The sequence below is a fragment of the Scomber japonicus genome, chromosome 4 (genome assembly GCF_027409825.1).
Source record: "Scomber japonicus isolate fScoJap1 chromosome 4, fScoJap1.pri, whole genome shotgun sequence".
In the NCBI taxonomy this organism is placed as follows: domain Eukaryota; kingdom Metazoa; phylum Chordata; class Actinopteri; order Scombriformes; family Scombridae; genus Scomber; species Scomber japonicus.
The window spans coordinates 6,028,747-6,172,925 of record NC_070581.1 but is presented as its reverse complement, the minus strand read 5'-3'; the positions used below and the strand labels follow the sequence as shown (position 1 = coordinate 6,172,925).

The 144,179-nt window shown below is 39.9% G+C and overlaps 5 protein-coding genes and 1 non-coding gene across 6 annotated transcripts; 4 read left to right on the top strand and 2 right to left on the bottom strand.

Annotated features, from left to right (window-relative positions):
• Positions 1-7,848: 7,848 nt before the first annotated feature.
• wu:fa11c10 (protein FAM110B) lies at positions 7,849-11,958 on the top strand. Its single transcript, XM_053317609.1, has 2 exons — positions 7,849-8,294; positions 8,713-11,958. Exon 2 carries the CDS (start codon positions 8,723-8,725, stop codon positions 10,142-10,144), a length of 1,422 nt encoding a protein of 473 aa, XP_053173584.1. The 5' UTR covers positions 7,849-8,294; positions 8,713-8,722; the 3' UTR covers positions 10,145-11,958.
• Positions 11,959-34,808: 22,850 nt separating this feature from the next.
• On the bottom strand, positions 34,809-34,879 carry trnag-ccc (transfer RNA glycine (anticodon CCC)). Its single transcript has one exon. It is a non-coding gene; the product is annotated as a tRNA-Gly (tRNA).
• A 24,107-nt stretch (positions 34,880-58,986) lies between these two features.
• Positions 58,987-69,196, top strand: nsfl1c (NSFL1 (p97) cofactor (p47)). Its single transcript, XM_053317614.1, has 9 exons — positions 58,987-59,121; positions 60,698-60,798; positions 60,942-61,019; positions 64,497-64,662; positions 64,764-64,859; positions 65,428-65,537; positions 65,652-65,789; positions 66,571-66,741; positions 67,934-69,196. The coding sequence occupies exons 1-9, from the start codon at positions 59,020-59,022 to the stop codon at positions 68,094-68,096; spliced, it is 1,125 nt and encodes a 374-aa protein (XP_053173589.1). The 5' UTR covers positions 58,987-59,019; the 3' UTR covers positions 68,097-69,196.
• Positions 69,197-73,443: 4,247 nt separating this feature from the next.
• On the top strand, positions 73,444-82,778 carry fkbp1ab (FKBP prolyl isomerase 1Ab). The gene is made up of 5 exons (XM_053317452.1): positions 73,444-73,543; positions 73,747-73,794; positions 76,401-76,513; positions 78,183-78,341; positions 81,588-82,778. The coding sequence occupies exons 1-4, from the start codon at positions 73,507-73,509 to the stop codon at positions 78,309-78,311; spliced, it is 327 nt and encodes a 108-aa protein (XP_053173427.1). The 5' UTR covers positions 73,444-73,506; the 3' UTR covers positions 78,312-78,341; positions 81,588-82,778.
• Positions 82,779-87,105: 4,327 nt separating this feature from the next.
• Positions 87,106-104,205, top strand: sdcbp2 (syndecan binding protein (syntenin) 2). The gene is made up of 9 exons (XM_053317571.1): positions 87,106-87,242; positions 91,757-91,808; positions 92,092-92,188; positions 97,124-97,224; positions 97,777-97,941; positions 99,978-100,153; positions 100,614-100,785; positions 101,552-101,643; positions 102,244-104,205. Exons 2-9 carry the CDS (start codon positions 91,758-91,760, stop codon positions 102,296-102,298), a joined length of 909 nt encoding a protein of 302 aa, XP_053173546.1. The 5' UTR covers positions 87,106-87,242; position 91,757; the 3' UTR covers positions 102,299-104,205.
• Positions 104,206-108,974: 4,769 nt separating this feature from the next.
• Positions 108,975-119,081, bottom strand: snphb (syntaphilin b). The gene is made up of 8 exons (XM_053317313.1): positions 118,657-119,081; positions 117,057-117,209; positions 112,988-113,113; positions 112,196-112,303; positions 111,211-111,360; positions 110,391-111,036; positions 109,820-110,243; positions 108,975-109,561 (listed from the first exon to the last, which is right to left on the bottom strand). The coding sequence occupies exons 1-8, from the start codon at positions 119,079-119,081 to the stop codon at positions 108,975-108,977; spliced, it is 2,619 nt and encodes an 872-aa protein (XP_053173288.1).
• Between the last annotated feature and the right edge of the window lie 25,098 nt (positions 119,082-144,179).

The following is a 144,179-nucleotide window of genomic DNA, read 5'->3' as shown; positions in this document are numbered from 1 at the left end:
GGTTCTAAACCCAGCCTGTTCCATTGGCGGTCCTCGGGGCATTCAGCCCAAAAGAAACCTCTGATTGGCCCAGCAAGCTTGAATTAAATAGGCTGTTTTAATAGCTGGCAACATTATGGAAAGAACCATACAGAGAAATAAAACATTTTATTTCTTAAGTTTCGCTTGATCTGGTTTGTTTGTTATTGTGTCTAATCGAGTCTCACTCTGAAATCTCACGGGAGTTGAGTTATTGCAGGAGAACAATGGTGGATATTGTGTTAGTGTTATGTAAAAGATTTTTATTATGTAATTCCAGAGTCTCAGCTGAATATTTACCTGATTATTTTGCCGTCTTCCTGCAACAACTCAACTCTCGCGAGATTTCGGAGCGAAACTTGGTCAGACACAAATAACAAACAAGCCGAATGTCTTCCAGGAGAGCGTCTCAAAGTGTGCATCGTTACCCTAAGGATTTTTTTCTTTTCCCACTCAATGAGGCCAATTTTTCACTTAACCTTCAAGTGCGGTCGCTCAGAAAAGCTTGAAACACTGAGTCATCCAACCACATTGTTAGATGACTCAGCTCCTATCTGTAAAATCAGGGGAGCACCTGTCGAGCTAACTACTTATCAAGTAACCACCAGCAATGATCAAGCTACTCATTTACAATTTAAAAAATGTGCCACTTTTTTTCCGTACTTTGTCATTCTTCTTTATATTGTGACACAAATTATTAAATTGCTTTCTTCTTCTTCTTCTTCTTCTTCTTCTTCTTAGCTAATGTGAACACACGGCAGATGTTATAATATGTTTGTCTTCGCTGCCAGGTTCAGTTTTCCTGAGGGAAGAATCAGCCACCTGCTCTCCACTGATTACCTACTCAGTTGGAACTCTCTCTCCCTAACACACACACACACACACACACACACACACAGAAAATACTGATGCTTACATCCATGCATGCACATATAACCCCTCATATACCCCTCCCCCTCCCCATCCTTCCCTTGGGTGTAATTGTGCATGGATGTGTGTGTGTGTGTGTGTGTGTGTTTGTTTCCCGAGGCCGCAGACACAGACAGCGACAGACAGAGGTGGAGGAATGGAGGAGTGGGGGAGCGATGGATGGATAGATGGATAGATGGATGGATGGATGGAGAGGCATACAAAGATGGGGGCTAGATGCTATAATAACTGTCTGCTTATGGTTCAGTGGTTGTTTTTGCAGTCGACTAGACCCCAGTGCATATAACAGTTGCATAACTCTGCAGTCCAGACACTTCAGTCATGCATGCCAGTCCAGTCCTCCACCCAGCCAAGAGCCAAGAACCCCGTTTTTTTCTACAGGAAGTGAACACTGTGGCAGGAGCTGATATCTACAGAGGCCTGTGTGATGAAGTCAGGGCACTGTGAGTGCTCTCCTCTCCGTCTTCATTATCTGTCTTAAGAGCTCCCTAAATCAGCCTTCAGGGAGGGAGTGGCTGATAACCTTTTGAACTCTTCCTTTAAGCTTTTTATTGACTTAAAAACTGAAGCTGGGGTGTTCTTCGGGGGTTAATGGGACGAGGCTTGAGGTGCACTCACTCTCCCAAACCCGATCAGTTTATACCCAGGTTGTGTCCTATTTCTCTTGCGGGTTACACTATCAATCAACCAGAAGACGATAGCAGGACGCTTAACTCTGAGTTCATTAAGTCGGAAGCGTGTAAATGGGAGTCTTGATAAGAGTCGGTCACGTTTTTTTTGGAGATGTGAAGGAAAAGTCTATCAGTGCTTCCTCTCTTGAGTTACTTCCTATCTGACATCCTGCTCATTCTAGCAGCATCGTAAAAACACATTTCTGTTCAGTCTCTGCTGTTGATTTGGCATTTTTTACATATTTTCTTGACTTAATGATGTTTTCTGCTAGGGCCAAGCAGTCATGAACGGTAACGCTACATTAGTGTTGGTCTGCTGGTCGAGTAGAGGTCAGTTTGAGTGAAATGTCTCAACAGTTTGGTTCAGACCTTTATGTCCCAAGGGTTATTTCTAACTTCGGTGATCCCCAACTTTTCATCATCAGATTAGACTTTTAATATGTCAAACTGTGATGTAGGTGAATTTTGATGCATGTTTCTTATCTAAAAAAAGATGCAACTGATAATAATTTGTATTAACTCTAAAATATCTCCACCTTTTTTTTAAAAAGACGTGAGTACTGCAAATAATTAGTGTGGATAGTCAGAGCTACAGCTTTACCTCTCTGTGTGATTCTTCTGCAGTGGTTGCCAGTTCATTGGCAAACAGTCCCGTCTAAGTGTCCAGAAACAGACGGGGCTAAGGGCGCCGTATGACAGGGTGAACCTGCCGGACACACACACACACACACTGACTCACACACACACAGTCAGAAGCTTGCATTCGGTTTTTTTACTCTTTCTCACACATTTCCTGTTGTGAAATGCGTCATCGCTTCCTGCCGGTCTCTCCAGCAGGCCACAAACCTGAAAAATCACTGCTAAACCAGCTGACCCACCACCAACCACCACCTCTACCTCTCTCTACCTCTCTCTCTCTCTCTGTCTCTCTCTGCTTGGGGTGAAGGTGCCTTTTCCAAATTTAGGATGCTGAACAACTGAAGGTTTTTCAATATTATTCGCTTGTATCTACCTGCACATCGCTGCCTCCGAGTAAGATATTGAACCTCCTCCAGCACCAGGAAGGTTGTTTAACATCACCGGCTGCAACTGCAATGATTAATCAAATGCTTTCACTTAAACTGACACTTGAGCTCCTGCTGAACACTGATTTTGTTTACAAGAGTTTCACATTGGACGAAAAAAGGCGATTTTCTCTTTAGAGGTGGGGTCCCTGTTGTTTTTTTTACACAATCCGGGGTCAATGTCCGCTGGGACCAAGGCCACTGCCACATGACGAGCCAGCTGGCGTCACAGAATACACACACAACACACCTTGTTCCTGTCCCAGCAGTGTTTGGAGCGTCGGAGCGAAGCATCTTCCTGTGTTTTTTCTGGTGTTTCGGGAGGTTCTCTAGGAAGAAAAGGTATAAAAACTCACAAATGCTTTTTTCCTTTTTCCTCCCTTCCTAAAAACCCATTTCCTCACGTGTCGCCGTTCGCTGTTTATTCAGTCACTCTGTTACTAAGTGTTTGAAAATACATCGGTGAGGCAAATTGTTCCCAGTCATAGGCTTTCCCTATAATTAGTCTTATGCTGGCTGGTTGGTAGTTGACCATAGTCAGCTGTGGTGAAGTGCTACTCATCTCTTCCTTTCAGCTGGAGCAAACCCCCCCCCCCCCCCCCCTTCCTTTATTCACTCCTTTGCAACATTTCTGCTCATAGACATTAAAAGCCAAACCATAACCTGCCAGTAGCGGTCAGAAAGATGAATGTAAAAGCAGTCAGATTCATAACAGCACAGCACTTACAGCATAGTTTTATGATAACAGAACAGTGTGCTTGTTTCCATCATGAAACAGGAATCTCGTTCTTCGGTCTGTCACTGCGGTCGGTCGCCCGCGGTGAGCTCGGCTCTTTTTGGAGACATCAGCTGCTCGTGTAACTGCAGGACAGAACATGAATGGAAAGCAACATACAGACATGGCTGAGGGACGTTTTTGTTTCCTTTTAGGAAGTTATTCCGAACTCACACTCTCCGTCGCTCCCTTTCACTCTGTCAGCAGACTCATGGTGACGCTTGATTCATTCACACCTCGGTTGGTGGAAGAGAGAAGTAAAAATTGGAGATTCAGGCCAAAATCAGACCTGGGTGCAGCAGGCTGTGTTGGTGGGGGAGCATGTTGTTGTTTATAAAGTACAGCTGAGACAATGAAGTATGATCTTGAAAATCAAGTAATAGATTTGAGGTTACAACTAACTAGGCTTGTACCTCACTCAGTCAAATCAGATTTGGCTGTACAATATGAAGATTTGACTATACGTTTTTTCTTATCTTGGAGCCTGACAATCACACAAGGCCTCTTGTCCTACGGGAAGCTCTTCTCCTCCTCCTTTTCCCTACCTCTCAGACTTACCCTGGTTGATGTGATGTTCCTGGAAAGCAGCTGTCTCCTTGGCCCACCGCTGGAGGTTCAGCGCTATCTTCTTGCTAAAACTTCTCGCGGCTACCGTGGTGGATCCAGATCCACATCCACCTGTATCTGTCACAGATATCTTCAGCCAATGGACGGGACGACTTGATGTAGTAGAATAATAATCCTCCGGAGAGCAGGGGGCACTCACTCTGTACTTCTGGGGACTGAAACATCTCCAGAAGTAGCCACACACTGACGAAAAACCAAGAATGACTGCTCGACTGTTAAGGAACAGCCCACATCCCAAAGTTATTCAGTTTGCTGTTCATAAATGACCAAAGAAACCAGAAAATATTCACATTTAAGAAGCTAGAGCTCAAAATGATTAGTCCATGATGAAAATCATTGGAGGGTAATTTAAAAGCTAGCAACGTATCAATAAAATGGACGAATCATTGCAGCTCTAACAGATTTATGTGTTTAATGGCTCATCAGAGGCAGCAGGATGTTTGTTGATAATATTCACAGACAGACATTTTTCAACTGCTAATTTGGGAAGTTATCAGAGCGACTAATACTCGATTCTTTATGATGATGATCGTGAGGTAAACAGCAGAAACACACGTTGGTATTATAGAAACAGTAAATGTTTAGCCTGGTTCTTTTTGTTAGACGACCTGGCGTTGAGATCTGCTGTGTCATCGACCTGCATCTATTCAAATGAAACATTTCCACAAACATTTGTCCCACAGCTATATGACTGACTGACACAGTGAGGAAATAAATGACAATAGCTTTTGTATGTATGGTGACAGTATTTGCATGTAGATCTCTATTCTCAGTACGGAGCTTTAAATAAGGAAGCTAACTGAGTTTATATTTACATACTTCCAAATCTGAATCTGCGGCATGAATAACATTAACCGTCTTTATTTGACCTCTTTTCAGTCCACATTTTTTGGACGCCTGCATTGACAATAATCATTGTTAGTAATCCAAACCCTTTCTTTATTTCTCTATCTGCAGCTGTATCCATGCCGAAACTTTTGGGTCCAGAAAGGTAACAAAGGGAGCGGATGATGACTGGGATCATGGGATTATCAGCTGAAATGAGTTTACGTGGGTATGAGAGGGATCTTTTTGTGTGTGTGTGTGTGTTTGCAGGCACGCAGCTAGTGCGTAGCTGTTAAAACCTTGTGTTTTGTGCTGTTGAAGTGAGGAGATATCCCATGATTCCCCCCGAAACAATCGCTTCCCTTTGTTGTCGGTTTGATTCGTCCACAATAGCGCTGGTTTTTAAAGTGTGGCAGAGGGCCTGTTGTTACACCAGCAGGGCCGAAGCCTTTAAATGACACGATGGTTTATTAGTAAAAAAAAGGCACAAATTAGGCTGGTATATGTTCACCTTTTAGACCTCTTAGTGACAAATTCCAGTCAGAGGTTGGTCGTTCCTAAAGAGTGGACATGAAAAGGCCTGACTGAAAGAATGTCGAGGTATTTTTAATCAATCAATCAGACTTTATTTGTATAGCACTTTTCACTCATTACACGCTTTACATAGAGAAAAACAAACCAAACAAAATAGATCATGACTCCATTCAAACTAGGAAGTGAGGAAGCTTTATCATAACTCATAAATCTCTAATGAGGAAACACCAGAGGTAGGGTAAAAGAATTCAGAGTAGCCAAATAAAATGGAAGATAATGAAAGATTAATAAAATATAATGAATGAATCTTAAAATAAAGTCATTATAAAATAAAGTGGGTAAAAGCAGAAATGTGAGGTGGGGTATTAAAAGGAAAACAAGGTAAAGAAAAGGTGAAAGTCTCCTTTTATTTTGGAGGTATTCAGGAAAGCATCTAAGTATTTTAGAACACTAAATATGACTTAAACACACTTGTAACTGACAGATTGGTAACGTTTAGAAGCAGAACAGGCTTTACTGTCATATTTAGTGTTTTCTCTTCTATTCAGAAACTCTCTGTTGACTCAACTGTGACTCACCAGGCTACGTACTGTGTGTGTGTGTGTGTGTGTGTGTGTGTGTGTGTGTGTGTGTGTGTGTAGAGTCAAAGTGTTCAGCTCCAGTTCTTACTGTGGTCTTTTGTGTTTACTGCGCTGTGGTGCAAACCTTTTCTCTAGCAGGTGGAGACCGGCTGACACATATTCATTTGTGTGTTAAACTAGGCTAAATATTTAAAGTTGAAGAATTTGGAGACAGGTGTGTGTTTGTGTGTGTGTGTGAGGTTTCTGTCTTCCTCTAAGTGAAACTAGCTGAACAATCCCTTCTTTATTTTTTCCCAATAAGATCATCATTCACTGTGATGTAAACCTGTTTAATTTAAGCTGGATTATTTTGTTTTTTTGGTCACATGATCACGATGAAAGCAAAGCATGTGACACGTGTGTGTGTTTAAGTATTTGCACCTGAAAGCAACTGTGTGTGTGTCCAAGTATAAGCTGTCACAGTTGCTTTCGCTGCCTCTCTGAGTGCTGCTGTTCAGAGATGACAGATGAAAAGAGAGAGAGAGAGAGAAAGAGTGGGGGGAAAAACAGGGTCACATGTTGAGAGAGAGAGAGAGAGAGAGAGAGAGAGAAGAAGAAGAAGAAGGAAGCCGGCTATAAAAAGACTAATTAAAAATGTGCGGATAGATATGTCGGAGGTAGAGGTGAGGAAGAGGAGGGGGAGGGCGGGAAGAAGAGGGGAGAAACGGGTGTGATGTAACCCTGGAGTGTAGTGTTGTAAACGATAAGAAGGAGGGGGGAGGGATGAGCTGAGGGGGGGGTGGAGTGGATGTTGGGGGATGGAGAGAATTGTTTTTCTGGAGAATTGAAGCTTGTAGAGAAAAAGAGCAAAAAGAAAAAAACAGGAACATTGTACTTTAAAGTCTTAAAACAAAGAGATGAAACAGAAGTAAATGTGTAGAAGTTGTAGAAAAAAAAGGGACAAACTTACTCAGATTTCTTTGTCTCTGAACTAGTGTTACATTAATGAGCTCAGATCTAGTTTCTAATCACTTTAAACATCTAATGTGCTACAAGCGTCATCTAAATGGTTAAATGGTTAAAACACAAATTAAAGCATCATTCCATTTGAAACCTGTTCATCTATTGTTTAGCTGTGTTGTTCTCTCTCTCTCTCTCTCTCTCACACACACACACACACACACACACACACACACACACACACACACACACACACACACACGCACGCGCACACAGCCTCCACGCTCTGTCTCTACTTCAGTGGCGATGAAGACAAAGAGCAAAGAAAGAGGAACAGTTGTGCGGCCTTTCACTGTTTTTATCACAATGTTTTCATAGCACCCCGCTGAGCTTGATGCAAGTCAATGTAAAAAATTGCAGCTGTTTTGCCCGTTTACCCTCCTCTCTTTCTCCACCGCCCCCCTCCCTCCTTCCTCCTCCTCTTCACTTTCTCCCTTTCAAAGAATTTTCATTTGAATGAAAACCCTGCCTCAGTGTTTTGTTGTGCTCCGAGCACAAGGAGGGGGGGAGGGGTCCTATTGGTCAGAATCCCTTTCGAGGCGGGCCAATCGTAGCCCGGCTCCCGCCTCTCGCCACGCCCCCCTCCACCCCCGTGCCCCCACTGAGACTCCCGGCCCCCGACGCGCGATTGGTCGGGCTGGGAGGAGCCAGACGCTTGTATTAAAGCCTGTCCCGTCTGCTCCACTTCAGTATTGAAGAGAAACCCGTATGTCTGCCGGAGTGTGTGTGTGAGAGTGTGTGTGTGTGTGTAGAACAGAGTGTGGATGCCTTTTTTTTTATTTTTTTTAATTAATGATAAACGGACTGAAGAAGAGAAAGCTTACTGTTATCTGAATCGGACTTTGTCTCCGTTTGTTTTAACCCTCTGTAGGATTACGGGACTCTGCAGCTGAGTTTTTGGAAGGATCACAGCTGGACCGAGCAGTCGGGCAGAGACGGATCGTGACTGCTGAGGTGCAGCCGGTATTGTTGCCGGCAGATCTACCAGAGCTGCGTTTGGGTTAAAGAGCTCCCATCAGCTGCACAGTGGCTGGCCAGTGACCCCGATCCCCAGCCTAACCCCATCCCGGGTCACCGCCGAGCTAATAGAGGTGGTCTGGCCTGGGCCCGATGTGGAATTTGACCCCGACTGACCCCGTCCCAAGAGAAGCCTTTCACTGAGCCCCGACTGGGGGAAAAAAGGAAGGATAAAGGAGCAAAGGGGGTAACGGAGAAGAAAGGAGGAAGAAAAGGGAGAGAAGCAAGAGGAGCAGCAGCAGCACAGCGACCGGTAAGGAAGTTAAAGGGGCTCCGGGAGTGAGGGAGGGGGGTGGGGGGTAGAAGAGGAGGAGGAGGAGGAGAGTGGGAAGAAAAGAGAGAATACAAAAGAGCTTTTTTGTCCAGCTTAGAAAGGACATGAGAGAGTTGCAACAGGATGTTCACTAACCAGTAAAACCACTCAAAGTCTCATCCATCTCTCCATCTGTCAGGGTTTCTGTCTGTTTGTCTGTTAATCTGCTTCATATCCACAACATTCTGATTCTTCATTTAAAACTATAAATCTTTTTATTTTATTTAACATAATGAAAACAGAGAACTGAGTCTCTTCTCTTGTTCCTTATGTCAGCTCTTGCTTGTTCCCTTTGTTGTTCATTTCTACATTCAAAAAGAAAAGAGACTGACTGAAAGTGTTTCTCTCTCTCTGTCAGCTCCTGCAGTATGCCGGTGGAGACCCTGCGGCCCTCAGACGGCCGTCTGGCCGGGGTCCCCTTCACCTCTGCCATGCCCTTCAGGATACTTAACAAGGGTCCAGACTACTTCCGTCGCCAGGCTGAGCCTGGAGCCCGTAAACTGAGTGCTGTAGAACGTCTGGAGGCTGACAAGGCCAAGTATGTAAAGAGCCAGCAGGTGGCTCTCACTCGCCAGGCGCCTGTCAAACCGCCAATCATCCGGAAGCCTCTTGTCACACCAGGGATGATGCTCCAGTGCCAGATGAGCACTCCTCCTGCCCGAAAAGTTCCCCGCTGCCCAGCTGATGTGGAGAACAGCGGAGGGAGAGACGGGCAAGGAGGGAGACGAGGACCCGCTCTTAACTTGGATATATTGAATAACCTAATCAACGATGTATGTGATGGACCAATGCCCTGTTCCCAGTCCTCTTCCTCCACCTCCCCCTCATCCTCGTCTCCTTCGTCGGGAGCTAAGAGCATCGGCAGCAGCCTGTCAGCAGAACAGGAGAGGAGCAACCGACTCCTCAACAACCTCAAACCATTAAACCACACCACCAATAACTCATCCACTTCCTCTTGCACTTCCTCTCCGCTCAACAACAACCTCGCCTCCCCCGCGGTCGAGCCGGCCCGTCGTCCGCCCCCTGTCCCCGCTCGAGCGCCCCGCATCGTGGTCCCGGCGCCCTACAGCTCCCCAAACTCAGTGACAGTTCGAAGGGTGGACGTTCGGCCTCACGCTGACATAAGGAAACCCCAGAGGCCTCAGCTGCAGCCTCAGCTCAGGCCCAGACAGACTGCGCAGGGCCAGGTAGCGCACCCCCAGGTCCCACCACCGCCACCTCCTTCAGCCCCTCAAAACCAACCCCAACTTCACCCTCAGATCAACATCCCTACACAAACCCTCCCCCCCCCTCCAGCTTACCTACCGCCCAGCCCCATGCTGATCCGGGCGGGTATGATCCCCCCCGCCTCCCCCGCTTTCACCCGCCTATCCAACGCCAGCTCCAAGGGTTCGGCCCGCAAGCACCCGTCCTTACACCGCTCCAAGTCGGACCTGAGCGACCGCTACTCGCGAGCCACGGCCGACCTGGAGCGCTTCTTCAACTACTGCGGGCTGGACCCGGACGAGGTGGACGGGATGGGAGGGGTGGAGCGCTTCACCAGAGCCAACTCGGACATAGTCTCCATCTCCAAGCTCCGCAGCGTCAGCACGCCCAGCTCGGAGTGCGGGGAGGACGCGGAGCGGGCCAGGGAGGAGGCGGGAGACGAGGACGACGAGGACGGTCCCGCCAGGGGGAACGAGCGAGTCCCCTACGGCATCTCGGTCATAGAGAGGAACGCTCGAGTCATCAAGTGGCTGTACGGCATCCGTCAGGCACGAGACTCCAACAGCGCCGTCTCTAACGTGTAGACTGACAAGAGCTCAAAAGGACTCAAAGGACACAAACAGGGAAGCAGTACTTTTTTTTTGTATGTGTGAAGAGGGGAAGCCCAGCTGTTCATCTTCTGCTGCCTTACATCACCTTTACGGATAATCCTCTAGTTGTTTTTTTCTGTTTCCTGTGAAAAGACTCACTTGTTTGGAAATTACACATCCGTGATTTTTTTTTAAAAATTAAATCTGGGCTGCAACTCAGAACTGCTTCCCTGGAGACTAAACGGATGATACGTTACCCTTTTACTTCACTTGATCTTGTATAACAATATCGGTATACGAAAGCAATAATAGATTGGTGTAAATGATGATGGTGAGGATGAAGGCAGATGATAGAAGTTTCTCATGCTAAGGTACTCAATGTGTGTGTGTGTGTGTGTGTGTGTATGTGTGTGTTTGTGTGTGAGTGTGTACATATATATATATATATGTGTGTGTGTGTGTGTGTACCAGAAAGCTACGCAGCACAAAGCCAGACTGGAACTCGGCTAGAGACTCTTAAGCTACACGGTGCAGCGACTGTTGAGCGAGCCAGGAAGAGAACCATATTGATACTGTGAAACCTCTCACACACACACACACACACACACACACACACACACACACACACACACACACACATAGAAAGAGAAAAGAAAAAAAGCTACCATAAACACATTTTTTGTATTTTCAAAAACTTTTTTTTTTGGCTGCAAGACTGTTATGATACAAATTTTCTGTCTGCATGCGAGTGAAACAAGTGTACACATAAATTTTTACGGTATGTCATCTCAACAAAGCACATGCATCACTCTCACAGATAATCACTTCACTGCACAGACATACATTCAGGTCAGTTCCATTGAACACGGCAGCAGCTGCAGTCAGTGTTCTCTGTATATCCGACTCTAACATTGTTTAGCTCATTCGCATCAGAAACACAGTCTCATGTCTCGGATTACGCTGCACTGGTGCGGCTGGAGAAATCTGTTTACTACGTATGTCTCGGCACAGATGAGAGAGCAGGTCATATGATGAGGGATGATCTCATAAGTGGATGGTTTGAAAAGTAAGTGTAGCATGACGAAAGTTAATTTGGTTCTCTGGAGTCATGGAGAGGAAAATGAAAGGATGCGTAAAAGGAAGGCGAGAGAGTATACTCATAGATAATAGAGGATCTATGATGTATAAATATGTCTGTGGATCTGAAAGTGTCTCAGGAAGATGGCATACTAATAAAAAAAAAATGGACCAATATTTATTTGGAAAATGTAATTTATGTATTTTTTAATATCAGACAACTTTGTGTACAGAATTCAGTCTTTTTTTTGCTCTGAAGTGCAATCTGATCATATCTACTTAAAAAAAAAGACAGTATATGTAGGAGGTCACATTTAAATTCATACACACATGTACCAATAAATACAAGCACCAGTCACATGATCAGTGTGAACGTTACAAACAGGAGGGGGGGGGGGGCGCTACAGAAAAGAAAGCGATACAGTTGTGTATTTATTGGAGAGGAGGTGTGTGTGTCTCCTCTGTACAGGTTCTCCACACTCTGCATCTGCTTCCTCAGGATATTCAGTGTGAGCACCAGTCAGGTTTTTCTCTCTTCCTATACCTGTTCCTGTCAGGTAGATGAAGAGAGAGCGTACAGTGGCGGTCAGATCAGAAGTCTGGAGAACATGACAGAACAAAAAAAAGTGTGCTGTTGTATCCGGCACCTGGATGCCCAAAGAGTCTTCAAGTGAGAAATCCAAAATGCTTTACTATGGTGTATTCTGAACAAGTAATAAAAGAAAAATCTTAAAGTACATTCCTGTTTACTGTTCTTTCTTATTTCTTGAGGACAATCTGACATTGGAGTTGACTTTACACACCTGCTACTAGCATATGGCTGCAAACAAGCACTCCTACTGATTTCTTTTAGTGTTTTGGAAGTTTATGAAGCCTTGCTGCTGCCAAGTCCTTGCTTTCTAATCTGAAATCTGGTGTGGGTCCAGTTCAGCAGAGACAGGTGTTTGGCCCATCACATTTCATTTCAGCATCAATAACTGACACACAAGCACTTTGACTCAGCTCTCCCCGGATGATTTTTCTTCTCTTTTGATGGCTGTTCTTACGAGAATCCGACTGCCGCAGGGATTCAGACGCTCTATCTCACACTGTCATTTACTCGCTTGTACAACACTGCGTGAGTTGTTTTATGAACGTGTGCCCACTGGCTGCCGTCTGGAAGGCCTGTTGTCATGACCCCTCCTTCCTCCTTCTGTCCAGTACCACACCCAGAGATCTGGACCCTCTTAAGACGGCAACTGCTCAATAAAACACACTGTTGGAGGGCAGAGTGTAAAATGACGGGGTATGAAAGTGGTACTTTGGCCGGCTGGTCTACTGAAACTGTCCACACTAAAAGTTGATTCATTGTGCTGTAAGTTTAGGGTAAAAACAAAAATAATAAGACGGACTGAAACAATAAAGGGATACTCCACTGAAAATCTATGTTTTGTGTCCTGAACATACAACTGTAGTTTTGACAGGCAACTGAAAAGTTTGTACATTACAAATAGAGATTAAAGGATACAAGTAGAATAGGTTTGATGATGGAAACATCTAGATTATGCTGCAGGAATGGTTTTATACATTTAATAGATGTTCTGACACATTTTTTAATTGACTGGATAAGAAAGGCTCAAGCTACAAACCTTTCAATGCCACTTGTTTTCAGTGGAATACTCCTTTAAAAGAGCTACTCCAGCAATTTTGGAGTGAGTACTTATGAAAGAAAGCTAAAAACTAACTTTTAGTCTATATTATTGGCCAATCAACAAAAAAAAAACCCTCGATCCTACATTTCCCATAATGCAACTGTGTGTTTACTTACTTTACATTTTGCTGTCTAAACCCAAGCAAAGATGACGTCATCAGGGTGACTTTTTCAGACTTTTTAGGAAGCAGACATTTACGTAACGTCCTCCTAATGACGTCGAAGCTGACTTTGATGTGTAAAAATTGTTGGAGTGCCTCTTTAAGTTGAGTTTAAACGGAACAGTACTAAACCACCGCAGGTCTCTGAAACGGTCTGGGATCACAGTGATAAGGTTCACAGTAAAAACCTTTCATCTTGTGCTTGAGTTCCCTGCACTAGACTAGCTTCCAGGATCAAACGCCACTCCTAATGAGCGCTTCTCATATTTGACGTTTTCCATCCGCGTGTGTGAAATCACAGCGTTTTCCAGACCATCCAGCTTGTCAGAAATCACTGTCCCCTCATGTCATGACATCATCGCGTGCTCCATCCCCTCCAGAACGTTGCCTCGATTTACTGCCCTTATAATTTACTGGTTTTGAGGATTGGTGGGTGGCTACAGGATTGGAGAAGTGCGGTGGAGTGGAGTGTGCTGTTGAAAATGATAAATATTGCTGCCTGGAGCCTGGGGCTGGGCATCATGACAGCAGACGCCTGATGTCCCAGGCAGCTCTGATTAACAGCCAGCAACACTGAGGGGAGAGGGAGAAGTAGAGATTTAAAAGCTGACAGATCACACCGGTTTAAAACGCTCGTACGAGAGAAGAAGACGAGAGGAGAAGTCGGCGGAGGGAGGTAGAGAGGGATGCTGGGGGATTGAAAGTGCATTTTTGTGCATATCAATAAGTAAGGTGTGTTTAAACCGAGGAGCAAATGACCTCAGTCTTGGAGCAGCTGTGTATCTCTGTTGCTTTCATATCTAGTGAGTGAGATCAGCAGCTCAGTGCATATGCAAGAGGAAACCCATTCATTTCATTTGCATTAAAATTCAATCAGGTTTTTTTCCCCCTTAAAGCAGAATCAGAAAATGCAATCCAAAGTGATGCAGAGCTCATTCTAGTGCTTCGTCTTCATTCATTCAAGCAGCTAAAACATCACGTAACACTTATTATGAAAAACATCTAGAATTAGACAGATGACAGCCTTCATTTAACCTGCGCTCATTCCTGTAAACAACAAAAATAGCAGAACGTTAACAATTACCACCACACACACACACACACACACACACACACACACACAGCCCATAATAACTGGCAGTGACATTTGTGCAACCAGACAAGCAGCTAAATCAACTCAGTGCAGGAACCTGTTTTAACTTAACACCATCACAATCATTTTTTCTGCTCTTAATCGCTGATGAGAACTATAAAAATAGTTTGGGGTGGGTCGTTTTTCAAAGGTTACAGTTTCTTTTGTAAGTTTTAGTCTCTTTTTTTTGGTGAGAAAACATCTACAAATAATTTTCATCATAGTTTAAAAAAATAAATAAATGTATGCAGTGGTGAGCTCATATTTCTAGTTATGTATAGCGTTCCAAACAGAGGTTGTCACAAATCAATGCCATTGGAGGGTCCTGATGGTCGAGGAGTTAGAGCGCAAGCCATGTAATCACAGCGGCCCTGGTTCAAATCCAGCCAGGGACGAATGCTGCAGGTCATTCCCCTCTCTCTCTCTTTCTCCCTGTTTACTGTCAGCTTCTTTTCCAGTTACCATCTGAATAAAGGCATAAAAAGCCCCAAAATAAATCTTCTTCTATGTATATATTCATATATATAACTTACCTATAATAAACCATCTATTTACAATCTATCTATTTACAAAACAGCCTTATATCTTACGAAAAATGAGATGCAGTTTCAACATTAGCTATGAATGTTTTAAATATGACCACAATATGTTTTCATTGATTTTTCAGAGAATTGTGAAAAAAATGGCATCATACTTTATAAAGTTATCCTTATGATTGACAACTCTGTCCTTGATGGAGAAAATGCTACCTTTTTGTTAGCTTTTTTTTTTTGCATTTATTGGATAGTTGACAGTGTAGTTATAGACAGGAAACAGAGAGAGAGACAGAGAGAGAGAGAGAGAGCGAGAGAGAGAGAGAGAGAGAGAGAGAGAGAGAGAAGAATGACATGCAACAAGGACAGAGTTGAACCTGGTATGTTGAGTCTAAACCACCAGAGAAACATTTGACTTCATAGTGCTGAAATATGGAAAAGAAAAATGTGGGTTTTGCAGATATAAAAACAAAAACAGAGATCACAGATTGTCAGTAGCTACCATCTTTTACTCCAAGCTGTCTCAATTTTTGGATTTTCTCACCACATGACATCCACATCTTCAAACCCCCGCTCTCTTAAACTTACATAACTATCAAGTCTGTCTGGCACAACAATGTACTCTGTATACTGTTTTCATCCCATAACAGTCTGATCGTTACATAACCAAGAGACCAAGAGTGGACAGTGCTGACCCTGCTCCCCCCGGGGGTGATGAGAAGAGTCAAAAAGACTAAACGCCACAGCTTTTGGGAAAGGAACACATGTCCCGGGAGGATAAGATGTCTCCGCCTGCTGCGGTCTCCCTGTGGACAGATGAGCAAAACATGCCAAGAAGCATCTCTGTATCATCTCTCTCTCTCTCTGTCTCTCTCTGTCTCTCCCCACAGAGGCTGACCATATGTCCATATTTACTGAGAGATCAGCTGGGCTTTGGCTTCCTGTCAGAATCCACACACACACTCCCAGTTTCTGTTTGCCTGTGCGTGTTCTGCTCTGTGTATCTGTCTTGTTGTCTTGCTTGTGTTTTAGTTTCTAAGCAGTGATTCTTCTCTGAGCGTGTGTGTGTGTGTGAGAGTGTTGATTTTTACACTGCTTACACGCAGAGGATGCTCCCAATTTTTTTGGGATGAATGTGTGTATGTGTGTGTTTTCATTGCATACATGCATACTTAAGTGCATTTTTGCATTTAGGAGTGTAATGTCAGCTCCAGCGTGTTGGACATGTGAGTGTGTGTATGTGTGTGTGTGTGTGGGGGGGTGCTCAGTTAGGAAATATATATTCCTTGATCCCAGTAGTACCACTAATGTATGTCAAAGCTTGATACAGTCTTTCTGAACAGCCTCAGTGCAGGCGGTGATAAGCTGATTAAGGCGCTGGGGCAGATGGGATCTCTGTTTTTGACTATATTTGTGTGTATGTGTGTGTGTGTGTGCATGGGTACGTGTGTGTGTGTGTGTGTGTGTGTGTGTGTGTGTGTGTGTGTGTGTCACTGGGATCCACTGTATATCCCGTGGGAAAACAAAACTGGGTTGTCTGTGTTAGCTTAACATGTTGTTGCAGAGCTCTGCGTTGCTTCCCTTATCTCTCCACTTCCATCTTTTCTATCATCCTCTCTCCTCTATCTATTCATCAAATTCATATCAGCTTGTGGACGCTGACTGCTGCCTAAACACACACAGCTAAAAACTCCGCTTTGTTCACTCTCTTCTATACATTTGGACCCGGTGCAGCTTTAATCTTTCATCCAGCCGGCCTCAGACAGGATCAAACGGCAAATACCCTCAATCTTATTCCAAGCTTTTACATTTGGCTGGTGACAGTGAACATAGCTGCAGAGTCTCATGTGTAAAAAAAACCCAGCAGTAGCCATTTAAACGCCAAATCAGCTCATTGCAGCAATTAAAACTGACATAATGATAGGTTTGTTTTCCTGTTAAGATTTTCCTCTTTGGTGTTGTGAGACTTTTCGGGCTTCAGTGTGTGGCGCAGTGAAATGAAGAGCTTGTTGTCTTTGTCTTCAGTCCTCTGCCCCCGACTCTGCAGCCTGCAGCCAGACAGTATTTTGTCCTTTTCAAAGCAAACCAGTGTATTTCTGTTGGAGTGAAAATGATCCTCAAATACTCCAATTTTTCCATCTTCTCTCTAAAGCATGCTTATGCTTTATACTAACACAGACCATCCAGCGTGTTAAACAGACAGCAGTGTGTTGGAAAAGAAGCAAACTGCCAAAACTGTGGTGTTTGAATGTAATTTAGCCTGTTTTTCTTGAACGAATTGACTGTTTGTTTTGTAGTTTCTGAATCAAACAGCGACGTGTGAATCCAATTCCAACCTTTACTCATTAAAATGAAGTGCTAGTTGTATTCCTGCAGGGGATTGATTAGTTTAATTCATACTTCACAGTTGCTGACTCATTCACCAGTTGTGTGGCTATCAGCTGACATGTAACGTCCAATCATATTCATACAATTGTCCTTCTTACTATTTGGTAAGCAGCAGACCAACCAAATCCAGCAACAATGCATTTGGATGCACTAGACCATTGCGTGCTCCAGCTGGTGGTGATGTACTGCCAGTTGAGCAGTGCTTAGTTTTCAACATGGTGTAGTACACTAAAGTATGTTTCTGAAACTATTTGAGTCAAATATTCAATGCGTAAACAGAGTCTTCATTCGTATCGTATGTGACCTCATTTGCCGAATGTTGAGGTTGAGTTGTGATTGTACAAATTGAGATACAGTTTTTGGTCTGTCAAGTTGCCGTGTCGTATCCATCATGCAGCATGCAGTCAGATCTCCTGCTGTCTTTAGAAAATGAATGAGATCCATCAACATGACATCCATCCAGTGTTTACGCACCATTACTCTGCTACCAACACAGTTTGCCCAACCTCCTCCCCATATGCTACATTTTTGGTATTTTATCTTGTAAAACCAAAAAAGCACTAATCTCACCTTTATGTAATTTATCCCAAGCTTGTATTTAGGTGTTGAATGGACTCATTGTTGCCCCTTGTGATAATTGAGGGGAAACAACTGCTACAATTGCAACGCTCACCAACCATCAAGTACCAATGGGCATTTTCTACCCTCAGGCAGCTGTAGTCAGTCCATTATGACTTGGTGCAATCAATCAATCAATCCTGCAAGAGACATCGCTCCATTAAAGCAAAGACAGCAAGAATTTGCAAGTTTCTTCCCACAGGCCATATGAATTATAAATATGAATTAATCACTGCTGCTTTTAGGATTTGTTTAAATTAAGTGTGTATGTGTCATTTTTGATTTTATTGAACTTTGGCACAAGGATCCCAAGTAATGCAATTTTGTTCCTCTCTATGTATTGTCTATGGGTGGAATGACAATAAACAAAGTTGAACATGATATAGTGCCTTAAACTTGATATAGTGCCAAATCCCAACAAAAGTCAACATAGAGCAGGTCTAGATCGTACTCTTTAATTTAATTTACAGAGACCCAACATTCCCACATGAGCAAGTACTTGGCAACAGCGCCAAGGAAAACTCCCCTTTAATGGGAAGAAACCTCAAGCAGAACTGGGCTCTAGGTGGGCGATCATCTGCACTGACCGGTTGGGGCGCACCAGAATAAGACAAAGAAGACACATTAAAAATCTACTTGGACAAGTGACATAAGATGCTTGATCAGAAGTGTTTTCAAACTTGATGAACTGGTTAATTTGGCAAATGTTCCTCTTAGTTAAATTGCCCACCTTCAGTAAAGAGCGGCATAGAGCTGCTTCCCTAAGCTTTTCTATGGGAACCATTCAGCAGTAGTGTTTATGACACAACTTATAGCAAGAAACCTTTTGGAGATGAAGCACTGAATTGTTTCTTTGCTTTGTAACTGTGGTAAGACAGGATTCTGCAATTTTCCTGGAAAACTACATTGTATTTCACTTTTTCACCACTAGGGCTCAGCCGTCTTTGACCAAGTTAGATGGTTACGTCACGAGAATGGTTCGTCATTTGTCTCTTTGGTTGTCGGTTTGTTTGCCAGTAGTTGTCGGTAAAATCAATAATGACAAGGATAAACAATGATAAAGATGAGAGCAAAGGTTAACATTATAGCATCAGCATGTTAACATTGTCAGCATGTCAGCATGTTATGTAAGCATTTAGGTCACCTTTAAAATAGAGAACATTAGTGTTTATCATATAACCAGAAACTGTGAAAACTGTCATGGGAACAAAAAAACAAAAAAAAACAAAAAAACATTATTAGCTTCGGTCTGAAAAATGATACTCATACAAGAGCAGATGACAGAAATAACTGCATTGTACAAGGTGGCATTCCTGATGTTTGGTACATTGTCTACCCTCTGACAGATGAAAAGTCCTGTGTTTCCCCAGATGAGGAGATGTGGGATGATGAACAGGAAAGCATGAGAGTGCATTGTGATTAAGAGTGTTACACTGGGATATGTGTGTGTGTGTGTGTGTGTGTGTGTGTGTGTGTGTGTGTGTGTGTGTGTGTGTGTGTGTGTGTGTGTGTGTGTAGGTTGAGTTTTCATGCGAGAGGCTGTGGCTGTTTCGCAACACTAATGTACTCATCAGACCAAAGCGAAGAGTAACATTTTTGAACACACACACATGAAACACACAGGAAAGCACAGAGTTGCACACAGGAGCACATTAAGACTCTTTAAGAAGAATGAGCACAAAGAGACTTTGTTAATAATTTATCTTGCTTATAAAGTGGTGTGTGAAAGCCTAAGAGATACTTAGCATCACAGAAATTGTGTGTAACCACAATAATGTTCTGTTATAATGGCCCTCTTGCTGTTTTTCAGTATCTGCCTTCATTCTTCATCTTTCTTCTTTCATTAGCTCCTTGATGGCGTACTTAAGCTTGAATAATTCCAAAGTGGAATGACTACTAGGTCTCTAGCACATGCTAAATCAACGTGTAAACTGTCTCAAATCACATACTTCTGTGTAGTACACTATGTACATTATGTACTTATTTGTGTAGTCAGCAAATTTTGACAGGTTAGTGTTGTCTCAAACATTGCTGTTGCGCACTTACTGGACATGACAATTAGCGCATTAGCAAGCTAGCATTAGTAAGCTAGCGTTACTAAACTTGTGTTACTAAGCTATTGTTAGCAAGATAGCAATAGCATTCACGTTATAGTTCACAGTACCAAATCATTGCAGACTGCTAAATTAACCCAAGAAACCTACTAATGGCTTATATCTAACAATAGTATATTGGTGATAAGTGCAAAAAACACATGTATAACTTAAAATATAAATATACACCAATACAGCTATTTTCAGTTGGACTCAGAGACAAGTTTGAAATCATTTCTGTGTGTATTTGTAAAGGTTGAGGAAGATTGTGTTACTGTCCTTAGTGTGTTGTTTAGCAGGTGTCTGTGTTTTTTAAATCTTTACAACAAAGGTGATGAGTATCAAAATTAGCATTAGCGAATGGACTTGTTATGAGAGTAAGATTGGAAAAATATCAAGTTTCTCCTCTTAGTCCGTCAATTCATCAAAATGGAGGACTGTTGGTCATGTCACTTAATTTGAGTTCTGTGACCAAATTACTATTATTTCCGATAATTACATCAAAGTGTTCATGTAAATGGACTGTGTTTGTATCTTATTTTAAAAATGATTACATGTAGTATTTTCCTGTCTGTTTTATGTGGCTTTCTCTGTAAATCAAATTTTTCCAGACATTTTATGACTCGGTAATGACTCCTGGACTTGTCGTGAGGATTTTCCGACTGGAGGTGGACTGACCTGTAAGCTTTAAGACCTCAGAATAAGCCAAGTAATCTGGGAACAGATCTGCTGGACTTCAACACATCAACAATCCCACATGCAAACACCACTCTAACATGCCCTGGAGACCATGTTTTGGCTACTTCACAATCCTGTGCTCTCATGTAAATTAATTCAGTAGCCGGTGCCTGTGAGAGTGCAGCGGAGGTGGGATAATGAGCCATAATAACTGAGCTCCTTTGACAGGACAGGGCAGTCAACAAGGGGAAAAACACAGAACAGAAGCAAGGACATTTTTTTATTCCAACAGACGTCATCTCAAAGCTTATAAGCAGCGTGAAGGATTTTTGTTTTCAGTGTTTGGAAGGGAATTCACACCGTCCATCTGCAGCCAAAACAAAATCTCTAGCCAGCAGCTCCACAGCAGCAATCAGCGGAAACATGGAGTTTACCCGCTATCAAGGCTGCCAAAAACAAATAAAATGTGACTGGCAAACGTGTGCAGAGAAAAGAGAGTTGCGTTCCAGAGCTTAGTGTTTACCTAACCTCTGACTGAATGAAAAATCCCCTTTTCTGACCAGCATCGTAACCACCACATAGGAAGTTTCCCCACCCTCCTGTTATTTCCAACTTCCAGGTGACCAGCCACCTCATAACAGATCTGGACTCTGAACAGAACTCAGATTCAAATGTTTCTTGGGGTTATGTTTGATGTTAAAGTTGATAATATACTGATAGATACTAATTATTAAGGCAGTATGTGAAAAAGTGATGGAATGACAGTAAATGTGTGAATCGAATTTATAACTTCTGATTTGTTAACATAAAAAGATTCAAATTGAACTTCTGAGGTTTTAGCGTGGAAGGTTGAGTACACACATATCCTTGATGCCACATCTAATGAACTTCTAGCTATCAGAAACATCCCACTCATGAAAATGTGAATTTCACATCAGTGGTTCTTTCAGATTGAGTCCTCTCTTGAACATTATGTTGTCATTTGTCACAGGTCATCATCATTTTTCCTATTTAATGTTTGCTGTCAAGATCTAATATGAGCCTCAATAATTCTCAATAATTCTGGTTTTGTTTCTGTCTGTGTTAATATGTTAACCCAGATGAAGTGAAACCAGCACTGGGCTGAGTTCACAGTTTTTGTGGTTTCTACCATGAAGTCAAGAGAGGCAGCATTGTGGGAAGCATACTAAAGTTCATGTAGGGTTGTACCCTTTCTTGTTTGTTGGTAGGCAAACAGTTCAGTATACATTGTGGCCTGTTTGTAACTGATACAGCTGCAAAGCTTAGTGTTAATGAATTCCTCTAGATGAAACAACAAATCATTTTGCTGTACTACCTGTGCTGTGACAGTTGCTGTATCTCAAATCGTGTAATTCTGTACTTACACTTAATATTTTCAGTATTTTCAGAGATGTATGGAAAAAATGCAGTGAACTGTACCTGGATAGTGCACTCATGACGGTCAAGAAGTCAAAAAACTATTGATGCTTCTTGGCCTCAATGGCTACCATTTTGGCTATATGTAGCAGAAGGGGAAGGGCCATTTTTCAAACTGGAAATGGCAGCCAAGGATTTTGTTACTAGAGTGCCACATTATACAAATGCATTATACATGCGTTTTTTGCGCCACCATACTGTTGTCACATATAGGCTATCAGTTGGTTTATTGGGTCAGTTTAGTAGTCTGTAATGATTTGGTCCTGCAAAAGATAACGCAAATGCAAACACTAGCTTGCTAATTAGCTAATTGTCATTTCCGATAAGTGCGCAACAGCCATGTTTGATTTGAGACAACACTAACCTGTCAAAATTTGCGCACTGCACAAGTCAGTACATAGTGTACACAGTATACTACACAGAAGTGTACTAACAGAAGTAAGTCGTGATTTGAGACACAGTAAGTGTGTTCAGCCTGAACTCAGATTGAATTTTGGAGGCAACACAATATATATACGACATATCCAAAAATGAACCTTGGAGTGATACAAAATGAGCCAAAGAACCTTCAAGTGAAAAAAAGGCATACTTTTTAACTAAGGAGTAAGCCAGGCTAGCCCAACTTCTAGTCTTTAAACTAAGCTAAGCTAATTGCCTCCTCGATGTAGTATTAGTGTATGGACGAGAGTGGTATCAATCATCTCATCTCACTGTAGGCAAGAAAAGGAATACATGTATTTCCTAAAACTACTCCTATTCCTATTCAAACTATTCTTTTAATATTTATTGTGAATCATTTATATGTACAGGCTATACAGTTTTATTTTCCTTCAGGTCTACATGGCCATTAGTTTACAATAATTCCCTACTACCTCAAAGTGAAGTAAAGTAATACATTTTTGTCAAAGTTACATTGTTGTGGAGTAAGTGAGCATGTTCAAATCCGGCCAGGGACCTATGCTGCAGGTCACTCCCTCTCTTTCTCCCTGTTTCCCATTGCCTCTCTGCCTGATACTATCTAAATAAAGGCAAAAAAGCCCCAAATAAATCTTTTTTTTTAAAGTTACGTTGTTGTGAAGTAAGTTGAATTGTGAGTTGAACACACAGCTCAAGCAAGTTTGAGGACAGATGGTCAGTTGTGGTGTAAATTGATTAGTAGTTAAAAGGTGAAAACATGTAGACCCACAGTTGCCATGTTTACATCCTGTGTCCCTCTGTGTCCTGTGGCCTCCAGCCGTCTGCCTCGTTACAGTCGTGACACATCGATGGAGCTGATGCCACTGACAGTGGGGTCATTACAGCAGAACATATGACCTGTAAACCTATGACCCACTAACCAGCCTTCTAGTTCTCCCGCGTAAAAGCACCACAACACTGGCTCAGTGCTGACTAAAAGCTCTTATTTGGCATTGTCTTTTGGCAGGTTTTCACATTGGACTTGGCTTAATCAGAACTAAAATATCTCTTCATTTTCTCCCAGTCACAATGTCCAAAACAAACACAAAACAAATCAATACTCACAAACTGAATGCATTGTTGATTTGCACGTTTCCATACTCTGTTGTTAGGAGAATATTTGGAGTTGGGTTGTCAGGATGGAGCACATTTTCCAGTTGTTGGCCACTGAAAGCAGAAAAAGGCACAATAAGATGAGGCAAGTCAAACCTAAAATGTTGAAGGCAATGTGAACCTTGATGGAAATGTTTTGCATTTATGTTTGTTTCAAGTATTCATTTAAGGAGTACTACAGTGTCATCATCACTACACTCAGATCTGATGTTTTATCTGATGCTGTCTTTTCAATGGATGTTTATGAAGAACATTCATATAATTCACATTTATGTATATGTATTTGTGTATGTATGTGTGTGTTTGTGTGTGTGTCTATCAGTATGTACATGTATATATTTTCTTTTTTCAACTTTCTGTATTATGTTGTAATATTATGTATTGTTATGTAGCATCATTTTATGCATATAGCCAGACCCAAGGAAGAATAGCTACAGCATCACTGCAGCTAATGAGGATTCTAATAAACTAAACTAATTAAACTCAACTAAACAGTATAAAAACCCTTTTCAATGTTTCGAATTATCTGCATTTTCACTCAGTTTTTTAATGTGAAAATTGAAAATTGAAACAAAAACAGGTGCATGGTTCATATCAACAGGGCCAACCTTTTCCTCTCTCTACCTGTCCTCTCCTGTCACATCAACCTCATTCAGAATTATCTTCCTCCTCTCATCTCCTGAATTCACCTCCAGCTTTTGCAGTTTGTTTTAGATTTTCTCCTGTGTGTGTATCTGATCACCTCCAACCTATTTCTGCATGAGCACCTTGCGAGCACAAGCTTTTTTTCCATAGATTAGTGAGTGTGTGTCTGATTAGATAGCAGGAGTCCTTGCACTCTGTCACACAGTTACAGCATTGAAACAGACGTGCATCACAGCACTGTGAGAGATTTCTGAGTGCATGGTGGGTTCAAAGAGCAAAAAAAGTCACTGCAGCTGCAGATATGTTTGATGAGATCTCTTTCTAAAATGGGATTATCAGCCTCAAAAATGTGACATCAAACTGTCTCCTGAAGTGAAAGAGAAACTCAATTTTTGGAGGCTCGTAGTTCTAAAACCTCCTCATACAAAATACTATCTTTTCAAGGGATGTGGAGATTACTTGCATATTGTGGTATGTACAGGATTAGTTCTGAATGCTTGTCTAGTTGATCAGCAGAAGCAGCGTAAAAGTCCATTTAAATATTTGGGGAAGGTCAGTTAGTGCGAGGCCCTTAACAAATCTGAATGATCTTTCCAAGTACAGATTTGTGAAGTTGGATAAGCTATTTCAGGCATGTAAATGTACCATCCTTCATTTGATTTTTCCCACATGAAATGTTACGTGACTCACATATTTTCAATGATCAGATGAGCATGAAATCCTCCTAGTTACATAAAAAGTCAAGGTACATTTTAGCAATAAATAGCCAATTTTCTTCTTCTTCTTCTATTCTGAAGAAAATTCTGTTATCTGCACTGCTATTGGCAGGTGGAAGCTATAGATGACACTGTTGTGAAAAGTAATAAAACAATCTGCTGCTTAAAGGACCAGTCTTCAGACAATTGATTGGTCAAATCCTGTTCTCTTGATTGGTTGAAACAAAATACTGCAGCCACACGGCCCTTAATGGAATAGTTTGGACATGCCTGATGTAGAAGAACCTACAGTGGCAGCGAAACTCACGAAAAACTGTGAAAGGCACTCTACCTGTGTTTGGTTTGTCCCTTTTGGGCTCCTGTAGAAAGATGGCGGTGCAAAGTGGCACCCACCATGAAAGACGACCCACTTATATAGGACTCATTTTTAGGTTACAAAAACACAGCAATTCTTATTTTCAGGTGATTAAACACTAATAAAAACATACTAATGAGTATTATATTCAATTTTTACCACAAAATTCTACACCCTGCTCCTTTAAATAATTTCTATTTCAGATTCTGGGTTCATTTTTGAGTAATTCAGTAACTATTGTGCCATGTTTTGTTCTTAAAATCTGCTTGGCTTCTTCTCCACAGTAATGGTGGCCAAGGCTCATGGGTATTGTAGTATTTAGAACCATTGCTGTGCCAAACCAACGATTAAAGGAATTAAAAAACAATTAAAATTGATGGTGAGAACATAAACGCATAGGACTGTTACATCATCCCAGTGTCACTGAGGACAATGTGAACAGAAACTTGTGTGTGGAGAAATCTGTAATGAGATGTTTTCAACACGTGTCTCAATGGTGTCCTCATGTGCCAATAGGGTCATTATGCCAATTGGTCATGGGGCCTCATGTGCATAGAGAATGTGAATGTGTGTGCGTGTATGTGTGTGTGCGCGCCAGTTGTCGCTCAGAATGGACCGTTGGACCACAGCTGGTACTCAGCGATACAGTAAATCCGACAGGAGCAGCTGTCATTTGAACTGAACTGTGGGAAAGTATCTAATAGACCAGCAACCAGCCAACTACAATGTGTTTATGCCAGTTATGATGGAGCTGACAAGAAAACCCACACTGTAAAAACATACATAACACAGTATACAGCATCTGGGTGTGTTTTCATCTGCTTTAAAATATGACAGCTTGATTTAAACATGTGCTTCCAATTTAAACCTTTAAAGCCTTTTAGGGAACAACACAGCAGCTCACTTGACAGCTTCATCTGTATTTTTTTAAGTGTGGTCTTGTTTCCCTGAGGAGAGATAGAGAGAGAGAGGCCTGATGCTTTCACAATTCAGGATGAATTCAACTTGATTCAGGCGCCGCTTCCCTGCTGAGACAGTAAAGTGAATGAAAAGCTCCCAGGGAGAGAACCTCGATTTCACAAATTGACCAGAATTTGTAATGAATTAAGCCCTAAAATCTCTCCAAAAGCTCCATGTTAAAACCGCTTCTCAGTCCGCAACAAAGACAAAGACACAAACAGATATCCGCAGAGACAAAAACACACTCATGGTGTTCAAACCATGTAAATAATACACACACACAACCGCAACAAAAAACATTTTTCACAATGACAGCCCTTTATTTTTTTTCCCTTTCTCTTTCAGCTCTTCTTTCATCCTCTGAGCTGGAGAGCTTTTAGAGTAAAAAATCCTGCTCTAATTACAAATGCACGATGTAGCCCACTTTTGACTGCAGCTAAAACTGCCTCCATAAGGCTGTGAAGCTTATACTCGGCTGCACAATGAGGCTGCACGTTACTCTTTTGTTTTAGTCTAATGTGCAAGATGTCACACAGAATGTTCTTTTCTCTTGTATGCTGATGTCATCTTGAATGCACGTACATGCAGGCCTTATACCAAACCATATACCCTATATGCCATAGTATAGTGAATAAAACTGATGATGAACTGATGATTACTGAGCTTCTGAAGGCGTAAAAGCAATGTCCAACACAGAGAATGAAAGACACCCTCATGAATTTAATACCGCTTGAGCCACATCCACATACACACTGTGCAAACGTGTCACATTCAATCTGTGCGCGGAGAGATAGTGCCGCTGTGGCACAGACTGGTGCGCTTCCAGTTTCCTTCAGGAATCTGCTTTGTCAAATGATGATTTTTCAGGATCCTTAAACGGATTCAGAGGGCTGTCGTGGCAGTTTGTCACACAGATTTTTATTCTATTTTAACACACAGCCTCCTTTTCATCTTCCAAGCCAGGCTGCACGGCATAAACACAGCCAGAAGCTTGTTACAGAATTATAATTGTGCACTGCAAGACTGTTAAATAACTGAGCGATTTTTTATGTGAAATAACCCGTCGATCCAGCGTGAAACCTCCTGAAATGTAGGTTACCGTCGGGTGTTGTGCCCGATCTCGTCAGCCCATCTCAACACTCCTCCAGCTGAAGACGAGTCCAGTTGTGAGCCTGGATTAATATTTCACTATTGTTGTACAAGGGATTTTTGTGTTTATGTGTGTGTATGTGTGTGTGTGTTTGGAGATTCATCAGTGCAGCATGGTTGCATCCACTGTACTGCATGTCTGCCTGATTGCTTCTACGAATGCGTTGGCACACTCATGCGGATGTGTGTGCTCAAGTGTGTTTGCATGCACACTTATGCTTTTTTTTAACAAAGCCATCATCAGTTTATCAGGTCAAAGGTTGATGTCTTGTTCTTGATGTTTGATAATGGACCCTGCAGGCCCGTCTCTGCAACAGGACATAAACTGTACAAAACCATACAACAAACCACAGAGACATTTATCCTCACATCCTGTATTGTACTCTGAATTCCAGTAAAAGCATTTAGAGTCCTTAACTTTTTGCACATTTGTCCTTAAATGGACTGGAATTTACTTTTTTGGGAATGAATTCCCAGGAGCACAGTAAAATGGAAGACATTTAAAACCAAAGGACTCTTCTTAGAGAAAGCTCTGTAACCAAGTTAGACTGGTCTTAGTCAGAAAGGTGTCCAATAGGGCTGGGTATATTTGAAAGAATTACAATACCAGTACCAATCCAAGTAGCTTCAAAGTGATACTGATACCAATTGAGTACTTCATTCAATACTCATTACACATTTCGTGCTTTTGCTTTTACACTTTAGAGCGTTTAGGTGGCATCTTGGCTGCTGAACTGCTAAGCGCGCTAACTCAAATTCACTGTGACTTCACCACCACAGGTGGCTTGTAGCTGCTCTGGCAGTGGGCCAATCACATGTCGCATTAAATCGCTTTGCTTGTGTTGATTGGCTGTGAACAACTCCATACAAATAGTCATATTTTCTAGCTCTGGGTGAAAAAAGTGTCGATTGCAGGTACTGTTTGAAGGGAGATGTTGTGTTACTACTTAGTATCAATTTATTTCGGTTGATACCTGTTGTCTCTCAGTCTACCAACTTTTGTCCTCCTGGGTCAAAATTGACCCAGTTTTGTTTGACATAAGGTATAAATAACAATTCTGTGTTAGACCTTTTCAGCTAACATTATTCCAACATATTACCACATATGTTTATGGAAAATATGGCCAATAAGCCTCAAATTAAATGAAATTATACCTAATTTTTTAGGACCCAGCCCTAGAGACCAAGAACCGAATGTCTACTGTGAGTCTCTCTCTGTGACAGACCTTCAGTCAGTTCCCTGGCGAAAATGGAAAAATCTGCCAGAAGTACAACCATCTGAGAGGCACTCTGTCAGTCAGACCTTTACAGTAGAGGAAGCTACCACTGAGTAAAAGCCATATGACAGCATGCCTGGAGTTTGTCAAAAGGCACTAAAAAGACTCAGAGAGCATGACAAATAGGACCCTCCAGTCTAACAAGATAAATATTTTACTGTTTGACCTGTACTCCAAGAGCTAATACCTGGTGAAAACCAGGTACAGCTCATCACCAGGCTAATACCATCCCTACAGTGGAGCATGGTGGTGGGAAGGGTGAATGTGCTGAAATACTGAAAGGTTGTAAAAGAAAACCTGCTTTAGAGTGCACACAAGCTCAAACTGGGGTGCTGGTACACCTTTGAGCACTACAACAATCAGAAACAGCAGCCAAGACAGCACTCAAAATGATTTGGGGGTAAATGTCTGAATGTCCTTGAATGGCCTGGTCAAAGCCTGGACTTGAATACTAGAGAACAGGTCTGTGGAGAGACCTAAAGATGTTTCACAGATGCTCATCATCCAGTTGGACTGGGCTTGAGAGGATGTGCCAGGAAGAATAGGATTGGTTGCCAAACCTGCTTGCCCAGTGTTTGTGATGGTGAAAACCACAAATAAAATCAAGTCTTTCTGATGAATTTGCCGCATTGGCACTGACTCCCGTGTGGGGGCAAAATAAATCTATTTAAATTGGTGGTATTGATGGAAAGGAAATACAGGCATTACAAAATGGGGAATGGTATTGGATCTTACTAGCTGTGTTCCACCTGAATATAAAAAGTATAAACCATTGCTTTTGACCAGGAGTCAATGCTACAAGTACATCTTTTAAATAAACTGTATGGAGTTATTTTAACAATTAGCTTAAAGTAATATTCATGGGCAGAATGCAGAGAAAACAGAAAGCTACTGTGATTGACTAGCACTAGCAAGTTCCTGGCTGGCTCGTATGTTAGCGGTTAGCTCTCCGGCTACATTAGCATACCTTCTAGCTACTGGGAGTCTTATTTCACAAAGGCGTGTGGATAAATGTTGCTGCGGTCTTTCTCGTGTGTCCAGACCTTAACTCAAGAAGACTTGAAGCTGTATTTACTGTCAACAGTTCCTCTACAAAGTACTGAATCAAGCCTCTGAATAATGAGAATCATTTTGTGTACGCGTTGACACGGACACGTCACCATTACTTAATGCGCGGTAGTCTCTGGGTTTTCTCTGTGGCTCAGCTATTCATTATCTCATCTTTATACCTCTAATTCCAACTTGTGCTACTAGGAAACATTGTGGTGTAGGCAGCAACTTATGATACACAAATGTGAATTCAATTGTGAACTCACAATTACGATAGCTAGCTGTAGCAGAAGAAGAGCTAGACTACTCATTAAAAGTCTTACTCATACATCGTGGTGTACTATGTAACAGTTGAGTGTATTTATTATTGAGTCATATAAAAAGAACTGATATTGTTAAGTGAATAGTGCACATTGCTTTTCCCTCAAGAATTGCCAGTTGGTAATTTAGCGATTTCTCCTCCTCCGGCTCTATAATGGGCTTGTCATGCTGTGCTGCTCAATGCATCTTCAAAAGGAACCAACTCTCTGTGGCTCAGAGGCGAGGGCTGTAAACTAGGTCGCCAGAATGAGCCAAGGAATTTTTGCAAGACAGGAAAGAAAGTTTGTGTGTGTGTGAGAGTGAGTGTGTGTACAGGAGGGGGGTTAAAATAGTGCATTATTAAGGTGTAATCGCCCAGGCCTGAGTGAATGCTTCTGGTTGGATTTATTTGGGTATAGGAAGGAGGGGAGGGAGGACACTGGTAAATATCGCTTTTGTGCTTTTTGCCATTCATTTATTCAAGAGGCACGTTTGTATCGTTTGTTTCTGGAGTTGTGTAAAACTGAGGCAGAGTTGAAGGTAAGATGAGGGTGAAATCACGAGTCATACGGCAAGAAAAGAGGACAGAGTGTTCCTCTGCCCTCATCAACAAAATTCAGACAACCCCTATCTATTTCAGATAACGGCTTGTTTTAACCTCTGTGGCCTTGTGCATGACCATTTAAATGCACCACTACCTTCTGTGTGGAAGATAATGATGATAGTGGCACCCGCCCCCTCCCCCAATCTCCATCCATTTCTATCTGATTGATATTGTCCCGTCTGTAAGAGGTGTCACACCATTAAAGTTCCCCTCTGTCTTTCTCTTTTTGTCCTAATGCTGGTGGTTATAGGAGAGAGAGTGGAGTGGAGTGGAGTGGGGGGGTGGGGGTATGAGTGTATGTGTGTGTGGTTAATGGTGTGAGACTTGCATGTGAGGATAATAGCCTAGTTGAGTGCCAGACCCAGGAAGCTTTTACATTTGACGAGGTGAGATCCCACGGGCCTTTTCAACATCTTACTGTCAAACAGAGAACACAGACTGCAGCTCTGTGTATGTGTGTGTGTGAAAGAGAGAGAGAGGGAGAGAGATAAAGATTTTTTTTAAAAGAAAGAGGGTAAGTATTGGTGTTAGTGTGAATGTGTGCCACAGTAGCATCGTTGTAAGCTCATGTAGGCCCTATGCATGTGACTGGTAAAACATGGCACCCTTGGGCCCATAATTCAACTGCATTTCTCCATTAAAACTCTGACCTGCATGTCTAAGTCATGAAATATGTAAACAGAAACTCTGTAAGCAGTTTTGTCGTTAGCCTGGCCCTTTGTGTGTAAGCGTGTGTGTGTTTTGTGTGAGCTGACAGTTGTGGATGTGTGCCTGCAACCCATGCATGGGTGTGTATACGTGTGTGTGTGTGTGTGTGTGTGTGTGTGTGTGTGTGTGTGTGTGCTGCATGTGTGTGTAGAAAGAGTGTAGATGAATTATAGAGAGGCACTGGCTTTTCTGAGGCTATCAGAGAAGAGGAGCAGCTGTGGGTGCAGCTGATGAACATGGTTCTGGTCCAACATGCATATAATGTTTGCATTCTTTGACCTGCCTTTACACGCAGCCTGACTGACACTGTGACACACTGATATAGTTATTAATACACTTACTAACTTGCTCGTGGTACAGCAGCTGGCTGTCATAACTCTTCGCTTTAAGTTAGCAGGTTTGCCACTTTAAAATCTAACCTTGCCTAGAAAAAAAAGTCAAATTCAAGACATCGCTCATGACTGTAAAAACAAAAAGTAGCTGTTCAGATTTGGCTCATCGGCGATGTAAATGCATGTGGTTTTTATGCGTAATTTAGTGGTGGAGGGACAAGTATGTACCCCATTAGGGTGGTTTTTCCCACATACCCCTGCCTGTGGTTGCGGGATCAAAAAGCAGCAGAAAAAGATGAATTCTGGTGGTTGTTCATGCAAGAATCCTCATGTGAGAAGTAAAGACTGCTTAATAAAAATGGCCTGGCTGGAAGAGAGCAGACATTACAGTCGGCATGAAAGCGGTGGAAAAATGAAAGGCGCTGCATCTAGAAGAAGGAGTGGAGTGAGGATAAGTTAGACACATTTTCTCTGCTTTTCACATTGGGTTGATGCTTTTATTCTGGAGAGACTTTACTCTAAATACATGCAGCAGAAGAATAAGCTTCCTAGATGATTAATTTAACAACACTAAGAGTCTACAACCTGCTGGTGGCTCTGAGAGGCTGTACTTAAGCTGCCAGTATACTCCATAATAATTGCATGTCAGATGGTCGAATGGCTTCAGAACCTTCTCCTCCCACAACTCTCCCATGTTAAAATTGGGTGGGCTGCGTCTGACTATTTCTGTTATGTTCCAAAACTCAGCAATCCATCATTCACACCTGTTTTCTGAAGCATCTGTCCATCTGTGCAGAGGTCAGAAAGGTGCATAGTTTGAGCTTTTTTTCCCATGATTCTTTACACAACATTTGTATTGTGTTTACAACCAAGTGAAATGAATGCCTTCCAGATAAGTGCGTCTGAAAATGTATCCCCATATTTAAATCATTATCACGTCTCTCTCTGCTTTATAATGGCTGGCTTTTCACCCCGCCTTTGAGTGTGGCCCTTTTAGAAGCTATAAACAAACATTTTCCTTCTGTACAACATCTTGTACAAACTAGTCCTTTTCTAGCCTAACCCAGCTCTTAAGGGGCCGGTATACACATTGAGATGTACATGTTGGTTGGTCAAATAGCTTGGGAAACCTCCACCCTTCACACCTTTCTGATGACGGATTAAGGGTGGGGGGGTTGTGCAGGGCCATTTCTGTAACTTTCCAACACAGATGAACTGACATTCACACCTTCTTCACACAGCGATTGGCCTGCTGTGCATAATTGACAAAGGAGCCAGGGTTTTAACTTCTCTCTCTGGTCTTTTCAATGAGAACAACGAGCCTCTTATGCTGTGTAAGGTGTGAATGTTGCGCCGTTATTCCACCGCACCGTTCTGTATCAAACAGAGGTACATACATGTAATGGTGGCGGGGGGGGGGGGGGGGGGGGGGGGGGGGGGCGGTATTGTTGATCCGACATTAAGCCACATTGCCGGATTGATGCCTGTGTAAAAGCCGGCAAGAGGGCACTATACGAACACTAGGCGCCAACTCTGTTGCGTTACACGTCACGCCTCTGATTATGGAATGCTAGCATGCTATTTAAAATCACACACAGTGGTTTGTTTGGTTCAGTTTAAAAAAGAAAAGAATAATGATGGGGCTTCATTACAGCAATATTGCAAGATCGCTGTATTTTGGTGTCTTGCAAAAAGTCGGGCTCACATTTCAGATGTCTATGAGTTGTTAAAAGCTCCACCAAATAGTGATTTTTCCCTTTTCCCAAAAATCGAATGTTGGAGAAAAAGTCCAAAAACTGAGAACACATTTGTGTATCAGAACTTTGTTTTTTCTTCTTTCCTCTCCAAATAATCATCTCACCAGCCCTCACATTTATCTGCTGACCCTTTGGAGGGGCCCCACCCCTAGGTTGGGAACCACTGGACTAAACTAGCTAACTGTATATAAAGTAGTGTAAACTAGCTAACTGTATATAAAGTAGTATAAACTAGCTAACTGTATATAAAGTAGTGTAAACTAGCTAACTGTATATAAAGTAGTATAAACTAGCTAACTGTATATAAAGTAGTGTAAACTAGCTAACTGTATATAAAGTAGTATAAACTAGCTAACTGTATATAAAGTAGTGTAAACTAGCTAACTGTATATAAAGTAGTATAAACTAGCTAACTGTATATAAAGTAGTGTAAACTAGCTAACTGTATATAAAGTAGTATAAACTAGCTAACTGTATATAAAGCAGTGTAAACTAGCTAACTGTATATAAAGTAGTATAAACTAGCTAACTGTATATAAAGTAGTGTAAATTAGCTAACTGTATATAAAGTAGTGTAAAGTAGCTCCACCTCCAGCAGCTACAACAGTAACATGCTGCTCTAACACTGATGCTTCACTATTAATAATCTAATGATGTCATATATAATAATATATCACTACTTGTACTGTAATACTGCATATTACATCACTCATTATACTGCAGTACTTTTACTGTAATACTGTATACTACATCACTCATTATACTGCAGTACTTGTACTGTAATACTGTATGCACTTGTACTGTAATACTTTAACTACATCAAGCTCATGATATTTATGTATTATGTTCAAATGATCCAATATTTCACCAAAAATCTAAGATTCTAGAAAAATTCCAAACACTGAAAACAGATAATGCATTAGAACTTCATTTATTTTTGTTAGAAACGGTTTTGATCTACCAGAATTGAACCTTTAGGCACAGTGATGCTTTGCACTGAATGCTAAAATCAGCCTGCCAACATAGTCCCAAAGACAATAATGTTTACCATTTTCACCAACTAAGCACAGCTGAGGCTGGTGGAAATGTCAGTTGCTGATAATTTGAAATTTTGACATAATTCAGTTCATCTTGTGTGGAAAATAAATGTTTGGACCAAATTCCACAGCAGTCCATCCAAGAGATTTTGCTCAAAACCACTAAAATCATCTCATTGTGGCGCTGGCAACAAATGTAGGATACACTGTGTGGTCACCATGAATGTTAAAAATTCAAGTTCACATCTAACACTTGTTGATGTATTTCTGGATTTCACTAGCAACTTTTGTAAAATGATGGTGGACACACGTATAGAAAACACAACAAACATAGAAAACACATTTTTAAATCTAAGGCCAAAGACCAACAGAGAATTCAACAATAAGATGTGTGCACTGCCCGGGAATCGAACCCGGGTCACAAGAATGGGAATCTTGTATGATACCACTACACCAGCAGTGCTTGAAATAGGCAAGGCAATGATGGAGATTAAGCTGAGAGGTGAGAAGCTGGCAGTGGAGACAAAGACAAGCGAGAAAAGGAGGACATTAACATGGAAAAGGAATTGAGGGGGCGGGGGGCGGGGGGGTTGGGGGAGGCAAATAGGGTCAGGAAGAGAGGATTAGAGAGAAAAATAAAGAACAGGAAAAAGACACGGATCCCATGTGGAAAGATTTTATAAGAATTCCAATTCGACTTGTCTTTGGAAATGGAAAGTCAAACCTTTGGTGAATTGCGGAGTGGTCATATCCAAAGGATTTAGCCAAAAGACTTTTCCATAAAGCCATGGTTGTGAAAATGAAAAGAGAAGCAGAAGAAATCTGTGTGCTCATGCAGAACATGTGAGGAAAAGGGGGGGGGGGGGGGTTGTGATGTTGTGTGTACAGTATGTCTCACGTGTGTGTGTGTGTAGTGCATGTGAGTAGTGAAAGAAAGAGGCCAGGTAAATATATAGTAGAAATCCTGAGTGTGAGGCAGGATGCAGGAAAAAGCTGATTCAAAAGATCTGCAGCTTTTAATGTCGACACGTGCACGCACGTACGCACGTACGCACACACACACACACACACACACACACACACGCATGCACACACACACACAGCTCTGGTCTGTAGGGAGAGCAGCCATGGTTGTAACTGAAACATAACAATCTACATATCTGCTTTGAACTGGAACTATTTTTCTCAGAGTGACTTGTAGACGAGTGCTTTGCTTTGTTGAAGAGACTTGCTCTGATCTAATGGCTGTCACCTCAAATGTTTCTGAAAATTATAATATAATGTTTTGAAATTACTGAATTGGAACAATATTTTCTGTTAAAGTAAATACATTTAGGGAAATCTTCTTTTTTTCTTGCTGAGAGATACATGATAAGATATACCACTCTCATATCTGTGTGGTAAATATGAAGCTAAAACCTTGACGCAATTAGCCTACCTTAACATAAAGACTGGAAGCAGGGGGGACCAGGTAGTTTGGCTCTCCTGAAAGTTAAAAAATATGACTACCAGCCCCTCTACAGCTTCTTTAATATGTTATATATTTATTTAATCTGAACATAAACAGATATGTACAGGCTGTTTTAAATGGTAAATTACAGTCTGTAACTTTTCCTGGGCTAGGAAGTCACTTGCTCTACATTTAGTCTGTGAACAGATGAAGTAAAACAACATACAATATGTTAATTCATGTGCTTCAGAGGTGCTGATAGGTGTTTTGGTTTTTTTAAACTAGGCTAGCTGTTTTCCCCTACTGCCAGTCTTTATGCTAAGCTAAGCTAAGCTAAGCTAAGCTAATTGACTCCCAGCTTGCACTCCATGTTAAATGCACACACTCGCAGTAAAAAGAGAGTGAGCACAAGTGTCAAACTGCTCCTTTAAGTCTACAGTTTAAAATAAATAATGTCACAGAGTTTGCCTGAGAAAATATTCATGAATCACAATCAAAAGCCCATTAACTATTAAGTGTTTTGAGATAAAGTCCCCAGGGACAGTGCTGGGTTGTGAAGCTAATTCGACATAGTGGCCAAACCGTGTAATTACAACTTCTGAATCCGTCACGTGATGCACACTGGCCAAAAAATCGAGCAGCTGTAGAATGGTGAATACATTTTTTATTAGGGTCACAACCCCAATAAAATGATTTGTTTTATTATCAGAATTTGATTCATTCGCTCCAATATCAGTCGGATGATTAAATTATTTTATCCCCATTCAAGTGAGCAAAGAGCCAACCACTGATTCAGCCAGCCGAAGTCTTGGATGAGCTTGAGAAGGACTCTATTGAGCATCTTCTATGGGCTCAAAAATGCTGGAATATTATTATTACATTTATTTACAGCCAAAAGCTGATTATTTCTTTTGGCTTAGTGCACCACTGGTCAACTCCCATAGAAATAAACGGGGTGCCATCTTTGAACATGTTATTCAGTTCTCTTTAGTACATACATGGTTAAAATACAGTTAAGTGCTTCTCTATTATAATTAGCTATGAATAAAAAAACAAATAAAACATGCATATATTAAACTTGAAAATGATACATAAAATTAAGCTTATATAACTTTAAAAAAAATAGGCATATATTGGACAACGTATATACAGATATAGGTCACTGTGATAGCTCAGTATGGGCCGATAATATTGGTTAACCTATATATATCGCTCAGGCTCTACCTTATCATTGGCAAGAATATTAAAATCATTATTCCTGTAAAAAAAAAGTGTATTTCCCTTTTAAATTCCTCTTGGCATCAGGATGAAAATGATTAAATAAACACAACAGATAGATATTATGATTGTTACATTTCGACTAGTCAAATGATGTAATATCTTCATTCTGAAACATCAGCAGTGTAATCTCTGTTATGGCTTTAACTGGGGTGCTCCTTTATGTGAACAGTGTGTTTTGATTGGTTCAGCTCACAAGGGGCCCTCTGCCTGATGACCTACAATTTCCCTCATTATGTGGAGGAAAAACGGGGGTAGTCAGAGGAGAAAGGGTGATTAGAGCAATGATTATAGTAAACCTCTTTCATATTGTCTGCTGGGTAGATACTCTAAGTCAAAAGGGGGTAAAAAGAGGATGAGAAGAGGGGTTGCAAAGAGAGAGCTGGGGGTGCTAATAGAGGCAGGAGATGAAAAAAGACTGCAAGAGGTTAGAGAGCTAATAAAAATGGAACATACAGTGAATACATGGGGAGTGATACCTGTGAATGAATGTATAAGATTCATAAGAAGGAGCTTTTGGAATTGAAGGAGAAGGTATCATAGTAAAAAAAAAGAGAGATAGCTGGGACCAGAAAGGAGATGTAGGCAGATTATAGTAAACTGTTGTTGACTCCAGGCTTACAGCTGGTTGATTGTTCATCTGTCTGTTTTCCCCACAGACTATTGGACACATGACCAATCCTCTTACATGTACCCCGACCTGCAGCCGTCTAATCCATGGCCTCTTATTCCCAGTCAGCTCCACACAGCCACAGAGCACTGCAGAGTCTTACCAACCTGTGTCAGTCACTGGTCGGAAATCCTTTCATCGGAAGCATTTGCTGTCGCTTACAGTGATACCCAGAGAGTATTAAAAAAACATGCTGAAGTCTACAATCAATGCTAGAGCAGAAACAATCTTTTCTAACAGTTACGTCTTGGCCTCAATCTACTGTAATCTATAATCTTTACCCACAGACACACGTCAATGGTTTGATTTGCTAATTGGATCTGGAGACAGCAACATTAAGTCAAACTGCAGTATGTAGGGGTATGAATGGTACTACTTTTACTACTATTTTGTTAATCTAATGACAATTGAACATTTACTATGTACAAAGAAAACTAAATTGTTAAACTGTAAAATGTTGCTTTTATGTTCTTCTAATATCATATCAATCTATAAAGATTATTTGCAGAAGAATTCCTGCAAAAAACCAAAAAATATTCATCTTAACGTCTTGTCATTCTATGCATGGGCATGTTGGACTTCATAAAACAGGCAAAATTTGATGTGAAAATGATAAAAGTGATGTGAAAATGTATCAGTGAATTCCCTGTGAGATGTGGGGGTGAGCGTCACAGTAAAATATGTTTTATAATCCATCATAGAGCCTGTGAGAGTCTTCTTCCATTATATACTCTTCACTGCTCTCCCTCCATAAATGTACTTCTGAACCAGGCTGTGAGGTGCATTAATGTAAAAGATGCTTCTGTCTGAATGACAAAAAGCACCATATTATCAGTTGGATGAAGCAATTTTATGTGTTCTATGCCTAAAAATGTGCAGTTTTTCACCTTTAACTAGTTACATTTCAAAGCTACCCAGGTTTAGAGAACATTTTGTTATCATCTGTGTTTGAGACGCAAGTGTCTTAGGTTTGCAAAGTGTAAACAAAGTATAAATGTTCTAGGGGGCAGCCGTCATGGAAGGACTGAGGCCCGGAAAACAACATTAATCATGTCTGTTATTCACACATTGACTCCTTAACGTTCTGGCTTTATAATGCAACACTGTCCATTGACTCATGGAAGCATTTCCTCACAGCTGTATTCTGGCGAACTGTGAATCATCATCTTTTCCAACCTTTTTCTCTCTGAGAGTCCTTTTTAACATATCCAAGGTCACAGAAACCACAGTGAAGATCAATAACCAAGGTGTGAGTTGTGTGACGTGTCAGTTTCTGTACGCATGATTTACCACCAGTGCCTTCATGAATAGTCTGCATTCATATCCAACTGACCTCACCTGGCAACACACACTAAAACATTTGTAGATTTAGTAGACAATACTGCAGCTTTGGCTCTAATGGTGTGTTGGAAAGTAGAGCTGGTACTGTAAGCTTGTAGAAGGTCTGATTAAGATAAAAACATAGTATTATGTTGTATTTTCTGGTGTAAACAAAATTTGAAGAATTTAGGAGAATCTGAGAGGGGGCATTGGGCATAAGGTAAGTGTAGGCTGAGAGGGGAACAACTGGCATGTGTGGGTGTGTTGAAATTAAATAGTTGAAATTGTGAGCGAATTTATAAATTGAAGTGCTGAAAGAAAGTTGAACTGAACGACGTTGAAGTGTTCATTTAAGTGAAGCTAAAAGTATCAGTTGAGCTGAAAGTGCTGAAATGAGTAGAAACATAGGTGATAAATGGAGCTAGCGGTGTCAGTTGAAGTCCTGAAAGGTGCAAGTACCAGTTGAAGAGTATCAAGTGAAAGACAATGTCAGCTAAAGTGTCAGCTGATAGTGAAAGAAGAGTAGAAGTGGGCTTTTTTTCCCAGGTGAGGACCAGAGACTTGGAAAGGTTTCAGTTGAAGTGTAAGCTGTGAGAGGAGTTGATGTGAATTTAGGGCAAAATAATAAGATGAAATCAGTGGAAGTAAGTTCTGAAAGCAGCTGAATTGTCATTTAAAGAGCAAGAAATGAAAGCAGGTGAAATGTCGAGTAGATGTGTTCTGTTGTCTGAAAGTCTGACTATAAATATGGATCTGTTTTTTGCATGTTAGTTCTTCTTTGTAAATAAAAGCTAATCAATTCCATAACTCAAATGACCCAGCCTCATTTCTGGCAGACAAAGAGATCCACAACATGAACAAGCAGGAATTCAGACCAAAAAACGACCCTGTGTCAAAAACAACACACGATGCAGTGTTGTTGGGGCATGTTTAAAGATAAGGCTTTGTTTTTTCATGTAGGAGTAAAATCAGTCAATGCCACTAAGAGATTAGACAGTTCCTGTCAGATGACATGTCAGTGATAAAAGTATTAAAAATGTCAACGCAAGTAATTGCAAAATTAGAATAAAAGCACAGATGTTCTAAATGAGCCAAACATTTTGAATGAAGGCAGATTATAGGAAGAAATATGAAGAAGTTGAAGAGTGCCAAAAATGTGTCCAGAAAAAAAAGCAAAGAATTTGACTATAAAAGCATATTCAGACAGAAAGTGACGCATATTTTCATCTCACATTATTCACATCAATTTGACTACTGGCCTGTTAATTCACCCCAAACAACCAATTTCCATTTGTAAAGATGTTAGCTGATATTAGCTGCTGTGATGTTAGCTACTTTTACGTTAGCTAGACACGGATATGTGTGTGAGAGTTTGTCTGTGAATAAAAGCACAGATATCCTAAATGAGTTCAACATTTTGAATTAATGCAGTTTTCTAGGAAGAAATATGAGGAAGTTGGAGAGTACCAAAAAGTATCCAGAAAAAATAAAAGCTATGAGTTTTCGTTTAATGGTGTGCTCAGACAGAAAGTGAAACAAATTTTAACCTCACATGATTTGCATAAATTTGATGACTGTTTAGTTTATTTTTGCACAAATGAAAATGACACACACAAAAATAGACAGGTGATATACAGTGCAGGGAGAGGCAGAAAACCCAAATAGGCTTATTTAAAGCCTCCACCTAAAAATGTTACAATTACACATTATTACAAAAGATAATATGACTACATAGAACAAACCAAATACACAATAACATAATAAAACATAAAAACAGGGAAAAAAGACTGGACTGTTCATTCATCCCGAACAATCAATTTACTGTGTGCAGACTTTAGCTTTACGTTAGCTAGAAACAAATACGTGTCAAAGTTTGTCGGTGTGTGACAGTTTGTGTGTGAATAAAAGCACAGATATCCTAAATGAGCTGAACATTTTGAATAAAGGCAATTTCTAGGAAGAAATATAAGGAAGCTGAAGAGTGCCAAAAAAGTGTTCAGAATTTTTTTAAAAAGCTATGAATTTCAGTTTAAAGGTGTGTTTATTCAGAAAGCAAAGTACATTTTCAGGTCACATTCTACACATAAATGTGATGACTGGACTGTTTATTTGCCTGCCCAAAAATGTACCTGACCTGACAATTTACCATTAGTACAGATGTTAGCTGACGTTAGCTGCTGTTATGTTAGCTGCTGTCACATTAGCAAGAAACAGATACTTGTCTGAGAGTTTGTCTGTGTGTCGACACTGAACTCAGTACTTAGTATACACTTGCACCACCTCTAAACTTACCTTGTGTTTTGCCTCAACACAGTATGTTTGTGAATAGAGCACACAAACAGACTTCCTATTATTATATATTCATAGTAAGGCGTTTCTCTCGTCTCGGCTTGTCAAGAATTTCCTTAGAACGTTCACTTTTTTTTCTAATTCCACTCTATCACTGGAGCTGCTGCTCATACACCAACATGTAACCTGAGGCAGAACAGAGGGATGGTGTGGAATTTCACTGGAAGAGTGTGCATGTCTGTATGTGCACGTGTGTGGGAGTGTGTGACTGACCGACTGACGGTGTGTGTGCTGTACTTTTCTATCTGTGTGTTGGTGTGTGTGTGATGTATGTGTGTCTGTATTTGGAGACATGGTTGCACTTCTTTCATGGTCACCTCGAGGCGAAGGAGAGCTAATATCACACTGTGTTGGTTTCTTTTCCCAGTCTGGGCTTAATGCATGTTATTATTAACTGCTATGTTGTCATTGTCTCCACACTGCAGGGCCTTGTTCTCTCTGCTCCCTCTGTCATATTCTCATGTCACCAAAACCAGGTGAGAGACCTGATCCACTCTGAGACACACACACACAACCTATTTTACGCTGTTTTTTTCTAATTCCCTCTCAAGAATGATTCAATGTTGTCGACCACTAAATGTTCTTCTCATAGGAAAAAAATGTTTGATCGTTTCCTTCTGCACATGGAGGTTAAAGGTCAGGTTCAATCTCATAAGAGCAGTCCTGGAGCTAGGAGGGATTTTTGCTCAATGATACATCAGCATTGCAGCAACAATGGGAGTCAAACTCTTATGACACAATCTACAGTCTGTGTTCAGACAAAGCAAATTATAGAGGCAAGCGCGATTGTATACAAAGTGAAAGAGAAGATGTAATTGACACAAATTTACACGCAACAATGCATACATTTTCATGTATTTTGGGTCTTTCTGAATCTATTTTAGACTAGAGTAGACACAAACTGTCCACTGCTCAAATTCATACAAATACAAAACACATTTTCACTTCATTTTCTATCTGAACACACCCTCATAAACCTACAGAGACAAGAGAACAAAGGAGAAAAACTGGAGGGAAATAACAGAAACTAAAGTTTGTGGTGATTTATGAGATAAGCCCGCGGCCGAGCTAAAGACAAACACACTGACAAACTACTGCACATATGGTCTGTGTGTACATTACAAACGTCTGTACAGTTCATTGGCAGTTTGGGGCGACTTTTTCTCTCCTAATGCAAATAGGAAATATTTTTAACCTATTACTTCTTTGAAAAAAATGGGATCTTGTCAACAATAGAATCACATGTCTTATTCTGTCTGTTCTCAATGCAAAGCTAATGATTTAACTGCCACATACTGTTCATATTCTGACTCATAATTAGTCTCTGCAGCAATTTATATTCATAAAACTCTCCATCAGTCATTAATAAACAGTTGATTAGTCCTTGGTCTTTACAAAAAAGTGTATCACCTGCACTGAAATAAAAATATAATGCAGTTTATTTCAATTTCTGTATATTTAGGGTTGCATTAGACAAAGGTATTAAAAATAAGTGAGGTGGCAAAAAAAAAGAAGAAAGTTTGATACAGAATATTTGGCTAAATAGGTTCTTGAGGTGGATGTTTTTGCAGTAGGTGTCTCCTTCATCTTTCACTTTGTATCCTGTCATCCTAACTGAGCTGTCAACTACTTTACATCCTCTCCACTTCCACCTCTCCCCACTTTTAAATCTAAGACGTCATGCTCCAACACACGCACATGCACAGTACACTCCTTCATATGACTTGCAGGAGCTGAATCACCTGTGACCGTCACCGTGACGTCAGTCTGGTTGGAGGGAAGTAACTTTGAACTAGACACACGCACACGAACATGCTCTTACATGCACACCACAGCAACACCAGAGCACTCTTACATGCACCTGCAACCAAGCAGCCCCCCCCCCACACACACACACACACCCCCAAGGTAAGAGGGAGTGTTCCTGAGGCTGTGCAGTGTCTTATCAGCTGTCTCTACTCACTGAGAAGGAAAACACACACCAAACGCAATACTTGTGCAACTTCTGAAAACATAATAAACTTCCTTTTTTTCCCATTTCAGTTTTTTAGTTCTTCCTTTTTCATTTCTCTGTGCTTGCTCTTTTACTTCTTATTTTTCAAATGTCATCCTGTCTGATTAACCTGTGCAGACGTCAGCCTGTCTGGTTGACGGCTCCTTCATCTTCCTCTATATGTTAGCGCTCATGTTGAATAGGCTTGTAAAGTTTGTGGTGCAATCACTGGGAACTGTGGACTGCATAACTCACATAGCTGTGATGTTTCAGTGTTTGAGTTTGGCAGCGCAGTAGTGTACAGACAGAAGAGAGCAGGTCTACATCTGTTCTTACATGAGCTGAGTGAGAGAGGTGAGAGTAATGAGCAAGATGTGAGTGTCTTGTTGATTGATCTGGATTGGATTCCACTAGCTTTTGATAAATCCATCATCAAGTTAGTGTTTAAAGTACTTGTAGTGGGGCGAAAAATTATATATATTGAACTTAAATAGTTGCCAAATCTTTGTAAATGTAGGTATGACTTTGTTCTGTTAATGCAGTATGTGTGTTTCAAAGTAAGTAGTATTGAGCAGGAGTGGATCTATGAGTTGACTAGGTCCGGGGCTAATCCCAGATCACCCAGAGCCAGGGCCATATTATTTGTATGGCTCACATGCGCATAATTTAATTTTACTGCACTGTATGACTACTGCAAACATAGCATTTTGGTCCCAGTAGAATGCACATAAAAATAAATAAATAACAATAAGGGATTTGATCAAAAGGAAAAAAAACTATAACATTTATTTTTATTTACATTTTACATAGTAATACACTTCAGTCAGCAAAAAAAAAAGCCAGATTTTTTTTATTTCTACTGCTTAATCGAGGGCTTTTTAGCCACCCGGTCCTGGTATTGCATGGGAAATAACTGCCAACTGCTAACCTCTTTGACACTCATTTCTTTAGTATTTGTCATTTAGTTAGTGTGGTATTATTAGCACAATGTTTTGTAAGTTGAGGTACATTTTTTCTATTATAATAACGTAACTTACCAGCATACATTGTTATTGAATAGCATTAGGGCTGGGTATTGTTACTCGATACCTTCAAGATATCGACTGAAATAAATCGATACCAAATAGTATCCAAACATCTCCTGTCAAACGATACCAGTAATCCATCCTTCTTGCACCCAGAGCTAAACCCATAGGCTGTATGAAAGAAATGGACGTTACGTCCGTGACGTCACCCATCAGTTAGTGGACTGCTGCTCGGAAGCCAATAGTTTCGAATCTAGGCACCGCCATCTTGAAAATTTCAGGTGCATGCTGGGAAAAATAAAAACACAGATTCTACTTATATGGGCAGGGGCGAGGCCATGGGCGGAGCGGGAAGGTAGGTTGCGAGGGCTGGATCTCGAGGACATTGGGCAATCAACCTGTCAATCACGACGTAGCCACGCCCTAATGCATACCCTGCTTTATCGTCAAATATAAAGTCAGGGAGGCCAAAGTTTCACAAATGAACATCATACTGCATTGAAGAAGGCTTTAAACTAGCGATTGAGACCATAAACACGTTTTGAAAACGTTTACTGAGGTTAGAAATCAAGTGAGAAGTTGGTGTCCTTTTGACACCAAAACGGTTGCCCCCTATTGGCCTTTTGCTAGAATGCAGTTCTAAATTACTTCCGCGTTGGTCTCATTTCAGAGGACCGGAACTCCCCGCCTGGCTAAACTAGACATAGCAACGTTAGCTTTGTTAGTCGTCTCATTTAGCAAAGTATCATTGAGCACCTTACACCATTTATTGTGTGTAGATATTTAGTATCAACTTATCTCTATATAACTAGTTTATGGGATGCAAGCTGTTTTAATTCAGCCATGCCTAAACCTCCTCTTAGTAAGCACTTATGTTAAGACTATGCTAAGTCTGAACTGCATCTGCACTCCTGCATGTTTTATGCAATAATATTCTACACCATCATTAAAATGATGCTACTAGCTGATGTGGAGCTGAATGCATTATACCAAAAAAGATCTAATTTTGCATCCCACAAGCTACACTATGCAGCTGAATGCATGATGTAATTATAACTGTTAATAAATGCACACGTAAAGCCATACACGCTCAAATCAGATGCATTGGAAAAACGGTAAGGGCCGCCTCTTGAGGCCCTCAATTAAAAATTAATGTTATGCATCTAGTGAGCTCTTGGCTGTATCCGCTGAATATTTGATAAACAGTATGACTTTTCTTTTGGCGCTGGCACCATTATGTTGCTTTGGGTATATGGGACAGGAAGACGCTCTCCACTATTTCCTGTCTGATAACGCCGATCTCTGGGAGGAAACCCCACCAGAAGAAACAGAGAGGAAAAGGCGGAGGGGGGCTGGGGCATCAAGTTGACTGCCAGGTGATAAAACACAAACAGGAGAAAAGTGGAGAAAAGAAGCTGTAACTGTGGACACGTTTACAAGAGAATATAGTGTCATTGTTCAGTTATTCTGGAAGATGCAGAGACAAAATGGGACCTGCCATGCAATTGTCTTATCAAATAAAAAAGATAAAAGACTGGGAAAGAGTTTATGTAGGCTACGTATGAGACAAGATAGCAGAGAGAGAGAGAGAGAGAGAGCGATTGAGAGAGCAGTAAAAAGACCCAGACAGCAAGAAAAACATACAAAGATAGCACGGCAGCAACGGTGTCACAAGATCCAAGGACTTGTTTTGTCTTTGTGAGAATCAGCGAGAGGAGGAGGAGGAGGAGGAGGTGGAAGAAGAAGGAGCCAGGAGCTACATGTGTATGTGCGAAAAAGAGAGGGAGAGTGAGTGAGTGAAAGACAAGGATGATGTGTATGATGCTGTGTATGTATGTGTGTGTGTGTGTGTGATGGAGGGTGGAGGGACTCCAGGGAAAAAGAACCTCGACTCAGCCTTCAAAAATCCCTTTCATGTGTGATTGGGGTTGTGCCTCTGTCTCCTCGTTATCTCCACTCGCAGGCCGGGTCGCTTTCTCCGCGCTGGCTCGCTCTGTAACCGATACCGAGTTGTCTGCAACACAAACTTTGGCCTGCTTTCCTCAGCCCAAACTCATTTGAATAAGGGTGAGAAGTCAATGGCTCAAATAATAACACTCCTGTTTCTGACCTGGCACACGTGTAAGCATTTGCATATCCATATATGAAGGCCTTAACTTAGCTGAATGAAAAGGAGGATTAGATGATAATGACTCTTTAGAGCTGCACAAGTGATATTACCTGTTATTTATCATTATTAGCTGAAATGATGTAGTAAAGGAATGTAGGGCTGAGAATATTCATTTTCTTAAATCATATTTACCATTAAGAGTGATCCATCCTGGGATTCTAAAAATTTAAATTATTTAAAGGAAAAATCTACCTAATTTTTGTGGTAATAACAGGGTTTCACTGCACCATTGTCAACTTTAGTTTAGTTTATTTCGGTCATCAAACTCAAATAGACATTTATATGTAAAATAAATAATCAGATGTCTATGTTTTCTTCATCTCCCTTAGAAATAGTGACAAACCAAAAGGGAAAAATAATAAGAATAACAATAAATAAATAAATAAATAAAGCCGTTTCTGACCCAAAAGTTGTAAGTTGAAGCATTTGCTTTTAACACCGACCCTTTTCACGTTAGTCATTCAATAGATCCCGATGTACGTAACACAAAACAATTGTAATGTATATCTATGTATATATGATGCACATATAATAATACAGTGAAAATATACACATATTTCCTAATGTATGTATGGTTATATATCCCCAAAATTACCAAGGTTCTGATACATAAAATGATCCATTACAAAGTTTGTCGATAGTTTTATATGTATTAATCTTATTTTGACATTTTTTTTAAATCTATGTAGTATATTACACATTTTCAATCTTTTTCAAGTATAATCCACAAATTGACAAATTGACTCCTTTAACTGATCTTTCACATCTTTGCTTTGAATTCTTTCTACTTTTTGTCTTTTTAAACATGCAGATTCCTCTTCAGTCATGCTGGCTCATAAAAACATAAACATCTGATTATCTAAGCTTAAATCTGAACATAAATACATGAAGTGATGATGTCATGAGGTGACGTAAACTGGTCATCTGACAGGGAACTAGTGACACGTCTGTGAGTTAGTATGATCACCTGACAAAGCCCTGTGATATTTCATTGATAATATTTGAACACAAGGCTTTCAGCTGAGATTGAAATAACCAATACTATTGTAAAATCACCACTAGGAAAAATGAAGTACATTTATAGATTTTAGATGAACCGAAAACCATGTAATAACAAGTCTTTTGAAACATCATAGCTCATGTAAAAAGTAATAAGTTTTGACAAGTCTTATTACAGATCTATAACTGTAACCAAAATAATAATTTGACCAGCAAAAATGTCTTGTAATGACCTTAAATGACACGCCTTTGTGTTTGTGCCAGTCATCATAAGTCGCTGCGTATTAATGAGCCTATTAAATTCAGCACTGTGTCATTCTCTACTTAAAGTCGCCCTCCACTCAAACATATGTTTTTCTTCTTGTTCCTTCAGTTGAATATTTGACTTTCACTGTGCAGAATGACGTATGTGCAGAGTTTGATGCTAGGAGGCTGATTTCACATTCATCTTCTGAAAGTGGAACAGTTACAGAAAAACATTTATTTTTAAGGGGGCGGGGCCTACAAGCATTATTTGTTACATCACAACTGGACCAGGAAGTCAGTGCTGGTCCAATATTCAACTTATACAGGTGTGATGTGGAAATTGAAGCCTCCAGTGCACAAACACTGAAAATGGACTTTTATAATGAAGGAGTCCAACTTCTGAAATGAAAAATATTTGCATCTTCATATAATCTGGAATTTTTAATGATGCTAGATGCCATTTTAAGAATTTTAATGTGGTAATTATACTGTTTTTTGGGGGAAGTCCATATCAGACACTCATTGTTCTAAGCAGAGTATTTTGTATATGCCATAATACATGTCTGGGGACATGTATTATGGCATATTATCTTTAATAATTGGATCATAAGACTTGACTGTAGCTTTTTGTCAAGGAAAGCCCCTCAAATGATCACAAGCCCCCCTTAAACTATGTATACACACCCAGTTTTGCCAATTTACACATGAAGGTTCACCAAAGCTGAAGTGGACATGAAAGATTTTGCATGGATTGTTGTTTTATGTGCTGTGGTGACCAGACTTTGAGATATTTCTAGGGATTTTGCATGTGACCGTATAGTGTGACTCAGTGATTTAAGAGGATCATTTTTGCATTGTGTTACTCAAATGTTTGACACCCACAACTTCTTATCATGTCGGTGGATTTTCAGGAGTTTTTAAAGTGTCGATAAGCTGTCATAAAAAAAATGACAAAAGCCCTAAGATAGTTTCTGATCTGCTGCAGACGATCATCCCGCGGCTGCGAAGGTATTACTTGATTTAGTTAATAGGCTGACTTATTCATCAGTGAGGACAGTGATTTTTACGGCTTTCGTATAGCGGTCATGCTTCTGTATAATCCTGTTAATCGCTCTCAGTCTTTCCAACTCGCCGCTTTGTCTCAGTCCCTCGCTCTCTCTGTCTTCTCCCTTTCTGCAACAATGCGATGTCAGTGGCTTACATAAGCACAGGCGTAGAAAAAGAGAAACTAAGCCTTTTTAAAGTGTGATGACTGAACCAGAAATTCAAAGACCCCCGAAAAAAGATGAAAAGACAGAAAAAGGAAAAAGAGAATATTTAATTTTGATGAAAAGAGGACACTTGAGAGCGTCTGTGTCGTGTGTTTAAAATGTCTAATTTGGAGGATGGGAATCAATATTTCACTCAAACCTTTCAACCCAGCTATAAGTCAACATATAGAGCTGAAGATTTAGTGAAAAGCTAACAAAATCAAAGCCAAAAACTGACTGGAAATGGTGTCAGAACATGAAAGGCAATTCCCATGAGCGAGATATGATGCATCCAAATGCTCTCATTGGACTCAAGTCATAAAGAAAAGAGAATATATTCATATTCACAGACTGGAATCATCAGCCCCTCCCCCCACCACAAACGCATCTACTGTACGCTAACACAGACACTAAAGGCTGCCAAATGTCAACTGAGATCTGGGGCAATTTCCTCGCAGGCATGGCACAGACGCCTATATGCAGCCAGATGAGGTCCTGCATCCAGCCGAGCATGTGGTTACCACGGTGACCCCCGGTCTCTCTCCATCACCACCAATAAAAAATGCTGAAAAGCCGCAGAAGGGGGGATTGTCTGGGAGGCATTTAGTGGAATGTCATGTGGTATTACCCCAAACAGAGAGTGGACTGGTTAGTGTGTGTGGATGTGTGTGTGTGTGTGCGAGCATGTGTGTGTGTAGGTCTGTTATAGGCTACTTTCGGGGACGAATTTCAGATTTTAACCCTCCTATTGTCCTTGGGTCAATTTTGACATGGGAGGACAACAATTGACCATCATTTCCGAAAAAATATGTGTAAAACTTGTTGTAATGTGTTGGAATGAAGTCAAACTAAACCGGGTCAAAAGTTCCATGGTCGATGGGAAGACAACAGGAGGGTTAAGACCAGGTAATTGGGGACCAATTGGGGTCCAGTTGGGGACAAATGCCCAAAGCCCAAATGGTAGAATGCTTATACTTGGGTCAGTGGTTAGGCTAGGGTTAAGTTAAGGTTTAAGCAAGTAGTAGTAATGGTTAAGGTAATGAATATAAGGAAATTCAGGAAATGAATATAAGTCTATGTAATGTCCCCAAAAGTGACCATGGTCTGACATGTTTGTGTGTGTGTGTGTGTGTAAGTCTGTCATAGGCTACTTTTGGGGACAAATCTCAGAATCAAGAACAGGTAATTGGGCATCAATTGGGATCCAATTGGGGACAAATGGCCAAACCCCAATTGGTGAAATGCTGATATTTGGGTCAGTTGTTTGGTTAGGGTTAAGGTTAGGGTTAGGTTTAGGTTAAAGCAAGGAGAGGTGATGGTTAAGGTTAGAGTAAGTCTTCAGGAAATGAAGTAAATCTAAGTAATGTCCCCAAAAGTGACCACAGTGTGTTTTGTGTGTTGTGTGTGTGTGTGTGTGTGTGTGTGTGTGTGTGTGTGTGTGTGTGTGTGTGTGTGTGTGTGTGCAGTGTCACTGTAGGACATTTAAAGGGTTTGAAAAGGCCTTGGAGGTTGTCTGGATGCTCTGGCGTGGTAATAAAACGCACACAAAGAGACAGGGTTGTTTAATGTCTGTTTATAGGCTGTTTTTATCTGCCTTTGATTTAGGTTTAGTGGCCATTAACATCAGCGCACAGTGCCTCGGGGGCCTTATTGCACTGATGATTACATGGGCTCATTGACTCTCCTTTAAGTTCCAGTGTGAATCCATTGACTGTTGTTAGGTGCTATTTAAATGCACACATGTGGCCCTTACTACATTGACTGTATTTCTCTCCTGATGGTTATCACTCGTAATCACCTGCATCAGAATACTAATATAAACATTAAAACATAATGTATTCAAACATCCCTTTCAAAAACACCATTACCAATAAATGTTACATTTCACCAGTGGGGAAAGATGGTAGTTATGGAGATGGAAGCTCATTAGTAATACAACATGTCTCATGCACTGCATTAGTATTAAAACCAATGCCCGCAATCTTTTCCTAACCTCACATCCAATACAAACATAACTATAAAAGCTTCATAATGCTTTAGTTGCTAAGTGCATATTGGATTGCGAGATCAGAGATTTTGGCAGGAAACAAATGAAAAATGTTATTGTGAGAGTGAACATTTTACTGATAGATTCAGCATCAACATTCTGCAACTTGCCAAATGCATTCATTAAAAACATTTCCTCTTAATGTTAATAGAAAAAACATACTCCAGGCAGCATTATGGTGTCTTAAAACATATTTGCTCCTTCAAATTAGTTGCATAGAAATATCATTTCATGAGACAGAGCTCCAAATGTAACAAAGTCTGCCTACCAGCACCTCTAAAGTTCAGTAATTAACACTTAATATATAGTAGTGTATGATATATGAATGAACTCATCTGCTCTCTTTACATAAGCCAATTATACACATATTGCACCGCCTGACCTTTAATCCACATTATCTGCATTTAGAAGGCAAATTCAATGCTTTTTCTCTTTAATAAACTACATTGATTTTTGACTCTACATCGCTCCCTGCCTTCATTTGCAGCCGCTCTGTCAGTTATAAATCATTGTTGGTTTAATTAAAACTTGTTCGCTGCTGCGTCAGTGCGTGTGTGTGTGTCCCTCAGTTACAATGAGGGAGTGTTTGGCGTTTGACCCTCGGTGACACCGAGCAAATGTAGGATGGAAAACAAAAAAGGGGGACAGGAAAGGAAGAAGGAGAAAGGAAAGAGACAAAGGTGTGAAAATAGAAGGAAGAGGATAGAAGTGAAGAGAGGGGGGGGGGCAGCATGCTGGTTGTAGTAAATCTCTGTGTCTGGCAGTGGAGAGAGGAGAGAGCCATGTCCAGATTTATGGCTGCCTGCTGGGGTAATAAGAGAATGGATTGGATCCTTTTCAATCGCCCTCTTCACAGTGTTGTAGTGCCTGCAGCTCATATCAGGGCAACCTTGCCGCCGCTGCTGCTATATGATGATCTATACACTCTATGATCTGCTACAATATGCAGAGAATTTAATCCATCATGATGTACAGTGTGTACTCTTGTCATATGTAGGTCAGTGGCTCCTGTCTAGTCCCTGCAGACCTGGTTCTGCCAACTGCATCAGGTGATTGTCTGCTGCCATGTAGATAAAAATGGAGCTGGCTCCGGTTTTTGCAGCGAGGGACGGACAGTTTTCATGTATGTGCACGTGCAGAGGAGTACCTATTTCAGATGCAGGCAAAACTAATGGCCTGGCTAAACACTATAATGGCCACAGAGATAATAATCCCCTTCCTCTCTTCCTTCATCCTGTTGATACCAGATTGTTTGTCTTCCTCATGCTGTTGTATAGCTTTGTGCATGAAAGCAAAACAAACCTAGAAAACTAGAAATGATATTTGTGTGGATATCCGCCCTGCCCTGCTTTACTCAAGGGAAAACTCATCAGCATATCAAGATATCATCTGCCTACAGCAGTGTTGTGTTATTTCTTTGTCTGATTTTGATAGGTGGAAAACCACTAAGTACCAAACGCTGTTTTATACAATTTTGATCCAATAAAGTCTAATCTTACTTCTTTTTTTGTTGCTTTTTTTACATCATAGAGAAATATTGTACTTTTTTTAAAAAGAAGATCCTCTTTACACACATTTAAGACATTTTAAATAGTCTTTTTTTTAAATACTACTGTGTCTGATATGTTTTTCCACAAAAAAGTTAAATTATGTAGTTAACAATCCTTAAAATGACATATCCTCCTTCTCCCTAACTGAAAAATCCAGACTATGAATATGTAAATATGATGACTTCAAAAGCTGGACTACGATGGGCTCGTGATGTCACAAATCCTGCTCTTAGTTAAACTCAGATTTAAGGTGAGTGCAGGGAAACGTTCCACTTCAGCAGATGAATGTGAAAACTGCACATCAGAAGAGAACAACATCCAACTGAAGGAACAAGAAGAAAAATGCATTTCTGAGTAAAGTAGGACTTTAAAGAATGTTTTTTTATTATAGGTGTAGAGCAGTGCAGCCTGTGGGCCCTCCAGCAAATACATCTATAAACATATACACTTTCATTTTACATCATTTCATGTAAAAGGCTACTGCAAATAACAAACCTTATGTAAATCCCAATGAAGACAAACTTGTTCCATCTAATACAGATCCTGCATGAGGAAAAGCATTGAATCTTTGCTGCACTGTGCTGTTTAAACAATGCATGGTGCTGAATAAACCTAATAAACATACTACAGTAGAAATTACATTTTAATGTAGGAATTCTAACAACGTCTTAGTTTCACAACTTTAGCCTGTTGGACATTGACAGTTCTGCTCTTCATAAATAGGTCTGACAGTACTATCAGTCACTTACTGATGAGAAAAATAACATCAGATGCAATCCTAGTGTGTAAACTATTTTAAATAAATAAATAAACTGGCCTGTGGTTGAGAAAACAGGGGTTGATAGAGAGATATGACAACAAAGTTCTATGTTTGGAATCAAACCATGGATGCTCCAGTTATGTGGTATACATCTTTATTTACTTTTTCTGATTAAGATTTTACATACTAAATATGATTTGCTTATAAAATTAACATACAATGTAATGTAGTAGATTAAACTACCTTTATTGGTTTGTCCATTCTAAAAATCAAACTAAAAGGTGACTAATGCAACATAGAAATGAATTATACACAAACAAAAAAGTTCATTGAAGTTCTCTCATGGTTTATTTATCGAGCAAAAAAACAGGCAGGCTGGTCCTATACCTGCTTATCAGTGTAGTCTGTCGTCTCACCCAATTCTTTCAAAACCAAAAAGAAGTAGAAAAAAATGATATCTACATAATGAAAATGTCAAGACTAAATTAAACCCGACAATACCCAACGTATTCATGCATCAGTAATAATAATAGCAATAATGGCACTGCTACATAGAGGATCTGATCTTCCACCACTGGATGTTGTCGTCCTACTTTGCAATAAATGCAAAAATCTTGTGTTTCTGTTTATGCATCAAGAATTAATCTCACTCATTAAACAATCATGACATGCTGAAGCTCTTCTTCTTTCCATTCGGTTTCTAATGTATTTTCACCTCTTTGCATCTTCATTCATTATTGCACATATTATTACTCACGAATGCTGACGATCAACCACCATGATCACTTGATCTCGGGGCCCCACGGTCACCAATACTCAATTACTTTTCACATGTTTAACACATTAAAGAATGATGTAAGGTTCATCCCAATGGTATTATGTCAGCCCAGGCTCAAGAAATAGGTCTGACAGTTTGTAATTATAGTTAGTCTGTTGATGGGTGGGAACAAAGCCCCATGTTGACAGAGACCCTCAGGGCAGCCATTGTTGGAGCTTACTTCACCTGGACTTCTATGATGTTGTCTGTCTGGTGGTTTAAAAAGTTCTCCCAAAGGGAAATACCGATGTTACATTGTGAATACACTGGTGGTTTCAATAGACTAAACCACCATTGGTGATGACATCAATACAGGCAGAATAAGTATCATAGCATGAGGTTCAAAAATCCTCCTCTTGATGGCCCTTTGGCTACAAGCTTTGTGGTATACTGAAAGAATGAATAGCACTATATACTTAATTCACATAGCTGTTGCAAACTGAACACACCAAGTGATGATAAATATTTATAAGACTGCAAAGATGACCAATGATACCAGAAGTTACATTGTATCCCACCATTAGCCATGTCCCCTGCCCATAAATCATGTGCAGTCTTGTTTTTAGGATTCTTCACTGAAGCACCAATTGTTTGTAACTGTGTTGACCTTTAGCCAGGCTGTTAACTTAACACAAGGCCTTGACCCCTCAGCCAGCACTGCTACTATTAGCTGCTTGACTGGAGGCATGGGACATATACGTATTGTGCTGTTGGACACTCCTGCAGCAAGAGGAGTAGCAGGATGATGGCAAGTTATAGTAAAATACACATTTAACAGCAAAGTCTGAATGAAAAGTAAGTATACATGAGCCAGATTGTGTGGAAAGAATGCTTTTTCTCCATGCATATTTATTTTGATCAATCAACACTTCCTTTTGCTTTGCATTAAATATCGTCACAAAGACCCCTGCGGTTAAAAGGTTAGGTGCTTTCCCGACAACTGACAAGCTGTGATTGGGGGTGGGGTGGGGTGAGAGACCCACCCTTCGCTAACTAAGTGTCAGGAGTCATAAACGATGCAGTATAGATTCTCTTTATGACAAGGCGCCATTGCCTGAGGAAGGAAAAGAAGAGCAAGATAAGAGCACAAATTGTATTTATGTGATTTAGAGGGGTTGGGAGGGACGTTCAGGGTTTTACGGCGCCCGTCCAAATCAACCTCCTTTGACAGCTTCACTTTAACAAGCTGTCATTTCACCTGACTTTCACGATGCTCTGCTGGTTATTGACCTCCTTGCAGGTCGCTCAAGGTTAAAGTACTAGACTACAGGAGTGTGTTTTTCTTCTTCTGTCATTTAATGTGCAAGCTGGCTTTTTAAAATAATCTTTAGCCATAATTGTGAGGTACCTATGCTGCAATAGAGATTTTAAACAAACCTACCAGAACTGAATACAACTTAAAAAAAGACTAACTGAATATGAACACAATGGTTTCCATATGATTACAGTAATTACGCCAACTTTTACTGCTTGTATATACAGCCATATATTTTTAAAGGGAACAGTTTGACATTTTGGCAAAACACTTTATTGTCAAGAATTAATTTAAAGGACCAATACCACTCTTATACTTGTGTGGATTTCCATGAATGTAAGAGTGGGTGTGGGGGGTGGGATTGGGTGGTGGTTCACACTCTGGCTCTCTCCAATTCAAATATACATCCACCAATACCTATAAAGCTCACTAAATAACACGTTGTTCGATCTAGTTTGTTTATTCAACACGCAAACCTAAAATTAAAGTCCCCTCCACCCATACATTTTTTTCTTCTTGTTCCTACTTTTTTTAATGTTGGAACTTTACTGTGTAGAATGATGTATGTGCAAAGTGGTTCTCATCTGCTCAAGGGGTAAAATTTCTCATCAAAAGTCAGAGTTTAAGGGGGCGTTCTCATGAGCATGATTTGTGACATCACAACTAGCCAACTATGTTCCAGTATTCAACTTCCAGAACTGTGATGTTGAAACTTGAAACCTCCAGTGCACAAATAGTACAGAGAATACATTCCATGGATGTATTATAAGAGCTGGATAGGGCCCTGCTGCTCAGCCTTGCAGCCAATTTTTCCTTGTCACTCATGGCACTGCAGTGACGGAACTTTGTTTTTTTTAGCTTTGTTAGCCAAGTAGTTCTTATTGGACTGAATGGGTGCCATTTTTAGTCCAGTATCCAGCTCTTATTATACATCCATGATGCATTCAGTGAAGCAGGAGACATCCACTAGTTCAACTTTTGAAATTAGCAATATTTACATACTCATACACTAGATTTGTAAGGAGGGAGAAGGAGGAGACACCATTAAAATATTTTAATGAGATAATTGAATTCTCTTTTTGTAGAACCAACATAGACACAAATATTGAAAGCAGAGTGTTTTTATACATCTTATAACATGTCTGGAGGGGATCTAGCTGTCTATTCAGTTTTTGTGCAAATATTTAGTTTTGGTTGCTGTGAGCTTTAAAGGTGCTGGTAGGCATATATTTTACTTTAATATGAGTTAGGCTAGCTGTTTTCAGTCTTTATGCTAAGCTAGTCAACTCCATCCTCAACGCACACTTGTATGGTATTGATCTTCTCATCTAACACTTGGCAAGAATGCAGATAAGCAAACAATTCCTTTACAGTATAGTAGCTTTAAACAAAAGACCTGCACTTATCAGTCTTAATCAACAAACCAACCTGAATGTTTCTTTCCAATAGCATTTCCCTTTAATTCAACCAGTAGGTATACTTGATAACATTCATACTCTTTCTCTTTCAGCCCATCAGGATGTCAGAATCAGTTCCCAGCACTGTCTTTTCTGCCCGCGTGATGCTTTTTGACGTGTTTAGACACTTCAGACACTTGTGAGGTTGGGATTAACCTCTACTGACACTGTCTTCTTCAAACCTTTTGTAGTCTTACACCGGTGATAACATTACCCTACGAAAACATCAGCCTCAAATTTCATGGGAAGGTAACATATGTACACATACATCAATACACACACACGCCCTGAGGGTTTCCTGAGGCGACATTCACGGACAACTCATCACCTGGGATATGACTGACTATTACTGTGACTCTTATGTTTGTCCTTTCTCCTTACTTACTGTAATAGCGTGTGTCAGGCTTAAGGTAGAGTATGATACCTTTTTCTGGTTTGCCTTGACTGCTCTATTTGCCATGTTTCCTTCTAGTTTTCCTCAGTACACACTTTGTCTCACTCTTAATGCACCAATCTGTAGGTTTAAACATCTTTCCCTTCTTCTGCTATTTGCTTCAACCCCTAATTCCACTATCTCTTGTGTCTCTTTCTCAATCTTGCCCTGTATCTGGGTGCTGTTGCCTCATCAAACGGACTCTGAATCTAAAACATCCAAGAGGGGAAACAATATATGATCACTGCCGCTTAAATCTCCTCAGTGTAACGCACTGTGTGTGTTTTTGTGTCTGTTTTCATGCTTGTTCTTTGTGTGCATCAGAGAAAAGATGGGGGTGGTGCTTCACGTGGTGAGGTGACAACATGGTTTTCTCACTTTGCTACAGATTAATTAGCCTTGAAGATCAAACAACCAACAGTGAATGCATGAAAAAACCCCATCAGCCCTTCTCCCCCAGAAACAATTAAGATGCTCCCAATCTGTCTGGTACTTATTGCTTGGTGCCATCTGACCACCATGCCATCAGGCACCTTATCAGGGGCACAAAGGTACCTCCCATGTGAATATTCTCTCCATCTGCTTATCATACTGAAATCAGAGTTACATGTTTACTGGAACAGTGCTGTCAGAGGTGGGGCCCCTCACTTCAATCAGCATCTGTTTCACAGTGGACTTGCACGAGGAGTCAAACCAGAGATGGAAGCTGACAAGTGTGGTAAAATGCAGATTAGGATCAGTCTTCTGTGTTAGAAGCTCTGCAGTCTCACACAGAGGTGTCACATCCTGATGAAATGAGATAGGATTAGATTAATAAAATGAGATGAGATGAAAACCAAAACAATGTCCACGAGCAGCATAACCTAGAAATCAAGAGTCATCAGAGAAAATAGACTAGACAGTGAAGAGGTAAATAATAGACCTACAAATATGAATAAAATTAAAAGGACACATTGCATAACTTTCTATCCAGATTTTGAACCATTATCAAATATAAACAACTGAAGCAAAGGTGCTTAACACTCTAGTTGATTATTACAATAATTTGGTTGTGATAAAAGCTAAAAAATGATTGGCACTTTATCATCTCTTGTGTAAAACATATGTAGAGAATGAAAAGTACCAAAAAGAAAAAAAGGAATCCACATCAAGCAACCAAGCACTTACAGTAATGCTCTATTACTGCTGGGTCACAACCTAAACCTTTGTTTAACAGAGACAAAGCTTGTGAGCGATTATAGTCTTTGTAACATGTGGATACACTGCCATCTAGCGGTTAAAATAATGTTTTCAACGCGGTAAATACTGATTAACAACAATAAACTGTCGACTATAAAAACGAAACACAGTGCCAAATAATGTTTATAAAAAATTAATAGCGTTTTTAAACCACACTCATGTCGTTTTAAGAAGTTTATTTCCGTCTCTCTCTTTGTGTCCCTTCGTTTGTTCGGGACCAGATAGGAACCAACATCTGTTGCTGTTGTTTCCTCAGGTGGAGGCGGACGAGTCGTCGAAGGAGCAAAAAATCAAAATGGCGAGCCAAGAGGAGTCTGTGAGGGAGTTTGTCGCTGTTACTGATGTGGACGAGGAGAGGGCCCGCTTCTTCTTGGAGTCAGCCGGCTGGAACCTGCAGGTACGTCTCTTGTGGACCGAGCCGTACAGCTGCGGCGGGAAGCGGGAAAGAAAACGGCGTTGATGTGACAGTGTGTCAGAGGAGTAGCTTCCCGGGCTAACGTTAGCCTGTGTTGCCGGTAATTTGTGCAAGTCACCCTTTGACAATGGCGTAGCCGCTTTCTGCTACCGGCAACACGGCCGGCGTGTGATTATTTAGCCGGTACAGAGCCAGTAACATGAAGGTCAACTCCTGTAGTGTTATTGTTATAAAGCAGGTCTGCCGTTGAGTTCATTGAGCGGTGCTAGTTAGTGTTAGCATGTAACGCTACCTGGTAAAGACAGCAGTGGTTAGCTAATGCTGCAGTATATCTGTTGTCCCGGTGAAGCATAGAACAGAGCTAGACTGCTGGGACATAAACACACATATACTCTTTATTTAAGAGTCCTGCACAGAAAAAATAAACTCAATGTAGTGATATAGTTTCTCACTCGACTAGCACCACCATTATAGTAAGAGGGAAAGAGAAAGTAAATGCCAACATACACTCTGAGATAATAATAATAGTAATACTTTATTTATGGAGGCCTCCGCAGGTCCACATCAACAAAAAACTAAACAAAATAAAATAAAACACAATACAATAACAAGACAGTATAAATATGTAGAGTTAAAACAGATACAGACATGCATTCCAATGCTTCCAAAAACAAGAAGAGTTTGTGTAGGCTGAGCTGTAATGCCATCATAACTTCAGTCTGTACATTGACTTCCTGAACACTGCAGAAAAGGTGGGGACATTGTTAAAAACAAACATGTGACTATAGCACTAGTCCAATATTGGCAGCCTAAGCAGAATTCCAAATGCATCATTGTATGCAATCTGAAGCTTCTTCATTTTTGCTGTGCTGTAATTGTACCAAAGATGGGCTGTACAGAGGGGAGTACAATATGCTTTAAAAAGAGCTGTCTTTACATCATCTGTACACAGGTCAAACTTGCTTGCCAGCATATTTGCTTGTGCATACATTTTGTAACATTGACGCTGCACATCATCATCACACAGATCATCCCTGATTTTGTGACCCAAATATTTGACTACATTTAACTGCCAACAGAAAATAAGTTTTGCTTCCGATCTTCCTTGGTTTTAACAATCATGACAACACTCCTTTTAGAATTGAATTTGATGTCATACTGTATGCCATAATTTGAGCAGTTGTTGTAATCCAGCACTGTAAGGAGACAGGACAACTAAATCATCAGCATACACCAGATGATTAATAAGATTACTCCCCACTATATAGCCAGTCCTGCACTCTTTTAGCTGTTTTGAAAGATCATCCATATACATATTGAATAAGGTAGGTGACAAGATTCCACCTTGTCTAACCCCGTTGGTCTAACTGAAGGCTCAGAGGTAGAAATATTTAACGTTAGCACGAATTTGTCTTATTGTAGGCTGAACTGGTTGAAAGGTTATCAGTGTCATATTATTAATAACAATAATAATAATGCCCATAACAATAATTATTACATTGCTAGGCTGTCTGTCAGTTATTGTGACAGTGTCATATTAATTTTGTCTCCTCTCTAGCTCGCGCTGGCCAGCTTCTTTGAGGATGGAGCTGATGACGACATAGTGACGCTTCCTCAGCCGGAAGGAGGCTCCTCAGTGTCCCGGTCAGCAGGACCAAGGTAGTGTTTACATCCTGCCTCTGCTTTTATTAATATCATATTGCAGTCTTGATGAATGTTTAGTAAACTTCTAGGCTTCTTTTTTTTCTCTCTTCAGTGCAGCAAACAATCATGTTCATATTTATTTTTGTCCTCTTCAACAGTTCCCAGCCCAGAGTGACCTCCTTCAGAGATCTGATGCATGAGGCAGAGGAAGAGAGTGATGAAGAGGAAGGTCAAAGGTATGATTAGTTTACAATATTCGTTTAGCTTAAGCTCACAAGTCACCCACTTTTTAAAGAGGCCATATTGTAACCCTTCTCCACAAGTTAACACAGTTCCCTGGAGTCTTAATAAAATGTTTCTGACATGCTTTGGTCTAAATAACACAAGGATCAGAAAGCCCTGTTTGAGTTTAAATGAACTCAGATTGTACTGTGATTTAATTGCAATAAACAGATGCCGAAATAACGACATCATGATGGCCATTTGTAAAAAGTCTGAATTCATCCTTTAACAGGTCTGCCTGCAAAATGACAAGCAAACAACTTTTAAAATGCTTGTTTTCTGAATGAAGTTCATATTGATTAGAGCTATTCTAACATGGCAGCTGCTTCATCCACACTCAAAATAACATTACCTAAAAAGGTATAAATACAGCAGTGACATTACTGTTTATACACATAGATATTCACCTACTGTGTACCTTTAAAATGATATGAACTCACTGGCATTAAAAGATGTTTATTATTAATGACAGCAGCTGAGGTGGTGTTAGCTCTGGCTAGGTTGAGAAGTCAGATTGAAAATAAATCCACTTAATCCCTAAAGTTTAAAAGACAAACTCCTCCCACCAGTTAACTGCTCTGGATCACAGCAGAATCAGCGGTGATGCAGGATTCCCCAGTCTGGCCCCACAATACACGCACATTTTTCAACGTGAGCATAGCTTTTCTCCATGTGACATAAGAAGGGGCACCGAATCTGAACGGCTTAATGAGTCACAATACAGAGAAAGCTAGCTTACATCAAACTGACTGGGTGGTTTGTGTGTTATTAGGCACATGAGATACTCAAATATATACACACAAGCACTGAAGAAGCACGTTTTCATAATGAAGTTTTTCATAAATGTTCAGCCATGACTTTGAACCTAGTTTAGATAACACTAAGCTACTATGTCTTTACTCCAACACAACAAATTCCTCCTGGCACTCCTCTCTCCATCTCTGACTAGGCTGAATATTTAGAAGACTTCAACAACAACTCAGCTCTCAAGAATTTTCAGAACAAGACTTCTTCTTGATCCACACTTGGTTAGACTCAATAACAAACAGACTGGATCAAGTGAAAGTAAAGAAAAAAAGCTGTTTTTCTGCATATGGTTCTCTCTGTAATAACTTATAATAACAATCTGAGCCTGTCAATGGCAAAAATAAGCACCAAAGCAGTCTTGTGGTTGGTTTTCAAAGTAGTTGACAGCTACTTATCCTTTTATCTGTGACTGTTCAATGAATACCCACACATACAAGATATTTGTTATATTTCAGGGTGAGTTATAGAAGGTAGGGAATATGATTCAGTGACTCATCAAGGACACATCGCAGCGCACAGAGGATTAAAATGCACTGAAAGACAAGATGGCAATAAATGGAAGTCCCTGCCCAGCTGATTCTGTGTGTTGTCACAGTGTCTTCTTCTCCTAAATGGCACTTCCAGTTGTTCTTGTGGTGTTCAAGCCGTTGAAACGTCAGTTAGTCAGTCTGTCTCATCAGCTGTGTTTCTAGAATGCACCACACTATTTTCGGTCACACCTCGTTCGCTGTGAGCCGGTCGTGCTTTTTATGCTGCGTCGACAGATTCTGCAGCAGGGGCAGTGCAGTGCAGAGGTTTGGATGTGAAGGGACTGCGTGGGGTTAGCAGTGAATGATGGCATTAATATTTATGATGTGACTGAGAGTGAGTAGAGTACTGTCTGATGTCTTTTAAAGAGTAAATACACACCCAAATTCTGCCAGCTCCCTCCCTCCTTTACTGCACATTTAAAACATGCAGCAGAGGGAGCGCACAGGACAGCAACTGTAGGGGGCGTGGTTACATAGTGTGTGTGATACAGCAGGTGAAGGGACACTGACTGACCACCACTCACTGTAGCATGTAGAGCTGACCAGTTCTGAGCAGCTGCTGTCACACTCTCTGTCCCTTTGACAGTCACTAGAAGCAGAATCATGACTCTTTATGAAAGTCTCTGTTTTGTAGCTGAGGAGCAGCTGTGCTATGAGAAGCTCCTCGGTCAGTTCTTCACTGTCACTGTGTTAATATTATTTTTTCATTTATAACAGCAGCTCACTCTATGTTAGCATTGGCTATTCATGGTTAGTAGATGGTTTGTTGAGCCATTTCAACACATGAAATGTCAGTGTATATATATAAATTTGGTGTTGATGTCAATATTGCCACCAGCATTAATGTGTCTCATCACAATAGATAGATAGATAAATAGTGCCAAACTGCAGCAAGTGCTAAATATTACAAATAATAAACAGGGGAAATAAAATAGGAATAAAAAACTAAATAAAAATACAAACATATATTGCACATATGCATTATTATATCGCACAGAAGTAGTTTGTAAACTTGTACTTGAGTATATAGAGCAGTCCATGGAACAGTCCAATATGAGTGTGTGTGTGTGTTTGTGTATGAAGGTGGGGGGGATTACTGTGAATTCAACAGCCTGATAGCTAGGGCAAAGAAGCTGTTGTAGAATCTGACTGTTCTGCCAAGAATGGTGTGAAACGTCTTTCCAGAGGCCAGCAGGGAGAACAGTCCATGATGATGGGGGTGGGTGGGGTCTCTGATGAGGTTGTGAGTACAGTTGTATCATTTAGTTTACAGCTCAAAAACACGTTTAAGTGTGCAGCACCTCTTTAACTGTGCTGTATGTACTGCATGGAACAGTGTTCACATGAGGGGCAACCTGGACACCTTGCACAAATGTGTCAATACATAAAGTCGTTCCCATAGTCACTGTGTGTGTGTGTGTGTGTGTGAGTGTGTGAGAGAGTGAGTGTGTGAACACAGCTTTTTGGTTATTAAAGTTAACTGCATTAATTAATTTAGAAGCATCCCACAGTCTTCTGTCTGTATGAGAATAATGAAATAAAGGTATGAAGTATATTTAATGTTCATCTCACTAAGGTGATTATTTAGTCATTATAACAGAAATGTGGACACACACTTGACTTGAAGATGGAACTACAAGATAATGTGTGTGCACTGTGAGTGATTTATGAATCCATTCAGAACCATCTAAGATAAGAATTATGTATATATATATATATATATATAATTAATCAATTTTTCCCCCACCTCTGCACTACTGCACCTCTGCACTGTCTTGTCAGTTATGTATGATTTCAGCTATGTGTTGTAACATTATATTTTTTTCCCCCAAAGACATTAAAGTTAATCTTATCTTAAATGCCTCTTTACTCTTTACACTGTCTCAGATAAAAGATGACAATCATGAGAGAAACTCTGAGCTGGAGCCAAAGCTTGTTTATGCATGGCTTTGCTTTTTAATACAGAGCGGTGCAGATGTTTTTTCTCACATATGTTTTAGCTCTAAAATTCGTGAGTGTCTACAGTGTTACCTTGTGGAATGATTTTATTTAGTTTCATAGTCTGTAGTCACACTCGGTCATGTCTCCCTCCAGGTTTTTCGCTGGAGGATCGGAGCGCAGCGGGCAGCAGATCGTCGGACCACCCAAGAAGAAGAGCTCCAACGAAGTAGTGGAGGATCTGTTCAAAGGAGCCAGGGAACACGGAGCTGTGCCTCTGGAAAGGAGCGGGAGAGGACCAGGAGAGCCCAGCAGAGCTAGGGTAACGCAAAGCTCACAAGTCCTTCTCCTTCTTGTTCATTCATATCAAACATATTTCAGGTTGTCTCTCATTCTGTTTTTATTGGCTGTGTTATTTCTCAGGCATTTGTTGGTGGAGGATACAGGTTAGGAGCAGCTCCTGAGGAGGAGTCAGCCTATGTGGCTGGAGAGAGGCACGGAGCCAACGCCCAGCAGGATGTGAGTAGACCTCAGATCATCAGATACCAGTGTGGCATCAAGTGTTAGTGGCCAAGCATCGCTCCCATTGTTCTGAGGTGTTTCCTGTTCCACAGACAGTGATCAGCGTCTCTAGTTCTCTAGCTTGCTCAGATTGTCGTGGAGCCAAACACACTCCACCACAACATATTGTGCTATGTAGATCACATCCCTCATACACTGTTAAATGTACAGTAATAATACTGGGGCTGTACTGAGTGCTTCAAAGCTTTGTTTGTTGAAGTCATAATTAGTATCTGTATGTATGTGTAGAAATTCAAATTCAAGCTTTATTGGCATGACAGATCAGAAATCTATATTACCAAAGCAGTACAGAAGATTACTAACATTGACACATGATTATAAATAAATAAAAAATATGCAACTATCAACAAACATATCAAATATAATGAATCATATTTTCGGAGACCTGCTTATTATTAATCCAGTACTGCTGGTGAACACTGTACACTTAATGTAGTGGAATAACTATGATATTTGACACAACTAATGTGTATACTGTGTGTGTGTGTGTTTGTGTGTGTGTTAGGTACACGTGGTGCTGAAGCTTTGGAAGACAGGTTTCAGTCTGGATAACGGTGAACTCAGAAATTACAGCGATCCTGGAAACGCCAACTTCCTGGAAGCAATCCGAAGGGGGTAAGAGTAGTCCTATAGATTTATCATAACTATGTCCTCAATGTTGACATGTAAATATACCGTATACATAGAGGCCTTTTAGAGCCCTGATAACATGTGATTATCACCCTGCAGGGAGATTCCTCTGGAGCTGAGGCAGCGCTCTCGAGGGGGCCAGGTCAACCTGGACATGGAGGACCACAGGGATGAGGACTTCAGCAAACCCAAGATGGCCTTCAAGGCCTTCGGAGGTGAAGGACAGAAGTTGGGAAGGTGAGATTGATCGGCAGTCCTGTTGTAGTTTCAGTTAAAATAGTTTCTGTGTCAGAATGTCAGTGATGATAAGCAGCAGCTGAGTTCAAGGTCTCAGGCTGCTAAACCAGTCTAGCTTGTTTACATGGGAGTGAATCATGTTTAGTCTGGATGTTTGCTTTATGTATGAGCTCATTTCAGTTTAATAATAGCTTTCTTTTTAGTCATGCCACCTTTTATTAAATTAAGACCATGAATTAAATCATTTATGTGTATGAATTACTTTATTTTAGAGCCCAAATGACTAATGGTGCCCTGTGGTGCTTCTAGTAGAGATACAGAGTAGTTTTGTGGGTTTTTGTTATGTTTGTCTCATAGACATTTTAAATTTTGAGCACAACTTTGTTTGTTGTTTTGACACTAAGACACCTCCTGGCCTCAGTGGAATAAATTCAAATTAGTAAACTTTTCATATTCAGTCCTCTAAAGGTGCATCAATCCAGCTATTTCAGTCCTGATACTGATATTGAAACCCAGGCTTTGGGTATCAGCACATACAGAGAGCTGATCTGTTACCAATGTTTAATCAGTAAGCTGTGAGGAAGAGACTGGGATCATTATTGTTAGTGTAAGGCAACATCAGGCCTGACTTAAATATCAATTTTTGTAACTTTGTAACAAATAAATAAATAGATAGATAGATAGATTTACTGAATCATTTATTATAAATAATGGTACCTGAGCTCATTGGCCCATTATCACTTATTGTCTGATCATCTTCTTCTTCCTCCTCTCTCTCTAGTGCCACCCCAGAGTTGGTTAAAGCTCCAGCCACCACCCAGCAGGACCAGGCAGCCAACGAGGCCCAAGCCACCGCCTCAGTGAACCTCGACCCCTCCCAGCCAGTCACTAACATCCAGATCCGCCTGGCAGACGGCAGCAGGCTGGTTCAAAAGTTCAACAACACCCACAGGTAATGGATTACTTCTTTCCAACCTGAAGGAGACAGTCACACTTATGTCTCTGCAGTTCTATGGAAATGAATTAAAATACAACCCAAAGTGATAAAACAAATATTTAGTTTAGTTTGGTCTAACTGATCATACAGTGCGTCCATCAACATATGTTTTTTAAAATACTAACATAGTGAAGGGTCTCTTATTGAGCTGTTATCTGATAACAAATGCCACCAGATGTCCTGATGAAAATTCATGAATTTCTAAAAGGTCACATCTTTCACCATGTGTGATGTCAAGTCTCAAACTAATATAATAGTGTAAATATATTCAAACAGACTGAGTCACTATCTATCATTATCTGACACACCACCTGCAAACAGGACATACAGCAAGTGTGTCAGGTGAGATGTGTGATTTGCTGAGTCACAGGAAAAACAATCATAGAAATATTGAGTCATTTTTTTACAGACACTGCGGTAGATTGTAAGGAGACAGAGGAGCTCCAAAAATGTGACAGAACATCCAAAATAATAACATCTGTGTTATTACACATTATTATAACCCTTGTGCCTTATTTTAGAAAATGTTACACATGTCTAATAAGGGACAGAAATTACTGCATCGAAAGGTATTATAGATTAATATGATAGTCCTGAAAATATCTGTCAAATATTAATTCATTTTCAGGATTTGAACCCTTTAAATGCTAGTTTGTTTACATAATACAGCACAGGAATGCATGAAAGTCATTCTGGCAGGGGGATCAAACAATGTAGTTTTAATTGGTTTTAATGGGGACATATTTGTCCCTAAGAATGATGGTGTAACAGATGTTTCTATAACAGGCTATTATAGGCCTATTAGAATTGATTTAAAAAAAAATGGATGCCATATGCATGAACACAGCCCAAATTTATCAAGACAATTAAAATGAACAAGGGTTAGTTTATAAGCAAGTACATATGGTTTTTTGTTTAAATTCAAACTAAAATGGTCATATATATATATATATATATATATATATATATATATATATATATATATATATATATATATATATATATATATATATATATATATATATATATATATATTAAAATCAAGGTATGGCAAAAAGAAGAAAAAGTGATGAAGTGGACATGTTTGGGTTGGATCATCAGTCAGGAGCTTTTAAGTTGATGTCGGTCTCGTCTTCGTGTCCCTCAGGGTGTCTGATCTGCGACAGTTCGTGGTCACGGCCCGGCCCAGCATGGCCGCCAGAGAGTTCGTTCTCATGACAACCTTCCCCAACAAAGAGCTGGAGGACGAGAGCCAGACGCTGCAGCAGGCCAACCTTCTCAACGCCGTCATCGTCCAGCGGCTACAGTGAGGCGGGCCGCCCCCCTCCCCCGCCCCCCCTGCTGGCGTGGCTGAGCAACTGCAGCCCGGCTGAAACCTGCTGCCCCTTCTGAGGGAGGAGAAAACCACAGACTTGTGTATGGACTTCTAATTTCTGATTTATTTTGTTTTTTCTAAAGTGAAACATAACATTCTGCTCCCTACCAGATCCCGACTCCTCCTCTCCCCCTCCCCCCACCTCCTCTCCCTCTTTTCTCCTCCATGCTCTACGACGGGCTTAAACGGAGGGAGGAAAACACAGAATCTTCCAGAGCGGAGTTCATTTAAGAGCCTGCAGATGCTGCTAAATGGTTGTGATGGGCAGCAGAAGATGGTTAAACCAGCATCAGTCCAGCTTTCTGAAGAAACAGATACGCTCACTAAACCTGGCTCTATTTTCCATTAAGTCGCTCCCCCCTTCCACTCTTCCTCTTCTATTAACCTCCATTTAGCCTTTTAAGCCAAGTCAGATGCTGGGGCTTCACCACATCCATGCAAACGACAGATTCCTAGTGTGTTTCTGTCTCAACAGCACAAACCAGAACCACATAAGGAACAACAGTCTTATTAAGATCAATAAAAAGTTGATGGTGATACTGTGGTTTTTGTACAAGTTTCCATTTCTCTCCACATATTCCCTTTTTTTTGGTTTGAAAAGAGAGAGAGAGAGTGAGAAGTGTAATGATATAACAGACCAACCTATACCGGTAGCCTTATGCTCCTCTATTCACCTCCACAATCACAAACAGTCCCTTTTTGTTCAAATGAAGATGGAATTATTTTTTTAAACTGCCTTTTTTTTCTCTTTTTTTTTTTTTTTTTTTTCCTTTACAGATTGTAGGATTGTTCTAGTTAGACTACAGGATTTTGATATGGTGTAACATTAAAAAAAGTAGTTACACATACAGTACGGCTTTATTACCAAACCAATGGTTGAAGAAAAACAACATAGATTGTAAACACTGGTTTGTAGTAGTGGAAGTTGAATTCCTTATGACACACTGACATCTTCTATGCATCCTGGGGCAACACGGAAAATATGTTTGGACCTCTGGTAAAAATAAATCCATTTTATGGTTGATGTATAAAGAATTTATGGTCTTGTGTTTATTCTTATAGTTGGGGAAATGAATATTCAGGACATGGAAACATGAATTGTAGAGAATGTTATTGAAATGGAATAGTGTGGTTAATCTAAATATGTGTTACTGTCAGATTATACATGTCTCAGGGCTATAGTCAGATTTCTGAAAGCTGGATACAATGAAGAGCATCATTTACATCCCAACAACAAAAAGAATACAAGATTGTCATGGAAACCAGAGCAGGTTTGTATACATTATCTTCAGAATGGTTACAGATTTGACTTACTAACTTAAAAGCCAGAAATGTTGAAGTTCAATAAGGGCGAACCTTTGTAAAGATTAATTGAGACATAGAGATAAAAAGTATCCCAGAGCTATTTATGAATCTGCTTCAAAAACATACAAAGATGAGAGGAAGAGAGAGACTGCAGGGAAATAACAGAAGAGATGGTGAGTTCTGAGTTCATTCAGAGGCTAAACTGAACACAAACATACTGAAACACTCCCACACACTTTGAGAAATACAGTTGGTATTTTAGTACCATGGTTGTACTCAAGTAAATGACATGAGGTGTAGTCTGAAAATGAAATAATTAAGAAGAAAGAAACGCAAAGAGGCATTTACTTATACTTAGGTACTATACTTTAATATTTCTATTTGTGTATCAGAACTTTGTTTTTTCTTCTTTCCTCTCCCATTAATCATCTCACCAGCCCTCACATTTATCTGCTGACCCTTTGGAGGGGCCCCACCCCTAGGTTGGGAACCACTGACTGGACTAAACTAGCTAATTGTATATAAAGTAGCATAAACTAGCTAACTGTATATAAAGTAGTGTAAACTAGCTAACTGTATATAAAGTAGTGTAAACTAGCTAACTGTATATAAAGTAGTGTAAACTAGCTAACTGTATATAAAGTAGTGTAAACTAGCTAACTGTATATAAAGTAGTATAAACTAGCTAACTGTATATAAAGTAGTATAAACTAGCTAACTGTATATAAAGTAGTGTAAACTAGCTAACTGTATATAAAGTAGTATAAACTAGCTAACTGTATATAAAGTAGTGTAAACTAGCTAACTGTATATAAAGTAGTGTAAACTAGCTAACTGTATATAAAGTAGTATAAACTAGCTCCACCTCCAGCAGCTACAACAGTAACATGCTGCTCTAACACTGATGCTTCACTATTAATAATCTAATGATGTCATATATAATAATATATCACTACTTTTACTGTAATACTGCATACTACATCACTCATAATACTGCAGTACTTTTACTGTAATAATGCATACTACATCACTATAATACTGCAGTACTTTTACTGTAATAATGCATACTACATCACTCATAATACTGCAGTGCTTTTACTGTAATACTGCATACTACATCACTCATTATACTGCAGTACTTTTACTGTAATACTGCATACTACATCACTCATTATACTGCAGTACTTTTACTGTAATACTGCATACTACATCACTCATTATACTGCAGTACTTTTACTGTAATACTGCATACTACATCACTCATTATACTGCAGTACTTTTACTGTAATACTGCATACTACATCACTCATAATACTGCAGTACTTTTACTGTAATACTGCATACTACATCACTCATAATACTACAGTACTTTTACTGTAATATTGCATACTACATCACCCATAATACTACAGTACTTTTACTGTAATACTGCATACTACATCACTCATAATACTACAGTACTTTTACTGTAATATTGCATACTACATCACTGATAATACTGCAGTACTAACTGATGGAGCTAAATGGAATTCAGCCATCATTCATTTACCTCCTGTAACATGTTAAAATGTTTCCTGTGGAAAAGGCCCCTCTAGGTGGGAAGGGTGTGTAATCTCAGAGGGGTTTTTTTTGGCCAGATGTTTACCTCTGTGTACTCTCGGCGATATCACCATGTCTTAAAAGCATGGAAGGAAAATCTGAAATGAAAATGATCTGCACTCTCTATTTATATTCAGTGTATTCTGCACCAGCGTTTATCTCTGTGGCCGTGCTCACACACCCACACGGACACTCCACGACCCGCACTTGGAGCCAATTATCTGCTCTTGGAACGGTGACCTCAGCAAAAAAACACCCCCGAACACTATCGAGCTGCACTTTCTACACTTTATTGAGTCATAGAGAAAGTTCAAAAGCTTCAAAGTGAAAATATTCCACTGCTCTTTCAGTTAGAAAAGAAAAAAATCATTCCTGCTTGATAGTATGTTGCTCTATCCATCCATAATCCTCTATACTAGATTTATAATTATTCCTGTGGATATTATAAGCACTTGCTATTGTTGTTGTTATTGGATTGCGCAGGATTCAGGTGTTGCTATGGATGCAAATTTGCTCTGAGGAGGTGTGGAGGAGCCTCTGAGTGTCTGCTGGGACACTAAGAGACACTTCCACTTCTATCTCTCTCTATCTCTCTCTATCTCTCTCTATCTCTCTCTCTCTTTCCATTAGTTTCCCACTGCAGTATTAAGGCTTCACCCTGCTCTCCACAATGCCTCCACTACACTGTAAGCTATGTTCCTTTCTATCAGGCTTGTTTTTGTATGATTTCAAATGTTAAATGAATATGTTTCTGATAGTGTGTGAATATAAATCAGTGTTTTTTTATTCAGTGGAGTAGATCTCCCAATACTAGAGGAGAGAGAAAAAAGCATGTATCACACACTTTGCATAGTATCACACACTCTACCTACAATGTGTCAAGTTAGTCACAGGTGCAAGAAAACCACATGCTTCACATGCCTTCGAAATAAAAGCCTGGTGAGTCTGCCATATCAGACCTGTGTCCCATTCCAGAGGCCACATCTGGCAGAGGTGCACATTCATCATTTTCCATTATTTTAAAGGACGATGACTATCTACTCGTCATTTTTGGGCTCATATGTGCAATTTCATAGAAATGGACTTTGCTTATTTGGTCACGCTGAAAACATCTGCTGTTTATAGGTGATACAAGAAAAGGCACTTATCAACAGCTGGGAGGAGGAGTCAGTGTATGGAGCCTTTTCTCTCCATTAATCTAGTTTTGTTATACTGGAATAAAATGGGAAATATGGCTGCTGTCAGTGGTAATACACACTCACTGGAATACTACATTTACACAGTACATGGGAGGAGCACCTGTGCATGTATTATATTATATCAAAAGGTAAGTATGTATTTTTTCACCTACCCTCCTGTATAGTAGTAGTAGTAATAGCAATAAAAAATCAAAGTCAAATCAAGTCTTCTGTTTCAACTTTACAGTGATTTTAGTACCAATGTCTTTTTGTTGCTATACTTCCACCACAGCTCAACAAGGAAACACTAAGAGGGAATTTGATGCTAAAAAGACTGTAAATGTGTCAGATATCACTTGATAGACTGCTGAAGCTCAATAGAAACTTCACATCTTATTTTAAATGACTGTGTAACACACTGTGTGTCTACACAGTGATGATTATGATAATGTCCTTCATCACTTGAAAGCACATTTAAAGAGCATCTTTTAACAGTCAATTCATTAATAAATGTTTGACCTTCTTCTTATTTTTTATTATACACTCTACTATTATTTTTTTTCATACTTATTTATAGTTCTTTATTCTTTCTTATTGATGCTCTTCTATTTTTACTGACCATTTGCTGCTGTAATACTGCACAATTCCCCATTGTGGGACTAATAAAGGAATATCTTATCTTATCTTATCTTATGGGAAAAATACATTCTCAATCATTATTTTATGATCCAGGTGAACATTTTATAGAATATGTTGAATCATCAGCTTCACTTTTAAAAAAAATATGCATTTTATTTCCATTATGAACAGGATAAATGATTACGGTGAAGAAAACCTCTTTCAGTGTTCATATGGACACATGACTTGACTTAAAAAACTGTGAACTTATCCTTTAAGGTTTTCTATAGGACGTACAGCGCCAGTTTCTTTCCTGATTAATTATTATTTCCCGACTTTATGTTAATGAAGTCAGATGATGTTATTAGAATATTATGCGTGTATGATATGAAAACTAGCCTACAGATTTTACTTTGGAGGTAGTGGGCGGAAGTGTTGTTGTAGAGTAGGAGTGAGTGATGCTGGTCTCCCTGCAGAGAGAGAGAGAGAGAGAGAGAGAGAGAGAGAGAGAGAGAGAGAGAGAGAGAGAGAGAGACAGCTGAGAGAACATCCGCCGGAGGAGCACACACAGACACACTGCGGGAAGAGCGTGCTGCCGGGTGCGGGGACAGCTCCACAACACACCGCTATATAACAAAACAAATCATGGGAGTGGAAATCGAGACAATAACACCTGGCGACGGTAAACAGCGATCTGCAAGAAAAGGAAACGACTTATGCAAAAAAAAAAAAAAAAAAAATACAAAAAAATTACAAAAAAACAACAAAAAACAATGCACTCATCTGTTTGCATATGTGTAACACAGCCGCAGATACGCCGCCTTCACTACTGCGTCGCTCGGCTTTATTATTATTATAATAAGCGCCTCTTTGGTTTCTCCACAGGAAGGACTTTCCCCAAAAAAGGACAGACGTGCGTGGTGCATTATGTTGGTGAGTTTTAAATAAGAAACTTGTGATTAACCCACACCACCCCCCCCCCCTCTCTTTCTCTCCCTCTCCCTCTCTCCCTCCCTCCCTCCTTCTCTTTCCTATTCTGCATGCATGGACAGATTCTGCACGTTATATTTGGTTATTTCTACTCTATGGAGGAGTGACGGCTGTGGGTAACTGTCTCTTTTTTGGTGATAAATAACCACAAGCGTGCACTATAATACAGCAGGGACATTAATGGTGTTATTAGTGATATTTAGAATGTGTGGTAAACTGTGCCACAGCGGACATGTTTGAGCCTTTAAACGCTTGCAGGCAGTGGGGCAAAGAGGCATGACTGTCATTCACATCCACACACTGGGCTGCATGGACATTTTAACCCCTTCCATACATTTTTTTTGAGTTGATATAGTGGATGTGTAATGATGTTGACAGCAGCAGGGGTGGTGGAGGTGGTGGTGGTGGTGGTGCGTCCCGGGGACAGAGCGCACGGCACTGCGTAAAAATCATGCGCGCTCCAGTGTGTGTGTGTTTTTTTTCTTCTCTCTCTTTTGGATCATTCCACTCAGTCTCACAAAGATCGGCGGATAATGTGGTCATTTAAACAAAAAAAAATGTGGTCTTGTCTGGAGGAACGTTACAAAACAACAGGAAGACAGCAGACGGATTCCGCCGCAGGGTTCACTCAGAGGGCCAGACAGACACACAGACACACACACACACACACACACACACACACACACACACACAGACAGACACACAGACAGACAGAGACAGACAGACAGACAGCCCCGGCCAGACAGCGGGGGTTTAAATCCTGTCTGATTTCCAGCGCTTTTCTGTCTTTGTTGGAGTTTCTGGGGGGGTTGGTGGCGTTCAGTTGAGCGGATTATAACCGTCTGGGCGACTGCAATAATGGCTGACTAACTCTAATATTGCTGTAATATTCCTCCAGAGACATAACATGTTTAAAGTCACCCTAAATATTTAAGATATCCCTGCCAATGCATCACTATAGGGACTATGATGCGTTCAAGGCACTCACTATCAATCTATATCTAACTGTGTATATTCTGCACTGATTTTTTGATGGAGCATGCTCTCTATATGTCAGTAAATGAAAAAAAGAGTCCAAGTTTAGTCTCCAACTGTGTTGTTTTGCATGCAGCATCTTCAAACCGCTATCATCCAACAAATGGTTCATTTAAATGTAATTATATCCTAACAAGATAAGTGCTCACAGCCACGCAGCAGCTCTCAGAGGCTCAACTTAGGCTTAGCAGCGTTATGATAAAGATGTATCGTTTTCAGCGTGTCCACCAAACTCGTTGGGATCCATCCTGCGGTCGCTGTGAATGCGTGCGACGAATTTCATCGCGATCCACACAGCAGTTGTGGAGATATTTTCAGTGTGAGGTGCACAAACAGGCCGGGTCCTGCTGCTAAAATACATTATAAGACACTACAATAGAAATACAGTGCAAACAGTAGAGGTGTCTGCAGCAAATATGGGATTCTAGTTGGCTTTTTCCTTCCCCAGTATGTATATTTGTCTGCACCTGTTCTCAGTTTTGCGAAGCTGCTCTTAGTCTTCTTGTCTTGCCTGGTGAGACAGACATAACTCACCATGTAACACAAGCCTCTTTGCTTCAAGATTATGTAACTTGGCCTGATTTGGACCTATGCCCATTGAAGTATTTTTTTTCCTAGGTATGAGGAAGATCAGCCTGCTCCTTTTTTTTGTTTTTATGTGTATATATGTGTGTGTTTTTTTTAATATCGCAGGATTTCCTCTCTGGGGCGGTCTCCCTTCCTGTCAGCTTACAAAAGCAAGCCTTGAAATGCAACATGAAACAGGATATTCCATTACACAAGCCTTTGTGAAAGTAGACGTCCAAAACCGAAGATCAAAACTTGGGATTTGCTTGGTTGTTTTTTCGTGTTTTTTGTGTCAGGAGGGAATGTTCTTCAGCGTGTGAAACAGGACATGTGATGCTTTTCAATAGGACTTCTCACAGCTCTCATAGATAATTCCATTAGCCTGCTGCTATCTAGATGTCCAGAGGAGAGCAGGACACCTACTCCACTGCCTGGATCACAGGCTGCATCTTGTCAGCCGCCCCCCTGATGTGCCTTAAAACAAGCGCAATGTTCCACCCCCCCCCACACACACACATAAACCATCACTACACTCACACACTCCTTCCTTCGCCGGTGCTAATAACAGTATTAGCGCTGGTGTAAATAGTCTTGGAGGGACTGATGCTTGTGTTTTTTTCCTGACTTGTCACACTGAAACCCACCCCTCAGACAGCTGCAGCGTCTATTTCGGAGATCCTTGGAATCCCTTCATTTGCGCTCTCGATATACACACAGCAGGGGAAGATGGATGTCAGACAAGCTCGAAAGGATATATTTGTTTCCAGTATATTTTGTGAAATGTTATAAATACAGTTTATTCCAGCTGAGAGACAGAATTGTATTTATCATTCTATTATCTGATCTGTACAGAAATCCTCCCCAGTGATGAATCCTGCCTTGTAGTGCATGTTCAGAGGTAATGGTTGACTCTCTACTCCTCTCTCAATCCCCTGTGTTTCGTATAGGCTCCTTGACGGACGGGCGTAAGTTCGATTCGTCCCGCGACAGGGACAAGCCTTTCAGGTTCAAGATTGGCAAGCAGGAGGTGATCCGAGGCTGGGAAGAAGGTGTAGTGCAGGTATGACCAAGAACTGATTTGTTCATTTAACCCTTACATGCTATTCATATTCTCATAATTAGTCTCTACACCAATTCACATTCATAAATCCCCCATCAGTCATTAATAAATGTTTGATTAATCTTATGGAAAAAATATTCACAATCACTATTTTATGGCCCAAGAGAACATGAGGTATACTTGAGGTGAGGCCTATTGATAGAATAGAATAGAATAGAAGCTCACCGATAACAGACACATAATAGACAGAAATTACATAAAAACCATAAACTCCATAAAATCATTCCTAAAATACATAAAATACATGCATACATAAAATATGTAAGGTATAAAAACATAAGTACATATCAGTTCCTGTGTGAGTATTGTGTATCGATCATTTGGAAGATATGTATAAAACCTGTGGTAATAAGTTGGAATGAAGTTATATATATAGAATCGGGTAATGTTTTACACCTTATGCTTTATAAACAGTCAAACCAACAGGAGAGCTCATTGACACAGGTCAAACATGTACATTTGCATATATAAACATGTGTATCAGCTGCACAAACTTAAAAAAATGATGCATTTTCTTTCACACACTGTAGTTCACATTAGGAAAAAAAATGGCAAAATGTGTATATGGTGATCTTCCAGCTCTAAAATATTAAAAGGGTTAAGACAGACTTTTGATGAACCATTACATACTGTTCATTGACCAATTTTTAACATGTGAGAGCTGCAAAAACATCCAATACACATTTCTGCTAGGTGGACTTTCCTTAATGTCCTTTTTATTAAAAAGAAAAACAAATCAGCATTTAAACATGTTTGTTGTTCTCCTGGATCATAACATAGTGATTGTAAATGTCTTTTAATCAAATAGAAGGATTCATCAATCATTTATTAATGACTAATGGGAAATTGATGAATGTGAATTGGTGTAGATACAGAATTATGATTATGAATATTAGCTTTGTGAGTTGATTTCTGCAAGCTGCACTCTTTCAGCCTCTCAGAGATGGATATGCTCCAACGGACAGATTCCAGGAAAAAAAAAAAGCCATGCAACTAAACAGCGTTAATAGTTATGATTCAGAAACAGAAATGATTCGGAAAAGGAAATGTATTTTGCAGCTTATAATTTGTGTCCTGCTGAAACACATTCATTTATTGACAGGGTTCCATTATCCAATTTTCGCTCTCACCAAGATCTCCATTAACGCTGCAAACAGTGGGCCAGTACAGCATGGATGCAGCTCTATAATGTCACACAGCATTTAGATGAAGTGTCTGGTGAATGGTGCTTCCTCTCTGTAGGTCCTGTAGATTCATGGCAGTGTAGTTTAATGCTCTCTATTCCCTCTGATTGTGTGTTACAGTTGAACATCAGTCTTTAGATGTCTGAATAAGGCATGTTAATGATTGGAACATAAAATATGGTGCAATAAAGAGTGCGTGCGCGAAGAACTCGATTAAGAAACAATGAAACATCATTAGTATGAGAGATGTCCCCTGTGGTTTATTATCCAACCTAAACTGCAGAGACTGTATTATGATCCAATTAACAGGATCCTCCAGCTGTTCCTCATGACCTCTGTTGTCTCCTTCTCTGTCCTCTGTTTGTGTCGTCTGTTGCCCTCCTCCTCCTCCTCCTCCTCCTCCTCCTCATCCTCCTTCCTTCCAGATGAGTGTCGGCCAAAGAGCCAAGCTGACCTGTTCGCCTGACTTCGCTTACGGAAACAAAGGCCACCCGGGTATCATCCCTCCTAATGCCACCCTCATCTTTGACGTCGAGCTGCTGGGTTTGGAATGAAACAAATCCACCGCGTATTTTATTGTGTGTGTAAGTAATCTGCAACAAATCACATCCTTCTGCGCCTGCATTTTTTGAAATCAGGGCTTGACAGGGAAATATAAAGCAGGAAGTTGAGTTGGAGCTATAGGTGAATGCATTTGAAGACTTATCAGATACCAAAACACAGACAGAATCTTACACGGCGGCAACTATTTTACCTTTCGTTGCAGCACTAACACACAGCATTCAGATTGCACAAGTAATCCACCAGGAATGTGTGCTTGCATGCATGTGATTGGCCAACGCAGCGTCTTGCCGGATGCCGAACATTGCAGCAAAACTTGAGCCCAGTTCAACTTTTTTTTGCCATACAGTATGTCTCAGCGTAGTCTTGCCGTGCCCTCTGTGTCAACACGCTGCCCCCATTCAAATGAATGACACGGACGCATTTTGACCCTCAGAGCTAATATCAGTGTGAATGCTTCCTGAAGGTTCAGGTTATCATGGCATTTTTGGGATATTTGTGGTGCTAACAGCTTATGGATGCAGTTTGTACTCATGGGACTAGTTAAGAATCTAAACGTTCATTTGTTTATATGCTATCCAGCAGCAGGTTGTATCCTCAAATGTATGTTTATGGTCCTACAGATGTCTGCTGTCTGCCCAGATTGATAAAATGTTTCCTTTGGGAGACACTTATAATAGAATATTTCCACAGACTGTGCCAACTGAACTGTGGACAGAATGAATGTTCCAGCGTAGAGGAAGAACATAGCGGCAGGGTCTGAAAAACATCACATTTAAACAAATGCTGTGTTTCAAGTCACATTTCTGTTAGTACACTTGTATAGTACACTGTGGATACTATGTACTTGTGCAGTGTGCAAATTTTGACAGTTTAGTGTTGTCTCTGCGCACTTACCGGAAATGACAATTAGCTAGTTAGCTAACTAGTTTTAGCAAGCTAGAGTTACCATTCGTGTTATCATTTGCAGTGCCAAATCATTATGGCTTATATGTGTCAGTATAGTGGTGCTTAGTGCAGAACAAACACATGTACAATTTACATTTGTATAATGTAGCAATGTCCACTGTCGTTACAACGTCCTCGACTGCCATTTCCTGTTTGAAAAGTGGTCCCTCTTCTTCCACTACGTAGCCAAGATGGCGACTGTTGAGGACAAGAACTGTCCATGGTTCTACACTCAACTTTTTTTTAACTTATACCGCACTGATACCCTCTCAAAATACTCAAAATATTAAGTGTAATAACTGTCTCAAATTTCCCTAAGGGGACAATAAAAGTATATTGTATCGTAGAAATACGAGATTTGAGACGCAGCAAAAGTTTCAGTCTGGGCAAACAGAAGAAAAATTGGTGCTACTTGGTGAAGCGTGGCAGCTAGAGAAGTAACAGTCTTCTCTATACTTTATACATTAACTCCACCCTGACAAGATTCTACATCATTTCATTCAATGAAGCTGAAAGTGGAAAAAGTCTCTGAGTAGGTTAAGAAGCTACCTAGCTTAATCACTAACTAGACAACAAGTTCACACAGTTTATTCAAGAGACGTTGAGACCATTGACCATTGAGACCTTCCTGTCTCATAACTGTCTCAAATCCATGTGGAGAAGTTGTTTACACTCTAAAAGAAGACTAACTGTGTTGAATAGTGCAGCATAGTTAGCTACAGTTGACTAAAACATGCTAAACCTCATTATATGGTCCTTGGAAAGCTACACTAACCTTTTTTAACCAAAGAAGGTGGCTGGTGCACGTTCAACACCAGCTGGATATAGGTTCAGGATTGCTTTAAATTCATATTAATATTCATATTGATAATTATAAATCACAATCTCCATTATCAGTGAAGTTGCTCTGTGATTGATTGCACTTATCTGATGTCAACAAATTGATGGATTAAGGCTCTTTTATGGGCCCTAAGGCTACACTTTTTTCTAGCATTCCCCACCATCCCATGTTAACAAAAAAAGTCAGGAGTGTAAATTTAAATCGACACTAGTTTGCAACAAAAATATCAGTAAGAGATGACCAAGATAATAAAGAAAACAGCAGCACCGAGAAGCAGTGAGGTATCTGAGTAAAGTCAAAGATGTTTAAAATGATCAATCTCATCAGCTGTAAAGTTGTATCACCCTCTGAGTAGAGAATCCTGCCTTGACTGAATGGCGCAGTAATGTCATTTACTGCATATGATCAGCACTGGGGACAGCGGATGTGACACACTTATGGCAGAATGTTAGATTCAGCTGACAGTGATATATTGATAATCCTCAGCATTTATCACAACTAGATATTATTATACATCAGTAAAGTTCAGCTCACTGTTGCCTTCTGATCCAAACGTCTGCATACAGATAAAATCACTGCAGCACATGGTGGAAAATAAAAATACAATAGAAAAACATGCACCAAAAGGTTAATGTCTCAAACTATAATCATAGTCCATGCCTTAAAACAGCTAAAAATCTATGATATTATATTAACAATTAAAGTAGTAGTGAGTAGTGGCAGATGTGTAGGAGGAAAGTATAATCAAAAAATGAAAAAAAAAGCTCCCCCACACTTTCTCGCTCACTGCTGTTTTTTTTAATAATAATTAAGGACATGATGTTACATTTACAATGCATCACATGACTACTTAGAGTATATGTGAAGTAGGGTATTTGTAGTAATGAATCCACAGAGAATGCATCCATCTCAGCTCTACAGAGCTTTTTAGCATCTTTTAGCTTATCTTTTTTGTTTTTTTTAATGCTTATCATGCTTAACCCAAACATATCTGCTTTCACTGGCAGGGCAAGTATGTTCAGTTCCACTTGGGATGCTACACATTGACTTGAAAAACAATGACAATGAATTGTATTGTGATGCTTAGAGTGTGTGTACCTACTAGATACAGAGGACTTTTGGTACCAGCCCCATTGTCTCACCATCTTGGGACCAAACTTACAAAAAGTCAAAGAAGTCTAGAACATTAAGGGGAGATTTAGTAGCTATGTGATTGAAACCATGACATTTGATATACACTTAAAGCAGGGATGTCCAAACTATTCCATAAAGGGTTCGTGTAGCTGCAGGTTTTCATTCCAACACCAGGCGTGACTCATTTAATCATCTGATCTCAGTCTTCAGACAATTGATTGGTCAAATCATGTGCTCTTGATTGGTTAGAACAAACCACATGGCCCTTTATGGAGCAGTTTGGACATGATACTGTGCACTGTTACTGTGCTTCATCCTAAATTTTCCCTCTTAACTGTCTTTACAGGTGACTTCCTACCTGGGTGACCTGGAGAGAAGCTAGGAGAGTCTGCACTCGATTCTATAAGAGGCTTGAGTCTATAGTTCCACCATATTTATGGTTATGATTTCATCAATCTACTGTATGACAGTTTTGTTATTATTTTGTCTATGTGACTGAGTTTATTCTATTTTTTCCATCATATTCTTCCTCCTTACAAAAAAACAACAAACTATGGGCCATAACCTTACAAACCTCCATGTTCTTAATCTTGAAATTTTTGTGAATTGCGCTTTATTTTTCTTTGTGTATGCGCGTGCGTGAGTGTGTGTGTGGTTTTCTTTTCTTTTCTTTTTTTTGTTTGTTTTGTTTTTATTTTGTTTTCTTTTTTTTAAAGTATTGGTTGTGCATGGTTATGCTGACAAAAGTACAAAAATACCAATGAACCACTAGCAGCGACATTCATCTCCTTTGAGTCAGTGAGTAGTAGTGTTAGAATGTTTGAGAGCTGGTGCTTGTTATATATGAAAGAAACAAAAAAAAGTGTACAAAAAAGACAATTAAAAGCACACATTTGTATCTTAAACCCCATTTCAGCTGAAAAATTGGAAGAAAAGCGACGAGTTTCAGGGCTCAGCGGTATATCATCGTCATTGTCGGCCTTAAACGGTGCAACACAGGAACTTCCCATTTCTATACAGCACCACTGTGTTTACTTTCTCTGTGAAATCTTGAACGCAAGTGCAATCTAAAGAAAGGTTTTAATTGGAGAACCAATCACAGCTGTAGATAGTTTTAACCGTGTGCCTAAATATCTCCACCAGACGACACATGACGACTACCTTACCCCCCTCTCCCATCCCCCCCGTCTGCATGTTCAAGGCCCGGCGGAAACTCTTAGTATGTTTGTGTGGAAAAGCTTTGCATCCGATTTGCATTACCATTGCCTTCTCATCTCTCGCCAAGTCTTTAAACCCCATTTAAAGCCATAACACCAGTAAGAACAGTGCAAAGACGGGATTTTGCAGTGATGCACGTAAAATTGGAGTTTGTTATTCTTTTCTTAGAAAAAAAGGGGAAATGCTTGAAATTTTACAAAAGAAGGGGGGGTAGAGGGATCAATTCAATTGCGACCTCGACCCCCCTAACCTTATTTTGTGTAACAACTTCAATCATGTATTTTTCAGATGCCAACTTTCTATCTCTGAGAATAGACGAAGCTAGTGTTTTTTTGTTCTTTCTTGTCGAGGTGTCAGTAAAATACCACACTGCCTAATTGGAGTCTGCTGTGGGAGACAAATGCTGACACACGCAGGCATCCTATAGTGGTTTTGTATCTCAAAGAAATAGTTTTAAATGGAGTTTAAATGAAGGAATTATGCTGGCCTGGCTGTCAGATATTGATTACGGCTGTCGATGTTACATATTGGCCAAAGCTGCAACTGGTGCGGCAGCAGTCCACCTCTGTACTGTGTAGTTATGTGCTGATACGTTACTGTATGCAGGCTAAACCAATGATGACATTTCAAATAAAAGAAGTGCTCTCCACCTGCTTCTGGAAGTGTGTTTTTTTTCCTCCGTATTTTCTCACTACTATTACTTTTGTCTCACATGGAGATTTATTGATTATTCATTTGAATGTTTTGCATCATGTGCAGCAAAATCAATTTTGCCACTTATTGAAATGACAGTGGTGGAAAGTTATTAACATACATTAACCCTTGTGCCTCACGAAGGACATTTTTGGCGTTTCATTTCTATTTCATTTTGGGCTATGTTCATGCATATGGCATCAAATTTTCCAAGGATATATCTTTTTTAATTTATGTATAGACACAATTGTTATACTAAGACCCAAACAAACAAAAAACAACTACAATTTTGAAGCCAAGGCTCCAAAATGACGTCCCAGAATGCAGGAATGTACAGTATGAGTCATATTTTGGAAGGGGGATCAAAATATGCAGTTTTAATGGGTTTCAATTGGGACAATTTTGAGTTTTTTTTGTAATCAGACACTGCACTAAAAAATAATAATGCATCAAAATGAATGTTGCTAATCATTGACATGTCCCAGACTGTGATAAACTCCCCTTCCCCCCAAAACAATTCACTTTGCATTTAGTATATGGAAAATAATTCATTATTTGTGTTTTTTTCATTTAAAAATACAGTTGTTTTAAGTAAACAAACTGGCAATTAAGAGGTTAAAATCCTGAAAATGAATGCATATTTGATAGTTACTATCATAACATAATGTTGGTTAAAAATAATTTATTTTTATGGCAAGTCTTTTGACAAGGACATTTTTGTCCCTATAAGGAACTAAGACTTTTTACAATTGAGTCAACTTTATATTTGTAGTCCACATTTCAGAGGGAAATATTGTTCTTTTTACCTCACCACAGTTATCTGATTATGTTACTCATTTTACATTTTACATACAAAACGTATCATCATATAAAATACACAACATCATAGCTGGAGTTACCTGTTTGAGGGCCACAGGGCATACATGTGTTGTTCAGCTCCTGTTGCACCCCTCCTGTCATTATTCATGGACCATAAAATGACCCCAGGTTTTCTGTGTCTTCATTTTTTTTCTTTTAAACTTTTTTCCTTCTTTCAATTATGCTTACAAAAGCAAAACTCAATGCATACATGTTTTGATATCACCTTAGAAGCTCAGAATGCTATAAGGAAAATATAATATGATTAAAAATATATGAGAATGAAAATAAATGGCTCCCTAACTAGGCTCCCTTTACAACTAAAGACCGGACTCATCTTTTCTCTTTTACAGTTCATTTTTTGCCAGTGTTGATCCAGGGTCTCTTAAAGAGGTCTCTCTTTGGTTCTTAGATAATGAGTTAGTCTTTCCATGGAGTAGATTTCTTCTAGACATCCAGCCACTGTCCTGCACTTGGTGGGTCACATTTAAACCAGCTCCTTGTGATGACCTTTTTACACACCAATATGAAGATTTTGAAAAGGTAGATATCCTTCTTTTTCTTTTTGAATAACGTTACCTGGTATCAGACCCAGGTACACAGTCCTGGGGTCCCTGAGTACCTCAAGAGTCTGAGTAACACTATCCCAGAATACTTGTAATTTCATACATGGCCAGGTGTGTCTTTATTTTTAGGTAAGCATGACTTTTTAAGGCACTTAGTAGGAACACTATAATACTGTCTGTATGTAGAAATGATACATATTTGTTTAGTTCACTCTTTACTGTGTATTAATCAATCAATCTTTATTTAAATCACACAAAAGTCATCTCAAGGCACTTTACACGTAGAGTAAATCTCTTTAATTGAAAGAGTCTATATTTAAACAGGCTGTATATACTGTACATAACCACCTACTTACTATATGTGTATGTAAAATATCACATCATTCAGTTTTGAACCATTTAGTATTTATCTCAGCACTCATCTAACCACTCATCACCTGTTTGCACTATTTCAGTTTCACCTGTACAGTCATTCCTTATCTATATTTACTTTGAGCCACTACACTGAATGCAACTGAACTGGAGTCAAATTCCTTGTATGAGTCAATAACCAATAAAGATGATTCTGATTGTGAACGTGTTAACAATCAATATTAAAATTCGATCATAAAACTAGATTGTGACACCAGATGGATATCTGCTGTGGGACAGGACCACAAAGATGAGATAATAACCCAGGACTTGACTCAGTTGATATTGTACTTAGTGGAACAAATTCCAAAACAAGCAGTTAATCAGATTATCTACTACTAATGAACTAACAGTGAACATGAGGCTTCTGGGGGAGTCGCCCACTTTGCACAGTTGATAATCCAGCCTTATTCAACAGTACATTAAGTATACTAAAAATGAGCTCGTCTAGATTTAGCTGACAATACTTATGTGTGTTTAGTTCATTTTTAGTGCAGTAGTATTACTTGCAATGGAGTATTTAACACTGTGATATTGCTACTTTTACTGAAGTAAAGAATTACAGTACCTCCTCCACCACTGCTAATTAAAACCATTTGATTTGACAAGATCTGCTGCTAACTGCCATTTCAACCCTTAGTTGCACCACAGTAGGCCAGATTTCCAGCCACAGTTCTTACATTCCCACCACAACCGTACAACTGTATGTCCCTGGCAAGGATTGTCTCCAAAGTCTAATAAAAAAGAGTTGCTGGTTAACAATCACCACTGCTGCTCTTTTAAATATAAATTAGATCATTCTGCTTAAAAAATGAAGCTTACCAGTATATGTTTTTTATTAAGTAAGGGAGAATGTTGTGAGGCAGCAGGCGTCTGTATAAAGGAGCAAAGGGATTAAATCAGTTAAAAATCACAGTGGAATGTTCCTCCTGCACATAATTTCCATAATGGAAAGGTCTGACATGAAATTTGCATCCTATACAGTACAGAGATCTGGGCCTGTGGAGTTTGTCTGCCATCAAAAGGACAGGTTCACAGTATGAACAGTAAATAGGTTTTCCTCACTGTAATTATTCCTCCTGTTCATACTGGCTATTAAAAGATTTCCTTCAAATGTGCTTGAAAAGGGATTTTCTAATGGTCAGTATGAACAGAAGGAAGTGATTACAGCAAGAAAAAACAGTTTCAACGTTTATTTAGTATATTGACAGACTTGAAAAACTGTGAACCTGCCCTTTAATTATAAGGACGCTTTTACATTTTCTTTTGCCATCTTTAGCAAAGATTTGTTTCATTCCTCTCCTCAAGCCATACAGCTCTTGATCTTATCTTTCTATTTTATATGTATGTTGTTGGTTTTTGCGAAATGTATATTTAATGTCCTCACCCTTAATGTTTATTAATCCGTTGATGTAAATAAAGATCTGAACTTCAATAAATGAAAAAAAACAGTGATTGGGATGTGGCCAGACAATCTATATGTTTAAAGTTTGAACCCATAGTGTAAGCCTATATTCAATAATATTATATAATCACAAGTGTGCATACAATAGATCTGAGCTCTGTATGTACAGTACCAGTGAAAAGTTTGGACACACTTTGTCATTCAAGGGGATGGGAAGGTGTGTCCAAACTTTTGACTGGTACTGTACTTAAACACAATAAAGGTGAAGGTAGAGATACATACACATAGAGTTAAAAGAGTTCTAACCCCAAGACTGTGACCATATATTATAACACTTTTCCTATTACTATTTCTACTTCTATACAGGTGGGTAGGTAAAAAAACAACAACAAAAAAAACACTTCTAGATTTTGTTTTAAGACAGACTTGAAAAATTGTGAACAGGTCCTTTAAATCTATCAATCAATAAATGAAGAAAAAAATAAGCATCTGGATTTGTTTATGGATCATACAATAAACCTACTGTTAGTAATGTCATAATGATTCCCATTATGTTACATAGGTCTCTTATAGGTCTATTTCATGGGAACTAACCTACCCTGTTGATGACTGATGTTCATGTGACCAATAAGAGGCGTGACTTGAACGTCGACGCTGATTTGCACGGACCGGGAAGCCAGCGGTGACGTCACCGTTTACCAGAATTCCCCTTCAGCAGCGCAGCGCCGTCTGAACGACGAGCGACCGACCAGCAGAGGAAAACAAATAAACCGGAGGGCTCCGCTGAGATCTGACGCTCTGCACATCTTAACAAGACTTACTTCACATTTTTCCAACCGACTCATATAAGGTGAGACTTTCTTTTTTAACGTCAGTTAATCCTATGAACCGCTGTACCATCACTAGCGCTAAAACACACATACAGAGACATCCTGCTAACGTTACCAGCTAGCTGCTGCGATTCACGAACAAAAGACGAAGGAGGACAGCTAGCTAAGCGACTCGGAACACTTTCCCCACATATATATTATAAATTACTATGAGCTATTAGCTACCATATCACTACACCTGATAAGTCTGCCTGTTTAAACTAGCTAACAGCTGTCGGTTAATTTTAATGAGTGGTCAAGAGCGGCAGCGTAACGTTAGCTAAAAATGACGGTAACGTTACGTGATGATAGACACGTAAAAGCACTTAAAAGCTAAAAAAAACGTACGCAAACGCTTGCTTCAGCGTCAATTAAGGGGAATGTCTCATGTTGAATATACATATATGTTGTATTGTATATGTAAAGTAACGTCAATAAAGCTTCAGACGTATCTTTGAGGTAAAACAGCAGCGCACAACTGTTATTTATTTGCTAACCTTATCTGGTAAACGCAGGTGATATATTATAGCTGCTTTATATTATGGCACAGTAGAAAAGGGTGGAGGTCAATTCAAAGCAGTGCAGACTTCCCTGTTACTGTTGTCAGTCAGTCTCCCTCCTCTCTCCACCTCTCCCCTCCTCCTCCTCTTCCCCCTGTCTCTTTCCCAGCCATGTTAAAATAACAGAAAAGAGAAAAGGAAAAAGCTGCCAAGAAGGCCACAGTCTCCTATCTAACCAATTCGTTCAGGCTGGCTGGATTCAGTCCTCTTTCCTTCCCACCAAAAGTGTCCACATTGCCAGCTGGTTACATAGTTTCTGGCCGAGCTCAAGAGTCAAGGAATTCCATGTTTGACAAGCTTTTTTTTACCACACTGTATCTTATTTCCTTTTAGTCTCTCAAATGCATGATATTTCCCTCTATATGTGTTTAAAAAAAGAAGTAATTTCTCCATTTGAACCACAGTTGCAGAAGTAACAGTGAGGATTATGTCATTACCAGAGCTGCCCCCGAACAACACTCATTTTTTCCACCTCTCCGGCCTGTTTAGTTGGAGCGAGGGAGGGAGGGTGGGAATATAAAAGCGGGCAAACAAACACAGCAGAAAAGTAAACACTATTATATTAAAATGCTCTCTCTGTGTCCACCAACACAATGACAGGCTTGTGTGCGAGGACTGAGGCTAACAGAATGGAGTAGCGGCTGAAGGAGCTGGGAGAGTGAGATGTGGCAGTAATGTGATTGTGGTCAGAATGATGTTTATTTTAGCTTTTTCTTCTTCTTTTTTTTCACCTGCTAGTGTCAGAATGAATATGTGAATCACGACCGATGACATATAAGTGTGATGTACGTCCGTATCGCATAGAATTGTGATGTTTTTTACAGTAAAGAATGTAAAAATGTTTTTTACGATGGTTTATTTTGGCTCAAACCTTTTAGTTTCTTGTCCCTGTCAGTAGTGTGTTTTAAGGTTGTTTCTGTTATTCTGTCATCGTCTTCACTTTGTTTTCGTGTTCCTTATTCATTAAGCAATGTGTTCATCATACATCTTGTGATTGTGACTCACTTATTGTTGTGTGGTGAAGAAAACGGGTGAGAAAACAGCCCTAACATAAAATAGTACTTAAACACCATCAGTTTTCATTTTAAAATCAGTTTTTTAGCCATTTTCTACATTTTATTTAAGGACACACCTCAGCATGACTTAACCAATCCACATTTTCTGCAGTTTTTTTGTTAAGATCATGGTTACATTCAGTTTTGCCATTATGCAGTGACTCAGTTTTTAGGGCGAGAAAGGAATTAAGAAGAAGAAGGAAAACAGAAAACACTGTGGTCACACCTAATAATAAGAGGAAGTTAAAAAAAATTGGGTTGATTTAATATTCCCTGAGTGGAGATATTGGAATCTTAATCAAAAAAGAAAAAAATGCATTAGAGCATCTTGAGCTGTAATGATTGGTCGATTCACAGGAAATGAACCTGCAGCTATTCTAATAATTGATTAATCCTGTCAGTCATTGTTTTTAAACAAAAAAAAACACAACGTCCTGCTTCTAAACCTCTCAAATGTGACAATTCGATGTTCATTTTTGACCATAAATTAAATATCTTAAGTTTTTGGACTGCTGGTCAAAACAAGCAAACTGAGGACATCCTGCATCCTCCATTTTTTTACTATTTTTTTTAAATGTTCCATAGACCAAGCAAGTAATCAATGAATCGAGGACATAAACGGCAGACTAATCGATCAGCTGCTCTGAGTGCATCCCTTTGTTATTTGACAGCTGACAGTCTGGACAGAGAAAAACAGAAAACAGGAAGAGAGGGAGGAGGAAGAGGAGGAGGAAGACGAGGCGGGGGGGAGGGGGGGTGCAATAGAGATTCCCAGCTGGAACTTGAGAAGGGATGTTGCAGTTTAATTTAGTCTACCGCTGACTTTCTTAACAAAAACACTAGATGTAATCCGCCTACACGAGAAGTGACCACTAACTTCCTTTTTTTTCTTTCTTTTTTTTTTGTCCCCAAACTATGACAAAGCAGAAATGTGAGCTTTAGTGTGTTTTTTTAAGGCGAATAAACAAATGAATCCACACTCTAACATACTGTACATGTGTTTATTAGCCGTCATCACAGCGCTGCGTGCCTCTGCTCGTCCTGCCTGCTTTATAATCTCAGTCAGCTGACTGCCATCTTTCATTTCCTCCTTCCTCTACGAGCCGCCGCTGGTTTATGAGCCAGTGTGACTGAGTTTCAGTTAGAGACGAACCACAAGAGGGGTTCAGTTAAGGCGTGCAGTGTCATTATGGTTTCGTAACACCATGAGAACCTGAGAGACGTCGCCTGTGCTCCTGTGCTCCTGTGCTCTCGCGTGTCTTCCTCCACCCATGTTTACTGATGGATTATGTGTTGTGGCAGGCTCAGGTATTCAACCTGTCATTATCTGATTCAATCATGAAATCAGTGAGGAAGTGCAGCCACACAGTGCTGCTCAGTTTTCATAATAATAACAAGAATAACTTTATTTTTATAGGACATTTAACACAGGAAATACAGCTTAAAATAGAAAGTACATACACCTAGTTCTTCACAATAAAAGGGCCTAAAAGGAGCATAAAGACATATATGATGGGAAATAGAAATCAGTGTGAAGATGACAAGCTAGCTGAAGGCTAACAAGCTGACATCACTTATATTTATCACTTATATCTATATATCTATCCCACTAGCAACTTAGTGTGTTCCATAGTTTGGGTCTTAGCTGATAAAGGATGAATCCCCAATTTTCTTTCTTCTGTTGCTGTGAGTGTTTTATTGAAAATGAATGAGACATAAAGGTATAAAGGGCTTATTCCTCCTCTCACACACCCATACCTGTCGTCATTTAGGTCAATAAGGTGAACACAAGCTCAGAGTCAGCACACACCTTGAGTTCACCCAGCAGGAGAACCAGATTAGATAAGGTGCTGACCACATGACACACATTACAATAAGCGTTCAACACATACCAACAGAGAGTGTTCCCGTCAATGACTCGGCAAACTCACTCTACCAGCTGCTATTTATAAATGTAACGTTAGCATGAGCTCATTTGACTGAGAGACAATAGAAACCTGTTTATAATGGCTGAAGCTTTAATGTTTGTGTTGGGCCATCATCTGCTGCTTCATCATGTTAATACTGAAATAACAGGTGTTTTCTATCACTGTGATGAAGCATTATGATAAAAACATCTTCCATCTGTTTGTTATATTCTGTTATGTTTCTCTATTGAGTTCATCACGATTTCAACATCGTGAAATAGTAGAAACTGCCACGTTGTCATGGATATTTTTCTGTATGTAGAATTGAGGCAATAAGGAAAAACAAAAAATTCAAAGAAAGAGTTAAGAGTGTATCTACTTCATTAAGAAATAAGTATTCCCAAAATACTCTTAATTAATCATTTAAGTTCTAATATATACAATAAATACATATATGTACACACATACCTACACTTACATACACATACATTCAAATACATAATACGGTAGATAGAATAAACTTAAAAAGATAAAACTATAATTATTAATTATACTAATTATCATCATTCTAGTTTGTTCTACCTTCTGCATCCACACACTCATCACAACTCATCTATTCTTAAGTATAGTAGCTCAGGTTTGTGCTACTTCACAAGTCACTCATTTTATTTCATCTCTTTCATTTCAAGCCAGACAGGTAAGTTGTTTATTTCCTCCTCGAGAATCATAAAAAACCAAAACAATGCAGTGAAAGCAGCTGAGAGCGGCTCTCAACCACAACAATGGTTTTGATCGTGAGCACAGGAAACCGTTTCACATCGCAGGCAGCTACTCCACTTCATGCTTAATGGAGTTTCACCTTTTTTAATGGATGACAATAACGCAGCCAACCAGGAGCTTTATCTCGCACAGCTACGACATCATCCCTTACTCAAAGCCCTTCACTCGCAGCTGTTTGTTTTCTCCTCCTCAGGATGTCTCTGTATCCATCACTCGAGGACCTCAAGGTCGACAAGGTGATCAAGGTAAGATGAGTCAGCCATCTTTCTCTAGATAATTAGCTCTGTAGTTGCATTTTATGCAATTTTCTTTAATACATATGCTTTATGTGCAGTAGGTTAGGAACAGTAAACATACTGTACACATATGACTTAAAATTGTAGCATTTTGGAAGGGAGGCTGAGGTAGTTTTTCTTTCTTTCCATATTTTACTGATGACATTATCCATGCAGTAATTGCAGTTTTAAGCCAGTCGTTTAAGTAGCTTCTCCTCCTCCTCTTGACTGTGTGCGTGTGATTGGTTCTCAGGCCCAGGCCCAGTTCGCCCAGACCACCACCCCCATGCCTGCCATCACTGAGGGAACCTACCAGCCTCAGCTTGCCACTGCTGGGATGCCTGGGTCAAGTAAGTCTCATACATATATTTATTTGAGAGAGAGTTTGTCATGCTAGAAGGGCAAATGTGGTGTGGCACTCAGGAAATTGGGCAGATCCTGTGAGGATGGGACAGGAAGTCACACCCAGGAAGAAATACACGAAAGACACAAACAAATACAAAGATACAAAGAGAAAAAAAAGCACCAGAGTTTATTTTAAACTCCTTCACCTGTATCTGCTCCCTTTTTTTTTCCGTTGGTGTGTGTGGGGGGTCTGCAGTTATTTAGAAGCAGAGTGATAGGAGGAGGAGTTAGGGGGGTATTTGGTTAATAACAGGAGTAACTGGACCCCCCCCCCCCCCCACCCCCTTGGAGTTTGATGTTTTTCTGTGTTTATGTGAAAGTAGTTCCTGAACTCCTGTAACACTCAGACTCAGATGGTAGAAAAGAGAGAAAGGAGGCCATCAAAGATTAAAAAAAAGCAGGCATAAAGATGGACGGGGGGGGGGCGTTTAGAGATTAGAGAACTTTTCTACTTATTTTCACTCACTTCTCCCTTCCCATTACCCCCCCTCGATCTCTCACTCATTCACTTTCTCTTCTCTCTATTCGGATGCAAAGTCCTGTTCGCTTTCACTCTTTTTTTTTTTTTAAACCTCAGCAGAGCTAGCTGTGAGTCGTCATGGAGACCGGCTCTGGCAGCTGTGCTGGGACGAGGCACGATAGGCGAGAAAGAGAGAGAGAGGAGGAGGAGGAGTTGATTTTTTTTTGAAGAGGAAGAGAGAGAGAGAGAAGGGAGGGGAGGTGAGATACCCAGGGATGTAGTAGTGGGGTGAGTAAGGTGGAGGAGGGAAACAAGAGAGGGGAGGCGGCGTTGATTGACATCAGCGCTGGACTGCGGCCGAGCCAGACACGCTAATTCTATAAACTGCGCTCATTCCCCACTGCCTTCACATCGCCCCCGACAACACCACCTTTCTTCTTCCTGTGATGGAAAAACACGGAGAGCACTGAGTAGAAGACGAGAAAACTTGACAAGCCCTCCATGTGTGTTTTGAAGCGTTTTAAAAGCATCAATAATCATTTACCTGTGACTTCAAGGCCCATTTCTCAGATACTGTTGCTCAAGATAGACTCGTGATAAGAAGAAGGTCAGGAGAAAGTGCAGAACACTCAGCCACCTGTTTGTTTTTTTCTTCTTCTTTCTATTTTTTGGGTTGGCTTAGGTGGGCAGTTGTTGGCTTAGGCGTGTTCGGAAGAGGAGGAAGAAGAAGGAGACCGTGATAAAGCAGGAGAGCATGAAAAACATAGATGAGGAAGGAGAAGAGAAAGAGAGATGGGGGGGGGGGGGGGGTGTAGGGCGACTGTTCTGTTACAAAAGGAAATCACAATTTTGGGGACATTATGAGACACTTTGTTTTTCCAAGGCTGGAGTGTACGATTACAGGATGAATCACCGTCTGCATTGTTCCTACATTTGCACTTTTTTTTTACGCTTTGCCAACAATTTATGGATGTGTTTATCTCTCTCTGTCTCTCTCTCTCTCTCTCTGCTCTGTGCCATGGTCAGAGCTATGGAGTGGGTGTTTTTGGGTGGAGCACACATGCTGTTTTAAAGAAGTGGCTGACTCAAACAATATTGACTTTAGACTTGACTCGGCATCTGAAGCACTGCGTTGGCACAATCACTCAACACTGACAGTATACTGATGGAAGTATTGATTTAAATCACACAGCTACTGTCTCTCATTGGTTAATATATGTTGTATATTGTTTTACTCAGCTCTCAACGATCAACACAAGTCAACAGTCTTGGCCCTGATTGGTTCACATAGCCCACTATATATTTCCTAAAGTTGAGAATGTCCATGTTAACTCTCCTGGTTGAATCATCAGTCCAAAACTTTGCTATAAATATCTTTGAACTAAATTAAAGTCTGTGTTTTGTAGGTGCAGTTCAGCAAGAAACAGCCAATCATAGAGCTTCAGAGGCGGGCACAAGCAGAAGATGACACTTAAACCACAATCTGCATCTCAAATCAATGCACTGTAGATTTCTCAATCAATTCTTTAGTCATTCAGTAACCATGGCAACCATGTTCTCACAAGCCATCACTAAACTATCAGATTTCTACTGTCATCCTACTATATAATTCATAGTAAGTGTTTCATTGATAGCAGTGGTGAAAGTAACTAAGTACATAGAGTACGAGAGTTTTTAGTTATTCTACATTTGCCATCGTCCAGACTCCCACTGAGTTGACTGATTCTTCTGGTCTGGCATCATGACATGAAACAGCAGTCTCTGTTTGAAAAAGCAATCGATCCAATGAGCACTGCGGGAGGACCAACGATTAGCCAATCAGTGCCACAGGCGGGACAACCGCTGTTGTCAAGCTGCGTGTCGGAACCACGGAGGAGTGAAACTAGGCCAGTTCAGTGCAAGCCTGTCACTGTGTGAGTCTATCACAGTCCTGCTCTCCTACTTATTTAAGTCCCATTTGTTTTCAATTCTTTCTTTCAGGAGGGTGGAGGTTCCCTGCAGGGTGGAGGTTCCCTGCAGTGATAGAGGAAACACTGACATCATACAAAAAGCACAAAAAGCAGTGTGTAGTCAGGCTCACATTTCACATGCAGTACTTTTACTGTAATACTGCATACTACATCACTCATAATACTGCAGTACTTTTACTGTAATACTGCATACTACATCACTCATAATACTGCAGTACTTTTACTGTAATACTGCATACTACGTCACTCATAATACTGCAGTACTTTTACTGTAATACTGCATACTACATCACTCATAATACTGCAGTACTTTTACTGTAATACTGCATACTACGTCACTCATAATACTGCAGTACTTTTACTGTAATACTGCATACTACATCACTCATAATACTGCAGTACTTTTACTGTAATACTGCATACTACATCACTCATAATACTGCAGTACTTTTACTGTAATACTGCATACTACCTCACTCATAATACTGCAATACTTTTACTGTAATACTGCATACTACATCACTCATAATACTGCAGTACTTTTACTGTAATACTGCATACTACCTCACTCATAATACTGCAATACTTTTACTGTAATACTGCATACTACGTCACTCATAATACTGCAGTACTTTTACTGTAATACTGCATACTACCTCACTCATAATACTGCAGTACTTTTACTGTAATACTGCATACTACCTCACTCATAATACTGCATACTACCTCACTCATAATACTGCAGTACTTTTACTGTAATACTGCATTCTACATCACTCATAATACTGCAGTACTTTTACTGTAATACTGCATACTACATCTCCCATAATACTGCAATACTTTTACTGTAATACTGCATACTACATCACTCATAATACTGCAGTACTTTTACTGTAATACTGCATACTACCTCACTCATAATACTGCAATACTTTTACTGTAATACTGCATACTACATCACTGATAATACTACAGTACTTTTACTGTAATACTGCATTCTACATCACTCATAATACTGCAGTACTTTTACTGTAATACTGCATACTACATCACTCATAATACTGCAGTACTTTTACTGTAATACTGCATACTACATCACTCATAATACTGCATACTACATCACTCATAATACTGCAGTACCTTTACTGTAATACTGCATACTACATCACTCATAATACTGCAGTACTTTTACTGTACTACTGCATACTACATCACTCATAATACTGCAGTACTTTTACTGTAATACTGCATACTACATCACTCATTATACTGCAGTACTTTTACTGTACTACTGCATACTACATCACTCATAATACTGCAGTACTTTTACTGTAATACTGCATTCTATATCACTGATAATAATGCAGTACTTTTTATTTAAGTAGTGTTTTTTCATGCAGGACTTTTACTTGTAATAGAGTATTTTTACATGAATGTATTAGTACTTTGATTTAAGTTAAGGATCTTCTTTTCCCACATGAATCTTTGCTCCAGTTAAACCACACAGAATACTTCCATCCACCCTCTTGACACTGCACATAGATGTTCCCAAGTGCTTTTCCGAGCTCATGAGGACAGTGATTCTTCTACTTTGCTTCCCTGCCTCCGTCCGTCTGTCTTTCCTTTGCCCTCTCCAGGATAAATTTAGTAATCGTCGCTCTGCTGCAAGGTCAACGACAGCCGCCTCTCATTGCCAGAAAAGTGATGCAGTCATGCAGTCAGGCAGTCAGGCAGGCAAAGAAGAAGGACACACAGGTAGAAAGTGTCCAAACAGTGAATCAGATAGAAGATAGGAGTTCAGGCGCTCATACCTCCATAATAACCAACAAGCAGATCTCTGATCCGATCGCAGATATCCCCCCCCCCCTAATTTGCGTAAAGACTTTGGGTGTGTATTATTACAGATCAGGTCAAACAGGAAGTGGAGGGGTTGGACACACAGAGCATTAGATTGTGGTGGCCTGGATACTGATGCCAGGAAAGTTTGACTGCACCACAAAACACAGACCGCTCATTATCAGCATTCTTCCAGTAGAGGAATCCATGCGCGACCCCCCCCCCCCCCCCCATCCTGATGGACGGCATGAATTAAATATAACATGTAGGGAAGAGTAAGAGGAGGTGTAACATTTGTACACCTGTGAAAACCAATCAATGAAGTCTGTTTTGCAAATGTAGTATTCATTAATTCATCATGTAACCTTCAGCTAAACTCTTCCACCTTCTCTCTCTCTCTCTCTCTCTCTCTCTCTCTCTCTCTCTCTCTCTCTCTCTCTCTCTCTCTCTCTCTCTCTCTCTCTCTCTCTCTCTCGCTTTTTCTCCCACCTGCTCACCTTCCCTCCATCTGCTCCCATTAATTCTTCCTCCCCACCCTCCTCCTCCTCCTCCTCCTCCTCCTCCTCCTCCTCCTCTTCCTCCTCCTCTTCCTCCTCCTCTCTATTCTCCTTCAGGCCTGTACCCAAATCTGGAGGAGCTGGGGGAGTACATGGGCCTGAGCCTCAATAGTGATGAAGTCCAGAGGAACCTGGCTTTGGTGCCTGTGGCTGACAATGTAAGTGTGTGTGTTTAGATGCATTAATAACATCATATTCTAGCTTTGGTGATTTAAAGATCCCTCCCCCTCCCCCTAAAACGGTCACATCTGATTTAGAAATGCTAGTAAGATGAGGTCTCAACCAGACTTCATTTAAAAAAAGGCTGTTTTTAGTAAATGAGAGCAGCCCTGAGCTCTACATATATCAGCAACAACAGAGCGCTGTTCTTGGAGATCCACATCGCTGAATGAGTCACCGCAAGGCCCGGGAGCAGTGTGTGTGGGAGGGTGTGATCTCGTCACTCCCCTACAAAGCGTGTGTGTGTGTGCGTGTGTGTGCATGTGTGTCTCCTGCAGATGTCAAGGCTCTCGCAGCAACCTAGTTCTTCAGCTTGCTTCGAAACCATCTGTGTCCTCTGTTATCGCTGATCTCTTTACATTTCTTTACATTAATCATAAAGCAAATAAAAGATGGAGATTTTAAAAGCCTTCCTGATCTCGTTCAGCGTTGGAGAAGATGAAACTAAATCCTCCCACGCACTCTCCTGTCTGTCTCTTTCCTCCTCGCAGCAAGTCGCGGTTCCCTCCCTCTCAGGCGTCGGCGGGATGGTGCGGCCGGTGACGGGGGCGGACGTCGGCATCAGGAGGGCGGAGATCCGTCCGGGCCTGAGGGAGATCATCCTCTGCAAGGACCAGGACAGGAAGGTCGGACTGAGGCTCAGGTCCATCGACAACGTGAGTCAGCATCGAAAAAGTCTTAGACGGGGCATTCATTATTCAGGCCAGACCACTTTGACACTCTACTGATGACAGAAGGAGAATCTATCCCCCTCCCCCTCCCCCTCCCCCTTCCCCTCCTTCCCTCCCCCCCTCCCCACTCTCTCTCTCTCTCTCTCTGCCTCCACTTGATATTGGGATGTGGGTCAAACTCAAGACTCCAGAGCATCGCGTCAGCCTCCACGTTTAACACAGCCGCTTAAAGACGACGTTACAATTTTAGTCGCTCCTTAAAATTGTTTGTAGACATGTGCTGACACAAGTGTGATGTGGTAACCTGAAACCTCCAGTGCACTTCACTGTGAAGCAGGAGACTTCTGCTCTCTTACAGTCCAGCTTCAATTCATAGATTCTTCATTTCTTTTAAAATCAGGGAATTAATAGATGTAATTTAACATTTTTTTTATAGTGTGTAAATATGTTTGTATTACTTCATAATTTCTTAAGAGTACTGCACTACTGATTTAAGCATGGCTGTCCTAAAGCTTGGCATCGTAGGACTGCTTACAAGCTGGATCAATATTGACACATACAAAGTACAGTTTCAGATATTTTAAAGTAGTATGTAGTAGTAGTTTAGCATTAAGCTGTTAGCTTCCAGCAGAGATGAGGAGCAGGCTGCAGAGGTTATTTACTAACTTGTAGTCGTCAGCCCTGACCGATGGCAGTTTATCAAATTTGACACAGCTCCCCCTATAAGCACAAAAAGGCTTTATACGACTTTTTAGGGCTGGGCATTGTTTAAAAAATGATGATACCAGTACCAATCTAAGTACCCTTAAATACTGATACCAACTGAGTACTTCATTCAATACCCATCACACATGTAGGTCTCTGTCTTTTATCAGGTGTAACAGGTGTGTAGTGTAGAATCACTTTAGAGCGTTTAGGTGGCATCTTGGCTGCTGAACTGCTAAGCGCGCTAACTCAAATTCACCATGACCTTACCACTACAAGTGGGTTGTAGCTGCTGTGGCAGTGGGCCAATCACATACAAATAGTCATATTTTCTAGCTCTGGGTGGAATCGATTGCAGGTATCGTTTGACAGGAGACGTTTCAATGCCAGTTGGTATTGATTTATTTTGGTACTGATACTCAGCCACACTACTTTTTTATGCAGTAGAACTCACCAACACCTGGAAACACACTTTTATGTTTAAAACAGTAGAGTTTAGATAGAACCAAAGATGTTTAATAAGCATCACTATATTTTTGTGTATATTTGAATTAAATTGTTGCAGATAGATTATGCTGATGCTACTGCAGCTGCTACCAGAACTTGTAGAAAAACAATAAACAGTCAGTTGTTGATATTGTTAGTGAACTGTCTGTGTCGCATTTAAAGGAGTGTGAGCAAATACAGGAAGTAATGCGTAACTGCAGTAACTTAACAGCAGAACAGAAAGCACTATTAATGTAGATCAGTCACCTCTGGCTGGTACACAGTCTGCTTCATTTGGTAGTATGGAGGTTTATGTGATCATTAATGAGAGATACATGTATTACATCTGCATTAATGCCATTAGAAAAACAAGAACACACATTTTAGAAAGTGAGTGAATCATTTCTTTTGATACTTGGCCAGCTGTAGAGTGCTCACAGGCTCCTGAACATAATAAATAATTCAGTGTGTATTGAGTTGCACTCATACAGTGGGCGGCTTTTGAAATGACTGAAATAAGTCGACAAAACCAAAAAGATGTTAGCGTGTTGGTGATCGATGTTCTGCTGCAACGCAACATCCAGCTAACACGCTTTCTTTTAGACTTGTACATATTCATTTATAGAGTTTAAGCCTCAAAATAGACAAATATGAGTGATGAATCATGCCAGTTAAATAATTCATTATGTTGCTTTGACAACAAGTAAAGCCGTGGAACTGTTCAGATGAGCTTTCTGTTGTGTCTTTTTCAAATCATCTAACAATATCTGTTTCCTGTCAATCCTCGGAATCATTTTGACTCATTCTTCTATCTCCCTCTCCTCTCTCAGGGAGTGTTTATCCAGCTGGTGCAGGCTAACTCCCCCGCGGCCTTGGCCGGCCTGCGCTTCGGGGACCAGGTCCTTCAGATCAACGGGCAGAACTGCGCCGGCTGGAACGTAGACAAGGCCCACAAGGCCCTGAAGGCTGCGGCCGAGACCCGCATCGAGCTGGTGGTCAGAGACAGGTGAGGACAAGAGGATAACAATACTGTGTACTTTTATTTTGTCAGGACGTTTTATACTCTCAACGTTATTCACAGATATAAACACTGGCTTTGGCTTTACATTTCTATACATTTCTATACATTTCTAAGCTTTAAACAGGTGAGATTTCCTCCTGTTTTCCACTTTTATAGCTTCCTGTTAAAAGCTGGAATGAACCCAGCTGCTTTTCTTTACTGTTTGGCTCCCTCTGCTGGCTGTTGCATGTCACAGCCGTCCTTGTAGTTTTGTTGTTGTTTTTAACATAAAGGGAGTTTCTTGTCATCATGTCTTCTCCCATCTGTTCCTGTCTTTTTTTTTTCTCCTTCTGTTTTTCCTCATCACATAATTATTTATCATAATTAGTTTACAGGCATGTTCAGGACTCGCTAATCTCTCTCTCTCTCTTTCTCTCTCTCTCTCTCCCTCTCTCTCCCTCTCTAGGCCTTTCCAGCGCACCGTCACCATGCACAAAGACAGCTCCGGCCACGTGGGCTTCATCTACAAGAATGGCAAAATCACCTCGCTGGTCAAGGATGGCTCGGCCGCCCGCAACGGTTTACTGACTGAGCACTACATCTGTGAAATCAACGGACAGAACATTATCGGACTTAAGGTCAGATGCTTGGTCCTGTACGGTTTGTTAAGTCAACTAAAAATGAGTTAAAATACAGAACATGTGTGTGATGCTTCTAAAATGTTTGGCGGTTAATTTTTGCACCGGGACTTGAGGCGATTTGTAAGTAAGTGCAGCATCCACTCATTCTAAGTCTGTTTAAAATGTGATGTATTTAGTATCAGCTGCTCTTAGTCCAGTGTTTTCTACAGCAGGTGTGTAGTTTCATTCAGCTCTGAATGTGATTTTTAGCCTGTTGTAGTTGCTCTTTTCAGTTTTTCTCCACTGATTTTCTTCATTCATTGCATTCATGATTGATTAACAATTACTGCTTCTCTTTACTTATCACACAAATAGAACAGAAACTATATTCTGTCTGGTTTCAAGTGAAGAGAAAACAGTTTCAGTAGTTGTGATGTAGGTGGTAATGATGTAAATGACAGGACAGCTATGACATTAGTAATGTAAATGGAATGCTTCAAATATTTTGTTACTTTCATTTTCGTTTTTTTGTGTATCAGCACTAAATGACTGCAAATTTGAATGTATCATTTTATGTGGTAAAGGTTATGATTGTCTGAGGAGTTATTTTTAGACAGTGTGGATTTGTAAATTACTGTCACCTATTGTCTAAAGCTCGCCATTGTTTCCAACACTGGAGAAAAACTGAAGTGAATGTGTTTCACTAATCTATAATATAATCTAATCTTTCTTAATAATGACATGAGATGCTCACATGTTTCTGTGCCTGCGTTGAACATTTCAGGACTCTCAGATCAAGGATATTCTGTCCACGTCCCCAACCGCCATGACCATCACCATCATGCCCAAGTTCATCTACGAGCACATGATTAAGAGGTACGATTACCTTTTATAAGTCACGGTCAAGAACTCTAAAGGTTTGTTTTGTCCATTCAGTGGTCCAGTTAGAATTCAATATAGAATGAATAGAATAGAGGATTTATTCAACCACAGATGAATGCAGGACAGGACAATCACAGGTGATGGCCCTGTTCCATTTAAAGGGGAAAGTGTGTTAACATGTAGGACCTAAATTATTTTCATCAACTAGAGTTTTTGTATTTGCACACTATGCACAATATTTTAACTATGGAAATCAAGTTAATTACAATAAGCACAAATATGTCTCACATTAGCCGCTGTGATTAGTTACACTACTTGCTCACCTGCTGCACTTTACAGGACTGATGTGGATTACATTGCCTCAAGTTTTTAAAATGAAATAAAAGAAGTGAGGTTAGCATACCTCTGGAGCTAGAGACTAACAGCTGGATCCTTAAAGTGAAACACCTAAATGACATGAATTCCATTAGTTTCACCTTAATTTAATGAGACACAGTGTCTGATGAGGAAGGGACATTGTACAGTATATAATTAGATTCTAGTCCCATTCATCAACAAGCTCATGAATATGACTTATTTCTCCTCCTCCTCCAGGATGTCCACCGGTCTCCTGCGGTCAGCTATGGATCACTCCGTCCCAGAGGTGTGAAGACGGGAAGAAAGAAGAGTGTAAACTGTCAGGATGTCTACAATATACAGAGATATCTCTCTTTTTCTTACTGCTCTTTGTCTCTCTCTCTATCTCTCTCTCTCTCTTTCTGTCTTCATATCAAACCACCTCCTGCATTACAATCATCACCATTACTCATCATAACCTCGAGATGCCTTTTTTTCAAACGTTTCAGTTATTTCCTTTTCTACATCTTCTCCTCCGTCTCTGTTGATACGTCTAATCCTTTTTATATGTTAACCTTGTAGTCTTACGTATTACATGTGCTTTTTTTTCTCTTCTTCTTCTTGTTTTGTATTTGAGATCAAGGACAGTACAAAATGTTAGTTTTTTTTTAAAGCCATGCACATGATCATGAGTCCAGAGCTTCCTCCTCATTGTGGAGAGATAAATCATTGGCAAGTGACATTTCACCTTGTCCAAAAAAAAAGAAAAAAAAAAAGATAATGCTGTAAAAGGCGACGTTCAGCCATCAGAGCCCTACCATGTAGATCACGGCTGCACTCTCGCTCCCTGCACTTGACCTCCTAATGTGCATACGTCAATAAACTGAACTGAATTAACACCATAAGTAAAATAGTCAGCTGATTTTGCTCTAGATTCGTTTACTCGGCCAGTAAAACTAATTTTTTTTAGCAGTTTTTAGTTCATTAGCGAGAACATTTTTTTGACATTTGAGTTTAGCTTGTTTTTTTCTTTATTCTAACTTAATTCGGTGCTCACGGTGAGATTTAGCAACATTAACAAGCTTCCACCTCCTCCAAGAGAAGGCGATGTTATCACTGCGCCACATTCCCCGTGTGCAAGCAGGAGTCACCATGGGACTGATTGTGTTTTTTTGAAGGTACTGGGAGCAAAATGTGTGCACATTCCAGGGGAGAGTGGAGGGGGAAAAAGAGGGGCAGCGGTTTGTTGTCCTATGCAGCTGGGGGACTCGACCCTGTCCGCAAACACTACGACAGCTACGAGACAAGAGAAAAAAGGCACAAGCCAGCTGTTATTATCCATCATCAGGAAAGCCAGGTTGTAGTTTGAGGGATTTTGTCGGTATCTGATTGGACAGGGTCTGTGCTGGGTTGACCCACTAAGTGCACTTTCCACTACCTTTTTTTAAAGAGGTTGTCTTTCCTGCATCCATTTCAGCAGTTGTGCTTTGTTGTTTTTGAATGATTATTACTGTGTTTGTAATGCCTCATGTCAACGAAAGAACTCTTCTATATGTCGTACGTTTAAAATATAGAAAAGCTGCTTAAATTTGATGCTGAAAATCATCTGCTCAAATTGAAGCCAATAAATTCCACAACATGGGTTTCACAGACCGAACTGGCTGTCCTCTGCTAGGTGTGCCGGAGGACCCTCCCTCTGTATTATTCCTTCCTAAAAGAAACTGATGAGCGCAGTAAGACTGAGCAAGCGGCTCACAGTTGTGAATTTCTACTTGTTATATAAAAAAAGTTGCTCCTTTTAATGCTGTTCATGTTTGAATGCATGTATTCCTTTTAAATTTCTAGGTATGCAATCTGATAAAAACCATCCTCATTCTGTAAAAAAAAAAAAGTGCTAGAAAAAATCTTAAAGTTTATATACGAATGTAACCAAGATAATATTGTAAAACAAATAAACAGTCTTTCTGTTCACGTTAGCTTGGTGGGATTTGTTTTGATTGGAGGGAAAGTACGACAAGAAATTGTTAAAAAGTCACGAAATAAAACAAAACCAATCTGGAAACAAGAATAAGACAAACACACACACATGAAGACAACAGGAAGGTTTCCTCCATGCTGTTTAATATAGGGGCTTTTGGTCTTTCTTTATACAGTGTGGTGGGAGTGTGAATGGAGAAGTAGCCTACTGATGTCTTTAACTGTACACACTACTATTGCCATTAAAATAGTTCTTTTACATTACTGCAGATATTAATGATGTCAGATGAATTCCTATACAAGGCGACTAAATCGAACGTCCTCATTGGAAGGATGTTAAAGGACTTATAACCTTTGTATACACTAACTATCATTACATCAGCTATGAAACACAGAATCAAGACAATTAGACAAGGATTAAAGCATAGAATGACGATACACATTCAAACACCCCCCCCCCTCCCCAATTCACCTTCCCCAACAAATATTCAGCATCTTGTGTGTCTAAGGATAGTATATAATTACTCACTCAGCCACAAACCCCGGCAAACCACACACTACAGCAGAAAGTTCAGGTGCATTATGAGATAGAAATAGAAATCACTGCAGAGACGGTGTACTCTCAGGATGTTTCTCCTTGTCATCGTTATCTTCTTTACAATGGATTTTTGATAAAGTGCTGCATTCAATCAGATTCAACTTTTAATGAATAAATCTGAAACATTGAACAATGGACTGTCCACTAATTAAACAGGAAACTATAAGGGACGAAATGCCTCGAAAGGTTAATTAATGATGTGTGTATGTGCACGAAACAGACTAGTGAGCCCCAGAAATCCTGAAAACACTCTTAACTTATATTATTGTCTTGATGTAAGGCTGTAACTCATTTCAGTATCAATCTGCTGATTATTTTCTAGATTTACTGATTAATTATGTGCTCATTATAATCTTTCAGAGCCTATGTTGATGTCCTCAATCTTTCAATTTAATCCAAAACCAAAAGATACACCATTTACTCTCAAATCCTCTCATTTCAAAAGCTGAAATGAAAGAATATTTAGGTTTATAGCTTTAAACAATTAATCAGTCATCAAAAAAGCTGATGATTAATTATGTGTTGCCTCATTGACTAAACGCTGCAGCTTTAAACAAAAGATAATATCATGTGCATTCACAATAATAACCACATAAAGTAATAAAAAATAACCAAGATAATAATTTTTCAGGACTTTGAGGGCTCTGTAATCATCAGTACAGAACAAAATAAGCCTTAACTTAGACAAATGATGACACAATGCAGTCACAGGTGTGTGGATTGTTATGTGCATAGAGGTAAATAATTAAGGGGGGGGGGTTTGAGATGATTTGCTGATACCCACAACAAGCCTGAACTCAACCTGAACCTCAGAGCAACACATGTTTAAAGCAGCATCACCAGTTCTCTATCGCCTCTATCTATCTATCACCCTGTTTGTCATGACAGCAGGAGACTCGATTCGAAGCACATAGTCGACACATCATTCACTTTCATCAATACAATTTTTCTTACATAATACATTAATATAGAGAGGAGAAGGCCGCCTCCCACAATCTCACACATGTTCCCCTCAGGATTATATGGCTTTTTCTTTTTTTATAAAACTTGAAATTATTTAAACTTCCTAATCCACTCTAGCCAAAGTGGTTCATACAGTCAGTCGGTAGATGGGAACACAGCCAGCGCTCGGCTAATGGTTGAGTAAATGTAGGAAACTGTTACAGAAGAGACGGTCCTGTGTGTCTCTAGAGGCATTCACTCAATCTTCTCAGGGATCTCAATGCGCCGCTGCTTTCGTGGCTCCTTCAGCTTGATGAACTGCTAGGAAGTGAAACTCCAACACGGAAAGGGATCGCCCGATTGTCACTGATGTGTTTTGCACATTTTTGACAGATTATCGTAACTGCTCATTTTCTATCTGTGTGTTTTTACAACAGCATGCAGTGTTATTCATTTAGTGGCCTGTGGATACATATTGTGGTCAGATGTAAAGAGCCGGAGATCGTTGGCTCTTTTGGCGGCATGAAAGGCAACAGGATTCAGAGAAATAATGACATACATTGTAATAGCATTTTTCAGGCTCTTCCTGAAAACATCTGCATTATCTTAGTTACACTAGAACTGGGACTAACAATTACAATTTTTGCCTTAGAGCATTGTTAGTGACACTGCAGACCAACAGAACTATCAATTACAACTCAGGGGACATACAACACATTGAATAGACATACAATCTTCAAGTAATTGCTTAAAATTCATAAAGTGAACAATAGTGCAAAATATATCAACCAAATGGTTAAAAAAAAATTGATTCATACTGCTTACTTCTTCACCGAAGAACTAAACATTTCAGTTAGCGTCAGACTGTTCTTGCTGGTTGAGTCGGGGTGTTTCTCGATACACGTTTGGCTCATGAGTCTCTGACAGGGAGACAAATTGATCATTTTACATTTGCAGGATAATTTTTTTTTGCCCTTATTATAACACATTTACATACGTTTCTGCATCAGAAAACAGAAGGAATCGCCATCAGATGCAACTTTCATCAAAGTCCACATTCACACAAAGAAAACACCCCGATCCTGAATTGCAATTACACCCAAAAACCTCAAATTTTTTGATTAACATTTTGAGTCACGTGACATTTAAGTGCTCCATGTCTAGAAACGCTTTGCAGAATGATTTGTTAAACAAATAAAATCAATTTATTTGCAATGACGGACTTGTACATTTGACTTGAAATAGGGTACACGCTACCAGAGTGACAGTTTAACTACACCACGACAGCTTTAAAGTTAGCAGAAATATACAGCACGGAGCACAGACTGAACACGCCTCACTTCATTCAGATCTACATCAAATTGTCAAACTGAGCCAGTGAGTATCTACAATAAGTGATCATAATACGACTTAGGACTTGGTTATTTTCAATCATTCAATAGTTGAACTGAGTTTGCTTTAAATATAAGCTTGAGGGTACAAGAGCCAACCATATGGCGGAGGAAAGGCAAAATTCCACCCTAAATTGCAATATCCATGTTGTTCATCTAGCCTGAAAAACCCAAGAACCAAATGTACAGTAATAAAATTGTTAATAAAATTAACAAAGAAAACTTCAGAGCTTTGGATAGAGCCACAATTAACTTAGCTTAGCATGAAGACCTGAAATAGGCATAACTGCTAAGCAACCAGCACCTCAAATGTTATTAATTAACTTGTGTATAACTAACGTCTTTATCGGTTTAATCTGCACATAAGCAGACTTGTTTTTAAAAAGTTGTAGTTTAACAGAGAGTTACATGCTTGAGCTATTTGTTGTAGGTAAAATTAAGAGGTTCTGGTGGGCAGCCATGCTAAAGCTATGCTATCCATTCCCCCCAGCTTCCAGTCTATATGCTAAGGTAAGCTAATTGCCTGCCGGCTCTAACTTCATATGTAGCATATAAGTAAGAGTGGTAACAATCTTCTCATCAAACTATTGTCAAGAAAGCAAATGAAAGTGTTTCCCAAAATGTCAAAAAGTAAAGTGACAGCGTAGAATATAAATTGGTTACTTCACAGTCAAAACCCAGAGGCATGCTGTGCATGGAAAAGATGGAGGAAAACACAATGAGGATTGAGATTTACTGTAAATAATTGACTGTGCCAACTGTGTGGAGTTATTACACGAGTTTAAATTTCAGCATCCGAATTAGCCTTGTTTGATATCTGGAAACATAATCATACTCTGAAGGTAGATACACATCGAACATAGAAAGCTGGATGGAGGCAATGTCCAAGACCTGATCTTATCACTTAAAATCTGACTGTTTTGCTTAAAAATGGGAGGATGGGCTATGAAGTCATCTTTAAAAAAAGGGAGAAATACATGTTAATGTATGCTTTGGAAAGGTGGAATTCAATCTGCTAAACTGTCACCTCTTCTCAATCTTCTAATATAACTCTCAGCAATGTCTACATCTTTAAAACAAGCTCACACCAAATTATGACAGATCTTTTAACAACAGTCAGGTGGCATTCATTCAGCTTAAGACAGCCAACCATATCTGACATACAAGAACATCCATCCAATTGTCAAAAAGCCAGATCAGTGATTGTTCCAGCAATTTATTTTGCAACCCCCCTCCAATTGATGTCAAATGACAACTGATTGCTCTGCAATTTGGCCTGATTCTTAATAAATTGGAGGCAACTAATTAAACAAATAAAGATTAAATAATTTGGACAGTACCTGGTAAAAATAGAAAAAGCAGAGGAAGCAGCAGCAAACTGCCTTGCAGCACGATTTATTGACCCCCAGCAGCTGAGTATGGTAGGTGTCTATGGTTCATTGCAGTCTTGCCGTGTTTGATGTGTTTCTACCTTTAGAATCTACCTGAGTTCTGTATCTATGTTGTTGTTTCCTGAAATTAAAGGAGCTCCATGGATTCTGTCGTGAAGACTCAAAGAAAAGCACAATCTGAGCAGAGTGTTGCTCATCTACAGACAAGAACATTTGGTTACAGACCCTTAAGTATACACCTGTGTACACTGTGAACATGTACACACTCACCAACATGTGGTCTTTTGAACATGTCAGAATTGAGTCAGACTGGTATCAATGGACCTTCAACATTTTCCCTGCATTTAAACATAAAACAATCAGCAGCAAAAATCCAAGCATCAATCATTCATTTCAAATCAGCTCATTCAGTTTTGCACAAGTCAGAAGCATTGGCAGACGTCTTGGTAGCAACAACAGAGACCAGTGGGTGAGAGACAACAAGGAGCAGGACCAAAGAGAACAGAGTTTACCGGTCACAGATCTTAGTCATGAATGCACATTTCCTGTTCCTGATGCTCCCTCAGCTATTAACCTTAATGAAAAATGCAGGACAGAACATTCTTTCGTTGTCCTCTCACACAACAGCTATCTTCCATGGTAAGAACCCAGACCCATACAGGGGAGGTCATAATGCTCTACAGACTCTTCTTATATCTGTGATCCACCCATGTCTCCCCCGCCTGCGGGGTAATGCCTCAATCCACCTCCCCTGCGCAGCGAGTGCAGTGCCACAGTGCAACAGCCCCTCAGCAACGACCCTATATGATATATGGGCTGTCTACCTCTGACTGGACCACGACAGAGCCACGCCACAGTTGGCACCATAGGGATGGCCACCGCCAGCAGATCGACCAGGAAGTGACGACTCCAGTAGCTCTTCTGAACTTGCCCAGAGGTGGAGTCTTCCTGCTCTGTTGTATCGCCCCCTGTGGCACCTTGCTCTTTAGTTTCATCTTCGTCATCATCCTCGCTATCATGCACCTCCACCACAATGACACCGGCTATCTCCTCATGAGAAGTAGATTTTCTTGGTCGGTTATCTTCTCCTGCTATCTCCTCATGGGAAGTGGATCTTTTTGGCTGGGAGGTATGAGGCTGTTCTATGCCTGGTGATGGTCTTGGGTGACTTGGACTCAGCTCTGCTGTGTCTGTCTGTGTTGATCCTGCTAATCGATCAACTTCTTGGTGCCTGTCTTCCAGGTTGAGGTTTTCCAGTGTTTTTCCACCCTTCTCGCCTTCGCCAGTACATCCCCCAAACTTAAGTTCACCCTCCATCTTTTCTGTTGTTTCTGCTAAATCGCACAGTGCTGTTTCCTCCACTGCATCTGGACTTTCCACCATATTCCCTTCCATTGAGTTCATCTGCGTCTGCTGCCCTTCTTCTGCCAGTTGGATTACTTTTGTTTCTTCCTGATTCTCTGTTTCAGCAGCTTCTTTCTCTCTCTCCTCCTTTTCCTGCTTTTCCTCCTCTTCCCATTCCTCCTTCCCTTCACACAGAGGACTCTCCATCGAACACGCCACAGTGGCAGACCGTGGTAAGGGAGGAACCAATGGCGTTTTGGAGACTGGGATCGGTTCTGTGGCTGTGCTCATGACCGTCGCTGTGGTTACTGAAGTGGTGGTAGTGATGGAGTCTAGCTCCTCCTCCCCCTCATCAGACATCCAGGTGGAGGTGGGGCTGCAGGCTTGGGAGCGAAAAGTGCGTTGCTCTGCGATGGTGTCTAGGTCCGAAGGGTATCCTGCTGCAGGGATGGGACAGCTTTCAGTCTGAATGCCTGTCTCCCGCAGAGGATGCAGGTACAGATGATGGTGGGACAGGCAAGGGTGACTCATACAGCTCACTCCGCCCAGGCCGCAACGAAATGGTGCCATCCGTTCCCCTGTGCAAAGCTTCTCATAGGTGGAAGAGTGTGGCATAGTGTGGGGCACAGAGTGGGACATGCTGCGCGGGAAAGAATGAGGTAAGGTATGGGAGAAGTTGTGAGGCAGAGAGCTAGGCAGAGAGCTGGGCAGAGAGCTGGGCATAGAGCTGGGCAGAGAGCTGGGCAGAGAGTGGGAAAAGGTCTGTGCGTAGGAGTTGAGTAAAGATGCTGTTTCCTCAGAGAGGAAGGCAGCCTCCAGCAGTAAGTCAGCCCGACTGGGGACGCTGCTCTCCCCACCGCATCCAAAGCCACTGTCCTGGGTACCATCACCTGAAAGACATGGAAAGTCTGGCCCATTGCCGTTCCGGTCTGCCAGCGCCTGATCGCTCAGCTTGGTGTAGGTGGAGCTCCGGGTAAGAGAACGAGCTGGGGAACCATCACAAGAGCAAGACCCCCTCCCACCTACTGCTGGTTTGGGTATTGCTCCTGGACTTTCCCCTGATACAGATGCCGGTGCTGAACCTCCGACACGGATCCGACAGCCTGGTATGCCTTCCCCCTCCTTAGCTAATCCAGCTTGGGCTATCTCCATGCTGAGCAAAAGGTTCTCAAGCTTGTGGTTCTGAGTGTTGATGTCCTGGAAGTACTTCTGGACCCCTATGTCCCCACTGAGCCCCCCAGCTTCACTGAGCCTGGCCCGAACAGTGTCGACAGCCTGTTTGAGCTGCTGGATCTCCTGACGTGCATCTTTTAGGGCCAACTGAGCCTCCACACGGTGACACTCCTCCTCAACCCAGTCCTCCTGCATTCTGTAAAGCTGCCCTCTCAGCTCATCTATCTCTGTGTCCCTAAGAGTATCAAAATAAAAAATAGAAAGAATGAACGGAAGGGAGTGAGAGAGAACAAGAGAATTAGGGGGATAAAGATACTGAGAAAAGTAGGAAAGAAAGAACCTAGACTCAACCTAAAAACTGGCTTTCTGACTAAAACCAGTCATCTCTATTTCGATCTCAACATCTCACCTGTCTTGAAGAGTGGTGATGGTTTCCTTTAGCCTGGCCCGCAGGTGTCGGATACACACCTCCTTCTGCTGAAGGGGTGTGAGGTACTGCTCTGGCGGAGGCGGCCGGATACCATGGTTGTCTGTACATGATGTGTACTTCTGGTGACGTCTAGGACACACAGGACGCAAACATATTAAAAGGTAATAGTGGTGTTAGCTTTAAAACTGATTCAACTTCAGTGAAGTAACACTGGTATGGTATGGTATGGTATGGTTTGTGGCATGTCTTGTAATTCAGGATGGGTCATGAGCCTCAACACTTTGGTACTTTGGTGCTTTAAATGTTTAAGTAGCACTGTGTATAGAAAATAACACCAAAGGGAACACTGAACATCTGAACCGATTGGTAATTTGGTAAGTATTTGATGAGATAGTTCCTGATTTTAACCAAAATTCCAACTGAAGGTAAATTAAATCACACTTGAGTCATTTGAAATTGCTTAATCTTTATTTTCTAATAATGCAGAACAGTAACAAGCACAAAGATTTTGGCTAATGCCTTCTTTGTTGGCAGGCTCAATGAAACGTCAGGTGCACATTACTTTTTTAAAAGGTCAATGTGATGCCACACCTTTTCCTTTTATTCAGTTCCAACTGTTTCATGTCTATGTTCTAGTTATGTGCACCTGACACTACTTACCTGTTTGGATTGGAAGAGTTTAGGTTGTGACAATCATTGAGCCTGCAAACTGTTTTTCAGTCCTCTGAATTACCACCCACATCTCATGTTCAATGATTCAGATAATAAAGTGAAAATGAAATGGCAGTTAAGTCTGTTCAACTGTTTAATAAAACAGCCGAGGGGATTAAATTATATGTGGTAGGCAAGCTCTCATTTTGACTGACGTGAGAATATAAAGTTTTATATTTGGTTTGACATTAAAGCAATCAGTCATTCCAGTAGTATTTTGGAGAGCAGTCAGCTACAGTGTCTGATGTCTTACCCTTTGGTGGGGCTGCAGTCGCTGCCTTTACAAGAACCTGAGTTGCTGCTGCTGCTGAGGGAGGTGTTGCCATAGGGATCTCTATTACTGGGCGCGGCTGGAGTCCGCCTGATCCAAAATAAAGAGGAGACATGTTGATCTGTCTCTGGTAACAGTATGAAAGCACACTCTAGACAATGAGGTGACAGTGAATTCAGTCAGCTGTTGAACAAAACCATCACGACACTGTTCAAAATCACTGATGTGAATGGAGCAAACTTCAATCCAGGTCCACTAACATGCCAAATACAACACAGATATGCACAAATGTACACAAAGACATTACAAATACAGAGGTTGAAGTCACAGCTGGCACACAACAGTTCTGTAAGAAGACATGGTCCTTCAAGCACTAACAGTGATGTTGCTGTTTTTTAAAAAGGGAAACTACTCTGTGAAGATGAAAACCGAAACCCAAAGCAAAACAATTTAGACACACCTAGTGACATAACTGTAAAAAAAAAAAAACATTCCTCAAAAGAAATAAAATGAGAATAGCTGTGGGAAAATAAAATGCAAAGAGAACCAACGAAAAGAAATGAAGGGAGGATTAGGTCGGACCGGAACATGATGCTGCTACATTTTCAGGTCAGTAGTAACATCATGAAACATTCACAACAGTGCAACGTCTCTCATCATTCCCATGCTTCAGAGAGTCAACACTGATTGGGAGGAAAAGAAGACGGACTCAGAACAGACCGAGAACGAGGGGTGGAGGGAGAGTTTGTTGAACGGCTGTGGCGTTCCGGAGACTTGGTGGAAGCGTATCCTTTAGTTGGCGACTTGGTCGATGTATAGCCTTTAGTCGGGCGCATTGAAACCATATAGCCTGTCTCCATGGGAACGTAGTCTAGCTCTATGAACCTGCAGTAGTCAAAACTGACAGACCAGGCAGAGACAACACGGTGTTAAATCACAGAGGACAGCAGAGGACCACACTTGAACTATACATGCTACAAACATATGCACACTGTATTAAGCTGTGTGGCATTTAGCATGTCTTAAAATCCACCTAATTCATTCAAAGTCTGAGCTGCAGCCAGGCAGATGCCAAATATTACCAAGCACTCAAACACTGAAGGGGCCCAAGAGAGGTGTCTCTCTACAAGCTTGCTGTAATAATGGAGGCTACTCTCTTTGGCTTCCCATACAAAACATTTCTGTGAAGTAATTTGCAGCTATGAGGTCTTTACTGGCACAATAACGCCCCACATCCTGAAACACAATTCACAAGAGATAAAAATGTTCCAAGACTCTAATGATGAGAGAAGCAGGGGAGGGCCAGCAACAACATTCAAATGCATTCATTACAGCCTCATTATACAGAGCATTTAACTTATAATAAGCCCTCAGACAGATGTCTCCACACATAGCAAAACAAATTTGAAAGGCGAATGGAAATTAGAATTCATTTGTGCTAAATCTGAAAAGTATAGGTGTCCTGTTTGTTTTGACTTTTGTACATGTGGACGAATTTATGATCACCAAAATTTGTTTTTACTGGTCTCAGGACCAATTAAAGAGAGACTGCTAAAACTAGATAGACTAGCCTCTACTTGGAGTTCAAACTTAAAGGGCAGCTTCACAATTTTTTAAGTGTGTCTTAAAACAACAGTCAGGTGTCCACATGAACAGTGAAAGAGGTTTTTTCTTGCTGTCCACACAGTCATTTAAAAGTAGATGTGAAGCTTCTCTTCAGCTTCATCAGTCTGAGTTAGTCATATCAAGTGATATCTGACACATCTTTTTAGCATCAAATTTCCTCTTTATGTTTCCCTGTTGAGCTGTGGTGGAAGTATAGTAACAAAAAGAGGACCTTTGGCACCAGAAAGGCTCATATTTAAACATTTCTACTTGATTTGACTTATTTGGATGGCTGAAGCTTCATATTAGCTTTTAGGATCAACTTTTAAATACATTTTTGACAGGAGGACTGTGGATTTAGTCCTCTGTCACTTCCATTATAAGTGCATTATGAAGGAATCATCTAATGGTCAATATGAACAGGAGGAATGATTACAGCAAGAAAAACAGGTTTCAGTGTTCATTTGGACACCTGACTGTTGTTTTAAGGCAGACTTAAAAAAATATGCACCTGTCCTTTAACAGCACAGTGGGTTCTCCCAAATGTTAAATGTTGTAAAAGGAAATAGGATACATATCCAATGCTATGTGGACTTGTGAAAAGGGGAAAAAGGTTATTATATTAACATCCATACAGTCAGTAGTGCACCACTGAAGTTGACAGAATGTCTCATAAAGCTAAAATAACATTGAAATGATAATCAAACGTAAATTAATCGTCCCTATCTGATACAATCCGAAAGACTGACATGAATATGAGCTGCTGAACATCTGTCAGGACTGAAACTGGACTGCATATTTGCTTACATGGATTAAGGACAGATTAACCCTAATGTGATAAAAAGTTATAAAATCAAACCCAACCCACAGCACTATCCCCTTCTAGTGTTTCTCTCCACACATCAACAACAAAGTTATGTTCAGCTTCAAATTACATCATTCACATCATCCTGCACCATGAGGACAGATTTGAAACTTCACTTAAACTAATCCATGTTAGTCAGATAATGGACTCATTATCTGACTAACATTTTCAACTTTAACCTTCGCTACTATCCTGGTAAAGAAAATACAGTTGAGTGTCACAGTACAGCTATATCAGCGCTAACTAGAAAAAGGAAGGGTGCTCTGTGATGGGCAACCTCTGTCAAGACATTCCTCTGAGTGTTGCCCAATCACTGGCCTCCATAGAGAGAGGAGGGGGCAATCAGAGCAGCCATGATGGATTTTCACACAGGACATGATGACTTTGCACTAACATCCAAAAGTTGGATACAGTGCAGCAGGCAACTCAGTGTCTTCATACCTTAAATTAAACACACTGGAACTTTGTCACCATGCAAGATGGTTAGTGTCCAAGAATATCCAGAAAAAAGAGAATTATTCAAACAAGGAGAAACTTGAGCTCATATGAATAGACTTTTTTTTACTGCTATAGCCTCATGTGGTTTGGTATTACTGAGTCCATTTTTTACATTATGACTTTTCTATGCTTTTACAATGTAATTTAGCTGTAATTGCTAATTGTGGCTATAATCACTTTAAATCTGAGGTTGTATATGGATGTTAGAGCAATACCAATCTCCTAGAAGTATAATTCTAATCAAGCAGGCAAACCATGCAGGTGTGTTTAATAATCCACCTGTTTTATTACCCAATGGTTGCTTTATTTGAAACATTAACATAATGATTCAATCTTCTTCTTCTACTGCAACTAACGCAAGTTTTAGTCAAGAGCTGTCCCATATGAAATGGCTGAGTAAACATGACCTGTGTGAAACAATAAGCCAGATATTGACGACTCAGCACTCCTTCCAAGATCAATATATGACAAAAGCCAAGACATTGACAAGAAACAGAAACACGCAGGGGGGGGAAGCAGCTTGAAGCAGTGAGCCTGGAGAGGGACAGAATACACAGAACATCAGTGTTAAAGGCTTGACAGTCTAGTTGTTCATCTGCTGGGATGGAACGTGTCTGGACTGTGAGTTGTGAGTGGTGGATGGGTTTTCTGGTGGAAGTGGTGGGAGGTAGGCTGTTTCCGCAGGATTCAGGGGTGAGTGGATGGAGGGTGGGGATATTCCTTTACGCTGTGGTTTGTTTCTGGTGGAGACAGAGACTTTGCTCAAGAAGCTGATATCATTTTTGATAAATTAGAGGGTGCTTCAGGCAACGTCAGTGTCTCACCAACTCTCCACTGTGGAGCTTGTTAGTATCTCTAGTAAATATGACAGTGGTGACTGAGTAGTGGTGGTTCTCTTCAACCAGTGATCGCCAGTGATCACGGTTTGCTTTCACAGCACGAGGATAGGGTTATTTCTACCGTGCATGTAGCCGCTAAATACTATGTCATACTAATTACAGATGACATACCAGGACCAAAATCTCTAATTCTTGTGTATAAGTTTGACTGGTGATACTACAGACCTTGGTATGTCAGGGTTTCCCACATTTTCTTTTGTAGTAAGACATCAGGGGATTCTAAGATGATGGTGCTCAACAAACCCTTCAGTGAATATCATACTGAGAACTCCATTTAGGATATTGGTGTTGCTTTCCATGACCTAACTGCAAGCTATGAAGGGTCTTTGTTAAATGTTTAAAGTAATTAACCCACAAACTTCCTCCAGTAGATAACAGGAGAGGTGGGAATCTTTCGGAATCTCACGATTAAGGTTGATTCTGATCTTGATTCTTGGTGTCATAATTAGATTAGATAAATAAAAAGGTTGTAATTAAGACGTATGTTGTAGTCATCTACCTGTATGAAATGAAAGTATCATTTACAGACCACAATCATTGGCTAAAATGGAAATTTGCCAAATTGATTTCTGGAGTTCTGGAGATGGTAATCGGGTTTGTTGGCCGGCCCATTCATTGCACCAACTAATACTTCATCCCCATCTTACAGAGCTAAATATTAGGTTGACAAATCCAAAATTAGCTGCCATCCAGCTGCTTTTTTTGTGTACAACATACGAAAAAATTTGATTTTGGAACCTGTGAATCAATTCAGAATCGTAGAAGATGAGAATCCTGATTCCCAAGTTTTCTCCCACACCTAGACCTCAATGCAGTGACTAAAAACTGAAGGGGAAACCCTGGTCTGGAGCTTTAAAGCTAGAGTAAATGTTGCTTGTGTGCTGCTGGTCTTGTTTTAGTGGCTACAGTGCATGCCAGAGCTACAGCTACAGCTACGGAGCATGCTCTCTGAGACTGTAACTGAAGTGTGTCTCACGCAGGGGGCGCAGGCACAGGAATGGCCACTGGCGCTGTGGCTGCTGATGCAGCAGTCCCCGACCCTGACTCCGGCTTGGGCACCGGGACGGGCGAGGACGCCAATATTTGCTGCAATCGGCGTTTGGGCTGCAGCGCCTTCAGAGGGTTGAATCTGAGGAGGACAGATGAGAAAGAGGAGGACACCACAGCCACAGGTTGAAGCGTCTGTAGCTACATGTTACCGTAGCAATAAAACCACTACACCCTCTATGATCTGTGATCCACATACACAGACCGCTTGCAACATCTGGATCAGAATACTGATACTGAAACATTACTGCAGCATTTGCATTGCAAAGTTAGAACATTTAGGTCTGGGGCTAAATAGCTTAACGGATGTGCTTTAAGGTTGAAGTCATCACTGGCCCCTGTAGGATAATGAAACCTCAGTAACACAGTTTATCCTTTAAACTTGTGTCCAGAAAACAGGCCAAGAAAGTCCATCCATTACACAGTACCTGTAGGAGAAAACACATCAATATACTCAATAGAGAGAGAGAGAGAGAGAGAGAGAGAGAGAGAGAGAGAGAGAGAGAGAGAGAGAGAGAGAGAGAGAGAGAGAGAGAGAGAACTAAGAGTTCAGGAAACCACATTCTAATAAGGCATCCTTTATAAGACTTTTTTTTAGGTTGTAACTTATTACTTAATTACTATTAATAACCACTACTTCACTAATGCTTTAGTTGTATGCCATTAACTTTTAGGCTGTCCATCAAACTACTGGTAAGATGACAAATAGGGCTGGGTATTGGTACTCAATACCTGCAATAAATCAAAATGTCTCCCATCAAATGATCCATGCAATCAATCCTTTTTGTACTCAGAGCTAGAAAATATGACTATTTGTATGGACTTGCTCACAACCAATCAACGCAAGCATTCTTCAATTTAATGCAAAATGTGATTGGCCCACTGCCACAGGAGCTACAACCCATCTGTAGTGGTGACGCTGCGGTGAATCTCTGTAAAGATCAAATCATTTCCATGTGGAGGAGTGGTGGTATTTTATGTAACTAAACGCTTCCATTCACATGATGGGTATTGAATGAAGTACTCCGTTTTTTTAAACGATACCCAGCCCCAAAATGATTAATTATTAACACTAACCCCATACCACATTGATAAAAAGACGTTTCTCACTTTCTTTTAAGCCAACAGCAAAAGTTACTAAGTTGTGTGTAATTATAAATGTTAATACATTGTTACTAAATTGATTTCTGAGGTCAGAGGTCATATGGCCCATCAAAGCAGTCTGCTAGATGAAGTACAGGTGCATCTCAATAAATTAGAATATCGTGGAAAAGTTCATTTATTTCCGTAATTCCATTTAAAAAGTGAAACTCATATACTATATGGATTCATTACACACAAAGAATGAAGAAAAATATTTCAAGCCTTTATGTGTTTAAATCTTGATGAATATAACTTACAGCTAATGAAAACCCCAAATTCAGTATCTCAAAAATTTAGAATATTACATAAGACCAATAAAAACAAGGATTTTTAACACAGAAATGTCACCCTTCTGAAAAATATGTTCATGTATATGCACTCAGTACTTGGTTGGGGCTCCTTTCACATTAATAACTGCATCAATGTGGCGTGGCATGGAGGCTATCAGCCTGTGGCACTGCTGAGGTGTTATGACAGCCCAAGTTGCTCTGATAGTGGCCTTCAGCTCATCTGCATTGTTGTGTCTTGTGTCTCTCATCTTCCTCTTGACAATATCCCATAGATTTTCTATGGGGTGCAGGTCAGGCGAGTTTGCTGGCCAATCAAGCACAGTAATTCCATGTTCATTAAACCAGTATTGGTACTTTTGGCAGTGTGGGCAGGTGCCAAATCCTGCTGGAAAAATGAAATCTGCATCCCCATAAAGGTTGTCAGCAGAAGGAACCATGAAGTGTTCTAAAACCTCCTGGTAGACAGCTGCGTTGACTCTGGACTTGATAAAACACTGTGGACCAACACCAGTAGATGACATGGCTCCCCAAACCATCACTGACTGTGGAAACTTCACACTGGACTTAAAGCAACTTGGATTCTGTGCCTCTCCTCTCTTCCTTCAGACTCTGGGACCTTGATTTCCAAATGAGTGTAAAATTTACTTTCATCTGAAAAGAGGACTTTGTACCACTGGGCAACAGACCAGTTCTTTTTATCCTTAGCCCAGGTAAGACGCTTCTGACGTTGTCTCTGGTTCAGGAGTGGCTTGACACGACAGTGTGACAGTTGTAGTCCATGTCCTAGATACGTCTGTATGTGGTGGCTCTTAGTACACTGAGTCCAGCCTCAGTCCACTCCTTATGAAGCTGCGCCAACTTTTGAATGGCCTTTGCTTGACAATCCTCTCAAGACTGCGGTTATCCCCGTTGTTTGTGCACCTTTTCCTACCACACTTTTTCCTTCCACTCAACTTTCTATGAATATTCTTGGATACAGCACTCTGTGAACCACTAGCTTCCTTAGCAATGACTTTTTGAGGCTTACCCTCCTTGTGGAGGGTCTCAATGACTGTCTTCTGGACAACTGTCAAGTCAGCAGTCTTCCCTATGATTGTGAAGCCCACTGAACCAGACTGAGAGATCATCTAAAGGCTCAAGAAACCTTTGCAGGTGTTTTGAGCTAATAAACTGATTAGAATGTGACACTTTGAGTCTACATTATTGAACTTTTTCGCAATATTCTAATTTTCTGAGACACTGAATTTTGGGTTTTCATTAGCTATAAGCTATAATCATCAAGATTAAAACAAATAAAGGCTTGAAATATTTCACTTTCCGTGTGATGAATCTATATAATATATGAGTTTCACTTTTTAAACTGAATTACTGAAATTAATTAACTCTTCCACAATATTCTAATTTATTGAGATGCACCTGTAAGTGTCCTGTTGGAGGAGGATAAAAAGCAGCCAGAATTATTTCACAGTACAATGTCTGGTGGATTGAAGGGAAATGTTACACTTTGAGAAAATTATATTGCATGCACACACAGTCCACTGGGAGTCATTTGCTCTTACACACTGCCGCTAGAAAGGTTGTGGCACATGTCAACATTTGTTAATGTGACAAGGAGCAACATAACTGTCCCACAGAAAAAATGAAAAGCGATGAAGAAAGGATGACGAAAGGTCACTGTGAGGGTAAATGTAGAAAATGTAGGTAAGCAGAATGCATTAGTACACTTGCAGCATCTGTGCAGCTACACCTGGACCCGTATTTATCTGTAGAAGCTCAAGAGGGGAATGTGACAGATTAGGGGCGTGTAGCTAAAAGAGGTAAATAAAAACATGGCTTTTCATTGGCTACCTACCGGCGAGAGCCCGACCCAGACCTCCGATTGGCTGGAGCAGGAGCAGACATGGGGCCAGACAGCCTCTTGTGCAACCTTCAGTTTCTTCTGTCCTCACTTTCTCTGTCAGTGGTCAGAGCCTGGAGACAAACAGAGACGTGAGTGGTCAACAAGAGCTAGAACAGTGTGAGAAAATAACACGCACACACATACACACACACACACACACACACACACACACACACACACACAAGGGATGAGTTTTGCTGACTGCCTCTGCACTTGGCTCTGGATGCCTCAGCATGCTGCATGATACTGCTGACTCAAGCTGACACTTAGCTGGCAAAGACAAAGCATCAGGGTTCAGCCAACCACAAATCATGTGGGAACACAAGCCAATCATCACTCATCTGTCTCATCTCATGCCAAATATCAGTGAGACCGGCAGAAGTAAGCAAACTTACTGACATTTGCATCTAAATGCATATGGTGGATGGGGCCTTTATTTGGGACAGGCCTATATTAAAGACAGGCTTTTATTTTTAAATGTCTCTGTTCCCCAGTTAATACAACTGAGATGACTGTTGTCTTGGTAAATTCAGTAATGTTCACTGCTACAGCAATGACTCCATCAGTAAAGCAGCTCCACTTTGACTTCTTCCCTGGATGACGTGTTGCTGCCACGAATGAACATCTCCTAAATTTCCACATTAAAGCCTTGTAGCGTTTCCTTTATTTAATCACCTCTCAACAATGTGGGAACACTAGCTTCACAGTGAAGCGGCAGAAGTGAGTAAAGGGAACTGATATTTGCATATGTGTGTGTATGGTTGTTGGGGCCTTTATTTGGGACAGGCCTATATTAAAGACAGGCTTTTATTTCTAAATTCTTGTGTTCTCCAGTTAATACAACTCAGCACTTCCTCCACGTTAACTGTTGTCTTGATAAATTCAGTATACTCATTAATCTACCACGAATGAAACTCCTCAAGAATTTTCACATTAAAGTTTTGCAGCCTTTCCTTTGTGAGTTGGCTTTTAATGTGGAAAGGAACATCAGGAAGTGCTTATTGCTTGTAGTTTTACACTGATACAGTACAGCAAAGAAAAAATATCTGGATTATTTTTCTGTTATGGACTTTTTCTTTGTTATATAATATGCTTGTTTTTAGCAATTTTTGTTTTTAAATATAATTATTGGTTATTATATATATTTTTTATGATACCATTTTTCCTACTTTCTTTTTTTGAAGTTGTTAAAATCTCATCACCTCAATCTTTCTTACCTCTGTAATGCATTATGGACTGCTTTGCATTTTTATTTGTGCAGATAATAATCTAAAACAAATGAAATTGACTGTATGAAAACATTTCTGTTACAAACTTTTTACTAACATGTCTCTTTTATTTGAATACTGGATTCATGGCATTCGGATGTACAGTATCTGTGGCTGTGTGGATGTAGAAAGAAGAGGATGGAGCAATCTCATAAACATTTAATCTTTAACCCTGTCAGTGCCCTTCACCTGGCAAAGCTTAAACTGGCATTACATCGCTTGAAAAATCAAATGCACAGGTGGTGTCGAGGGGTTTGTGCCAAGCTGATAAAAATAAATTAAAAAATCTACAATTATCTACTGTGTCAGGCTGAGAGCAAGTGACACACACAGAGGAGGAAATGGTTTAAGGGTTAATGCTCATCAAAAATACATAACACACACAATTTAGTGGGCTCTTGAATGCCAGATTTCTCTGTGTGTGCGTGTGTGCGTATATGCAAGGCACCTGCTGTAAGTCACCTTCCTGCTGTAGTAGCTCTGGGCCTACATGCTGTGTTGTTTCCCTGCCAGCTTCATCTCTCTTTCATTATGAGCCAATGCTAAAACTCAAGCAGTCAATGTGAATGAGTACATTGGTGGATTAATGGAAAATAAAGCTGCAAATTCTTATCTCTCTGCTGTGTCACCTACATATTCAATTATATGTAAATTCATTCAAATCTTGCTAACACCATAAATCTACCTACTGTATAACTTTGGCCATATAGCTCTTGTGCTTGCTATTATTGGAATGTTTTGATGTATTTTTTATGGCATGACTTAATAATACTTAATAAGTGTGATACACTTGATGTAGTATGCAGTATTACAGTAAAAGTACTGCAGTATTATGAGTGATGTAGAATGCAGTATTACAGTAAAAGTACTGCAGTATTATGGGTGATGTAGTATGCAGTATTACAGTAAAAGTACTGCAGTATTATGAGTGATGTAGTATGCAGTATTACTGTACAGTAAAAGTACTGCAGTATTATGAGTGACGTAGTATGCAGTATTACAGTAAAAGTACTGCAGTATTATGAGTGACGTAGTATGCAGTATTACAGTAAAAGTACTACAGTATTATGAGTGATGTAATATGCAGTAAAAGTAGTGATATATTATTATATATGACATCATTAGATTATTAATAGTGCTGCTCTAATAGTGTTAGAGCAGCATGTTACTGTTGTAGCTGCTGGAGGTGGAGCTAGTTTATACTACTTTATATACAGTTAGCTAGTTTATACTACTTTATATACAGTTAGCTAGTTTACACTACTTTATATACAGTTAGCTAGTTTACACTACTTTATATACAGTTAGCTAGTTTATACTACTTTATATACAGTTAGCTAGTTTACACTACTTTATATACAGTTAGCTAGTTTATACTACTTTATATACAGTTAGCTAGTTTATACTACTTTATATACAGTTAGCTAGTTTACACTACTTTATATACAGTTAGCTAGTTTATACTACTTTATATACAGTTAGCTAGTTTATACTACTTTATATACAGTTAGCTAGTTTACACTACTTTATATACAGTTAGCTAGTTTATACTACTTTATATACAGTTAGCTAGTTTATACTACTTTATATACAGTTAGCTAGTTTACACTACTTTATATACAGTTAGCTAGTTTACACTACTTTATATACAGTTAGCTAGTTTATACTACTTTATATACAGTTAGCTAGTTTACACTACTTTATATACAGTTAGCTAGTTTATACTACTTTATATACAGTTAGCTAGTTTATACTACTTTATATACAGTTAGCTAGTTTACACTACTTTATATACAGTTAGCTAGTTTATACTACTTTATATACAGTTAGCTAGTTTATACTACTTTATATACAGTTAGCTAGTTTACACTACTTTATATACAGTTAGCTAGTTTATACTACTTTATATACAGTTAGCTAGTTTATACTACTTTATATACAGTTAGCTAGTTTAGCTGTCATAGGACTCAAGAAACAGAAATAATCACATTTTAGATGCTAGAATTAAATCAAAATGATTAATTGATTACCAAATTAGGGGGTGATTGATTTAATAGTTGGCTACTTATCAATTAATTGACTAACTGTTGCAGCTCTATTCTCATTACAGAACCACCTCCACATTCACACACACACACACACACACACACACATTTAGTCTAGCCTCCGTAATTAAATCTAGAATCAAGAGTCCTGCTGCTTCCAAATCTTGTTTCATTTGTGCCTTGGCAAAGAAAACGATCAATTATCAATCTGCTTAACCAGCTCAGAAATAAACAGATGTAATTTGATTGGCTGCTCTGCAACCATTTACCCTCTGGGTCAGTGGAGCTGTCCAGATCTGACCTAAAGGGAATATAACATTTTAAAAGGAATCAATAAACAAGAAAACTATTGAATACCTTTGACATGGTCAGACATGCATCAAGGACAATAAAATCACAGTCGTGTCTTTGACTCACTCTATTCCAGATCTAGTATTACAGCCTTTTATTGACCCATTTTTATAAATACTGAATCTATTTTCAACATATCTGGGACAATTTAGTTGTTTAGAAACATAGCCAGAGGCCACTAGCTTAGCTTTAGCACAGATATAATATATTCCTTTAGCTGAGCAAAGGAACAATGTGCACTTGTTTTCAAGTTTGGATGTTTTTAAGTTCATTCAAAGATTGAAGATGAAAAAACAGACTGAAGATTGCCTCCAAAAATGAATTTCAGCCATTCCTGATGTGAACTCTGTACAGACTTTTTAACTGCTGAACAACGTACACTCAGTGTAATGCTGGGCAGTGATGGATTCTCGCTTAAGCTTCCTGCATATTTAATGTGACTTCCTAGTGTGATGTAGCTATGGGTTCCGCCTCAACACTACTTGCTCTTGAGCCATGCATTTCAATGTTTTTTAAATAGACAGGAGATACAGCACAGGAGGCCCCACCATCACCCTAATCTATAGTTCATGTTTCTTGTTTTTCCGCAATTCCAGCCGATTAAATGTACAAATCACATTAGCAGACCTTAGAAAGACAATATATCTACAGTCTATTACATAACATAGTAATCACACTATTTATAAGGCAACTTTACGTCACACAGTGCTACATACAGACCCAGGAAGGCAGCAGGTTTGCCAGCTCTGGTCGCTGTCACAGCAGATCAAACCCCAGCACAGCACATCATACAGGATTTATTAAGTTAGGCCTGTTATGTAACACCATTCATCCTCAGCTACTGAGCACCCGAGCGAGGTATACACGCGAGCAGCTTCTGTGCTGACGAGATGGAAACACAGAGCAGGTACAGGGAGAAGAGAGGAAGAGAGGAAGAGAGGAGAGAGGAAAGCCAATGAGATGAGAGGAGGATGCTGCTCGTGTCAGGGATGTTGAGGAAGATGAGAAAGAGATGAGAGGGATGTTAATTTGACAGGCATCATTTCAAGTGTGATACTGTGGGAAAAAAAACACGCACATATATACACACGTGCACACATACACACGTGCATTTTTCATTTTCCTGTGTGTCAGCAGCAGAGGACACACTGCAGTTCCTCTAATGAAAAACAGTGTGTCCTTGCTACCCAGGATGTTGTAACCTTGACTAGTGACGAGTGTGTGTGTACATGTGTGTTGGACATGTACAGTATCCCATATGACAAGTGGCAAAGAGTTGAACCAAACACTGTTTGTATTCAAATCAGACAAACACAAGAAGAGACAGAGAAACAAAGGGGGAAATGAAGCTTAACTCACGGACAGAGCACACTGCAGTGGTAATGCTACTCACGACTTGCACCCCACATGGAGAAAAGAGTGGGGAAGGGAGGGGTGTGTGTGTGTGTGTGGATGTGTGTATTGGAAATTGTGACTCACACCAGCTACAAGCTTCAAGAGTTTCCTCGAATAAACCATACAACAGACAATTGCATGAAAGCAGAGGTTTACAGTCTGTCAGACAGTTCTGGGGTCTACACCACTGAGTCACCCATTCAGCAGTGAGTGTGAATGTGTGTGTGTTGGTGTTGCTCATCCTAAGTTCCTCAGGGCCTTTGAGACACGTTCCTTTGGTGTCTGGTGTTTGGACACTGACAGAAAAGCACTGGCTCATGATAAATGGTAACTTTTTAAACCTACTGTGTGTGTTATTTATCCCACTGTGTCCTTGTTATGTCACACAGAGGTGAATATTGTGCCGCGTCAGCAGGGTGCTGTGGTGAGTCTTACATCAGCGAACCTGTCGTTGTGCATCTAGCTGCCCATTGGCTGTCACCATTCATTCACTGTTTACAATTAAACATAACAGAAATCCCATAGTGAATTTCAGATATGACTGTTTGAATTGTCAACTCTAAAAATGTAATTTGAATAAACCTAATAAGCTGTTAGGTAACATTGTGTTGCATGTTATATTTTCTAGTAATAGGTGGTCTAACAATTGGTCTTTAAATTTTAGTGTTAATATAACAGATGATAAGAGAGAGTTTTTGTCTTCATTTAAGGACATTATTTGTGGATTGAAGTGTATTTAAATATTTATAGCGTATAGTAGTGTTAAAAGAATAGTTTGATATTATCAGAAATACTCTCATTCACTTTGTTGTTGGGCATTAGATAAGATTGACACAATCAGAGCCCTTCTACAGAGAACCTGTTCACTTCCTATTAATGCCATTGTACCGAAATGTGCTGCAAAAATAATGATTTACACCTACTTCTAGACAAAAAAGCCCTAATCTTATTTTAGTTTTTGTAAATATAGTATTGATTATATATCAGAATTGAAGTGAAAAAATACAAAAGCCCTTTAATTTTTCTTACAGGGGAATTTACATGTTAAGAAGGACCAGGAGGATCTTGGTGTTTGAAAGCCAAATGTAGATCTGGCTAACGTAATAGCTGCTAACTAGTCATGGTGGCCTTCTATGCTCCACACTCACACAAGTTTGAATGGTGTAAAGTGGCGCCTCAAATACTTACAGAAAGGTATTTCACTACAAAAAAAGATTAAACTATCTATTGTCTCTACTACTTATACTGAAAACATCATGAAAATTGGTACAAAAAAAATTGCCCCATTTTTTATTTACCCTATAAAAGTTTAATTTTAGGGTTGCAGCTCCATAGGCCCATATTCATTCTGGACTACTTTACAAGCTCCCCTTACACAAGCAAATGTTCTGAGAGAGGCAGTTCTCCTCCTATGAGAAATTCTCTGACATGACTCAGCAGGCGATTAGCTAGCCTTAATTAGCCTAGCATAGCGTAAAACCGGAATCAAGGGCAAACAGCTAACCTAGCCCTGCCCAAAATCTGCCTAATAGCATCTCTACATTTTTACTAATTACTTTACTAATTATTTCATCCGTACACAAACACAAATGGACAAATTTTAAATTGTGGTGTTGTGGTTGTCTAAATATGAGATTGCTAGCCAACCACTGGAGACTCAATAATATATATATGAATCTGTATAAACTCTATATAACATGTACATTTGTAAAGATTCAGAGATATTGGTAGGCATATTTTAAAAGACTTTTGACAAAGCCATTATAGCTGTTTCCCAAGTTGTTATGCTAGGCTATGCTAATATCTTCTTAGCTCTAGCTTCATATTTAACATATAGATACAAATTGCATCGTTCTTCTCATCTCACTCTTAGCAAAAAACAGAACATTTAATTCCCCAAATGTCAAACTATTCTTTCAACACCTGCTATGGATGCATTTCAAGTATACTTGTATGAAGGTGTAGAATATGGTAAATACTGTATATGTTAAAGTCAACTGAAAAGTGATAAATAGTAATAATGGAAATTTTGGACTCTACTGTATCTCTTCATTTGCTAGTAGCTACACATAAAATTCTAAGCCATGAGATCAATCCTGTCTTCCCCTCGTTTGAAAAGAGTTAGCTGCCGGTGCCAGCAAGCTGCACTTCCTGTACTCAGTCTTCCAAACTCTTTAACTTTAAAACACTTTCATCTGATTTAAATAATAGATCTGTGTGCTGAATGCAGCTCTGCGTCTCTCTTCAGGGCACAGTCGCTCTCTTTCCTACAAGATGATGATGACTCATTCTCTTTATCTGGATAAACTGCACAGTCAGCAGCTTCTATAAGCATGCTGCCTGGGAAACATATATCAGTGTAACTCACCATTTGTGCTACTAGAACTGCTATACATGCCCACAGCTGTGAAGACACATGATGAGGCGAACATTTTAAATGTGGAGGTGATTGTGATGGTTCCACTAACTGACACTGATAAAAATGATATATGATGAAATGAGAGCATTAACAATGGAAGAGGTTTTGGAGTGTACTGTAATAATACAAAACATTAACATTTTGTGAGTCATCATGTTTGTTTGTTATTCCATAAAGCCACATTTGGTTCCAGTAATCCTCAGCAGACTCCTTATATCATACTACACACAAAGGTCACCAAATTACAAACAAAAAAGCTGCTTTAACTGTGAGTATGAGATGATGTGTTGGTTGGAAAATGTTTCAATTTAACCAAAGTGTTTTTAAAAACGTGATGATAAAATGAAGAACCACATATGTAACAACAACGTGCTAATTAGTAACAACATATGGGCTTTGTTAATTACCAGGTTAACTTAAATCTAAATCTCTCCCACAGGCAATGCAGTTATATATTCCTCTCCTGGTGGTGAGAAGTAATGAATGGAGTGAATCAGCCAATGCAGTGAAAAAAGTGTAATACTACTGGTTCATGCTATTGAGTTCACTATAAAACAACCCTATCACAGGGCTTTTTAACAGACTTGTCAGTGTAAGAAAAGTACAGGTGTTACTGATAACATTAACAATGGCTCTGTTGAATCCAAATGTCCCAGTAATCCTATAGACAGTGTGACAGTGAGTCCCAAAAGATTGTATTTTTTAAATCTAATGCAGTAGTGCTAGTGGGGCTCCGTTAAGGAGCTCCGTCGAATTCGGTCATCACTGATTGTATTATTTAAACCTGTGCTGTTCTTGCTGTGACAAACAAAATTGTGTCCCATACCAACCTTGTCTCCTAGAAATTATATTCATGTTCAGCTAAACTGTTTTCCCTGTTTTGTTGCCTTGACAAGTATAATCGCTGCCTGGATTACACATTGCTCTGAAGTCACAGATAGGAGGTCAGGATGGATGGGGAACATAAAAGATTCAGGACTGATAACAGTGACCCGGGTTCACATTCTGAGTCCAGTGCTGTCGTCAGGTATAGGTCACAAAAGCACTTTGGGTCAGGTTAGTGAAAGATCATGATGTGGCCTAGATGTGAATAAAAATGTTGTACTTGAAGTCACTATTTTCTTAACCTTACCAAGTGCTGCCAGTGCCTAAACATAACCATGAAAAAATGAATACTGCTGCAGTTTAGTATTAGTGTTAGATATTATACCGCAAGATTGGATTTTGTGCTGGGAAAAAAATAACAAAGTACGTTGTCTGAGAACATTTAACTCATATGTTCAGTAACAACATTTTTTCAACTTGCCAACTATATCAAATGTAGTCAGTAATGTAACTCTATATATACACACAGTATGATCAAGGATCTTTTATTACTTCCCCTTGTCATTCAAATTAGCTTTGTGCCAGAAGAAACTCTGACAACATAACATCAATCATTAATTGTCAAGAATGCCAACTCGAATTAAATTGATTTTAACTGTGGGCTCCTTACTGTGAACAGGAGAGACACAAATAGACTTGCTGCTAATGTAGTTTTTCAAGTCTGTCATAAAACAACAGTCAGGAGTCAAAATATACATTGAAATACTTTTTTTCTTGGTGTAATCATTCCTCCTGCTCATACTGGCTGTCACAATTTAAGTGATGGGGGCTATGAAAACTCCTCCAGTGTTCATATGGGTGCCTGATAGTTGTTTTAAGACGTAATTGAACATTTGCAAACTTGTCCTTTAATACAGAGGTTGTCTTGACATTTCCTGACCACATAAACTAGCAACAAATCGGTTGTTGGCATATTTGTCAAACAAACAAGAACATTTGTATTCAAGAAGCAATGGTAACACACTCAATCCATGTGCTGAAGCCCTGAACCACATGTTGCTGTTGAGTAGTATATGTTGTCATGCTGGTACATTTAAATCAGGGGTGTCAAACTCATTTTAGTTCAGGGGCCATATACAGCTCAATTTGATCTCAAGTGGGCTGGAGCAGTAAAACCATTGCATGATTACCTATAAATAGTGCTGTAATAAAATATCTAGGGGTACCCTGGTGACAGATAATGCTATAGATGTGTCCAGGCCCACCTAGGTAAATTTGTCCTTCAGTCAGTTATCTCAAGTTTGATGTCCATGGGAAGATCAGAAGCCTTGATTGTGAACGGCAAGAAAAGCACTGCATGTCATTGAAAACCTTACTTTTCATGCTTTGCAAAGTTATCCAGTGGGCCGGATTGGACCTCTTGGTAGGCCGGTTCTGGTCTATGGGCCTTATATTTGAAACCCCTAGACACTGCTCTGAGCTGTGGTGTAACACAGATCTGCCACAAAGTTTAAAAGCCACCAAAATTGCTGTGCTTCTAATGGAAAACATAAAGAGAGCAGACTGGATGTCGACATAATTAACAGCTGAACTTTCCTTCAAGCCCTTACTGCTTCATTTGAGCTGAACTGAACATGCATTTATTCGAACAATGAACATGCACTGATGTGAAGCAAGATATTACCGGAGAAGAGTTAAACATACACTCACACATTCATCAGATGTATCCTCTGTAAAGCCAGGCTGGAAATACTGCTCAGTGCAGAGCACAAACAGTGACTTTCGGTTTTCACTGCATTCACAGATCAGGCCAATCCTGCAGAGTCACACTACTGCTGCAGCAGATTCAGACTAGCTTAGCTAAGATCCAGCCGAGCACAGCAATAAAGCTACAGCACAGCTCTTACTGGACCATCAATCATCACAACACTTAACACTGAGAGAGAAAGTGAAAGAAAAGACAGGAGACTCAATGAGGATGGAGAAAAAGAAGTGAAAGGTAATTGGTCTAGATTTGTCAATTTAACTGATTTAGACATTAAGGTTTCTTTCAGACTTTCTCACACTAAAGTCCCATTGGATTCTGACAAGATTTACCCTCATTTGGCTGCAAATTCTGGGTGACCAGCACATGGCTTCAGTCCTACTTCTGAGGCACAATTCTTATCTGAGATGACTGGTGACCTCATATCTGTGCTAAATCAGGGAAAAAGCTGTGAATACTTCTGCCAAGCTTCAGCGATTAAGAGAACACCAGAGCACTGCAGGCCTAAGTGATTACGCTAATAGTCTGTGTGATCTAGTTTCCTTAAAGGCAAAACAGCTAAAGAGCATTGATAAAAACAGGAGATCAATATTGACAATGGCAAACATACAATGTGGGTGGGGACTCAGGGCCGGACACATTAATCTCTACTCAGGCTCCGTTCAGAGTAAAGATGCAATGATGTAATTGACTGAAGACAGCAGTAAAACCTTTTTGTCCTTCTCAGTAGCTAGATGTTGTGAGTACCACAGCTGGTCCTTAAGAGTCACAATTAAACTCGAGCAGAAGTGGCCAAGTGATTGTAGATTTAGGGTCTAAATGTAAGAACAGGTATCACAACTCAGGCTTGTCCAGATACAGTACAACCTAAGTTACCTGAAATAAAATAATTAAACTTTTCTTGTGTTCACCTTTGAAAAAAGTCGGCACTCAAAAAGGCAGAAATGTGTGTTCTAGGCCTATAGTTTTTATTTTTCATGACTGCATCGTTCAACTTTTCATTCACCAGTCAACCCTGTTACTTCTTTGTGTATGTGGATGGACAACTTGCTTCTATATATCCAATCAATTTGCCTCAGTTTAAACTAAATATGCATTAAGCAGTAATGTCAGTATTAATGCCACACTGAGCCTGACAGCAGCAGGATACACAGGAGCCCATAAGACCAACAACTCACATTAGCTTTCCTGACAAGTTGAATCTTCTTATCGAACTTGGACAAATGATCCACCAAACAAACATTAAAAAAAAAGAGTGTGCTTTTACAGAAATACAACACAAGGACAAATCAAACACTGGCTCTAGAGGGGGCTTTTTGTGTTTTTTACATATTTCATGACTGCTGTAGATTCCCCAATATGTTTAGAAGGGAAGGGGGGGGTGGGGGTATTCACTGCAAGATGCCTCTAAATCCTACACACTGCACCTTTAAACGGTGTGATCAACACTCTAAGGACAAGAAACAACAATCTTTACCCTTTGAAGATGTTTCCACGAATAAAGAACTGAAATGAACTGTTGCTTCAGTGCTGTGAGAGCACTATTAATTCCAATTGTGATTATAATTATCACAAAAGAGGGGGATCACATTCGAGCAAACACCGTGCTGTGAAAACGACTGCCAAGTCACCATGGCGACGGCCAGTCCGCCACTTGTGTGGAACGTGAGCAGAAGGGGGGAGCTGCCATTGGCTGAAAATGTTGAGGAACAGGATGGAGAAGCCTGCTGCTGACAAGATGGCCATGCTGCAAAGGACAAAAAGTGACCTGAACTAGAGGGCAGTAAACAATACAGAGATTAGTCTCTGAATTGTAGTGGGGGATTGTTGTGTTAATGCTCCACTCACTGCCACATTTGGCTCCTGGGATGGTGACACTATAAGGACTATATTTGGGCTCATAAACAAATAAAGGTTTGTGTGTATGCATGCTTTTTGGCCCTGTTCACTGTATCTAAACACTTCATTTGACCACAACAAAGCAGGAGATGAAGATGATAAAAATATCAGTCAGTATAAATGATCAAAATACATCATGTGCCTTAGTATCAAGGCTATCCATGAAGATCTGTACAATTCCTGCACTGCATCTATTCATTCCTGCCTTTATTTTGTGTTGTTACATTAGTAAACAGGCTTCGAAGCTTTTCTATGAAAGCTGTGGAAGAAAAACTGCAGTAAATTCAATTACCAACTGAGCTAACCTCATACAGCCTCTGGGTTATTGGATGAAGCTTTGATATGATTACAGTAATTTACCTGCAACATTTCAAACGCCACACTACAAACCTAAAAAAAAAACATGCTATTGTTATTATCAGTCAGGTGGGATGGGCTTTTAGTGAAAAACAGAAATGCTGCAAGGTCAAACTGCTGCGCCAGGCAACCTGTCACGACTTTGCTCCCTATAAACACAGATGGCACTTACTTTTAGGTGTAAGATACAGTAAGCTGATTGTTCCATGCAGAAGCAGCGGCGGGGTCTCCCAGGGGATGATTCTAATCACAAAGAAATATTAAGATTATATATATTTAGCCTGATATGATGCTGACACCAGTGGGCATCATGTATCAAACGCCCAAAGGCCCTGCGGGGACTTGTGCTCATTCGTGGGCGCATAGGTTGTCAAGACGCGCAAACATCTGCCGGAGCGCACTGCGCAGCATCCCTCCATCAGCTGCACCAAAATAAACAGACATCTGGAAACAGCTGGAGCCTTCTCATGTATGTATGAACACTAATCTCCACACATTTCCAGCACGGTTACTCCAATTATGTATGTATTTCTAGTCCTTGATGCACACTCCACTCCTCTCCTTCGCAAAAATGACAGCTCAGCCGTGGCAAGTGGCACCTCTCATGTCGATGATAAGACCTGGTAACTCTTACCTGCGCCCCCCCTCTCTCTCCAATCGCGCAGTTTCACGACTCCATCGCCTTGATTTTCATTGTTTCCCCCTTGCGGTTCTTTCGCCAAGAGCCCCCGCTGGATGCAGCGGTGATCCTGGCTCACACGCCCGGGAAGGAGGGAGAGGAGGAGAGGAGAGGAGAGGAAAGGAAAGGAGGAGAGGAAAAGGGGGTTGGGCTACGGGGATGCAGGAGGTGCGGTGGATGGCTGCAGCGTGAGGAGAGACACACAAGGGTATATGGATGGAAGCATCTGCGTCATGTTACGTCGGATTTATTTTAAAGGGGAACGCAACTGAAAGTGTTGAAAGAGGCTCGTTTGGCATTCAAAGGATTACTGAAGAGTTGAGAGCAGATACCAGCCTCTATATGTTACTGTCCTCCAGTGGTAAGAAAAGTTTTCATTCACTTAAACCTGCCACTTCATAGAAAAACGAATACATTACAGTTAATGTGAGGAATGAATATATGGATCAATGACGTGATGCAACCCAGTGTCAATTGGTGTAACCAGTATTTTTTCATACAAATCTGTTTATACACAGGAAAATAAATGTGAACTAAAATGTGGAATAAATATAATCCATTTTAGCTACACAACACTATAATCTGTAACAAATTTTACATCATTTGTCACAACCTATTTAGGAAAAAAGGTTGTTTTGAGGATATATCCTGCTCAATATTGACAAAACATATTAAAATTTCAATGTAGAAATACTCTTTTGAACATTTTATTTTCATTTGATGTTTAAAATGAAGTAATTATTTGTTTAAGTCCACATACATACACTGTGGGTGGATAAAATATTGAATATTACACCATTTGACATTTTCAGCATTTTCAGTCTTACTTTTGGTTTAAAAAAATGGTGCAAATATCATTTCAAATGACATAAAACCAACACAAATATAACATGTACATGTTAACAAACCTGATGCTGCTTTTAAAACTATTTTTAAAGATATTTTTGAATTGCTTATCTTGGCAACCCTTATTTGTCTCTGACCCATACACACCAACAACATGAAATACACTAACATTCTAGTCTATACAGATAATGCAGGCTAAACAATATGTACTCTAATATTAAATCATGTTTTATTCCCATTTCAAGTAAAATAAGGGCTGCATTTCAGTATTTTTGCTCCATAGATTGTGCTTTGTCTGTAGCGGCACTTCACAGTCGCCACAGTATCGGAACAAATGAGATTAGCTGGTTTGGAACAGCCTGTGAATGTATTTGCTCCATTTTAGTGAGTGAGTGTACAGTCACTGTGTTCTGGACTCTTGAAACTAAAAGCACTCCTCATAATGTGCTAATGTTTCTAATGCTACACTTTCTGCCTAGACATGGTTCTAACACGGTCTACTTTTCCTTTTTTACAGCACTTTTCTCTTACTCATGTCATGTCTTAGGGAATGATTCTGAAATAAGGCGAGCATAGTCCAAAAGGGGAAAAGGCAGGCAGATCAAAAACAGGCTTAAGGATCTAAATTGCAGGAACAAATGTAGGTACAGGGAACAGACGGGAACAAGATCAAGCACAGGCTAAATCAGGATCACAGTCAGGGTCAGGTTGACGAAAATGAAAACACAGATCACATGAATTACTTTATTACTGCATTTTTCTAAGAGCAGCAACCATATCACACCAAGCTGCCCTCTACTGATTACCTCTGTTTTAGTATTGATTTTAAGACCCTCTGGCAGGGTGTTAGTGGTTTTAAAATTGGACCCTCTTATTAAAGGTTACCAGGCCTTTGCTGTCCTTGCCACTTGGCTGTGGAACTCTTTTAATCCCTCCGTAAAACTCATTCTTATCCAATGATTTGAATTGATTTAAAGTTGAGATTAAATGAAAAATGCCTTATAACCCTTTTAGATCACATCTCCAGTCATTTTATGCATTGATATTTAATAATATATGCCAAAAACATTTTCTTCCTGTAAAACATAATATGACGTGTTCTTACGTAGGCTTGAAACAACCAGCTTCAACAAATAATAGCATGGCATCCACCCATCAATCAGAGCTGAGATTATGACACACCCACCTTTCAATGTTCAAAATTAATTTCTTCCTAATGTTAGAGTCAACCTGTCTATCCTGCTACACTTGGAAATACGTCACAATACAGAAATTGGATACTCTCAAAATCCTGTTTCATCATTTTATTTTATTATATTTTTATAGGTTTCAGATTTTATACCTTGTTTTACCTGTACCTGTTTTTTTTATAAAGGTGCTTTACGAATCAAGTTATTATTTCTATAACATTCATATCTGGTTAAACATAACAGCAAGTATAATCCAATTGATGTAAGTTGTAAAAGCCACACACACACACACACACACACACACACACACACACACACACAGTCAATATCATTCAGAATGCTCTTGTTCTAAATTTGGAAACACTCAAGGGAATAGCTATGGAAGAAGACACTTGCGTCAGAGTGTGTGTGTGTGTGTGTGTGTGTGTGTGTGTGCGCGCTTATGAGAAACTGATCTTGTTAGGAGGATCTTCCAGCATCCGGAGCCTCCACATCCTCATCACACTAACAAATCTTACAGCTGCGGTTCACAACAGAGGAGCCAATAATTAGCTCTGGAACATAAAAGGATTTACAGCTCTTTGGTTTGCCAGAAAACTTTACAAAGGAATGTGTAATTGCTTAGTTTTATGCCCTTTTAGGCCAATTTTTTTACCCTCCAAAAGATTATTGGCAAAGACTATAGATGGTACCTAAAAATGTAGAGGTTATGTGCCAATTTTAACTTCTACTACGGTTTTCTTAGAATATACAGTAAACTTTATTTATATTCTTTATTTTATTATGATTATTTAGAGTTCAAAAACTTCACCCACTCCAGTAATGAAGGAACAAACGTGGGAATACTAACTGATAAACAAAGGTGTAAAAAGGAAAATAGGAGCTAAGTAGGTACCATGATTAGGGCCCAAACAAACTAATAAATCAACTAAAACTTAAAAGATCCCCTCCAGACATATACTATGACATAAAAAATACTCTGCTTGGAACAATGTTGTTTGTCTCGTATGGTTTTTCCACAAAAAGTATGATTACCACATTAAAATCCTTAAAATTACATCTAGTCCTTTTTCCTCATTAAAGTTCTACAATGAATATGCACTGGACAATATTTCTTCTACTTCACTGTAGTCCATTCTCAGTGTTTGTGTACTGGAGGCTTTCTGTTTCCACATCACACTTGAATATTGGAGGAATATTGGACCAGGAATGACATGACCTGCCCCTTAAAATTAGATTTTCAATGAGCACAGAGAAATGTTCCACTTTCAGCAGATGAATGTGAAAACAGCCTTCTAGTGCCAAACTCTGCATTTAAAATCATTCTACACAATTCAGCTCAAATATTCAACTGTAGGAACAAGGAGAAAAATATATTTTTCAGGGTTTTATTTGCAGCTTCTACACACATTACCACCACCTAGTGGCTGAAGTGTGGAACATCAGATAAACACAATACCAGTTCCTTTCAAGTACATCATCAAAACACTGAACACTTTCCATGAGACTTTTCCTAACAGATTCTCCAAGATCAAATCATGCTTCCTTTAATGCTGCTATACGGTCCCTACACTGTCCATTATAACTGTTACGGTCATGTAGTACATTGTTTAAGTGTTTCTGGTTCATTACATTGAGAGTCTGGTTGGGTGCCTGCTGCCTCAGTTTACATAAACTGAATTATGAACTTGTTGTTCATCATTTGATATTTTGTAGTTATAGAGCAAGTAACATTAGCTTTAGCCTAGACTAACCTCTGGCTGTCTCACCAGTTTGTGGCACTGTGCAGTAAGTACTGTATGATGATGGTGGTGATGATTGCTTTTTAGCTCCTTTTTACAGGTAGCAAAATATATGTGCTGTTTTGACAGAAATTATACATTTATGACATACTAACTTCATGGTAAAACATGACAAAAAGATCAGAGATTCATGTTTATTGTTATTATACAATTTTGTGTTTGTGTTTCTGTTTGCATGTTAGTTAAGGTAGTGTTTATCCCTATATATTTATCTACCCTTGGCATAGGAGCCACATCTTGTTGAAAGGATCAAGAGATTTATGACTAATGTGGGACCCTCTTTGATGAAGGTAATAACAGGATAGGGTAAAGAGCCCCAAGAGTGGTCAGGTTAAAGGTCACATTCCACGTGTTGGTCAAAAGACCCTGGTAAACCCTGGTGCATGTTGTATTTGAAGAGAAACAGCTTATGTGTGCTTTTCTTCTCAGCTTATTATTAAACCAGCTCAACTGAACCTCTTGACTTGTGGTCTGTGAGTGTATCCAGCACCTTATCTCTCAGTCAAGATATCTGTCCTATCAATAATGTAGGATTGAACAATGAAATCCCATTGTAGTCACCTTCATGCTACACACACAATGTATTGAAGAATAATAAAACATCTTAAAATAGAATAAAACAAACTAAAAAATAGCACTAAAGAAGAAATTAAAAAGGAAAAACTAAATTTATATAGACTTACATATATACAGTATGAATAGTATATACTGCAGATACCCAGCCTTTACAATATGTGAAAAAAAGCTGTCATATGCAAGTTATAGTGCAAAAATAACTTGAGGTAGTAGTGGGAGTTGCAGGTTGGTCAAAGGTAATGTATGTACTGGACTGAAATTCAATGTAAATTTCATTGATCAATACATGTAAGATGTGCAGAGGATATGATGGAGTTCAAAAGAGTCACAGCCAGAGAAATGAAGCCAACTGTCTGTTGGTATAGCAGCAGATAAGAAGAAGAGGCTTGTCTTTTAGAATCCTTTGGGCTCTCAAATGAAAGTAGTTACTGCATCTTGGTTTTGTTGGGTAGCAACACATTTCTAATTGTCAATGGTGGAAAAAGCCTGGTCAGTGGTTCAGATATTCAAACCATGAGAAACAAATTTGTAAAACACTTTAAAAAGAGGCGTTTCCAATGACGCTATTTACAAGTTACAGTCTGTCAGATGTCTTCTTTTTCTTCCCAGTGCTGATATCTAGTGGAAATGTTAACAAAGCACTCAGTCATGCAAACAGTGCATACGATGAACTATGTGTAAACAAGTAATGGGTGAATATAATGTTAGTATAAAATAACAGTAGTTGTGATGAGTACCACTTGTGTGTGGTTGGGTTGCATTGTTATAATCTACTTTACAGTATAGCGATAACACATGCTGCATATCAAGAAACTAGTCACATAATCAATCCTATCAATAAATGCTTCTTTTCAATTCTTTAGATTGTAATACTACACCTTCACAGGCAGGGGTCACTACATGATCACTTTCTACACTGCCGTGTCTGATTAAGGCAAGTTACACTTTACATTAGTGCCAGATCAAGCCCCCCACAATTCATAACAATGACACATTCAACTGATATTGAGGACAAACAGCTTTTAACCTTACATACTGTTCATGCTCTCCTCATAATTAGTCTTTATACATCATACATCATTTTGGAAGCAAAAATCATTCATGAACACCAACAGTCAACAAAGTGGTGATTAATCCTTGATGAAGCTTTTTAGAGAGCAGCGAGTTTATTCTTTAGTTTTTACACTTTTTGTTGATGGAGAAAAAGTATTTACTATCACACTAGAATGGTCCAATGTTATATAACACTGGAGAACATAACATGGTCGTTTTTTGAATTTTTTTGAATTAAAATATTTCCATGTTTGTATATTGTGGGTCACATGAGGATAAGTCATCAAATTTCTGACCAAAAGGACTTTTTTAAAAAGGTATTTCTTTCTTCTATCAAATGTAAAAATCAAAATAAGGCCATTAACAGTATGTAAAGGTTAAAGCAACACAATAATAAGATCTTTATGTAAGATTAGATTCAAGAAGTTAAGACTGGGGGATAAATGCAGTATCCTTTAAAAAAAAGCCTCTCCCAAGAGATCAAACTATTCTTTTCTTTTTAAAAACACAATGCAAATCTCCTGCTGACATATATTGGTTTCATTAAAGATTATACTGTCACAACCCCTCTTCTACCTTCTGTCTGGGAAGTCAAGGAAACAGTCACTAAAGTTGAAAATGTGCTAATAAGCTTCTATTTCTATAATTAGAAATAATACAATGGCATGGGCTCATTAACTCGGAGGTATTGTGTTCGTGGCGGTGGATCAATCACGTCACAGGCACTGTCAGTGATCACTTTCAGCTAGCAAGTCACCAGTCATGTTTAATAAAGACAAGGAGGTGGTCTTTGTACTGTAACAAGCTTTCACTCTCACTCATTATGCTGCCTACCTCTGCTTTGTTCCTGCGTGTGTTGTGTTGCTGCATCTTTGTTGGATTCTGTTGCGGAGCCTTTTGGGACGAGAGGGGGTGGTGGTGGTGGTGGTGGTTGGGGGGGGGGGGGGGGGGGGGGGGGGGGGGCTTGGATCACTGGGGAATACCCCTGAGGAGTGCAGCCTATTCCCTAAAATAAAAAACACATACCCATTCCTCCTCCCAAAGGATTTTGGTGGATGTTTTATTTATTTATTTATCTCAGTCAGCACACAGAGAGAGTCGTGCTACAGTGACAAAGTAAACCAAAGATAAGAAATGTAATAAATATTGTATAATATCTGCCAAGGGGTAAGAAAAGATTACACTAAAGTAGTATTGCATTTGCTTACATGTGGCACTGAACTAAAACATGTAAAATATAATCGTTTTACCATCAGCTACCATTATATACACATGAACTCAAAATTATAATATTTCTGATAACAGGTCAAGTTGTTGATATTGTCAGCAAGCTCGTTCTAAATACTACCTAACTTCTCTGTGTGTGGCTCTCAGCTCCAAGCACATCTATTACTACTGAATCTTTAAAAATAACACAAATATATAGTGGCATTTAAAAAAAAGAGGTAAATAATTTCCCCCAAACAGCAGGGAATTGTAGTTTTTAGTAAACATCACTCATACAGGAGTAAATGATGTATTTGTTGGGGACTACTTTCAGCGGGGGATTTATACACAATTAATACACAATTAATACTGGTATGCTCGGGAATAAACTACAGCTTGTGTGCTCATGGTAGTTAAGAAACATGTCATGCAGTGTAATAATGTGGCTCATTGATGTATTTTTTTAACAGTTGTTGGTAAATGGACTGTATTTATATATCAGATTTGTAGTCCATTGAGCACTCAAAGCGTTTTTAAACTACATGTCACAATCACCCATTCACACATACATTCATACACTGTTGGTATAGACAGGAGAAGCTGGGAATCAAACTGCTGATCTTTCAATTAGTGGATAATCTGCTCTACTTCCTGACTTATCCTTTAATATGACATTGGCTAAGAAAGCTTAGTGATGGAATTTCAAATATTACTCAATGTAAATGTAAATGACTGTAAAGTGAGATGAATATGCCTGAACAGCACCTCACTAGAGAGATCTTTAAGTTTGACATTTGCAAGAACATCCCTGGATTAGTGAGGTGAAATTTTTTATTACATATCAGTTCTTTATTTGATTTAGTTTTTTAACAATATAACAATATCACAGGTGTAGTGTTCATTATGCTTAACTACATTGACTACATTGAGGAGCCTTATGTAACTTGAAGCAGTTACTTTCAGGTACAGGTTCAGGTCCTTAAATGATTGCTGTATTCATTCCTTAAACACAATAGTTGGTTTATGCCATGTTTTTGCTTTCTCATGTCTGGTATGGTCATCTATCTATAAATGACAGGAACGGCCGTCTGTCTGTCTGTCTTTTATTTGCATATCTCTCGAACCGTTCATCCGATTGATTTCAAAAGTGACAGGTGTCTTGCTATGGGTACGAGTAAATGCAGTGCCAAGTCTGACGTCCTTTGGATAAGAAATGTAAAAGAAACACACATTTGCTGTTGCCGCTCTAGCCGCTGGCCACTCCACCTCTCACACAGCACACACTTTGGCAGCTCCAATGTGAGATACACTTCGGACCCTCAAAAAAAATGATGAAAATGAAAACACTTCAAGAAACAACAAATATTAATACATAGTATAGTGGTCTACTATAATGTTTAATAATAATAATAATGGTTAAGATAGTTAATGAACCCTGAGGGAAACACAATAGTAATGACAGAACTATCCAAAGTACATTGAACCTGTTAAAATAAAATCATTTGAACCTGTAGCATAATGTTTGTTCCATCTGTAACAGACAGGCTTGCAAAATAATTAAAGTTGTATAAAATAATGATTATTTAGTTTTTAGAGGTGCTTGAACACCCCTAAAAGGGTCTAAAATTGCCCCTGTAGCCCAGGCTACTTTGGACTGTCTTTAGACTCAATAAACAAACAACAATTCTGACTACAAGGTCTCAAATTGAAATGAGAGGGTTAGGCCTCATGATCCCGAGTTTATAGCAAAAACACCGGCACTGTACTAGTAAAATTGTGCAATATATTCTAGAATGTTTTTATTTATTTACTTATTTATGCTTTGAATGTCAGTTTTATTTGCCTGACCCTTGTGTGAGTCAGTATGCACGGGGCCACACAAAGTGTCAGTGTGCACATCTGTCTACTTGTTGTCTCTGGCACAGCGCACTACACCTGTTAGTGTGTGTGTGTGTGTTCTTTTGTTTAGTCTGGTAGACTGTTAAATTGAATTACCCTCTGGGATAAATAAAGTCATCTGAATCTGAATCTAACAGCTGTTTCCTACAGAGATAGGATTAAAAAGGTGCAGTCAGTGATTCTAATCCAATACACTTTTTGTCAAATTCAGCGAATATCTCCAAAGTGACTAGGACCGAGCCACGCAACCCTATTCCACTATTCCAACCAATAATCAACAAGGGGAATACCGAAGGGAAGGGGAGTGTTTTTGGTTGTTGAGTTCAAATATGAACAGTCTTTTTTCTGCTTTTTCTGACCCTACCTTTAATTGTCTCCCTGAAAAATGTTGCTCTGTTTTGCACAGCAAGCTCCTTTTGTGGCAGATTTTATTTCTAGAGTTTAGGAGAGAAGATACAGCTTTTTATTTGCAATATAAAGTTCTTTACAGCTAAGAAGTTGCTGCTTCACTGATGCAATGGTGCTTTTGGTCTCTTTGAAGTCCATGTTGGCTGGGCACCTGTATGTGCAAGACACAGAAAAATAACTTATTTTTATAAGTAAACTTACACTTTCAAAAGTGCAAATGCTGCACTATTCACTGTGATGCCAAACTGAATTCAGCTGGATAATCTGTGTTTCAGTCGTGTCTCTTGGACATGTCGTTATTGCAGCATATCTACCCTTCACGTTTCATCTTTTTGGGATTCGGGATGATGTTGCATCAGCGTGTGGGTGTGTGCATTCAAGCCAGCATGTCTGACAGCACCCGAGGTTCCTTTTCATTTCTGTACACCTTTTAGATACATTCCACCATGTGACGGCAGGATTCAATTTCATGGCTGATATGTGTTGGATAAGAGACTGAAGAACAGTTCTGTCACAGTGCATCTGTGAACTGCGGATGCGGGTTTAAGGGGCTATCAAAGACGTGATGGAAATAATAGAAGCATTAGAACAGATGGACACAGGCTCTTCTTTACTTATTGTAACTTCCTCATTCAACCCCCTTAAATGATCCAAAGGGGCTACAAGATGTCTACTCTCACTTTTTATTGTTCTCATTGACTTTATTGCTGCTGAAATGCCTTGAGACCACCACATGGTCAACTGTTCTTTTAAAGACGAGTATTCTTCATCTTTACAGATATTCATTTCCAGAGACCAGATGTATTCTGTCCTGCACAGGAAAAATAAAAATGATTTTGACCAAAATCGAGTGTCAATGGCCCGCAAAATGTCTTCATACTGTCACAAAAGAATTTGTGAATAGAAAATTGGAATTTATATGAGGCGGAACAAATAGAAATATGCTCATTTTTTACATTTGAAAAATAAAATGTAATGGTCTGATTTATTTTAGAGGCAACAATTATTAAAGAACCCAGACATGTCTAGAAACTCTAGTTAACAGTGATGAGACTATCCTCCACTTCGAGTTTGTCTAGAATCTTGTGTCAATCCAGGTAATACAGACACACACACACACACACACACACACACACACACACACACACACACACACACACACACACACACACACACACACACACACACACACACACACACACACACACACACACACACACACCTGTGCCTTGATACTTAATTACTACTTTATGTCTATGGAAGTAGTAACCATATAATTCCAAAAGCACACAGAAATTCCCAATCATAATGTCAATAATAATCATTTAAAATAACCAATCACAAACTGTGCAAATTGGTTGGTGTGGAGGAGAAGTCAATTGAACAATACAAAAAACCTCACTTGCTGTAAGCTTGAAGGAAACCACATTTAAATGCATAATTCAGAAGTGGATCATACTGTGTGAGTTTCTATGGAACGTGGATAACCACTGGCATCCATTGTAATAGAAAAATAGCAGGTTCCAAACATTTTGTCACAACTTCTCTTCCGTGACCACTGCCTGTTGTGTGTGTGTGAGCGTGTTTTTGTTATTTTCAGGCTTTGGTTTGCGTGACGTGTGCCTTGGTTTGGTCGGTCTGTCTGTTCCCTTTCCCTCTCTCTCTCACTTGCCTGTTATCTGCAATCAGCACACCTGTCTGCTTTTCAGCCATCTCCTCTTCACTACAAGAAACCC

Coding starts and splice junctions, on each gene's coding strand:
- wu:fa11c10 (XM_053317609.1), top strand. CDS start 8,723: ATGCCGGTGGAGACCCTGCGGCCCTCAGACGGCCGTCTGGCCGGGGTC.
- nsfl1c (XM_053317614.1), top strand. CDS start 59,020: ATGGCGAGCCAAGAGGAGTCTGTGAGGGAGTTTGTCGCTGTTACTGAT. Junction 61,020..64,496: donor GATGAAGAGGAAGGTCAAAG/GTATGATTAGTT, acceptor GTCTCCCTCCAG/GTTTTTCGCTGGAGGATCGG. Junction 64,860..65,427: donor GAGCCAACGCCCAGCAGGAT/GTGAGTAGACCT, acceptor TGTGTGTGTTAG/GTACACGTGGTGCTGAAGCT.
- fkbp1ab (XM_053317452.1), top strand. CDS start 73,507: ATGGGAGTGGAAATCGAGACAATAACACCTGGCGACG. Junction 73,544..73,746: donor GACAATAACACCTGGCGACG/GTAAACAGCGAT, acceptor GTTTCTCCACAG/GAAGGACTTTCCCCAAAAAA. Junction 73,795..76,400: donor GTGCGTGGTGCATTATGTTG/GTGAGTTTTAAA, acceptor TGTTTCGTATAG/GCTCCTTGACGGACGGGCGT.
- sdcbp2 (XM_053317571.1), top strand. CDS start 91,758: ATGTCTCTGTATCCATCACTCGAGGACCTCAAGGTCGACAAGGTGATC. Junction 97,942..99,977: donor GGCTCAGGTCCATCGACAAC/GTGAGTCAGCAT, acceptor CTCCTCTCTCAG/GGAGTGTTTATCCAGCTGGT. Junction 101,644..102,243: donor TACGAGCACATGATTAAGAG/GTACGATTACCT, acceptor CTCCTCCTCCAG/GATGTCCACCGGTCTCCTGC.
- snphb (XM_053317313.1), bottom strand. CDS start 119,081: ATGTCATCTACTGGTGTTGGTCCACAGTGTTTTATCAAGTCCAGAGTC. Junction 111,361..112,195: donor GACTGCAGCCCCACCAAAGG/GTAAGACATCAG, acceptor TGTGTGTCCTAG/ACGTCACCAGAAGTACACAT. Junction 110,244..110,390: donor TACTCAACTCCTACGCACAG/ACCTTTTCCCAC, acceptor GTGCCCCACACT/ATGCCACACTCTTCCACCTA.